The sequence below is a fragment of the Cynocephalus volans genome, chromosome 4 (assembly GCF_027409185.1).
Source record: "Cynocephalus volans isolate mCynVol1 chromosome 4, mCynVol1.pri, whole genome shotgun sequence".
NCBI lineage: Eukaryota > Metazoa > Chordata > Mammalia > Dermoptera > Cynocephalidae > Cynocephalus > Cynocephalus volans.
This window is the reverse complement of record NC_084463.1, coordinates 43,412,191-43,556,369: the sequence shown is the minus strand read 5'-3', so window position 1 is coordinate 43,556,369 and position 144,179 is coordinate 43,412,191. Positions and strand designations below refer to the sequence as shown.

The 144,179-nt window shown below is 40.2% G+C and overlaps 1 protein-coding gene across 7 annotated transcripts; it reads left to right on the top strand.

Moving 5' to 3' along the window:
• Window positions 1-55,348: 55,348 nt before the first annotated feature.
• On the top strand, window positions 55,349-116,729 carry LOC134374780 (zinc finger protein 658B-like). 7 transcript variants are annotated; one of them, XM_063092749.1, is made up of 7 exons: window positions 55,349-55,494; window positions 67,338-67,395; window positions 73,047-73,137; window positions 99,350-99,407; window positions 109,456-109,582; window positions 109,844-109,936; window positions 112,399-116,729. In XM_063092749.1, exons 3-7 carry the CDS (start codon window positions 73,073-73,075, stop codon window positions 116,343-116,345), a joined length of 4,290 nt encoding a protein of 1,429 aa, XP_062948819.1. In that variant the 5' UTR covers window positions 55,349-55,494; window positions 67,338-67,395; window positions 73,047-73,072; the 3' UTR covers window positions 116,346-116,729. The 7 variants fall into 7 exon arrangements, with proteins under 7 accessions (XP_062948819.1, XP_062948826.1, XP_062948822.1 ...); XM_063092756.1 differs by lacking the exon at window positions 112,399-116,729 and adding an exon at window positions 111,986-112,079; XM_063092752.1 differs by lacking the exon at window positions 73,047-73,137.
• Window positions 116,730-144,179: the final 27,450 nt, after the last annotated feature.

Below are 144,179 nucleotides of genomic sequence, written 5' to 3'. Positions count from 1 at the left end.
TCAATAAACTTTTTGATTTCCTGCTTGATTTCTTCTTGGACCCATATGTCATTAAGTAGAATGCTGTTTAATTTCCATGTGTTTGTATAGTTTCCAGAGTTTTGTTTGTTATTAATTTCTAGTTTTAATCCATTGTGGTCTGAGAAGATACATGGGATAATTCCAATTTTTTTGAATTTATTGAGACTTGATTTGTGACCTGATATGTGATCTATCCTGGAGAATGATCCATGTGCTGATGAGAAGAATGAATATTCTGAGGTTGTTGGGTGGAATGTTCTGTAGATATCTGCCAATTCTAATTGGTCTAGAGTCTTGTTTAGATCTTGTGTTTCTCTACTGATTCTTTGCCTAGATGATCTGTCTAATATTGACAGTGGAGTGTTCAGGTCCCCTGCTATTATGGTATTAGTGTCTATTTCCTTCTTTAGGTCTAATAGAGTTTGTTTTATAAATCTGGCTGCTCCAACATTGGGTGCGTACATATTTATGATTGTTATGTCTTCTTGATGGATCAGTCCTTTTATCATTAAGTAGTATCCCTCATTGTCTCTTTTTATGGTTTTTAGTTTAAAGTCTATTTTGTCAGATATAAGAATAGCCACTCCAGCTCGTTTTTCTTTTCTGTTTGCATGGTAAATCTTTTTCCATCCTTTCACTCTTAGTCTGTGTGAATCTTTATGGGTGAGGTGGGTCTCTTGTAGGCAGCATATAGTTGGGTCCTGCTTTTTGATCCAGTCAGCCAGTCTGTGTCTTTTAATTGGGGAATTTAAGCCTTTAACATTAAGAGTTGTTATTGAAAGGTGTTGATTTATTCCTAGCATTTTATTGGTTGTTTGGTTGTCTTAGGTGTCTTTTGTTCCTTGCTTTCTGATTTACTGTTTGGTTTCTTTGTTTGTTGGTTCCTTAGGTTGTAGATAGTGTTTTTGTTAGCTTGTTTTCTCTTCATGAATGCCATTTTTATTGTACTAGCGGGTTTAGATTTTTCTTAGGTTTTTATGGCAGTGGTATTTATTTTTCAGGAACCAAACCCAGTACTCCCTTGAGGATTTCTTGTAAGGGTGGTCTTGTGGTAGTGAACTCCCGCAGTTTTTGTTTGTCTGAGAAATATACTATTTGCCCCTCATTTCGGAAGGATAGCCTTGCAGGGTAGAGTATTCTTGGCTGGCAATCTTTGTCTTTTAGTATTTTGAAAATATCATCCCATTCCTTTCTAGCTTTTAGGGTTTGTGATGAAAAGTCTGATGTTAACCTGATTGGGGCTCCCTTATAGGTGATTTGACGCTTCTCTCTTGCAGCTTTTAAGATTCTCTCTTTGTCTCTGAGTTTTGCCAATTTGACTATGACATGTCTTGGAGAAGGTCTTTTTGGGTTGAATACGTTGGGAGATCGTTGAGCTTCCTGGATCTGAAGATCTGTGATTTTTCCTATACCTGGGAAGTTTTCTGCCACTATTTTGTTGAATATGTTTTCAATGGAATCTTCATTTTCCTCCCCTTCTGGAATACCCATGACTCGGATATTTGAGCGCTTGAGGTTGTCTGATATCTCTCTCAGATTTTCTTCCATGTCCTTGATTCTTTTTTCTTTCTTTTTGTCTGCTTGTGTTATTTCAAACAGCCCATCTTCAAGTTCAGAGGTTCTCTCTTCAACTTCGACAAGCCTGCTGGTTAAACTCTCCGTTGTGTTTTTTATTTCGCTGAATAACTTCTTCAGTTCGGCAAGTTCTGCTACATTTTTTTTCAGGACATTGATTTCCTTGTATATTTCCTCTTTCAGATCCTGTATACTTTTCCTCATTTCATCATGATGTCTAGCTGAGTTTTCTTGTATCTCATTCAGTTTCCTTAGAATTATCACTCGAAATTCCTTGTCAGTTATTTCAAGGGCTTCTTGTTCTATAGGATCTAGAGTATGAGATTTATTAACTTTTGGTGGTGTACTTTCTTGATTTTTTGTATTTCTGGTGTCTTTTTTTTGGTGTTTATTCATTGTTGGAGGGGGTTTCACAGTCCACTGGTTTAAGACTAATGACTAAGTAGGATGTTGCTGTGGTTGCCAATTTGGTATGGCTCCCACCGTGACTGCTCTGTTGGCCTCTAGTGTCTTGTGTGTGTGGTTGCCTCGGGTCTTGGGCTTCTCCGGGGATCCACCTTTCTGGTCAGCTTGTACTCTGCTGGGCTGGTGGATCACGTACCACAGGGTGTGTGATCTCTGTTGAGCTTTCACTTTCTGTACAGGACTTCTCCCCGTTCCGTGTGCTCTGGCCCAGGCTGTTAGATCGTGCAGTGGCGACCCCACCGGGTGTGTGGTTTCTGTCGAGTCTCCGCCTCCCTGGCCGCACGTCTCCCCCCTCTGTGCACACTGTGCTGGGCTGGGGCGTGTCTTCTGCACCCCTCGTCTATCAGCTGGGCCTTCAAGACCCTGCTCAGCACCGCCTCACCCAGGAAGTCTACCAGGTTTCTGCTAGGCACAGACAACCGGTCTCTCTGGGTGCCTTTGTAGCACTGTGTAGATCTTTCTCGGGTCTTGTTCACCTTTGTATCCCCCCGGTATAAACCGAGTCTAGTGCCCGCCTGCAGCCTGCTCTCCGGCAGGTTCAAGCGGACCTGGGAACTCTCCTACCACACTATTCCCAACCAGAAATTCGTTAGGCTTTTTTCCAAACTGGTGGTCGCAGAGATGGTATCTGCCTCCCAGTAACAGGAAGTTTACCGGGGCCGGAGTCCAGGGTGTGGTGGAGTGACAGTCGGCCCGCCCGTACTTCCTAGCCCTCCCAACACTGGTCGGGACGCCCCACACCCCCAGCCCTGCCAGAGAACCGCGGAGGGAGTGGGAGAGGGGGTCGGCCCGCAGGGTCCGGAAAGCCCCACGCCAGGCCAAGCAAATGGGCTCAGTGATGGCCGAGCAGGGCGGAGCTGCCCGCACCTGGGAAAATGGAGGCAGCACCGTGGCAGTGAGTGGCCTGGTGTTGCAGGCGGGAGCCGCGTGGGCATTCACCCCCCGAACAGAGCTGTGCCAGGGATCACTCACAGTGCTGTGCCAGGTCGGGCGCTCGCTCTGTCTCTGGTTTGTTGCCTTCCGTGTTCTCGGCGCTGCCGCCTCGGGCTGTTCAGTCGCGGCGCCGCTCGGGCGCTCCCAGGAATCTTCTTTAATGCCGGCCTGAAACCTCGAATCCTGAATAGGGCAGCTTGCTGCCTTCAGTGCGGCCCCAGCCTCCGGGATCCTGGCTGCATCCACAGCAGCCCTGGCGCCGTGTTCCCTGTTTCAAGACTCACTTTTGCAGCTAAGAATCAGTTCTTTTCCTGCTCCACACTTCAAAGCTGTTGCCTGTAAATGAGGCAGCCTCTCCTGCCGGGGGCAAAGTGGCGTTGAGCCCCCACGACCAGCCAGCAGCAGCAGTCCTCCCTTAAGAGATGGCCAGAGGAAGGACCACAAGTTTCCCGGCTGCCTGAGGCCCAGTGGCCACCTTTTCCACCTCAGCTACTCCGCGCCAGCCGCTGCGGCCGCCGCCATCTTGAAACAATCCCCAAGAATATCTTTTGTATACAGTTTCCTCTTTGCAAAATTGACAGACAGCTTCGATAAACAGGACAGGAAGATAGGAGGGTGGTGTGTTCTCAGCCACCCTCCTATCTTCTTGTCCTGGGTATCGAAGCTTTCTGGGGCTGACACAATGCACGCACGGCAGCCATATCCCTTGGATTGTGTAGTGGACATCAGCCCCTTGGTCATCTCCTCTCAGAAGACAGCCTGATGTGTGTGGGTGGATGGAGCTTCTCAGGGGAGCAACTGGTTGTCTTGGCACTGGAGGGAATCTCCTGGCCTGCCCTAACCCCTTGGACATTAACCTTTTATTTCCCTAACCCCATTTTTAGTCCTTGTAGACAAACTGGTGGTCAGCCAATCAGATGCTGGTATTGAGACGAAATGACAGAAATTATTTCTGTCCTCTGGAGTCTCTCAGATTTGTGAAGAAAGAAAAGCTATCCCAAAAAACAAGGGAAACCCACACCAGCAAGGTGGTGCAAAAACCTGCAAAGCAAAGTTCACTTTGGACACAGGTGGGGTGGGTACAGAGTGCAGGGTCTCCAGGGAGGGTGGTCATTGACTGCTTCAGTGAGCCAGATGGGGTGAGAGGATGTCCCAAGTGATAGGATGGCCTAACTTGACACTTGTGTTTGCTACTGTTGTTTATTGAAATGTGTAGTTGTCCATTTGTTTAGTGACTTTTCAAAAGTATTTCTGCAGAGACTGTATTACATGTTGTGTGTAGTCACTGTAAGTCTTGATTTTTTTAGGTGTGTGCAGCCAATGTTTTCACAGAGATTTTCTTGAATGTCAGGTGCTAAAAAAGAGAAAGAATGAAAGGGTGAAAGAAAGAGAATGAAAGAAAAAGGAAAGTAAAGGAAAGAAAAAGAAAATGAAAGAAGGAAAAGAAAGAAAAAGGAAAGGAGAAGAAGATGAAGAAGATTGTCTAGATCTCCCAGTTTTCCACAGATTGGCTTCTAACTTTGACAAAACAGAAAATCAAGCCTTTTTCAGATCCTTTGTTATTCCCAGACAGATTATAGCATATAAACACAATAATTTGCAAGTAAGATCCACTCTGCTGTATCTGGAACCAGTGACAAGGGCTCCACAGTAGGAGCTAGGGCTGTTGTCTTAAGGACTGGCACCAAATCAGGGAGAGATTGGGACAAGGACACGTGAAAACTCCAGAAAGCTTTCTCACCATTTCTCCTTTTGTTGTTGTTGTTGTTGTTGTTGCATCCACATGGTTGCTGTAAATCCTTGACGGTTTTTAAGAGTTTAGAAAAATTTGTTTCAGATAGTTTTTTTTTTCCATATTTCTGTTAATGAACAGGTGTTTGGGGCAGCTAACTTCATCATTCTGCTGACCTCTCTATCCCTGGACTCTTTGTTGTATTCTATTATCTTAATGACTTTTCCTGTGTCATTACTATGGTATCTTGATTAACATTGCTTTGTAGCAGGTTTTAAAATTGTGAAGTGTGAGTTCTCCTACTTTGCCCTTTTTCCTGCTGTATTCTGAGTCCCTTGTAATTTCATATGGATTTCAGCATCAGTATTTAGTTTCTATAGTCATTGGCATTCTGATAAAGATGCATTGAATCATACATTGTTTGGGGGAGTATTGCCACCTTAATAATATTAAACCTTCTGATCCATGAACATGGAATGGTTTTCCATTTATTTAGATCTTTAGCATTTTTCAACAGGTTTGTAGTTTTCAGAGTATAAATTTTGTACTTTAAAAAAATTTCTTCTGATGTATTTATTCTTTGGGTGCTATTAGAAATAGATTTATTTTCTTAATTGTATTTTCAGATATTTTATTGCAAGTGTATAGAAGTACAGTTGTTTTTGTGTGTTAATTTTGTACCTCCAACTTTGGTGAACACATCTTCATGTTGGTTGCTTCCAAGTTATGAAAATAATGAGCAATGCTGCTGTCACCATCCCTGTGCATGGTTTTGTGTGGCCCTACATTTTCAACTCATTTAGGCAAACCCACCCTTGGGAATTGGTTTAGGGTCCAAGACATACCTCTCTGCCCCATGGGATGGGAATGAGAACAGTTCGCTCTGTGCAAATTGAGTGGATATGGGTCTATGATGAGGTTTGTGTAAAATCTGTGTGTGAGTTGCAGCCCAGGGATTTACCAAGTGCTACTCTTCTGTGTAACAGCTCTTCCAATAGGTGCCAATGTGAATAAAACTGAACAAATATCCCTGTTCACTTGAAGCTGGCATTCTAGGAAATAAGAGATGAGGGGTGGAAGTAAAATACCCAGTGTGTCAGATGGTGGGTATTGCTGAAGAGGGAGACAAATGTGGTGAATAGTGCAGAGGCCTGGGCTGTGTGTGTGTCTCTCCGAGTATTTCTTGGCATCCTTTGTCTGTTATCTCTAAGGGTTAGTGAGTTTTGTGTCTGTGTGGGCACACCCACCTGTATGTGTGATGACACAGTCTATGTTATTTTGTATGTCTTTTAGAAGAGTTGTGAGTGTATGCTCTTTAAAATCTGGATTACTTTCCTTTGTGCCTATTTTCCCTGGTAGCACCTTTGTTTCCATGTTAAACAGAAGTGGTGAGAGCATGTTACACTTGCCACTGTGTAATGGGGACATAAGAAGGATTACTCAAAGCACCATGAATTCGATGAGAAACCCAAAGTTTCTGTGCCCCAGCAACTCCTTTGTTTTGTTTTTTATTGTAAAGCCAAAGAAGTTTCATGAGAAAATTCAGTTGATTCAATCATTACAAAGGGACACAAGGACATGGGCAGCATTACAAAAGTTATGTATGGCTAACTATACTTAAACAATGGAAATTAGTAACATCAGTAAAATTAATAATGTGACATTCCAAATTACAATTGGTTAAAAGCTAAGTAGGTCAAACTGGCTCATTATCTAAAGTATAACCTCTCCTTAAGTGAGAGTTACATTCTTATGATAAAATCTAAGTATAATTATTTCTGAAATTTCCCATAACAGACATCGTGTCCCTAGCAAACACTTTTTTTACATCTTTCCCTTCAACAATTCTTAAAAACTCTTCATAGGATTGGTATGACAACCACCTGTTAACTCTAAAATCATTAAAGTATACAATCCCATACCTAAGAGTTGATTAGATGGGCTTTTATCCTCTATCTCTAAACTGCGGTTTCTGACCCAAGGGCTTTTGACTAATACATCATTTACCTAAAAACCCTCTTCTAAAATCAAATGACAATCTAGATTTCTAACCCTCCACAAGAGCAGACATTGTTGTCTTGTTTCTGATATTAGGGAGACAGCATTCAGTCTCTCAGCATCAACTATGATGTGGCTTGTGGGGGTTTTCATAGATGTCATATAGTATCTTGAGTAGTTGCCCTTCTGCTTCTAGTTTATTGTTTTCATTGTGAAGGGGTGTTGAACTTTGTCAAATGCTTTTTTCTTTATCCATTCTAGATAGTAACACCTTGCCAAATAAATGTTTTGAAAATTTTTCTACCATTCTACGTGTTACCTTTTCACTCTGTTGATAGTGTCCTCTGAGAGATAAATGTTTTTAATTGAGATGAAATCAAATTTTTATATTTTTTGTTGTCACTAACAGAGTCATATCCAAGAAATAATTACCATGTCCAATGTGGTGAAACTTTTGTCCTATATTACTTCTAAGAGTTGTTTAGTTTTAGCTCTATCTTTTAGGTCTTTGACTCAAGGGGCCAGCTTTATACTTCTGCATGTGAATATTCAGTTTTACCAGCACCATTTTTTTTCTTTTTTTTTAGTGACCAGAAAGGGGATAGCAACCCTTGGCTTGGTGTTGCCCGCACCGCGCTCAGCCAGTGAGCACACCGGTCATCCCTATATAGGATCCGAACCCATGGCCTCGGTGCTCCTAGCGCCACTGCGCTCCCAGCGTCAAGCTCTCCCGAGTGACCCACGGGGTCAGCCCTACCAGCACCATTTTTTCCATGGACTTCCTTTCCCACTGAATGATCTTGGATGTTGAAAATCATTTTATTTTATATATGAGGGTATCTTTCTGGGCTCCCTATCTTTTCCATTGGTGCACATTACTGTCTTTATGCCAGTACCTCAATGTTTTGATTACTGTACTTCTGAGTAAGTTTTGAAATCAAGAAGGGTGACACTTCCAACTTTGTTGTTCTTTTTCTTTTGTTTTGGCTATTTGCCATTCGGTGAGATTCTGTTAATTTAAGGATGTTGCTTTCTATTTCTCTTTGAAAAATGTCATGGGGTTTGTGGTAGGAATTGCAATTCCTACCACATTTGTACATCCTTTGGGATAATACTGACATCTGAATAGTAAGTCTTCTAAACCTTGCACATGAGATGCTGTTACTGCCAGACCAGGCTCAGCTTGCCCTCTTGCATTAAACAAATGACTCAAATGTCCAGAAGTTGGTGCAAGGATTGGAAGTCGTATTCAGATAACCAGCATCTAGGGAATTACCAAGCTAAAATCACCCCAATTTATGATGCCTATTCTGGGGTTTATTAAGGAGAAGAGGCAGGAAGTTGAGAAGGGGTTTTGTGCTAAAGAAAAAAGTAGGGGAGTGTTTGGGAGCAGCAGATGGTCTAAGTCAAATGTCAAGGTTCCATGATGGATTGGAAACTTCAGCGTCACGCAGTCTGTGCTCAGCTTCAAGTCCTTGACATTACCTTGAGGTTGGTGTCCTTGTCCTTACCTCTTACGGAGAGCTCAAGGAAAATAACCTCAGTCAAATATCATAAAAATACTTGATTTGGATTTTGAATTAATGTGGATGCAGTTTTCCTTTAAGTAAGAGGGGGAATTTACAGCCAGCAAGGTTGTCTTGCCTCTCTTTTATGTCTCCTCTTGCTTGCAGCCAATTACAGAGGTTAAAAAAACAAGAAAGTTACTTTCAGTCCTTAATCGTAGGTGCACCCCTCTGAAGTAAATTGACCTAAGAGCTGTTGATTTCATCTCTTGGCAGTCTCTCGATTCTTCTGCTAACTTCAAGGAAATGATAATTATCAGTTTCCAAGTTAAGGGCTGACTGTAACATTCTGCTTGGTCTTAGTTACCCCAAAGATGGTTGTTTTTCTGGCTAAGTTCCCTTTCAATACCCCACTGTCAATCATTCTATCCATTTCTTTGGATATGGGCCATAGATGTTGTCTAGGTACCTCCTGCGGAGGGAGGGCATCATACAATTTATCTTACAATGGAATTTCTTGACACAGTGGGAGAAATATTCTTTAGTTCCTTTCTTCATCTTTGGAGTAATAAGATGTAGTTTTCTGTTCTGAGTTTTTGATCTTCTTTTGCATAGTTTTTTTCCTTTGCAACATTTTTATAAAATGTATATTTACAAAATAATAAGGAATAACATGATTATTGTAAAAACAATTCACCCAAGAGATATATATAGAAGGTGAGTGGGTAATAAACATTCTCACCATCCCCAAACCCCTCTGCTGGCATTGCTGTATTCCTTTATTAGGTTCAGGATATTTTTCCATTCACCATCTACTGTCATTTGAACTCTATGGTAGACCTCATTGGAGGTTTGTAAAACTCATCCTAAGTCAGCATCTAAAAGTCATAATTCCTCTTGTGGCCATTTAGTTTCCATGGAAATAACATCCTGAGAGGGATATAAATTGGTCTTAAGGAACAATTTGTCTTCAATATCTAAGTTATCATAGGATTTCTTTACAGCAGGCAAATTTATTTTTCCCATGACTGTTGTATTACACCAGATGCCAGTTTTAGAGATGGGGAAGGAAGATTCTTTACAGGAGTAATCAAACAGCTTCACTTTGGTGATGTATTGACCCTCCCAACAAAAATGACCCTTTCCCATATACCAGATGTTGTGGCTCATAGGAGTTGATATTAAAGGCCATACTTGGGAGGTATCAGATTTCCAAGTAAATTGAAGGCAAAGCCATTGTCCCCTCTTATTCTAACAGTCAGAAAGAGAAATAGGATTCCATGTGTTTGAACCAGTTAGAATAGCCCAATGACTTCCCATAGGTAGGATTCTGGTGTGATCGACAATCACCCCAATGCCTGCTAGTTGAATTACTAACTCTGGGTTCTATTTAGTTTAGGCACCTGGGCTTTAAGAACACAGTACCTAAGTTCACATTTACCACCCAGGAATTGCTATAAGGCAGGGGGGCCATAAGCCTCCCAAAGGTTGAGATTGGATGTCGGCTCTGAGTATAGTGGTCCATTGTCTCATACCTATTTCAGATTCCATTTGTATCAGTATGGTCATTAGTGCCCATTGGGTTCGGGTGCATGCATGTTCCCATCTCTGAGTTTCAGAATAAGATTGTATGATTTGTTGCTTTTTTCTATCCATTTGACAAGGGCCTCATTATCGTTTTTTGCTGCTTTCCAGCCTTTCTCTTCTTCTTGGTATAATATCCCTTCTATATGTCCTATCTTGGATAAAGAGGCTTTTTCTAGAGAATGCCTTTCTTCAGTGGCTGTAAATTCTGCTTCTCCCAAAATGCCTAATCCTGTTCCTATTCCCCCTATGAGATCTCTTTTCAGTCTCTGTGGGGGCCAGTTCTTGTGTATTCAACATGAATGTTGCTGTCAAATTATATTAGTAGCCTCAGTGGAATTAGGATAAATAGAATTGATCCAGAATCTCTGGGTGTCCCAAACCACTGTTAGGTGAGTGGATGTTACTCCCAAGTTGGCTTTGGTCTGGGTATTCCATAAAGCTTCCCATAGTTGACCTGATCTAATGGTCAAGTTTGTACTGTCATGGATCTCTGCCCACTATGTGATTCCCAAAAATTTATTTTTAAGAGTTTTATTATCTGGGGTCATGGGCATCCATCCACAAGTACAAGACTGAGGAGTTTTTGAGCACATGATACTGTGGCAGAATACACATGAAGCTGCTGTCCTTTTCCCATTATACCAAGCAAAGTTCTAAGCCTCTGGTCATTAGTTTCTATAGTAACACAATGCTCTTTCTGATCAGAATTCTCTAATAGTTTATCAGTGTTGTTGTTGGGCAAATACGCTTGTAACAAGACATATTTTCTATGGCTTTTGAAGTAAAGTTATCCCAGGAAAGGATTTCCTTTAGTAAATTCAAAATTAAGCTGTTTCACCTGGTACCATTCATTACATCATTGTCAAAATCATGCCATATGACATATGCTTGTCCCACAGGGAGATCTGTAAGATTGGTAATTTCCCAGAAATATTCTTCAGGCTTACAAAGTGGTGGAGGGGGTGTCATTCAGATAGAAAGGACCATGGGAAACAAGGTACAATGTAAAAGCATCTTCTATTAATTACATAAAAAATATAATCATAAAACCATTTATTTAACTTTCCTGAACAGGTATTTTAGGTCTTCCACTGGATTATAATTCCACTGAGGTTTGGAGCTCTCTGTTCCTGAGTTTTCTTCAGCAGGTGCCTTTTTGACTCATGTGTGATGAACCCAGGGCTTTATACCTGAAAGCTTTAAGGCAGAATGGGTGGTTAATAAAACATCATAGGGCCCTCCCCACTTTTCTTTTAGCTGTTGCTCAGGACCCTGTTCTCTCCAAGACTTCAATAACACCTTATCTCCTGGTAAGAAAAAAAAAGGTGCAAAGGATCAACAGTGGGATAAGTGCACCTGGAAAGAGCAAACTGATGAATTAATAGCAAGTTTCATGTAGTTGTTTTACATTCCGTTTCACTTGGATCTCATTTCCTAATTCCGGATTACTTAGGTTGAACCTAGCTTGGAGAGGTCTCCCAGATACAATTTCAAAAGGACTCAATTTGAGTCCACTTCTAGATGCTACTCAAATAAGGATCACGGCAAGGGGCAATGCCTTGTCCCAGGTAAGGTGGGTTTCTTGGCAGAGTCTGGTAAAGTCCTTTTCAAGGTCTGATTCATCTTTTCAGTTTTCCCAGTGGACTGTGGCCTCCAGGAGGTGTGGAGCCTCCAGATGATCTTTAAATTTTTACTCACTGCTTGCAGCACTTCAGCCACAAAAGCAGGTCCAATATCACTCTGTATTGAGGCAGGTAACCCAAATCTTGAAATTTTTTTTAATAGTGTTTTTATTTCTTCAGTCACCTTTTCACATCAGATGGGAAAGCCTTCTACCCACCCCAAGAAGATGCCTACCATTACCAACAAATACTTGAAATCCCCAGCAGCTCTGGGCATCTGAGTGAGGTCTATTTGCCAGTCTTCAAAAGGACAAATGCCTTTCTATTGTACACCCTGTTGTATTGGGTGTACTTCTGTTTTAGGATTATTTTTGGCACATATTTGGCATCCTCTGGTTACTTGCTGAATAATTTTCCTCCTCTGAGGACACTTAAGTTGGGGCTGCAGCCATTCTCTCAGGGCATCATGAGCATAATGAATCCCCTTGTGTAAATGTTTAATAATTAAATACACAAGTGCCTTAGGAAGCAAAGTCATACCTGTCTTATTTACTTTCCATTTCTTGGAAGGATCCTCACATGTGAAACCCCATTCTGTAGCTTTTTCCTGATCCTCAATGGTGTATTGAGGTGTAAATCTGGTGAGGTCTATTTGTAGGATTAAATCACCTACTAAGGGCACTTGTTTAGCTGCCTCTTTGCCTGCTTCATCAGTGGCCCAGCTCTGTTGGGTTATCATAGAATTGTTCTTTTGATGCCCAGGACAGTGCATGACAGCCACTTCTGCAGGGAACATAACTGCCTGTGGAAGTGTTAGTATTTTGTTAGGGTATTTCCCATCTTTATTTCCAGAAGTTAGCAGTCTCCTTTCCTTCCAAATGGCCCCATGTGCATGCAAAATCTAAAGGCATACCTGGAATTGGTGTAAATGTTAACTCTTTGACCTTGAGATAATTCCAAAGCCCAGGTGAGTGCAATCAGTTTGGCTTTGGGGGCTGAAGTCCCAGTGGGAAGGGGAAAGGCTTCTATCACCTGATTAGCAGTGACAACAGCATAGCCTGTGCAGTGTTTACCTTCTCCCATAAAGCTGCTGCCATCCGTGTATAGCTCCCAATCAGGATCCATCAATGGCTGATCAGCAGGTCTCATCTACTAGAGTAAATCAAATCTAACACTTCAGCACACTGGTGCTGTAAAGGGAGCTCATCAGAAGAAGGCAGTAAGTTTCCTGGATTCAAAGAGGTAGTAACTTGTAGGCTAATTTTAGGATTATCAAGCAAGATTGCTTGATATTTTCCCATCCTTTCCACTGTTGGCCAATATCCTCCCTCCTGTTCCAGGAGGGTGAGCACTTGATGAGACACATAAACAGTAATTGGCTGTCCCAAAGTAAATTTCTTTGCTTCCTGGAGAATGTCACATGTTGTGGCCACTGCTCATAAACATGGGTGCCATCCTGTTATAGTCTGATCTAATTGTTTGGTGAAGTAAGTGATAGGTCGTGGATTTTGTCCTTTGTTTGAATAAGAACTCCTAACCCCAGCCCCAGTCTCTCATGCACATATAACTTGAAAGTCTTTCTGGGGTTAGGAAGGCCTAGAGCTGGAGCCAACTGCAGATTGTCTTTGTGTTTCAAAGGCTTGTTGACATTCTGTAGTCCTAACTAGGCGTTCAGAGTCCACACATTTTAAGGCTTCATATAGGGGCCTTAATATAGATCCATAGTTGGGGATCCAAATATGGCAAAATCCCACCATGCCCCACAATCCTCACAATTGGTGTTGGGTAATAGGAGTTCTGATGGCCACTATGCCCTGTTTTATCTCATTTAACAGTCTTCTTTTTCTTTTTTGTAGTTGGAACCCGAAATAGGTAACCTTTTCCTTGCAAGTTTGGGCCTTCTGAGAAGATACCTTATATCCACACTTGGCAAGGTGGTTTAGCACGTCTATAGTATTTTTTAAAACATTTTTCATAAGTGGGGCTGTCTAGCAGTATATCATCCATATATTGTAGTAAAATCCGTTCATTGAGTTGTAAAGGCTTTAAGTCACGAGCTAAAGCCTCACCGAACCAGGTAGGAGGATTTTTGAACCTTTGTGGTAACACAGTCCAACAATATTGAAAAATCATTTTTGTCTTCGGATCCTGCCATTTAAAGGCAAATAGCTGTTGCGCCTTCTCTTCTATAGGGATACAGAAAAAAGTATTCTTCAAGTCTAACATAGAGAACCAAACATAATCTCCAGGAATTGTGGTCAATAAGGTATATGCATTAAGAACAGTGCAGTGAATATCTTGTACTGTTTCCCTAATGTCCCGGAGATCTTGTACAAACTGACATTCTCCCATATGTGATTTCTTTACTGGTAATATTGGAGAGTTGTAAGGAGATTGGCAAGGTCTAATTAGTCCATATTTTAAAAATTTCTGTAAGACTGTTTGAATCTCCTCTAAAGTTTCTTTCCTAAATGTATACTGTTTTTTTCTTGGTATGGGTTCCTTAGGCTTTAATTCAATGGATAGGGGTGGGACATTGATTGCATAGCCTAGGACCCCATCTGCCCAGTACTCAGTCTCTTATGGATTGCAGGTAGAAATGAGTCCATGAGTGGATCTTCAGTTTGAGCAAGTAGCATGTGAAGTCGCAGAGCTTGTTCAGGAGACACCTGTAGTTAGCTGTTTATCTTCAGAGAAAAAGGTTATTTTAGCATTTAATTTGCAAAATAAATCACAACCTAGCAAAGGAATTGGACATTCAGGCAGGTACAAGAAGCTGTGTCTTAAGGTTTTGTCCCCTGGATGGCACTGAAGATGTTGCAAGAAGGTCTTCTGTTGGGATTGGCCAGTTACTGCTATTATAGGCACAGATAGGTTAAAGTCCTTTGCCAACGTACTGTTTAACACAGAGAACATTGCCCCCGTGTTGATTGGAGAATTGACTAATTGATTCCTCACTGTCAGTCATACCCAGAGCTTCTGTGGGGAAACAGTGATTGGTTTGTTTAGATTAAGAGGAGCCCCTGGGCCTCTTTATTCCTCATCTGAGTCTCCTTTTTCCACCAGCTGTTTTTGTACTCTTTCCTTCTGTTTCTTTTCTTTTCCCTTCTCTAACTTTGGACATGTGATTCTCCAATGTTATGTTTACAGTATGCCCATTGATTAGCCCCCAAACTTCTTCTAGGGTCCCTTTTCCCCTCTCTCTTCTTATAACCTGCAGTCTCCAAAAAGATCGTAGACTGTCTGGGTTTTTTAGCCTCTCTGGCATTGTAAACTTTGAAAGCAATATCCACCAGTGATGAGGGACTCATACAAAAAGTGCCATCTAGCTTCTGCAGGTTTTTCTAATGTCACGGGCACTCTGTCCAATAAATGTTTAATCGACTCTCCTCAAATTTTCTGGGGCCTCTGGGTCCAAATCACTATACTTTCTATAGGCTTGAAACACTGTTCTAAAAACTGTGCAGGTCTTTCATTAGTCTCCTGTCATAACTCCTAGATTTTGTTTAAGCTTATTAACTTTGTTCCCCCTGTCTTTAAGCCAGCCAAAATGTATTGATGATAATGTGCCAGTCTCGGCATTCCCCCATTACTGGGATCCCAATTAGGGTCTACCAAAGGCACAGCAGTTGTTGGGTCGGAGGTCCTATTAGGATCTTCCTGATGTATTTGTCAAGCCTCTGAAGTAGCCTTGTCAATAACCAGTCTCCTTTCATCAGCTGTTAACAATTTTTACATTAGGGACTGGCTCTCACCCCAAGTGGGACAGTGAGTATTGAACACACTAGTGAACAGTTCTGTCATTTTCTGTGGATCCTCCTGATATGGAGGATTTGAGTTTTTCCAATTCATCAGATCTGACATTGAGAACGGTGTATAAATCCAAAAATTACCAGCAGGTTTTCGCTGAGCATTTAGTCCCCCTGTGGGGAATTGCTTGAAAGGGAATTGCCGTGCTGCATATGAGCTTGCACCTGGACAAAATAGGGTGCCCTGGGGGTCATGGAAGGAGAGACCATTACAGCTTTTTGACTATACCTTGGGAGAGCACTGGGGCCAGGTATCTCTGTGTCCTCATCTCCTGACAGTGGTGGACCTGGAGGAGCATTGAGGTGCCCTGGCCCCAGAGGTGCAGAATCAATTGGGGCAGGAGGGGCATTTAAGGTTTCTATTAAATCCTGGTCTTCAATTTCTTTTTCCTCTGAGTTTTCTAGCTCTAAAACAATTTTCTGAGATTTCTTATCCTCTTTTTGGACCATGAGATTATTTCCTTCTTTCTTAGCATCCTGATTGTGGAGAAGCATAAAGGCTTAGATATATGGGATCTGATCCCATTTTCCAGATCTCTGACAAAATAATTCTAATACTATACCATTTTAGGTATAGTAGTTCAGAGATCCATTCAAGGGCCAACATTCTTCTGAATCTAACACATACACTGGCCCCACGGTATTACAATAATATTTCATCATTTTCTTAGTCATGGGGGTGCAGCTGTATTCACCCCATTTTGTGATTATGCACCCGAGGGGACTCTGAGTGGGGACTGACACGTACTTCCCATATTACCCCACACCCTTGATCTTTTAATTCAAGTCTGGTGCCAACCTTCAACTGGAAGATTCTTATTATTAGCTGGGACACAAACACCACTGGATTTTCCAGATTGAAATATTTCACATGAAAGGCCTGAGCCTAACACTAAACACTAGTGGAGGAAAGAGGGGTAACAGAAGGTAAGAAATGGGCAAGTGACTATAACTTGGTTTCAGTACCAAAAGTGTCTTTCTCAGAGAGCTGGTCCTTCCTTCAGTTTCCTAGTGAGTTAAAAACAGTTGTGGTTTGGCATTACCTTTTCTCAGTGACCCTAAGGACAAAAGACATGAAATTAGATCTTGTGACCCCAGAGTAGTAGCACAAAGAACAGGCAGAAACAGTTGCCACATGTAGATGAAAACACTCAAGCATGTGCACACATATGTCTCAACTAACAAACAAATTCGTCAGTCAAAATTCTAAGTTGCCATATTCCACACCTATGGTACCAATCCCAACATTAATCCTAACAAACAGCATGGAATAGAGGTTGTCTGTAGTGTGCACACCAACAATAACTCACCGATCCAAGGATTCATCAATCCAGCTACAAACTCTTCTTTCCTCACCAACCAGGAGAAAACTGGCAGCCAGCAGCATGGTGGGGAGAACAGGAGAATCCACAGGGTTAAAAGGACCCTGGTGGACACTTAGGAAAGTCCGAAATTCTCCATCATAGGGCTTGCTTAACAGCCCAGGATAACCTCCAAAAACATGACTGGGTTAACCCAGTGTGCTTCTGTAGAGCCAATTGCTCCAGCCATTGGGATTCAGGGGAATGTCCAGGCAACTAAGATGGCAGTCCTGGCTTGGCTCACCAAACTTGTTACCACCAGATCAGGTTGAGCTTGCCCTCTTGCATTAAACAAATGACTCAGAAGTCCAGAAGTTGATACAAGGATTAGAAGGTTTATGGAGATAACTGGCATCTGTGGGATGACCAGGCTAAAATCATCCCAACTTCTGATGCCTGTTCTGGGGATTATAAAGGAGAAGAGGCAGGAAGATGAGAAAGGTTTTTGTTCTAAAGAAAAAAGAGAGGGGGAGAATCTGAGAGCAGCAGGTGGTCTGAGTCAAATGTCAGGGTCCCATGATGGATCGCATACTTCAGTGTCACAGAGTCTGTGGTCAGCTTCAATGTTACCTTGAGTTTGGTGTCCTTACCTTGATGTTACCTTGAGTTTGGTGTCCTTATCTCCTAGGGAGAGCTCAAGGATAATAACCTCAGGGAAATGTCATAAAAGTACTTGACTTGGATTTTGAATTAATGTGGAAGCAGTTTTCCTTTAAGTAAGAGGGGGAGTTTACAGCCAGCAAGGTTGTCTTGCCTCTCTCTTATGTCTCCTCTTGTTTGCAGCCAATTAGAGAGGTAAGAAAAACAAGAAATTTACTTTCAGTCCTTAATTGTAGGTGCACCACTCTGAATTAAACTTGAAATGACTGTAGAATCTATGAACTAATGTGTAAACAACCAGAGATATCTCATAACATAAATATTTTCTGTAAGAACCTTTTAATTAACATCTGAATTAAATAGAAAATCCAAACTGAGATTATTTTTAGAGATTCAAGTAAAAATGCTCAAAATAAAGCATGGTGATTTAAACAAGGAGACCTTAGTTCAGGTAAATAATTCTATCCTATTAGCTTAGTGCTTCAGTGTTTTAGAAAAAGAGCAATTCTGTCCATACAGAGGCACAGTTTACCTCAGAAAATAGTGAAAAAGCATTTGACAAAATTCAACATCACTTCATGATAAAGACTCTTAGCAAATTAGTTATAGAAGGAAAATATCTCAACACAATAAAAGCCACATATGACAAACAAACCCACCACCAATATCATCCTGAATAGGGAAAATCAGAAAGCTTCTCCCTTAAGAAGAGGACCAAGACAAGGATGCCCACTCTTACCATTCCTATTTAACATAACATTGGAAGAACTAGCCAGAGCAATTAGGCAAGAGAAATAAATAAAGTGTATCTGGATTGGGAAAGACAAAGTCAAACTGTCCCTGTTTTCAGATGACTTGATCTACATAGGAAAACCTGAAGACTCTACCAAAAGACTCTTAGAGCTGAGAAATGATTTCAGTAAAGTTGCAGGATACAAAATCAACACGCAAAAATTAGTAGTGTTTTTATACTCCAATAAAAAACTAGCAGAAAACAATTTAAAAGCAAGCCCATTTACAGTAGTCACCAAAAAAATGAAACACCTAGGAGTCATTTTAACCAAAGAGGTGAAAGATCTCTGCAACAAGAACTACAAATCACTGCTGAAGGAAATTAAAGAGGAAACAAAAAGATGGAAAGACACTCTATGTTGTTGGATTGAAAGAGATAACATTGTGAAAATTTTCACACTACCCAAAGTGTTCCACAGATTCAATGCAATAACCATCAAAATACCAATCACATTCTTCACAGAAATAGAATGAAAAGAAACCGAATTGTAACATTCATATGAAACAACAAAGACCCCAAATGGCCAAAGCAATTTTGGGCAAAAACAAATAAATAAATAAAGCTGGAGGCATAACACTCCCTGACTTCAAACTATACTACAAAGCTATAGTAAATAAAATGGCATGGTACTGGCATGAAAACAGACACTCAGACCAAGGGACCAGCATAGAGAACCAAGAAATCAACCCACATACTTAGAGCCAACTAATCTTTGAAAAAAGCAACAAGAACATACATTGTGGAAAAGACTGCTTCTTCAATAAATGGTGCTGGGAAAACTCTACAGCACATATGAAGAATGAAACTAAATCAGTTTTTCTCATCATATACCAAAACCAACTTAGAATGGATTAAAGATTTAAACATAAGACCTAAAACTATAAAACTCCTAAAATAAAACATAGGGAAGACACTTCAGTATGTAAGACTGGGCAAAGAATTTATGAATAAGACCACCATGCAGGCAATAAAAGAAAAAATAAACAAGATTACATCAAACTAATATGCTTCTGCACAGCAAAATGAACAAAATAGAGCAAAAAGACAATCTACAGAATGGGAGAAATTATTTGCAAACTATTCATCTGACAAGGAATTTATATCCAGAATATTTAAGGAATTCAAATAATTTATCAACAAGAAAACAAGTAACCCAGGTAAAAAATGGGCAATGAATCTGAATAGACATTTCTCAAAGGAAGATATACAAATGGTCAACAGACACATGAAAAAAATGCTCAACATCACTTAGCATCATGGAAATGTAAATCATAACCACACTGAGATATCATCTCACCTCAGTTATACTGGATATTATCAAAAAGACAGAATAACAAATGATGGTGAGGACGCAGAGAAAGGAGAACCCACCTACACTGTTGGTGGGACTGTAAACTAGTGTGGCCACTATGGAAAACAATTTGGAGGTTCCTCAAACAACTACACATAGAACTGCCATAAAATCCAGCAATCCCAACCCAATTAAAAAATGGGCAAAAGAGCTAAGTAGGCATTTCTCTAAGGAAGATATCCAAATGGCCAACAGACATATGAAAAAATGCTCAACATCACTCAGCATCCGGGAAATGCAAATCAAAACCACATTGAGATACCATCTAACCCCAGTTAGGATGGCTAAAATCCAAAAGACTATGAACGATAAATGCTGGCGAGGCTGCGGAGAAAAAGGAACTCTCATACATTGTTGGTGGGACTGCAAAATGGTGCAGCCTCTATGGAAAATGGTATGGAGGTTCCTTAAACAATTGCAAATAGATCTACCATACGACCCAGCCATCCCACTGTTGGGAATATACCCAGAGGAATGGAAATCATCAAGTCGAAGGTATACCTGTTCCCCAATGTTCATCGCAGCACTCTTTACAATAGCCAAGAGTTGGAACCAGCCCAAATGCCCATCATCAGATGAGTGGATATGGAAAATGTGGTACATCTACACAATGGAATACTACTCAGCTATAAAAACGAATGAAATACTGCCATTTGCAACAACATGGATGGACCTCGAGAGAATTATATTAAGTGAAACAAGTCAGGCACAGAAAGAGAAATACCACATGTTCTCACTTATTGGTGGGAGCTAAAAATTAATATATAAATTCACACACACACATACACACATACACACACAAACCGGGGGGGGGGGGAAGAAGATATAACAACCACAATTATTTGAAGTTGATACAACAAACAAACAGAAAGGACATGGTTGGGGGGGAGGGGGGGAGGGAGAAGGGAGGGAGGTTTTGGTGATGGGGAGCATTAATCAGCTACAATGTATATCGACAAAATAAAATTTAAAAAAAAATAAATAAAATAAAATAAAATAAAATAAAATAAAAAATAAAAAAAAAAAAATCCAGCAATCCCACTGCAAGGTATATACCCAAAGGAATGGAAATCATCATGTTGAAGGGATACCTACACTCCTGTGTTTATTGCAGCTATATCTACAGTGGCCAAGAGTTGGAACCAACCTAGATATATCAACAAATGACTGGATAAGGAAAATATGGTATAAATACTCAATGAAATACTATTCTGCCATAAAAAGAATGAAATTCTTCCATTTGCAGCAACATGGGTGGACATAGAGAAAATTAGATTAAGTGAAATGAGCCAAGAGCAGAAAGAGAAATACTGCATGTCCTTATTCATAAGTGGGAATTGAAAGAAGGAAGGAAGGAAGGAAGGAAGGAAGGAAGGAAGGAAGGAAGGAAGGAAGGAAGGAAGGAAGGAAGGAAGGAAGGAAGGAAGGAAGGAAGGAAGGAAGGAAGGAAGGAAGGAAGGGAAGGGAAGGGAAGGAGAGAGGGAGGGAGAGAGGGAGGGAGGAAAGAGAAAGAAAAAAAGAAACAATTACAATAATACACTGAACTTTCAAAAAAAAGAGAACATAACTGTGTTTATTAGAGGTAGGAAAGGGGGAGGAGGAGGGGTGTTAGTGAGAAATTAGTTAATGGTTACAAAAATTGATGATACTTTGTAAACATGAGTATACTAATTATCCTGATTTGATCACCATGCTTTGTACACATGTATTTAAATCTGTAACTTACAAATAAATGTAATCATGTTTCGATTAAACAAACAAACAAACAAAAGATCCCTAAACCAACTTTGGTTTGCTGATTCAAAATTTGTAAATTGATGAATAAGCTGTTTAAAATGTTAAAAATGTTAAGATCACTCCCATTCAGGCCAACTGCCTGGATCGGACATGGCTTCCCATGTGCACATTCTTCTTGCCAACCTGAAGCATCCAAAGCTCTTTGAGGCAGAAACAGATGGTGAGGGGACTGCTGACTGGAAGACTGACCAGGGCTGGTGTTTTGGGGGTAGAATTCCCTTTAATATGGGCAGATTTCTTCTGTGTTTGGAAAGGCCAGAGGAAAGTGACTGATCTTGTTGTATGTTTTTTCCCTACACCTGCTTCATGTCCAGAGCCACAGGCACTTCCCAGGCAGGCTCTAGAGCCAGCACCAGCACCACCAGTAAAGTTGGGACTGCTCTGCACTCAGAGTCACCTGTAGAACTGGGTCCACCACCGTCTTTACAGCCAGCTCCAGTGCCAGGGAAAGGGCCACTTGCAATGATGAGACTGAAACTTGAGCAGTCTTGCCCTCCTGCCCCTGTCCTGTGACTACCATGAACTGGCCCAGTGTCAACATGTGTGACCATGACATTCCCTTCCCACTGCTGGAAGAGCAGTTGACTCTGATGGATGTGGCAAAGAGCTTGGCTCTGCAGAATGGGGTCTAGACAGGCTGTCCTTCTTGCATCAGATTTCACAGACAAGCCATTCCCTGACCAGAGTCCAATGAACTGGGTACAATACCAGCTCCACATGTTACCAATGATGTGACTTGGATGAGTTTCTTAATTCTCAAGCATTCACTGTCCACGTGGGGACAGTAGAGTTGGGACATTAACAGTACCAGTTGCACAGAGTGACTGAAGCTAAAATGAGATGGGACAGAGAGAAAGCAGGGTGGGGTCCTGGCTTACCAGGTGATGGAGGTGCTCACTGAGGGGCAGGAAGGTCCGGGAGTTATCCAGTCATCTACCCATGAGATCTCACTGACCACTGCACTTATTAGGACCTCATGTGCACTAGAATCTCTAGCAGACACCCAAAGAGAGCCCATAGTTGTAGCTGCCACAGGAAGTGTGCATATGAATGAGGAAGTAGAACAGAGGGCTGATCAGGAGAGACACAGGATGCAGCCTCAAGATGAGCACACCCGAGCCACTGTCACTTGGAATTAGTGAGAATGGCCTGGGTGATAATGCCACTCTCCCTTCCTTGCCAGTATTGGCTCTTGGATCATCATGTGTTGGGTGTCCTTGGTAGGCAGAGAACCAAATTCAGTGTTTGTCACAAGTCTTAATCTTCTTGTTCTCCAGCTTGTCCACTGTCATCTTCCTGAGACTGTGGGCAACTGTGGAGTAAGAGCTGGGGAGGGTCATGCCTGTGTGACGCACTTTTCCTCTTCAGGAGCTACTTAAGAAGGCAGTGCCCTATGACTGCCTGGGCTCCATATGGTCCCAGCACAACAAAAGGGCAAGGAGCACCTGGCACCTTCCATCAGTGCCACCCAATTTAATGGTGTGGCCAACTGTGTTATCTCCACATGCCTCAGGGGCCACAGCCTAAAGGTCCAGGGCAGAGCCAGGGTGGTGGAGCCCTGGATCAAGGTGGCCAGGGTGAGCTGTGGGATGACCCAGGGGATTCCCTCTCTGGAGGCTTTGGAACTGCCTTTTTAAAAATTGCCCTCGGAATAGTAATCTGTGGCCTAAGCCTCAGCATGTTCCCTAGGCCTTTCCTGTCAGGTGCACTGGCCTTGACTCCCATGTCCCAGTGACAGAGGCTCACCTCCTACCTGGACTCCTTCTTAGGTTGAGCTAAAACCCTCCCTCTGTGAGAGCTGCTCATTGGGTTACATTTGTGCCCTCCTGTGGCTCCCTGGGCATCTGTCTCATCCAGGAGGGGAGATGTCAGCTCGGGAGGCTGAAGCTGGAGCAGGTGGGGCTCCAATTCCCCACTCATGGTTCATTCTTTTTCCTCCCCAGCAATGCTTGATCCTCAGGAATTTCTCCTCAGTCCATGCCATCCTCTCTGCTCTGCAGAGCACCCTGATCCATCGACTGAAGATTCCAGGTGGGCAGGCCACTGTCTGTAGGAGCACAGGGTGGACCAGGGACCTCCTCTAGGTCTGGGCATTGCCTCCTGCATGAACCTGGCAGGGGCTGGGAGGCGAGGCTACACTGATGACAAGAATGGGCTCATGGGTGGGGTCTCTAAGCCTTGCTGTGACTTAATCCCAAGTGGCAAAAGAAGGGGTGAGTTTTTGTTTCTGTTTTTAATTTTGTTTTACTTTCTCACTAAAATTTAACAGAAAAAATTTCAGTCCCGTGTTGTCTGGACTAACAGGAGGAAGGATGTGTCTGTCTATGGGCAGGTGGAGACAGTGGGGCAGGAGCCGTGGTGCTGGGATGCAGTGGTGGCAGCCAGGCTGTACAGGAGCATGGAGGAGCTGCAGAAGCAGCAGGTCTCTGGCTCCCACACTGCTCCATCCTGTCGGCATGTCACTTTCTCCAGGCTGTTGGGTGGATGTGGTAGGCAGGACTTTCTTCCCTCTGCAAACTCTTCCAGTCTTTTTGAGGAAGCCAGGCCCCTGCTGCTGCTGCTGTCTGCACTGCACCTCCATGGGGTGGTACCAGGGATGTTTATGACAGAGAAATCCAATGGGCTGGGTCATCGAATGGGCTTCACAGCTTTGGGTCCTAATAGGTATACTTGAGCCCAATATATGTGGTTGCTGCTACTCCCCACTCTGCCACTCTGCAGACAGTGCTAATCAATCATAGCCCTAGGACTCTCAGCCCTGTGCCCAGTTAGCAATGACATGGGCTCCAGATGAGTCATGAGAAGTATCTAAGGGACTCATACGTTCCTAGAAGATCCTTCCTGACCAGATCACAGGCCCTTCACATAAAGGAGGAGGAAAGTGTTGTTGGCCAGTAGTCTGGGGATCCTCTGCCCTGTTGCTCAGAGATGGCATCTCAGAATACCAAGTCCTGAGTGGAGGAAGAGAGAGTTCTGTGCAGGCAACTCTCACTGGGGAGGTGAAGCCTTTGACATGACCTCAAACCCAGCCTGTTGGGTAGAGATATCAGTGGTGCTGGGGCAGGCAGGAGCTTCTTAACCAGGCCTCTCAGAACATCCTGTCCCTCTCTCACCAAGGCTGGGCCTGGCTGCAGGCCTGCACACTTACAGAGAGCCCAGAGGATGAGTCCCTGGTCAGTGCTGGTGCTGGTGGGTGGGGTGAAAGCAGCTGGGTCAGGGCCTCCAGATGATGAAGAGGAGTCAGCCTCCCCTGTGAAGCCCTGTGTAAGTCACTGTCCCTCCTGGGGCTTCTGTTTTCTGATCTGGACACTGGAAGGATGATGAGCCTGCTTGCAGGCCTCACAGGGTGGCGATGAGGTGAAGGGGAGGAAAGGAATTCGAGGGTGTTTGTGCCTGCTTCTTCCTCCATGGTGCTGGTGACAAGGATGAGGATAGTAATGACACTGAGTCCTCAGGAGACCCTGGGAGGCAGGGGCAGTTCCCATCACACTTTCCAGATGAGGAAACCGGAAAGGGAGGCCAGGCTGCACACCCGGGCTCACACACCTGGGGTGTGTTGGTGGACCTGGGAATAGATCTAGAGGCCAATCCACTAGAGGTAGTAGCACTACATGAGCTGGCTGGGGTCACATATCCAGAGTTCAAGGTTGGGGATAGGGGTTTAAATGTGTGAGGAGACCATATTCTCACTGTCTTGATCTGGTTTTTTGTCACTTACAGCAGAATACCTGAAACTGGGTAATTTATTTTAAAAAAAACAGAATTTATTCTTACAGTCTAGATGGCTGGGAAGTCCAGGACGGAGAGAGTGCATCTGGTGAGGCTCTTCTTTCTGGTGGGAACTCTGTATAGAGTCCTGAGGGGGCACCGAGCATCACATGGCAAGAGGGCACAGCGTGTTTATATGCTCTTTTTCTAAGGCCACTGATGCACTTTCACGATAACCCACTAATTCATCAACCATTAACTTATGAATGAATTAATTCATTCATGAGAGCAGAGTTCTCATAGTCCAGTTGCCTCATACAGGGCCCCATATTTCAAATAATATAGTCAAATATCATACCCTCTTATTACAGTTACAGTAGGGATTATGTTTCAACATAAGGCTTGGAGGGAACATTCAAACCGTAGCAGTATCCTTGACCTTGACCTTGTCAGATGGAGACAGTCAAGTTGGCCACCCTGGAATTGAACCACCAGAGAGCCCAGATGAGGCAGTGGCAGCAGAAGAAGGTGAGTGGGCTCCAGGGAGTAGATGACAAGGGCCTCTCCCTTCCAGCTGGAGGCCTCTAAATCAAAAGAGAAGAGAGTCTTCCTCCTGCAGCCCTTCCTTCCTGTTGACACAATGCCTGCAATGCCCGTATGGGAGAGAGCAGGACAAGGGGCTGGAAGAGCTGAGCCGTAGTGGAGTAGGGAGTGGAGTGGGCTGGGTACCACATAATCATTGTGATGTTAAAATCCCACCATAGAGGTAACTAGGGGGTGTCTGGTGTCCTTGGATACCATCTGGGGAGAGAGAAGTAGGAGGATTGGGGGATGGCAGCTGAGGGTCCTCTGTGGCTCCAACTGAGAGACCTGCGTAGGGGGTCCGATGGCTAAGGTTTAGGAGACTTTATAGAATAAGCCTTGTGTGGGCCCAGGTAGATGAAATATTTAAATTGCTGGGAAAAAAAATACTGTAAATAAAAAAAAACTCTGTATTCTATATCTGGCAAAATTATCCTTCAGAAATGAAGAAGAAAACAAAATATTCCCAGAAAATGAAAGATATGGGAGTTTATTTCTAGTAGACATGCGGTTTAAGAAACACAACAGGGACTGCTTTAGGCTGAGATAAAAGAACTTCAGCCAGAAACTTGAAGCCACTTAAGGAATAAATTTAAAAACAGAAAACAAAAAACAGTGCTTAAATGATGTTAAATAAGTAAATATAAAAACAATTTTTATTGAATTTTTGGCTTGTAACACCTTTTTTTACCACTATGATTTAAAAGACAAATTAATAAAATAATTATAAATTTATGAGAATGAGCATATAATGCATAAAGGTGTAATTATTTTTAACTATAGAGAATTTTTTGTGTGTTTTTTATTTTATCAATATATACTGTAGTTGATTTTCATGTCCCTTTACCAATTCCTTCTTTCCCCCTTTCTCCCCCCTCCCCCATCAACATCATATCTGTTCACTTGTCTTAACAAGTTCAAGGAATTGTTGTGACTGTTTTTCTTCTTCCCTCCCTCCATTTATTTTTTTGTATTTATTTATTTGTTTTTATTAGTTCCCATATATAAGTGAGAACATGTGGTGTTTCTTTTTCTATTCCTGGCTTATTTCACTTAATTTAATTTTCTCTAAGTCCATCCAGTTGCTGTGAATGGTAGTATTTCATTCTTTTTAACAGCAGAGTAATATTCCATTGTGTAGATATAGCACACTTTCCTTATCCACTCATCTGATGATGGACATTTAGGCTGGTTCCAACTCTTGGTTATTGTAAATAGTGCTGAAATAAACATGAGTACAGTTATCCCTTTGATGTGATGATTTCCACTCCTACACCTGGCAGTGGAATAGCTGGGTCATATGGTAGATCTGTCTGTAATTGTTTGAGGAACCTCCATACCATTTTCCCCAAACCTGCACCATTTTGCAGTCCCACCAACAGTGTCAGAGTGTTTCTTTTTCTCTACATTCTCACCAGCATTTGTTATTTTCAGTCTTTTGGATATTAGCCATCCTAACTGGAGTTAGATGATATCTCAAAGTGGTTTTGATTTGCATTTCCGAAATGCTGAGTGATGTTGAGCATTTTTTAATGTGTTCATTGATCATTTTTATATCTTTGGATAAATGACTAGTTAATTTCTTTTAATTTCCAAATTAGATTATATTTTTTTCCTCTTAAGTTGTGAGAGTTTCTATATATTTTGGATACTAGACTATTATCAGATGTATAATTTAAATATATTTTCTAGAGGGGGGAGACGTGCGGCCAGGGAGGCGGAGACTCGACAGAAACCACACACCCGGTGGGGTCGCCACTGCACGATCTAACAGCCTGGGCCAGAGCACACGGAACGGGGAGAAGTCCTGTACAGAAAGTGAAAGCTCAACAGAGATCACACACCCTGTGGTACGTGATCCACCAGCCTAGCAGAGTACAAGCTGACCAGAAAGGTGGATCCCCGGAGAAGCCCAAGACCCGAGGCAACCACACACACAAGACACTAGAGGCCAACTGAGCAGTCACGGCGGGAGCCATACCAAATTGGCAACCACAGCAACATCCTAGTTAGTCATTAGTCTCAAACCGGTGGACTGTGAAACCCCCTGCCACAATGAATAAACACCAAAAAAAAGACACCAGAAATACAAAAAATCAAGAAAGTACACCACCAAAAGTTAATAAATCTCATACTCTAGATCCTATAGAACAAGAAGCCCTTGAAATAACTGACAAGGAATTTCGAGTGATAATTCTAAGGAAACTGAATGAGATACAAGAAAACTCAGCTAGACATCATGATGAAATGAGGAAAAGTATACAGGATCTGAAAGAGGAAATGTACAAGGAAATCAATGTCCTGAAAAAAAATGTAGCAGAACTTGCTGAACTGAAGAAGTTATTCAGCGAAATAAAAAACACAACGGAGAGTTTAACCAGCAGGCTTGTCGAAGTTGAAGAGAGAACCTCTGAACTTGAAGATGGGCTGTTTGAAATAACACAAGCAGACAAAAAGAAAGAAAAAAGAATCAAGGACATGGAAGAAAATCTGAGAGAGATATCAGACAACCTCAAGCGCTCAAATATCCGAGTCATGGGTATTCCAGAAGGGGAGGAAAATGGAGATTCCATTGAAAACATATTCAACAAAATAGTGGCAGAAAACTTCCCAGGTATAGGAAAAATCACAGATCTCCAGATCCAGGAAGCTCAACGATCTCCAAACGTATTCAACCCAAAAAGGCCTTCTCCAAGACATGTCATAGTCAAATTGGCAAAACTCAGAGACAAAGAGAGAATCTTAAAAGCTGCAAGAGAGAAGCGTCAAATCACCTATAAGGGAGCCCCAATCAGGTTAACATCAGACTTTTCATCACAAACCCTAAAAGCTAGAAAGGAATGGGATGATATTTTCAAAATACTAAAAGACAAAGATTGCCAGCCAAGAATACTCTACCCTGCAAGGCTATCCTTCCGAAATGAGGGGCAAATAGTATATTTCTCAGACAAACAAAAACTGCGGGAGTTCACTACCACAAGACCACCCTTACAAGAAATCCTCAAGGGAGTACTGGGTTTGGTTCCTGAAAAATAACTACCACTGCCATAAAAACCTAAGAAAAACCTAAACCCGCTAGTACAATAAAAATGGCATTCATGAAGAGAAAACAAGCTAACAAAAACACTATCTACAACCTAAGGAACCAACAAACAAAGAAACCAAACAGTAAATCAGAAAGCAAGGAACAAAAGACACCTAAGACAACCAAACAACCAATAAAATGCTAGGAATAAATCAACACCTTTCAATAACAACTCTTAATGTAAAAGGCTTAAATTCCCCAATTAAAAGACACAGATTGGCTGACTGGATCAAAAAGCAGGACCCAACTATATGCTGCCTACAAGAGACCCACCTCACCCATAAAGATTCACACAGACTAAGAGTGAAAGGATGGAAAAAGATTTACCATGCAAACAGAAAAGAAAAACGAGCTGGAGTGGCTATTCTTATATCTGACAAAATAGACTTTAAACTAAAAACCATAAAAAGAGACAATGAGGGACACTACTTAATGATAAAAGGACTGATCCATCAAGAAGACATAACAATCATAAATATGTACGCACCCAATGTTGGAGCAGCCAGATTTATAAAACAAACTCTATTAGACCTAAAGAAGGAAATAGACACTAATACCATAATAGCAGGGGACCTGAACACTCCACTGTCAATATTAGACAGATCATCTAGGCAAAGAATCAGTAGAGAAATACAAGATCTAAACAAGACTCTAGACCAATTGGAATTGGCAGATATCTACAGAACATTCCACCCAACAACCTCAGAATATTCATTCTTCTCATCAGCACATGGATCATTTTCCAGGATAGATCACATATTAGGTCACAAATCAAGTCTCAATAAATTCAAAAAAATTGGAATTATCCCATGTATCTTCTCAGACCACAATGGATTAAAACTAGAAATTAATAACAAACAAAACTCTGGAAACTATACAAACACATGGAAATTAAACAGCATTCTACTTAATGACATATGGGTCCAAGAAGAAATCAAGCAGGAAATCAAAAAGTTTATTGAAACTAATGAAAACAATGATACATCATACCAAAACCTGTGGGATACTGCAAAAGCAGTATTGAGGGGAAAATTTATTGCATTAAATGCTCACTTCAGAAGAATGGAAAGATGGCAAGTGAACAACCTAACACTTCACCTTAAAAAACTAGAAAAACAAGAACAATCCAATCCTAAAGTTAGCAGACGGAAAGAAATCATTAAGATCAGAGCAGAACTGAATGAAATTGAAAACCAAAAAACAATTCAAAAGATCAACGAATCAAAAAGTTGGTTTTTTGAAAAGATAAATAAAATTGACAAACCATTAGCATGGCTAACAAAAAAAAGAAGAGAGAAGACTCAAATAACAAAAATTAGAAATGAAAAAGGCGATATTACAACTGATTCATCTGAAATACAAGGAATCATTCGAGACTACTATAAACAACTATACGCCAACAAATTTGAAAATCTGGAGGAAATGGATAAATTTCTGGACACACACAAGCTCCCAAAACTGAACCGTGAAGACGTAGAAAATTTGAACAGACCAATAACAATAAAGGAGATTGAAGCTGTTATCAGAAGGCTCCCAACAAAGAAAAGCCCAGGACCAGATGGATTCACAGCAGAATTTTACCAAACATTCAAAGAGGAATTGACACCGATTCTTTACAAACTATTCCAAAAGATTGAAACGGACGCAAATCTCCCAAACTCATTCTATGAAGCAAACATCATCCTGATACCAAAACCAGGTAAAGATATAACCAAAAAAGAAAACTACAGGCCGATATCCTTGATGAATATAGATGCAAAAATCCTCACTAAAATACTAGCAAACAGAATACAGCAACACATACGAAAAATTATTCATCACGATCAAGTGGGATTCATCCCAGGGATGCAAGGTTGGTTCAACATACGCAAATCAATAAATGTGATACACCATATTAATAAACTCAAACACAAGGACCATATGATCATCTCTATAGATGCTGAAAAAGCATTTGATAAAGTTCAGCACTCATTCATGACAAAGACCCTCTATAAGTTAGGTATAGAGGGAAAGTATCTCAACATAATTAAAGCCATATATGACAAACCCACTGCCAATATCATCCTGAATGGGGAAAAGCTGAAAGCTTTTCCTTTAAGAACAGGCACTAGACAAGGATGCCCACTCTCACCACTCCTATTCAACATAGTGTTGGAAGTACTAGCCAGAGCAATCAGAGAAGAGAAGGAAATAAAGGGCATCCAGATTGGAAAAGATGAAGTCAAACTGTCCCTGTTTGCAGATGACATGATCCTATATATCGAACAGCCTAAAACCTCTACAAAAAAACTGTTGGAATTGATAAATGATTTCAGCACAGTAGCAGGATACAAAATCAACACACAAAAATCAGTAGCATTTCTTTTCTCCAATAGTGAACATGCAGAAGGAGAAATCAAGAAAGCTTGCCCATTTACAATAGCCACCAAAAAAATAAAATACTTAGGAATTGAGTTAACCAAGGAGGTGAAAAATCTCTATAATGAAAACTACAAACCACTGCTGAGAGAAATTAGAGAGGATACAAGAAGATGGAAAGATATTCCATGCTCTTGGATTGGAAGAATCAACATAGTGAAAATGTCCATACTACCCAAAGTGATATACAAATTCAATGCAATCCCCATCAAAATTCCAAAGACATTTTTCTCAGAAATGGAAAAAACTATTCAGACATTTATATGGAACAATAAAAGACCACGAATAGCCAAAGCAATGCTCAGCAAAAAAAATAAAGCTGGAGGCATAACACTACCTGACTTTAAGCTATACTACAAAGCTATAATAACCAAAACAGTATGGTACTGGCATAAAAACAGACACACTGACCAATGGAATAGAATAGAGAATCCAGAAATCAACCCACACACTTACTTCCATCTGATCTTTGACAAAGGCACCAAGCCTATTCACTGGGGAAGGGACTGCCTCTTCAGCAAGTGGTGCTGGGATAACTGGATATCCATATGCAGGAGAATGAAACTAGATCCATACCTCTCACCGTATACTAAAATCAACTCAAAATGGATTAAGGATTTAAATATACACCCTGAGACAATAAAACTTCTTAAAGAAAACATAGGAGAAACACTTCAGGAAATAGGACTGGGCACAGACTTCATGAATACGACCCCAAAAGCACGGGCAACCAAAGGAAACATAAACAAATGGGATTATATCAAACTAAAAAGCTTCTGCACAGCAAAAGAAACAATTAAAAGAGTTAAAAGACAACCAACAGAGTGGGAGAAAATATTTGCAAAATATACATCTGACAAAGGATTAATATCCAGAATATATAAGGAACTCAAACAACTTTACAAGAAGAAAACAAGCAACCCAATTAAAAAATGGGCAAAAGAGCTAAGTAGGCATTTCTCTAAGGAAGATATCCAAATGGCCAACAGACATATGAAAAAATGCTCAACATCACTCAGCATCCGGGAAATGCAAATCAAAACCACATTGAGATACCATCTAACCCCAGTTAGGATGGCTAAAATCCAAAAGACTATTAACGATAAATGCTGGCGAGGCTGTGGAGAAAAAGGAACTCTCATACATTGTTGGTGGGACTGCAAAATGGTGCAGCCTCTATGGAAAATGGTATGGAGGTTCCTTAAACAATTGCAAATAGATCTACCATACGACCCAGCCATCCCACTGTTGGGAATATACCCAGAGGAATGGAAATCATCAAGTCGAAGGTATACCTGTTCCCCAATGTTCATCGCAGCACTCTTTACAATAGCCAAGAGTTGGAACCAGCCCAAATGCCCATCATCAGATGAGTGGATACGGAAAATGTGGTACATCTACACAATGGAATACTACTCAGCTATAAAAACGAATGAAATACTGCCATTTGCAACAACATGGATGGACCTTGAGAGAATTATATTAAGTGAAACAAGTCAGGCACAGAAAGAGAAATACCACATGTTCTCACTTATTGGAGGGAGCTAAAAATTAATATATAAATTCACACACACACATACACACACACACACACAAACCGGGTGGGGGGGGAAGAGGATATAACAACCACAATTATTTGAAGTTGATACAACAAGCAAACAGAAAGGACATTGTTGGGGGGGAGGGGGGGAGGGAGAAGGGAGGGAGGTTTTGGTGATGGGGAGCAATAATCAGCTACAATGTATATCGACAAAATAAAATTTTAAAAAAAAAAAAAAAGGTGAATGAATAAATTGAAAAAATAAATAAATAAATAAATAAATAAATATATTTTCTTCCATTTTACAAGTTGTCACATTCTTTATAGACTTTTAAGCTATATTTTATGATTTTTTTCTAACAGCTTTATAGTTTTACCTCTTATATTTAGATCATGAATGATTTGTTTTGAGTTAATTTTTGTATGCCTTGTGAGGTTCCAGTCCAACTTTACTTTTGGCAGGTGGATATTTAATTGTCTGAGCACAATATGTTGAGAAGACTGCTTTCCTCAATGAGTTTTCTTGGCACCTTTGTCAAAAATCAATGACCAAATATGAAACATTATTTTTCTGGAACTTCATGTCTTGTCCATTTACCTATATGTCTACCCTTAGTTAGTGTCATTCTATCTTGGTAACTGTACCTTTGTAATTAGATTTGCTTTTAGAAGAGTAATCATCTAATTCTGATTTTCTTTTTCAAGATTGGTTTGGCTATTTGTTTTTCTTTAAATAACTATATGAATTTTAGGATTATCTTGGAAATGTCTGTTAAGAAGGCAAGTAATACTTTGAAATGACTTGTATTGACTCGTTGATCTTAAAAGTGTTGTGATCATAACTGTATTGTCTTATGATTCATGAATATTGAATGCCTTTCAATTTATTTAGAATTTTTCATTTATTTCAGCAGTTTTACAGTTTTTAGTTTGCAAGTCTTCCACATTTATTTATAAAATTTATATCTAAATATATCATTCTTTTTAATGCTATTGATAATTTAATTTGTCTAATTTCTTTTCAAATTGCTTATTGCTATATTGCAGCAATGCAATTGTTTTTTATACCTTGATCTCTTGTATTTGTGTCCTTTTTGAGCTCATTTATTTGTTGTAGTGGGTATTTAATGAATGCTTCATTATTTATTTTATATACACATGATTACATAGTGTGTAATAAAGGTAGTTTATGTCTTACATTCCAACAGTGTGGGTCAATGAAGTTTGGAGCTAAGGAAACTCTGTTATAGGATGGAGAGAGTGACTATACCTGCTGTTCCTACCACCCAGATTCATTGTTTGAGACAAATGAGGCACTGCCCCTAAAGTAAACTAGGGACTGTGCTATTTCTCTGAATTTTGTCAATATAGCAGGCAAAGTCCACCTGTTTTTTTGAGTAAATATTTAAATACGACAGAAAAAATAAACTTGTAATAAAAATACAAAATGACATTGTAAATAAAGAATGACACAAACAGATGATGATTTGATTAACCAGAGTGGTCAAAACTTAAATAGTGCATACAGTGTGTTTGGCATTATTTCAAGCCACAAACACATGTAGCCTACTACATAATAGTTTAAAATATATAACTCAAAACTTTATCAAAGAGAAGTTGACACATTTACAACTTTATTAGATGGAATTAAAACTATCAGGGAAATAAATTGTTTGGTCTTGTGTTGGGGGTTCTCAATGTCACTGCTAGGTTTGTTGAATCACTAGGAAAACTCCCAGGAATCACCACACTTACATCTATGACTATTCTAGCAAAATAATACACAACAAATTAAGCAAAAATAATAGACCCATGAGGTGAAATCCAAGGGAAAATGGGTACAAGCTTATTACAAACCTTTCAGAAAAAAGTCACAAAATACATGCTTGAACTCGCTAGCAGTGAGTTGTGACAATACATGAGAAATGTTGCCAACCAGAAGAGTTCATTAGAGAATTGATACAATGAAGTTTCTTGTTTGTTTTCTTATTGGGGGCTGGTCACATAGAGAACCTGTGCCTGGCACATAGGCACATTCCAGAAGGAAAGCAGATGATCAGCATAAATGATACTGTTTTCTTAAACAGATTAGGCATAGAGAATCACTCTAATTGGTTAATGGTAAAATCCTTCTTAACTCTAAGTTTCCAGATGCCAGTCAAAGGCCAGCAAATATTTCTAAAAATAAGCAGCTAGGCCACCTATATCAACTCTGTGTGCACAGTTACACAACAAATAAATTATCTTTAAATGTGTTTCATGACTTTATAAGACAGATGCACTGACTGGGTAGATAGACAAAGGGACAGTATTTTAAACTAGTTAGCAGAGAATATGATATTTTGAAATATCCAGAGAAATTTCCAAAAAATGACACCGTCTATGCACTTTAGAGCAGCATGATTCCTACAAAGGAGACATCTCTGAATAATGTCAGAGTCAAAAACACTTCCTTGATGATAGATACCATGGGGAAGAGTGAGCAGTATTTATTGACATTTAGTAGATTGATCTGGGTCACATTGGAAGAAGCCACAGTACAGAAGACCAGGTCACTACTGCAAGACAAACTGAGGAACCACAAGAAAAAGAAAATATGAGTAATGTAATTTGCGAATTTATGTTTAAATCTCGCTAATCAGGAAGTGCTGTGGCTGATGGTGATGGCCTGGAACATGCTCAGGAGGCAGGTGGTGCAGATGGAGAGGTCTCGCATTACTGCTCAGGAAGAAAAACACCTTACACTTGAAGTCATTCTGAAAATTGAGTGATTCAAACAGATCTGGAGACACCAAAAAATACTACAGTGAGGAGCATCACTACGTGGATGAGGGCTGGTGGCAGGTGATCAGGTCAATAGGCTTAGTCCTGAGATCCAGAAGGAATGTGGAGATGTGGAAGAGGAGAGAGGTGTTGGCTGAGATCCCAATGTCAGCTTGGGAAATAAGGCAGTGTTTCATGGTAGCAAAAGTAGAAAGTGATTTCATCTTAATGTAAAACAGGAAACATTTTTGGTGTCTGCAAAAAAAAAAAAAAAAAGATCTCACATTGTCAATGATATTTTTTCTTATTCAAAATCATCATCATCAACATCAATTTTATTTTACTTTATTTTTCTTGATAAATCCTGAAAAACTCATAATTTATTCAAAATTCAGCCTCAGCAATATTTTCCATATATGACAATATTTTCATATGCACATAACATATTTAATACATTTATAATATATTTATGTTTAGGTAATATTTATATAATATGTTTACACCAATAACAATGCCTAAGGTTCCTGTTACCTATATTCCTGTAGTACTCAGGCCACACTATTTTTCAAGACTAATGCTATTATAACCTTCTTTGTATAAAGTTTAGAACCAAGAAATGTGATGAACATATAAAAATTACTCTTTTTGTAATTTTTCTAACTCTTTTTGTAATCTTTTTGTGTATGTGTTGCTGAGCTGAAGTCAATGATATGCTAACAGAAAAAATCCCTAAATAAAGCAAACCCTGAAAGTAAAACAATATTATGTTTGTTACATCTTTTCTCAGGTGTTATTCTGTTTCTTTATAACCAGTGCTTGAGAGAGATACTGGGGTCATTGCATCCTTTTTTTATTTTTTATTTTTATTTTTTGGCAGCTGGCTGGTGCAGGGATCTGAATGTTAACCTTGGTGTTACAAGGCTCTGCTCTAACCAACTGAGCTAACTGGCTTTTTATTTTTAATGCTTTTGATTCCAACTGAAAAGAGAAATGAGTATATTAATGATCAGTTGTTTTAAAAAATATTTTAACATGGCATGAGTATATGCAGTCCGTGAATTAGTTTTCTATTACTGTTTTAGAATTTGCTAAAATTAAATTTATTAAAAATGTAACAGTTTAACTAATTCAAATCCTTATTTAAGGTTTTAGAAGTCAGAAGAAGTCCTAAAACTTTTTCACTTGCTGCAAGTCATCATGCGTGTAAGGCTGCATCCCTTTCTGTAGGCTCAGGGAAAATCTTTTTTCTTGCCTTTTCATCATCTAGATGATGCCCAGATTTTTTGGCTTGTGGTCTCCTTTTAACTTTAAAACCAGTAATGACCAGTTGAGCCTTTCTCACCTGACATCACTCTACCACTGTTTCTTTTGCCCCATTTTTCTACATTTAAGAATCCTTCTGATTACATATGGCCCAAGAATCCAAGAGCCCACATAATCCAAAATAATCTTCCTATCTTAGTCAGTTGATTAGCAACCTTAATTACATTGATAAGCATTTTTTTTGTCATCTAATCTAGTATATTCACAGGTACTAAACATTAAGATGTGGATACATTTGGGGGACCATAATTCTGCTTACTAAATATCCTTTAACATTATCATCCTAAAATTGTCTTGAATGTCTTCCAAGTTAGTTTCCATCCCAAATTTCCCTAATGTAAATTCATTCATTCCAGGAGTCAATTGCTAAAGTCTACCTCTCAGTTTTCAAGAGGATAAACACACATTTCTCCACTGTATGATATCTGTATGATTGAATTAAAATAATTATAAGTTGATCCTTTTAGTGAGACCTCACTTAATATGGGCATACCCTCCAATGACAAAAATACAACAACACCTCATACCTTCACTAGTAAAGTCTATTACCTTTAAGATTTAATTGAGTAATATCCAACATCAGAAGCCATTGTAAAACTTGCAGTGATAAAATTTTAAATTATGTTCTTACGTTCTGTCCTCTGGATACAGGCATCATTATTTTATCCAATTAATTCATTCCAGGATGTGCAAATATTTATATAAGTATGTGGGCTTTGATCAGATGTATAACAATGATAGAAGAAATCTAGTGAAAAATAAAATGATTTTGAGAAACCAAACACTATTTTGGGAGAAGGTAAATATGTTATTTTGAAAAAAATGAAGTTTATTAATTTATTTCCTCATTTTAAAAATATATAATATTTCAAATAGCACATCACTAGAGTTTTTTTATTTTAAGAATAATATTATTTCTGTATAAATATTTGCACTCTGCTAGTTCAGATAACATTATATAATCCACTTTATAAAATAACATGCTGGACTTTATTTTATTATCACATGAATCAACAGTTTTATTTTTACAACCAATTTTATTATGTTCTCTGAACAGCACTGTAAAATATACTGTGACTGGCCATCAACAACCTAAAGCCATCACGAGAACTGCGCAGGTGACAGGCAAGAGGTTAGGTGGTTGAGTGGCAATAGTTGCAGTGTGAGAACACAGATGGCAATTTCAGGAAAGAAAAACTTTTTGTCCACAAAGATCAGTTCCATAAAAGAAACTTTTCTGAATATTACAAACATCAGAATGAAATATAGTAAGTATAAAACACAACCAAATAACTGAAATGCATTACTCTTCTTTGTCAATTGAGTTTAGTTTAGGTCTTAATAAACAGCAGAAGTTGGTATTTTCAGATTTTTATTTTGTTAGGCAGAAAGAAAAAATTCTACTGTTAACAATTACCATATGGCATTAAAGACAGTGATCTTTACATTTATTAAAATTTCATTATTATAAAATGTCAAATCCATCATATATTTTATGATAAAAATTGAAACTGTCCTAAAATATTTTTAAAATTCTAACTTAAAAAATGCCATTAAAAAAAAAGGTATATATAGAGTATATTGAATTAGTTCATATTTGATGGCTCTATCAGTTAAAATTTCATATAAACCATAATGAATGTTGTATTTTATATGTTATATTAAAATTAGGTAAAAATAAAATACAGTTTCAATTCAAATACAACGTTACCAAATTATAAATGTCTTTTCACAAATTCACAAATTTATAGCCTCATAAAATTTATGAAATTGATCTTTTTATCTGAAAACCTGTAACTATTTTACTTATAATTCTGTAAGATATAAGACTAAAGTTACCAGAAGAGATTTCAGTAAGAAACACTTCAGTGAGAAAACTCTCAGCCCACCACCCACCTGAGCCGTGAGCGCTCACAGTTAATGAATCTGAGACACAGACGCTCACCCAGCGGCATCTGTGGAGTGAGTCTGTGTGTGTGGGATGAGGCCTCCAGTCATCATTATAAAGCATGTCATCAGCTCATCTCCCTTCAGGCCCACAATTGGAATGTCACATATAGATGCGCAACAGCCTTAGCCTTGGGATTGCGAGAAAGGGGAAACACTGGGAAAATTGAATTCATTTAATTCCTGGAAAACCACAGGCTAGGGCCAGCTGGGTTCTAAACTTTTTCGTGAGTGAGCATATGTTCCCAAGGCACCTTGGTCTGGGTTGTTATATGGTCACAATTCTTGTCAACAAAACACAAGTCCCTAATAGCTCCACCTTCAGACAAGTAGAATGCCGTGTCAGATTTCCCAGTGCATCCCTGCTGGCTCAAGAGATTCCTGGTGTCCTTCACACATGTCTCTGGTGGTTTCAGGGGACTAAACAGAACCTCTGTAAGAAAGGAATACTTTTCTCTTTGGAGACTGACTTAGATGAACAGATCTTCCCTCCGACGGACACAGTCCTGACACAGAACACTAGCATGAAATGCAATTAGCCCCCTAAACCCCGTATTTGGCAAGGCACATGTATTTATATGTTATATTCTTGTAAGTAATATTAACCTTAATCTTAACCTCAATCATGACTTCCACATTCGTGGTACTCTTTCTTAAAGGAATGGCATTTGACTGTAAATGGGTGACTTCTCTGTAAACACAGATCTTCTCCAGGACACCATCTCTCTCAGATTGTTTGAGCTCAGCCTGATATAAACAAGGACCTCTCACATGTCCTTGTTTATCCCCCAGCAAACAGTCCTCCTTTTGGTCTGTGTCAGGATCATCCTCCCTCAGCCATATCTGAATCCATGGAGGATGCACTTCCTTATCAGAGAGAAAAGCCTTCCGAGAACCAGAGCAGCCAGGCTGTGCTGTGTGGCTCTCTCCAGGGGTGCCCCGGATCTCGTCTACTCATATCTGCTTCTTCCTGCTCTCCCAAGAGGTGTGAGTCAGGTGGCTTTCCTCAGTTAGAACAATGATCTTTATGAACAGAAGAGAGTGAAGCTAAGAGAAAATTTTACTGATCTGACCCAGAAACCTAATTAGCTAGTTTTAACAATCCATGACGCCTGTGGGACCATGTGGCCTTGCTCCTGCCAAGTCACCCTGGGATGAGTTGGGGCTGCAGGCCTGATGCATGGTCAGGACTCCTCCCTGTGGACTCAAGACTGTCTGCATTAACTCCCTCCCCTCCAGCAGCTCATGACATTTTCTGCTTCTGGCTTATTCTCCATATTATTGCCCTTTCATTTAAGAATTGTCATCACTGCCTGTTGAGAATGTGTGAAATATTTAAATGACTGTGCCTTCTAATCAGTACATGTGAATGTGTTTTAACCCCTCTAATGACATCACTATGTTAAGGTAATGCAGATTTTATTAAATAGGTATTGTGGTCCTAGGTGACTGGGATGCCTACAAAAAATGATCTTTAAGTGATTCTCCTATTAATAACACTATCTTTTCATTATTTATCAGAGGATATCGGGACTCCAACTTCCAGACACTGCTCAGGGTAGAGGATACAAAGAGAAATAAAATGATTGTTGCCTATTTAGATATCTAATTAGAATAAACCTAATCAAAGAAGAATGACACAGTTAATAGATAAGGTCTTATTGTCCACAAACCACCAGGAGTTGTGCACATGGCATGCAAATAAGATGTAAAGCAGTGTGTTGACCTTCAGTAAACCCAGGACATTAATTCCATGCTGTGGGATGAATCCTTTCACAGCTGAGTGCTCTCTCTACTTCATTCAGAACTGCAGACTTTACTCAGGCTAAGTCACCTTTTTGTGAACTTATAAAGATCAAAATCATATTGTCTGAGTTAACAAAACTTAAATATTAAATTCCCTAAAATTTTAACTCAATCCTGATGAGCTCTACTTTGATAATTTTGATTATTGCTTATGGACATGAGAGGGAAGTTTGAATTAAAACTTTCATTTTAAAATACTTTTCTTTAAAATGAAAATAGCAAGTTGGCTGAGGAAAAAATGTTTCAGGTATTTATTTTATCATGATGCTATATTATTCCACAATGAAAAGTTCCTTTGCTAAATAGTATTTCATATTGAGAACATATGTCAAATCAATTACTGACAAACTAAATACTCGGATAATTGAAAACTAAATGGGAGTTTTAAAATTGTATCTTATGGAACATTAGAAAAATTAAAAATAATAAATTTAAAACATTTTAACACTTTAAATACTCTACATTCTAAATAGCTATAAGGTGTTAGGTAAAAAATAAGTTTGATCCCATTATCTGGGTAACTTAAGAGTTGAAGCAATAGGGAATATTTGTCAGAACCCATATTTTGGCTTAAAATAAGAATGAGCATCCCAATAAATAGGAAACTACAAAAATATATACATATTGTCATGTGTTTTAAATTTTGGGTAGATTCACATCTATCTTTTATAGATGTGGCCCAATTTAGAGCAAGTCTTTATCCTCCATGCAGTTAGCATACATTCACACCTAACACTGTGCCCTGGGACTCAATCCACACCTGAAGCACTGAGACCTAATCTTGTTATTAAGATCATATGCAGTTGATACAGAAAGACCAAGGAAATCAATTTGGTGTTACTCATATCCGATGAGAGAAAATAAGGATAGCGATAGGCTTGTGAAGGTAACTGAAGAAGCTGCAATAGCTGCTTTAATTAATAGTTTGTTGGTGATACTTTATTTCAAGCTAATTCCTGTTCTTGCACAAACTGTACAGGAGACTTGAGTTGGTGACCTGATAGATTCAATATCTTGATAAAATTGCCAGTTGAATCCACTTAGTTCATGAGCTTTTTAAAGTAGCTGAAGCAATAGCCAACATATAATGACGTCAATACGTGTAACGAAGAGTGGAATTTTGTGAACAGTGACATATGGAGCATTCTGTTTTGATATAAAATGTTTCCCACGTTGGACTGACCCCGCGGCGCACTCGGAAGAGTGCGGCGCTGGGTGCGCAGCAGCGCTCCCGCCGCGGGTTCGGATCCTATATACGGATGGCCAGTGCGCTCACTGGCTGAGCACAGTGCAGCCGGTCACAAAAAAGACAAAATATGTTTCCCATGCCTGATAAGGTCTGCAAAACTCCAGGGAGGAATGTATTACAAGAATTCTATTTACTGGGCAATCCTTTCCAGCATATTGGAAATAAATCTCACACTGTAGTCTATATCCGACCCTGTTTTGGCTGCAGAAGTCCTTGATTAGGTTTGGGGAATGTTCCTTTCTCCCCCCATCTTCAACATGCAACTGCTTGTTGGGGATTTGACTTGGGCAGGTTGGGTCAGCTCAGCATTTTTTCTTGGTCTTAGTTTTTCTGACATCTCAGGAGTAAGCAATGCTCTTCAAAGTATACTTTCTTTCCTTTCTTTAATTCACTTCTTTGTCCCATAAATGTGACACTCCACTGCCTCTGTCTAATCTGGACAGAAACCTTCACTATAAATTTGTGCAGGATCTGCTGGCTCTGGGTATTTCTGCTTTATAAACACTATGCTAGATTCCAGTGGTTATAATATGTAAAAGTAAGTTATCACAGTCTACATTATCAACATTTTACTACTTCAAACGAAAAGAACAAACCTTATCATCCTTTAGACACTTTTTTGTTCCTTATTTTGTCATATATTTTCTTCATTACTACCTTTATATACATCAAGGACCACATCAAACTGTGCTATAAGTTTTGATTTCAATTATCAAACATAATGTAATAATTAAAAAGCACAGTGGTATCAACTTAATGGTGGAGTAGGCAGCCCCCAACACCATCCCTTCTCTAATACTAAATAAGTCCATAGAAAAAGAACTGAGGTGAGCAAGTAAAACAACATGTCACCAAATAGAGAACATCTACAAACAGAAATTATAAAATGAAACTAAATAGAAGTTAAGGACCTAAAAAGTACAATAATTGAAAAGAAAATTAAAAAATAGGAGTACAACATATATTTAGCAGAGCAAATAAATAATCAGCTAAATTGAAGACAGATTCATTGAGGTTTTTCATTCTCAGGAGCACAAAGAGAAAAAAAGGAGGAAAAATAGAGAAACCCTAAAAGGCCTATGGGAGGCTATCAAGCATAATAACGCAGGCACAATGGGAGTTTCAGAAGTAGAGGAGATGGAGAAAGGGACAGAAAAAACATTTGCAGAAGTAATGATGGAAACTTCCCCAATTTAAAACAAAAGTTTATGAACACACACATACAAGTAGGTCAATAAACTCCATGCAGGACAAAAATCACAGGTATGCAGCTAGGACACGTAATCAAACTGCTGAATGACAAAGACAGGAAGAATATTTTACTTCATTTCACTTTGTCTTTGTCTAGTAAGCTCAACATTTGTACTTGGTCAAGAACAGTTTCTATCAATTTCCTGTGTATTGACCATCCTCTTTTGTTTCTTTGCATTAGCTTTTATATAATAAAGTATTTGGCTGAGTTTTTTAAATTTATTTCTTAGATAAAGACTCTAAACCTTTGGAAATTTTTGAGTAAAGAGTGTGTCTATGTCTACCTTACTTGACCCAATCACTCTCACACCCTGCATGGACTGGACAGATATGCTTTGCTGACCACCTGTCAGTCACAGTGTGACCCATGGAATTGGTGCCTGCTTGCTTTAAATTCACTCAGAATTCCCCCTGGGAAAACTGCTTGGGTAATGCCAGGGCCCCAAGGCAGGCTTTAGTCCCACAGGCCCTTCTCTCCCCATGTGCCAGTTAATCTCTGTATCCCAGCTGGCTCCCTTATTTCCCTGGGCCCTTCCTATAAGCCCACTGCTGTGCTGCTTCCTCTGTATCTAATCTGATCAACATAACTGAACCTAACTTGTTTCCTGGTCAGGGCTCTCCTGGAGAGTAGCTCTCATGGTAGGAATAAACTGGATAGAGGCAGGAAAAGGGCTACAAGGGCATCTGCCAGTATGAACTAATTTCCCATGAGAGAGGCACCTGGTCACAGGTCAAACACTTAGATATTAGGATAAAGAAGTATCCTATGAGAGGCACACTTAGATATTAATGACCACCTCCCCTGGAGCCCCATCAGGGCAGAGCTAGAATTTATAACCACCCTCCATAGACACCTCAAAATCAAATCAGAAAGAATTTACAAAGCACACATGTAAGTCAGATTATGTAATATTTTTCTTCCTACCTCTGGCTTATTACAATCAACTTAACATCTTCTAGGTTTTTTCCATATTGTCATAAATGAGAGGGTTTTTTAAAAGTTGAATAACATATATATATGATGTAATCATATAAGTATATAATATGGGGATATATAATATGGAGAAAATATGGATAAATGTGGAGAAAACATAGAGATACATATATCGATCGAGGCTGAATCCACAGAGGCTGACCTGGTGCTAGGACGAGACTGGTCCTTGTGAATGGTCCTTCTCCTGAGTCCATGAAGCCCAGCTTGATACCAGGGTACACTGATCTGGGCCTGAAACCTGGGTCTGCAGAGACCAGCATGGTGCTACAGGGACTTACCTGGTGCTAGAAGGAGTCCTGATCCTGCATCCTTGAGGGCTGGCCTAGAACCTAATCCATGAGGACCGGGCTTGTACCTGGAACTACAAGACTAGACTGGCATTGGGAATTGGCCTAAATCCTGAATCTGCAGAGGCAGGTCTGGTGCCACTGGATTTGACATTCTGCTGTGTGAGGCCTGGAGCCTTGGGCAGCAGAGCACAGTTGAGGGCAGCCTAAATCCTGGGGCCGCAGGAGCTGGTCTGGCACTGGGTTCACCAGGGTGTGTCTGGTACTGAAGCCCACAGCAAAGTCAGCTGCTCACTTCACTCTCATTCCCCAGTGTAGAGGGAATCTGTCTTAAGGAGGGGTGATGCAGGTAGTGTACAACTGTCCTTCCTACCATCTTCATGTGTCTTTCCTTATTTCTGTGTTCCAGTCAGATTCTTTCATCTTTCACTGGAATTCCTTATCTCCTGTCAAGTATTTTTATCCATTGATTTTTTGTCAATGATGTTTCTGTGAGTGGACAAGCACTGGAAATTCCTATTCTATTATCTTACTGATGTCACCTCTCTTTTCTGAGATTCCTAAAAGCAGCAAGAAACAAGCAACTTGTCTTTAAAAAGAGATGCTTAATAATACTAACTGTTAATTTTGCTTTAGAAAATATGGAAGCTTTGAGGAACTGTTATAATATTTATAAAATACTGGAAAAGATCAAACAAGAATTGTATATCTTCTGAAACTTTGCATTATAAAGAAATTAAGGTATTCACAGATAAGCAAAGCTGAGGGAATTATTTGCTGGTATACATACAGTGGAATTAAATGACAGTAGAAATAATTAAAAGTGATATTAAAAAGTAACAATCTCTTGTAAATGTAACTATAGAGATACATTTAAAACTTGTATTGCTGTATTTTTGAATCATAGCTTCTCTTTTTTGCCTTTATGATTAGAATGACAAGTGCAGCAAATTATAATTATGAGTCTGTGTTAGTATGCACACAAAGTGTAAGGATGTAATTTGTCACATTAATAACTTGAAAGAGTAAAAGCAAATTTCAACTAGGCAAGAAAAATAGGTTCTAGTGGTGTGCAGTAAGGATAGGCATTTATAGTTGTCCATTTTCTGTTGCTTATAACAGAATACCTGAAACTGGGTAATATAAAAAAATGAAATTTATTGCTTACAATTTCAGAGGCTGAAAAGTCCACAGTCCAAGTTCCTGCTGGAAAGTCTGGTGAGTCTTCTTCTGGATGGGAACTCTCTGTGGGGTTCTTCAGTGATGCAGGGTGTCCATGGAAAGAGAATGGCAAGAGTGAGGGAGCTAACCTTCTCACTCACTTTTCTTATAAAGCCAACAGAAGCACACCCATGACAGATCATTAAACCATCAACCCATAGTCTTGAGGCACAGTCCTCAAGATTAATCACCTCTTAAAAACCCCACCTTCTACCACCATACTGGGGGTTAAGTTTTGACATGAGCTTGGCAGAACAGTCAAACCACAGCAGCATCTATAATTAACCATAATTTATTGTATGTTTTCAAGAGGCTAGAAGAGAAAAAAAATAAATTTTCTTATCACACAGAATTGATAAAATTTTGTGATGATGAAAAACTTTTATTTTTATTTTTTAGAAGGGGACAAACAATTTTATAGGAGTAAAGATTTTATATGTGGCTGAAGTAAAGGTGGTATAAATTTAAGCTAGATTATTATAAATTGAAGATGTTGATTGTAATCCCCAGCTAACAACTAAAAGAGATAACTAAAAATATAGATAAAAGAAATGAGAAAGGAATAAAAATGGTACACAAGAAAAAAATAAAATACAAAAGAAAGCAGTAATGTAGAAATTGAGATTTAAAAAAATATATATATATAATACATAACATGTATAGAGAACAAATAGTAAAAATCTGAATGCCTTTTTAACCAATAATTACAATAAATATGAATGTATTAATTTGTTTAATCAATATGTAGAGACTGGCAGAATGAATAAAAACCTGATTGATCTGTATGCTTTGTAGAATAGTCATTTTAGTCCCAAAGAAACAAATAAGTTAAAATTGAAATGGCAGAAAACAAATTTCCATGAAAACAGTAATTAAAACAGAGATGATGTGGCTATACAATTATCAGACAAAACAGATTTTATGTCAAAAATTGTTATGAGAGATAAAAAAGGGTATTTCATATTGACAAAAGGGTCAATCTATCAAGAAGATACAATTATAAAGATGAAGAACCCTAACAACCAAACACCAAAATATATAAAACAGAAATGGGCAGAGTTGAAGAGAAAAATTGGCATTTCTGCAATAATAGTTGAAGACCTTAATTCTCACTCCATGTAATAGATAGTATAACTAGACAATAGATTAATAAGAAAATGGAGGCATCGAGCAGCACCATACATTTATTAGACCTAAATGACATATACAGCACACGTCACCCCCAAACAGAATGATACAAATTTTTATCATGTAGAAGAAACATTCTATGAGAGACCATATATTATGATATAATACAAGCCACAATAAAGTAAAAAAGATTAAAATTATGTAAGATACTTTCTCTGACAGATAGTTCCAAAAATGAATCTTGTCAGTTTTCACTCCTTCTGATTGTCTTATCTTATTTGTTTCAAAATTTATCTTTTTTTTTTTTTTGCAACAAGTAGTTTTCAGTTGTATCATACAGCTATTGAATATTATGTTGTGAAACTCTGGCACTTATTTATATCTTCTATTTCACCAGGCATTCACACTGTTTATGTATATAGCACACATCTTAGTCCACTTTTGTGCATTACAGTTCAAATATCAATTAAGATGTATAAGTTTTTACAGTGCTATTCTGGTCTGCCCCACTTGCGTGCTACCCAAAGCCAATCTGAACATTGGGTGGTATTCATCAGCAAGTGACAGTAGTTCAAAAACTTTGTGGAAAAATGATGTTAAAAGAGAATATAAATCTGTCTATGAACCTTTTGAAGTATGCTGGTAGTTTAGTTCTCAAATCATTGAATATGGGTTATGCTAATTATCACATGTGGACTGCTTAGAAGTCTTCATAGAGCATCATATACAGATTTATATATTCCCCTCCTCTGTCTCCTTCTACCCATAACCTCTCCATTAATCTAGGGGGGATGTGGTGGGGCAATGACTCATTATTGTGGAGCAGAAACAGAAGACAGGCTGTCCCTGCAGTCTCTGCAGCTGCAGTCCTGACACAGATGGAGGGCACTGTTTCAATGTTGCAGGGTGGGCATGGTGGGAAGGGATTCAATTTTTTTGTTTGTTTACCTACAACAGGTCTATATGGTCAAACTCTTTGTGGCCTGCTGAGCCACTCTCATTTCTTCATTTTTGGCTAAAGAAAGAACAGTTTGCTTTTGGGTTTTTCATGTTTGTATCCACTGCCATTGCTATGCCCCATGACCAGGCCAAAATATATTGGAACCAAAACAAACAAACAATATAGAGCTAATTATAAGTTTTTTCTTTTAAGTTACCTAGCCTATTTGACTTATTTTCTCCATCATTCAGAGACTTGTGTCATTTTCTTTTTGAATTTTGCAGAAGGTTTTGTTGTAATTAGCATAAATTATGGAATGGAATGTTTTAATTTCATTCTGTCCAGTATCAAAAGTTCCAAATTTGGGGGTTTTAAGAAAAGAAGTGTTTACCAAGCTGCTATAAGTTTACAGAACTCTATCTGCAGCTCTGTCTTTCCTATATCTTCCAGCATCTTGCCAGTTCCTTTACCTTTCCAGTTGCTCTATGTCTTTGGGCTCTTTGGTGTCTTCCATGTACTTGAATAGCAAAGGGGCAGCCAAGAACTTAGGGAGGATTATATACAGATTTGTGGCTTCCCTTTCTGTGACTTCCTCCCTAATTTCTGTGACTTCACCATACTTTTCAGCCTCTCTGGGAAATCTGAAATTCGTCCTCTTCTTTACCAAGACCAACACACAGTGGTTTCCAGCACCATATATGCTGATAAGTGACTCCATGGGAATGAAGAAAAGCTATATAGATGTGAATATCATCAAAGCAATTTCCTTACTCCAACATTAAAATTACCTCTAATTTCTTTCTTTTTTTATTTTCCAGAGGCAATTTAAAATAAAAACATTTATTGGGCTAAAAAATATGAAAAATGTAGAAAAGTATAAAAACTACAACAAAAGTTCTTTGTACTCCCCTCAATTTTTATTGGTCTTTTAATCTTATTTTTAATGTATAGCTAATGAGTGTATTATGGTAGGTATTCTTTTACACCTACTATCATCTCACAAGTATTTTTATGCAACATTTTTTTTCAAATTTATTTATTTTTGAAATTGACATAAAATTGTATGTATTGTTTATGAGTATAACATAAAGTTTTGAATATGCATATGTAAGTGAAATGATTAAATCCAGCTAATTAACAAATGCCTTTCCTCACACAGTCATCATTTTTTGAGGTAAGAATACAACATTCACTCTTTTAGGGATTTTCAAGAGCATGACATATCATTAATTATAGTCACTATGCTGTACAATAGATCTTTTGAATTTGTACCTTTTATCTAACTGCAATTATGTATCCTTTGACCAACATATCCTCAACCTTTTCTTCCCCCTAACCACCCCAGCCAGGGTAACCAACATTATACTCTTTACTTAGATAAGATCAAACTTTTTAGATTACAAATATGAGTGAGATCATGTGGTATTTGTCTTTCTACACCTGGCTTATTTTACTTAACATAATATCCTCCAGGTTTATGCATGATGTTGCAAATGAAAGAATTTCCTTCTATCTTATCACTAAATGGTATTCCATTGCATATATATACCACAATTTCTTTATCCATTTATCCATTGATAGAAACTTACGTTGTTCTCATATCTTGGCTATTGTGACATGGGAGTGCAGATTTTTTTGACATACTGATTTTATTTCCTTTATATATATATATACCCAGCAGAAGTATTGATAGACCATATGGTACTTCTATTTTTAATTTTAAGAGGACCCTCCATAATGTTTTATATAATGACTCTACTAATTTAAATTTTCACCAAGTAAGCAAGTATTTCCTTTTGTCCACATCCTTACCAATACTTGCTATCTTTTGTCTTTTTGATAATAGGCATTCTAACATTTAAGGCTTTAATCCATTTTGAGTTGATGTTGGTAGATAGGAAAAGATAAGGATCTTTATTCTTCTACATTGGATATTTTGTTTTTTCAACATAATGTATTAAAGAGACTGACTTTTCCTCCATTGTGTGTTCTTTGTACCTTTGTTAAAAATCAGTTGGCTGTAAATACATTGGTTTATTTCCGGCCTTTGTAATCTGTTCTATTGCTCTATGTTTCTGTTTTTATGCCAGTACCAAGCTGTTTTTGTTACTATAGCTTTGTAGTATATTTTGAAGTCAAGTAGAATAGGGTCTCCAGCTTTGTTGTTTTTCCTTAAGATTGCTTTGGCTATTCAGAGTCTTTTGTAGTTCCATACAAATTTTAGGAGTGTTTTCTCTATTTCTGCAAAGAATGTTATTTGTATTATAACAGGATTGTATTAAACATGTAGATCACTTTGGGTAAAATGGGCATTTTAACACTATTAATTCTTCTAATTCATGGGCCCAGGATATCTTTCATTTATTTGTGTCTTGTTCAATTTCTTTCATCAGCATTTTATAGTTTTCAGTGTTCAGATCTTTAAGCTTCTTAGTTAAATTTATTTCTAAGTATTTTTTGAAGCTACTATATATGGGATTGTTTTCTTGATTTGTTTTTCAAATAGTTCCCACTTTTAGTTTATAGAAGTATTTCTTATATTTGCATGTTGATTTTGTATCTTGCAAAATTATTGAACTTGTTCATTAGTTCTAAGAGGTGTTTTGGTTTTGTTTGGTTGTTTTATGGTGGAATCTTTACAATTCTCTCTACATAGGATAACGTCACGTGTGAACAGGGACATTTAACTTTTTTCTTTCCAGTTCGGATGGCTTTATTTTTTTCTTTTTATTAATTGCTCTGGCTAGAACTTCCAGTAATATGTTGCATAGAAGTTACAAGAGTGGGTATACTTGTCTTTTCTTTAGACCTTAGAAAAAAATGCTTTCAATTTTTCCTGTGCAGTATGATGTTAAACATGGGTTTGTCATATATGGCCTTTATTGTGTTGAAGTGTGTTCACTGTGTACCTAATTTGTTGAAAGTTTTTATCATGAAGGAATTTTGAATTTTTACATGCATTTCTGCACCCCTTAAAATGATTATATGGCCTTTATTCTGTTAACATGATGTTTCACATTTATTGATTTGCACATATTGGACCATTCTTGCATCTCTGGCATAAATTCCATTTGATCACATTGTGATTTTTTAGCGTGCTGTTGAATTTGGTTTGCTATTATTTAGTTGAAGATTTTCACATTGGTGTTCAGCAGGGATATTGGCCTGTAGTGTTTTGTTTGTCTGTCTGTTTGTTTTATGTTTCTTTGTCTGGTTTTGTTTTGAGGGTCATGTTGGCCTGAGTTTGAGAAGAATTGATATTATTTCTTTATAAATGTTTGGTGGAATTCAGCAGTAAAGCCCTCAGGTACTGAGCTTTGCTTTGTTGGGAAACATTTTATTATTGTCTCAATATTCTTACTCATTATTCATCTTTTAGGATTTTCTATTTTTCAAGGAATTTATTCATTTTCTCTAGTTTATCCAATTTGTTTGTGTATAATTGTTCATAATATTCCTTTATGGCCCTTTGTATTTCTATGCTATCTGTGGCAATGTTTCCTTTTTCATCTCTGATCATTGAGTATTCTTTCTTTTTTTAGTTTAGCTAAAGTTTCATTCATTTTACTTAACTTTTCAAAATACCAACTTTCTATTTAGTTGATCTTTTAATTGTTTTTCTGTCTTCAGCTCATTTATTTATCCTTTAATCTTTATTATTTATTTCCCTCTACTAATTATGGGCTTAGTTTAGTTTTGATTTCTTAGTTTCTTGAGGTGCTACATTTAGCTTATTTGAGACTTTTCTTTTCTGATGTGGGTGTGTATTGCTGTAAACATCTCTCTTAGAACTTCTTTTGCTGTATCCCATAGGTTTTGTATGCTGTTTTTATTTTTGCCTCCAAATTTTCAAAATTTTATTTTTAATTTCTTTATTAACCCAGTGGTTGTTCTGTAGCATGCTGCTTAATTTCCATGTATTTCTAAATATTTTGATATTTCTCCTTTTACTTATTCCTATTATTATTATTTTTGTTAATATATTATAATTATATAAAATATATTAATATAATAAAATATTAACATTATTGTTAATATTGATATGATTTTTATTGATTTCTCTTATTAATTATTGAATGTGATTGTCATTGTGGTCAAAAAAAATACTTAATATAATTTTAATCTTCTTAAGTAAGTAAAGCCTAAAGGCGAACATGGGAACAATGAAGACTAAACTCAGATTAGTGAAACCTTCAGGGGAAGATTGCAGGGTGGACTGGAGTGGGCTACTCATGGGTCTCTGATCATGTTTTTTAAGTTTAGAGCTCCATCATGGGTGTTTGTTTTTTAAAAGAATGCTTTCTGTATGTTTGAATATTCATTAATAAAACATGTACACATATATATGAGAAAAAACATACACCCAAAATATTAGATGCATTTATTGCTGAGTAACAGAATTATGGGTAGATTTTACTTTTTTAACTTATACTTCTATGTATCTTCTAAGAATTTCTTTTAAATGTGTGTTATTCTCATTATCTGGATAAAAGTTACAAAAATGTTTTAGCACAGACAGACAAACAGAAAGAGACAGCCACACAGAGCCAAGGGAAGGTCATAACTGATTTTCTAAATATTCTTTTATTTTCTCCAACATTTTATGCTCTTACTGTAGGACGCTAAACTCAATTATCTCTCTATCTCATACTTATCTTGCTAAGAGAAAATTTTAAATTAACCCAACAATCACCCTACACCCTGCCTGCCATTCAATAAATACTATAATTGGATTAAGGTACTGATTACTAACAGGGAGTCTTATTTCTAACCTACAGTCCATCTGCCACACAGCAGCCAAGATCTGCCTTTAAGAAATAATTCAGATATTGTTTCTGAACTCCAGACATAGATAGCCAATTTCCTAATGTGAATATCCACTTGATGTCTAATAGTCACTTCAAATATCCAAAAGCAGATTCCGAACCTTGCCAAGCTAACTCCACCCACCTGCAGCCTTCCCTGAATCACCACCCAATCATTCTGGTACATCAGGCCAAATCATTGTCATAATTCGTGATTCCTCCCTTTTTTCATGGCTTATATCAAAGCCATCAGCAGATGCTATTGACTCTTCTTTCAGAAATATCTGGAACAAGTCTATTCTCACCACTCCTGTCCTGGTCTGAGCCACCATCAACTCTAACCAAGATCATTGAAAATGGTTCTTAACGAGCATCCTCTTTTCCACTGTTAGTGCACAACTATCTTTTCTTAACACATCACAGAGAGTGACTCTATAAAAACAAATTGAGTTTAATCATGTCACATCAGCTAGAAACAGTCAATGGCATCCGATGTTAATCAGAGAAAGTACCTCAAGCCCTTTGTCATTTTTCCTTAACACCACCTTTGACGTTGTCTCTTATCACTTGTAACTTACAGTCTGTCAGAATTGGCAAACAAGGTTTGCAACACATCTACTGTTACCAGGAAAACCCACTGCAATCCCTGACAATAATAAAGGCATGCAGATGATGTTTGCAGCCACAACAGCCTCCTTGAATTCCTTGCTCACGTGGAGCTTTATCCTGCCTCAGAAAATTTGCAGTTGTTTCCTCTGCTAGGACACAATTCTTCCAAATATCAGCAAGGTGCTTCCAAAAATCAGCTTGAATACAAACATGTTGTCTGAAGTTGAATTTTCTGATGACCCTCATAAGTCCGTGCAGCTTGGACATGTGGTTTTCTGAGGGAAGAACTGAAAATCACAGGGGTGATCCCAGAGGAAAAGGGCTTCTGTAGCCAACTAAGAGTCCTAGATGTCCTGCCAAGTGCTCTGCCCAGCTTTCTCCCATCAGCGTTGTCACCAAGGCCCTGCTGTTGAGGTGGAAGCTGGTCACTCAGAGCAGCTGTCAGGGAGGGGACCCCACAGGCTCGGTGTGGGGGCTAGGAAATAACACATCTGCCAGGTTCTAGGACATCCTTGGAACAAGGACCTTGAGTAACAATGTAATGGTGAATCAGCCACTTCTGAAATCATTGGAGTGGTCACACAGATGCAGGGAATGCAAATTGGAAGGAGCGAACATAGCCTGAGAGGAATTTTGTGCTATATACTGCCTAGGACACATGGCTGGATGTTGTTCCCCAGGCGTGTCTGCTCAGAAAGTTCAGGGAGAGTCACGTTCTGTGGGCTGCTTCCTGGCACAGCAGACCTTCCAGGTCATTTGTAATCATATGACATATATCTTAGGAACTCATACCTCTCCCCTCATTGGGAGGAAAAGGAAGGTGTGCCCGTGGAGCAGGTGGCAGATGAATGAGACCTTTTCTGGCAAGAGAAGAGAGGTCGGTACAGTGTTCCAAGAAAACATAGAAGTTAGAAGTAAAGTGTAGAAGTGAGAAGAGAATGATGACCCAAATTGTGTTTGGAGAAATAGATAGATCTATCAATAGATAGATAGGTAGGTAAATAAATGAACATAGATGATGGAAGGATGAAAGATTGGATGAATGGATGGATGGCTAGATGGACAGATAGGTAGAGAAAGTGAGAACGTGAAAGAAAGGGGGTATATGTATATATATTTGGGCGTATGTATATATACAGAGAGAGAGAGAGAGAGACAGAGAAATTTCTTATCTGCAAATGGAGCTGCAGTGTAGTGGGGAGGAATGGAGCCAATGGAAGAAGGGATAAAAAGAAAAAGAGAAAGGAGAATTGTGAGTGAAAATAAAGCAATTAAGTTGATTACCAGGATGGCTTAGTTTGGAGTAAGTGGGAGGGTAGAAAGGAGAGGAGGATTTGGGATGGTTTGGGGCCATCGCAAGAGGATGGAAACAGAGAGTGCGAAATGCTGGAGGCGGGTACACCCGAGCACAGGTTTTAACCCGTGCATGGACAGTCCCAGTAGCCACATTGCAAGATCTCAGGCCGAGGGCTGGGGAAGAACACAGGCTGTCCATGCGTTTGTATTTGGGAGGTAAACAGGGGAGGCAATTTAGGGATCCAGCAACGTGGGATGAAGCATATATGCAGAGGTGACTAACTGAGACTCCCTGTGCATTTGGGACAGAATGATAACAAACTTAGGGGCACAGAAGACTTTTAGGTAATCACGCTGACTTCCTAACTTACATAAGAGGCTATGAAAGTAAATTTCAGAAAATTGAAATAATGTGACCAAAGTAGCATAGCTAATGTGACACAAAACTGAGGTTGGAATAATTAAAACATCCTTTATTTAATGCTTTATTCCATCTTTTTAGAAGTTATAATTTTTGGGTGTCATATGTTTTAACCCACTTAAAAACCCACAATTTTATGAATCAAGGAAATTCTGAACGTTCATTTCTAATACGTGTATAATTTACTGTGCCCCGAGGAAGGAGGGCTCAGGCCCCTTCTCCAGCGTGTCACTGGAGGGTGAGTGGCCAGGGTCCTTCTGGAAGCTCGTGCTCGCAGGCAGCTCAGGGGGACGGAGGCCCCGCAGGCCCCTGCGGAAGGAGGCCGGGCCCCGGGGGGTCTCCCAAAGCTGAGGTCCCCGCGCTGCGCTCTGGCTGTTTGTGAGAAGGAGCCGCGGCCTCGGGCAAAGGTTCTGCAACTGTCTTGAGCCTGGGTTTTCTCTTCTGTGAGATGGGGATGTTGAGCCCCCAGGGACCTGTCAGCTCCCAGCCTGCTCACGTCCCCACGCGGACCCGCGCGCTGATAACCCGACTCCCATTCCTGACGGGCCAGGCCACGGCCTCGGCGCCCCTCAGCAGCCCGGCTCTGCTGACGCCCCAGCTGCTGAGACCCCAGCACTGGGAGGCCTGGGGGGAGGCGGAGGCGGAGCCCAGTCCTGAAGCGCCACCCAGCCGGTCCTCCGCCAGCTCTCGGCAGCCTGGAGACTGAGGCCACAGCCCAGGAGGCCGGACGTCTGCCGTGCGCGCCCCCGCAGCGTCTTTTGGTCCAGCCGGCCACCGTCCCCAACGTTTGCGCCGCGGTGCACGCTGGGACGTGCGGTGTCGGAAGCCGCCGGCGCTTACCAGACGAGAGGCACAGCGGCCGGTAGCAGGGCCTAGGTTGGGCCGTGAAGTGCTGTGTGGGGGCTGTGGCTGCCCTGTGCGCCGCCCTCCCGCCAAGGGCGCCAGAGCACGACAGCGACCACCCAGGACCAGGTGAGGCGGCGGCGGAGAAATGGGGCAGGACGGGGGCGGCGGCGGGGGTGGGGGCGGGGCGATTGGGCGGGCCGGGCCGAGTGCGCCTTGGGCCTGGATCCACAGCCCCCAAGTACGGGGCGTTTCGGGCGGACCCTTGGGCACTTGCGCCCCTCTTCCCTACAGTGGGTCCCCGGAGCGCTGTCCAGGTCCCGAATCCAGGGGGCGCTGGCCTGTGCGCCCCGGTTTCCGCGCGTGGAGGAAAGCGCCGCCGCAGCACCCACTAATGGGGTGTCGTAGAAGGTCCCCCTGCACTCTGGAGCTGGGGACTCTGACTCTGGGTGTTTCCCCTCCGCCCTTTCTGCCCGTTGTCCAAGTTGTGAAAAGGTGCCTCCTGGGTATGGGGACAGGGGACAGCTCCCTCAGGGGCTTCCGCTTCTGCGTCGGCCCGCAGAAACCTTCGGGGGGCCTCCTAGGCTCTTGTTTCACGTCTACCCGTCCTGGAAGCTCTGTCTGGGATGTCCACTATGGTGACCACTAGCCAGGTGTGGCTATTTCAGTCAACTTTAAAATGAAGGGTTCCTTTCCTCAGCCCCAGTAGCCACATCGGAAGCTCTCAGTAGCTACGAGTGGCTGGTGGCTGCTGTATTGGACGGTGCAGACAGGGAAACTTGTGGTCATCACGGAAAGTTCTGTTATCTGGGGTACTGGACAAGATGGGACTGGCCCCTGCTGCTTCTCCCCCTCCTCCTGCCATGCGCCATGTTAGCCACACCTGGCGCCTCTTCTCCCTCCCCTGCAGGCTGGCCTGCCCTTCCTTCCTGGCCTTGGGGGTAGCTGGCCGTCCTCCCGCAGATCTGAGTTCACTGTCACTCGCTCACCTTCCTGACCACCCTTTCCCAGTATCTCCTGTCTCGGTTTCCTTCTCTTTTCCTTCCCAGCACTTCATGTTTTGTCATTGCTACTTATCTGCTGGTTTTCCGTTTTATTTGTAGTCTCTGAGGCAGAGATTGGGATTATTGCTTATTCTATGCCCAGTCTGGACACAGTATTAGATTGAAAGATACAGATGAAATCTGTTAACAATTGGGGTTCTTTGGCTGGTAGAAATGGTACTTTCGTGTGGTTGAACCTCATATGTCATCCTAGGTCCTCAGTAGAAATCTGGTGCAGCAAATGTGTGAACAACAGGGCAGCACAGGGTGAGGAACACTGTTGTGATTGCAGATGGCTGCGGGAGACTAGCAAATCTGAGAAGGCTTCCTGGAGGAGATCGAGTTTTAGCCGGGTCACCTCTATCCCTCTTCTGCTCCTCTGGCCTGGCTCTGCACACATTCAGCAGCCTGTGGCTAATAGTTTCCATTTTGTTGTTTTAGTTTTTCTTCAAGGTTTCAGCTTTTGGATATTTTTATTAAATTAATTGTTCTGTTTTTCTACTTATTAACTTATTGCTTTTTGCTAACAGTTAATAATTCCTTCTATTTTTCCTGTTTATGTTATCACTGTTTTTGGAAATGATGTGTGTGCTTGATTCACTTGTTTACATTCTTTTCAGAAAAGTACTTCATGTTTAAGGTGTGATGCTTAAGTTCCAATAGAACAGATTTTCTTTATCATTGCTGTCTGAAGTTCTGCAGTTTTGGTATATATTTTCTTTTTGGCTCAGGAGTTTTAGGAGCAAGTTTTAAAATTTCCAAGAAGAGGTTCTTTTGATTTATTGGTTTTACTATTATAGTAATTTGAGTTGCATTTTGATGAGAGAATACTGATTCCTCTTTTGAACTTTTGGGTTTCAGGAAGTTTTCTTGTGGCCCTAACATGGAGTCAGGTTTCATCACTGTTCCACTGGGGCTTAAAAAGAAGATTGAGTTTCTATTTCAAGTTGGCAGAGGTTTGATGTGTATGACAATGAATTTTACCACCTTATTTGTTTTATTTAGGTCGTGTATAACCTTTACTTAGTTTTTGTTCTCTTGCTGTGTTGTGGACCGAGAGAAGTGAATTAGTCTCTACCATTGGTACATTTCTGCCCATTTCTCCTTGTGTCTCCAGTGAATGTTGGCAGCTATGTTGTCTGGTGCATAGCTATTTGTAATGATTATATTTTTTTCTGAAGTGCACCCATTAGTACCAGAGTACCCTTTTCCTCATTTTTACTTTTTGTGATCGTAAGATGATGACTCGTGCTTTCCTGAGTTTGTACTTGCTTACCACATCTTTGCCCATTCTTTATGTTTAACCTTTCTAGACTACTTTAAATGTGTTGTATGTCACATAAAGGTGGGTTTTCCTTTGTGATTCAGTCTGAGAATCTTTTCCCCCCACTTTCTCTAGGTAAGTTCAACTAATTTACATTTATTGATAGGTCACATACATTTCATCTTAGTTTTGTTGTGTGTGTGTTTGTATTTTTTTAGTCTTTTGTTCTGTGATCTGTTTTCTTTGCTTTTGTTTTAGTTTCGGTACTTTGATATTTGGGAGAGTCTATACCTTTGTCTCTATGAGATATTTGTAATAACATTTCATATAATGTCATATACTGTCTGTAGCACTGTATGTCTATGGGGATCATTTATTAAGTACCTTCTGTGATGGACAGAATGTCATTTCCCCCCATCTCTGCCTTTCCCCCAGTTAACCACACTGTACCCTGGCACCAATGAGCATGTCATGGCACATGGCAGAAAGGGACATTGCAGATGTGATTAAGGTTATGGACCGTAAAGTAGACCGACTAGCCTGGATTACCTGGGTGGGCTCAATGTAGTTAGCTGAGCCTTAAAAAGCAGAGAACTTTCTCCAGCGAGAAGTGAGAGAGGTGTGGTGAAGGGATGTCAGAGAAGTCCCAGTGCAAGGACTGCAGCAGAGGGGTCTAGGAGCTAAAGGTACCCCCACCTCTCACCACAAGCAGCAAGGACACAAGTACCTGGACTCTTCTTGCAACCCAAGTTGTTTTTCCAGCATCTCCAGGAAGGAGCACAGCCCAACTGGACTTCTGACTTATGGAAACTGTGAGAGAGCAAATTTGTGTGCTTTGAGCTGCTGAATTTGTGGTAATTTGTTATGGCAGCAATAGGCGACTAAGACATCTTTTTGAGTCATTATAAAATTAATGTGTTTTGTTATCTTTCTCCCATCACCCAGTTTTAGCTAACAATAATACCTTTCTCAGTGTTTGCTTTTATACTCTGACATTTACTTGTATTTCTGTTATTGAAACGTCAGCTTTAAATGATACCCTTTGGCTGCATTTCTTACTGATGGGGCGATGAGCTAATTATTTCTCATCTTTTCTCATGTCTCCCCCTGCCCCCAGTTTGTGTCATTTGAGTCATTACTCCGTAGTTGGGGACTGTATTATCTGCATTCTTGTCTGTCACCATCAGCCCACATTGGTTTCTGTCTTACATCTACAGATAAATATATTCAGTGCTCATTGACAGCCCTTTTGATGGTGTTTCCTCCATCAAATCTTGATCAGCTGAGGCTTGTCTTGGGGATGTTTTCTCAGAATGGCTGATGGGGTTGGTGACCCTGAGTGCTGGATGTTCAGAACTGTGGCTTTGGGGCTTACAGGACAGCTTGAATGTTGATGGAATCCTTGGTCGAGACTGTCATTCTCTGGCCATTTTGTAGATGTCACTCACTGTCTAATGATTTGAATATTGCTTTGGAGAAATCTGAGGACTGCCTGGTTTTCCTTTATAAGTGATTTAGTTTCTCTCTTTTTACCTCATTCTGTTCACTTTTCTTATCTCTATCATTTGTGATACTTTTTAAATAGGATTTTTTTTGTTCGTTTAGTTGTAGGAGTTTATACACACAGACGTATATATGTATATATTCTGAATATTAATCCCTTAACTGATATGTTTTCTCCCATTTGTGAGTTGCATTTTCATTCTGTTGGTAGTATGTGTTATAGCACCAGCCAGCTACCCACCAGAGGGTAGATTGAAAAAGAGACTGCACCCAGAAAATTGAATTCAAAGGGAGTTTATTCCGGCCAGGATGGCAGCAGCCAATTTCTGAACTGTGGCCCCGAGCCTAAGTTACTTTCAGTTTTTAAGGTCTCCTCGGTGCAGATCTTCCGTTGTATTTTTAGCCAATGCAAGCAAGCCTCGAGTACATAAACTAATTTTGTGGTTAGCAATCAGCAGGGGTTTTCCACCCTTCCCTTCCCCCCTCTTTATTTCCTTAAACAAAACAAAATGGATTTTTTTACATAAAATGGTGTAACTTATGTCAAGCTTTGAACTGTCAGCTTAGTAGCCGGATCTGATGGCTTTAGCACTTATGGCATAAACTGCATCCTGTTGGGCACACAGGATGTTCTGCAAGAGCAAGCAAACTGGTTTAAAGAAGCCAAAATATGCAAGTTATAGCAGAGCATACAGTTTTGCACAAAAAGCATGTTTAGTTTAAATGGGTCAGTGGTTGTGAGTTAAACCTAGGTAAAGAAGTTTCTTGGGTATGGGTCTATCACACCTGGGTGTAAGGGCAGGAAATGTGGTTACTTGAGGAAGGGTCTGTTTTAGAGAGCTACTCTGTTTCTCATCTACATAGGAAAAAGCTGGCCGTCTGTGGTTTTCTTGCTAACACAGGAACAGGCTTGTGACCACAGAACTATAGAGTGTAGAATGTATTTAGCTGTTTTTACAACTGGGATAAAGATGGGGTCTGTCATGTTAACTTGCGACATATGCTTTGATGCACAAAAGTTTTTAATTTTGATAAAACCCCATTTTCTATTTTTTCTTTCGTTGTCTGTATTTTTGGTGTCATAGATAAGAAGTTATTGCTAAATTCATTGTCACAAAGCTTTCCTATGTTTTCTTTTAAGAGTTTTATAATTTTAGGTCTTACATTTAAGTCTTTGAAAAATTTTGTGTTCATATTTGTATATGGTTTAGGGTAAGGGTCCAACTTCATTCTTTCACTTGTGGCTGTCCAGTTTTACTAGCACCATTTGTTGAAAAGGTGATCTTTTCCCCATTGAATGGTCTTGGGACCCTTGTTGAAGATCTGGAGCTTCCTACCTAATGGGGCTGGGGCAGTGCGTTCATCCCTGCAGCCTGTCCTGTGCCTCTGGTCGCCTCCTCCCTGTGCAGCTCATTTACAGGTTTGCTGTTTCCTCCTGAGGGGGCTGGGCCTACCTGCTGGCAGGAGGCTGTGGGACTGGCCTGAGCCAGGAGCACATGATCTGGTTGAAGAGCTCCAGGGAGAGGCCTCCTTGAGACCTGGGGTTAGCCTGGGTTGAGTGAGCTGGGGATTGGCTGTGGTGGAAGCATGCAGAGGCCCCAGTCTTGTGTGAGGTATACTGTGCCTCAGGTATGCTCACATGTGCCTCAGGGTCCTTTCCTCTGCTGCTCCTGGGGCAGTTCCAGCTTGCAAGAGGCTCCTTGATGCCTCTCTGAACCCTGTGTGAACACTAGCTAATTAATCCCGGAGCTGCTTGCCTCCCTGCCATGTGGCTTGAGGAGTGAGTGTGCCACGTGGCACTGCAGTAATGCACTGTAATGCACTGCTTGGCTGGGAAGGAGGGGTTGGGGAGCACTTGAGCCTGGGGGCTAGGCCAACGGATTGGGAGGAGAGGCTTTAGTTGCCATGGTGACACTCACTCGGAGGTGCGAGGCTCCATCCTCACTGGCAGTGGCCCTCTGGGGAAGGGTGACTGTGCCCACTGTGCAGAGAAGAGTGAGGCACTCTGGGTCACATCACCTACCTGGGGTGAAGAAGGGGCAAAGACTTCCACTAACCTGCCACTCCACCATGGCCACAGCCACTCTATGTGGTTGTCGACATTTGGACCACAGTTGTCCTTTCTCCTGTTGATGTGCATCTGTGCTGTCTCAGGTTGGCTGATCACGACAAGGCTGCTCTGACCATGGGGTTTAGGGCTCTTGGAGACATGTGTTTCCAGCTCTCTTGGTAAGTGCCTAGGGGTGGGATGGCTGGGTCAGGGTCAAGGTCAGTGCATCTTTATCAAAAACTGCCCAGCAGTTCTCTGGAGTAGTGGCTTCGTTGTACATTCCGCCGGCAGGGGACACAGTTCCTGGTGCTTCTTGTGAGATGACTGTGTGACACACTTTCTGGTAGCCTTGTTTCAATTTAGGATTCTTTTCTGAGCAGTTTACCACATAACTAAATATGTGCTTGTGGACACTATTTAAAGTTGCTACATACTATATAGATATGTAACATGATTTATTTTTTTCTTTTTATTGACTAGGCCATTTCTAATATTTTGTTCTTTATTTTACAACACTTCTGGCTTCTGCTTCTTTCTCTTTGGACTCATTGAAGCAGAACTCTTGGAGTGGTGGGGGTTTCTCTGCCTGATCATTTTGCAGGTGGCTTGTGTTGCTTTGTGCCCCCACAAGCAGCATCTGAGGCTGGGGTCCCACTGCACTGCCCCCACCCTGTGTCCTCAGTTGTCCAGCTCCACTAATCTGACAGGCAGGTCCTGGCGTCATGTGCTCCTAACTGCGCCTGTGGTTTCTCCTGTTTGTTTCTCGCTTGCTGACGGGTCACGTGCCTTTCCTGCTCACATCCACACTTTACTTCAGATTATGTTTGAATGTTTTTAAAAATAAACTTGTAGGAGTGCCTTACATACTAAGGATAGCAGCCTTTGTCATATGTGTTCCAAATATATTTTCAGTTTATCTTTTTTGCCTGTGTTGCATTTTGATTTACAGAAGCTTTTAAAAATTATGCTGCCAAATCTGTTTTTCTGTGTGTTTAACATTGCTTTTGTGTTTGGTAGATGTTTTCTTTTGGGTTGTTTTGATGTTTTATTTTGAATTTATTTTTAAACTACTTAACTCTTTAATCCATCTGGAATCTATTTTGGTGTAAACTGTGAGCTGAGGTACTGTCTTACATTGTTTTCTAAATCATTCATTGGTTTCTGGGCACATTGGATGATGGACGTGTGCTGAGGAGATGAGTGAAGGTGCTCTTGGAGCAGCACCTCTGAGGATGCCGCCACTTCCCGTGGTTGACAAGGGGCAGTGAGGGTGTGGGGAAACTCCATCCTGTATAGCAGAGGGACAGGGTAAGGGGCAGGGCCAGGCATGTCTGGGTGGCAGCCTTGTCAGCTTCCCATGTGACCTCAGGCCTGCTTCTCTCCATCGTGGAGCTCTGGTCCTAGTTTGGCTCTCACTGCTTGGCCAGATCCAAGAGGCTGGCAGTCCAAGATCAGGGCGCCAGCAGAGTCGGTTCTGGTGAGGGCCCTCTATGGGGCCTCATTCACAAGGGCACTAATCCCACTGTGAGGGCTCTGCCCTCATGACCCAGTCACTTCCCAAACACCCCCTCCTTGGGGCTTAGAGTTTCAACATGTGAATTTTGGGAGGATGCAGACATTCAGAGAATGGCAGAGCCCATTGGGTGCCAGTGTCACCCTTGCAGTTCTCAGGGTTCTCTTTGAAGGAAACAGGAAAACAAGACATGCTGTGCCCACTGTGTGAGGCACCTCCTGGTCCTTCCCACCTACTCCTCCAATAGCCCTGCCAGGCATACATTGCTCCCCCACTTTTGAGTGTATGGACAGACTTGGGGACACAAGAGATGAGAGACTTTCTCAAGGAAGGTCACACACTGATCAAGGCAGAATGGAGATTCAGACCTGGATCCCCTCCGTGGTCCCCAGTCTCCCCTGACTCTTCTGGGATGGTGTCTCCACATGTTTCTAACAGCCTCCCGTGCAGCCTCCTGCCCAGGGGCCTCCGTAGCACTCATGGGCCTGGTGGGGCAGCCTGGAGCCAGAAGGCCTGGCCTCCCCCATTCTTGCACACTCCTGGTTTTGTGTTCTCCAGGCCCAGTTCATTCCTTTCCGCTCTCCTCCTATCCTCCATGCATCCACAGGTCTTTATTATTTAAAGCCTGGGCCTGGCTGTATGCTGGGGGCTGAGTAGGAATGAGGGGTACCTAGGAGAGGAAGCAGCCTCCTACTTCTAGGACGCTGTGTCTCTTGGGCCTCAGCTGCCAGACTGGCTGTCTCTGTGCAATGAGGTTGGGCAGGATTCGTGGGCACAATTGAGTAACTTGATTTGCTGATTTAAGGGTCAGAGCTGTGAGAGACCGTGCCACATGTGCAGTGCTGAATTGGATTGTGGACTTCACCAGAAGCTGCACCAAAGGCTGCCTAGTGGGCTGAGCACTTGGGCCAAGCCTGCCCAGTGGATCCTTGCTGAGTCTCAAGGAAGCTGGCTTTCAGTCCCAGGGCCCATCCTGCCAGGGCACACCCTCCCCTCTGCCAGCCCTGCTTCCTCTTCCCTGGAGAGACTTAGGGACATGCCTGTGGTCTCCCTGACCACCATGTGCTGTGGGGGTCCTCATCTGCCACCTGCCCTGCTCCACAGGCACTTTTCAGCTGCTGTATGGGCCCCAGAGTAGGCCAAGCCCTGGGTGCACATCCCTGTCCTCCCGGGCAAAGCTTAATTCTTCTTTTCTGCCTGTGTGGCTTTCTCTGCTGCCTGCAGCCAGTGTTCCATCTTGTGTCTCCTTGGATGGTCTGTCTTTAGGTTTCAGGCCACTCAGTTTCCCTGAGACCTCAGTGCTCTGATAAGTCCAAGAAATTGATGATTTTATAGTTTGTAGCTTTTTTCTTTTGTGGTTTTTTTTTTCCTATTTTTTGGTGGCTGGCCTGTACTTGTAGCTTTTTCTTATAGGTACATTAGGACCACACTCTTTCTAGCTTCCCACATCGTAGGCAGAAGAGGACTCTCTTGGTGTCACTTTAAATTGCATTTCTGTAATTATGAGTGAGCTCGAACGTCTTTTCATATGTTTAAGCACCAGTTTTATATTGTGTGTGAGAGCAAATTTTCTGGGTTTTTTTTTTTTTCTATTTACCTGCAGTTTTACTGAGCTCTCTGTATATTAGGGATTGGTATGAGTCAAATGTGTTCCCCAAATTTCAGATATTGGAAACTTGTTCCCTGCTGTGACAGTGCTAAGAAGGTAGGAGATTTGATTATGGTATTTGAAAGGTGAGGCCATTGACCAGTGTTTGAATTGTGCGGCCCTTGGGAATGGATTAACCCATTCGTGGTGTGGCAGGTTGATGGCAATGAGTTAGCATTGGTGTGGACTGGAGGCTTTATAAGGGGAACACATAGGACAGCTCTTGATCTTGCCCTTCTTGCTGTGTGATACCGTTTGCCACAGGACCCTGTAGAGACTTCCCACCCAGAAGAAGGCCCTCACCACCCGCGCCCCCTGGACCATGGACTACCTAGCCTCCAAAACTGTGAAAAATAAATTTTGTTCCTTCACAGACTACCCAGTCTCAGGTACTCTGTTTTAAGCAACAGAAAAAGGACTAATACAGGGATCTTATTAGCCTTTTATCTGTGACACATGTTGCAAATATTTTCTCTCAGCTGATCAGTTGTCCTTTTACTTTGCTTGTGGTGTTTTTGGTCATGCACATTTTGGTTTGTTTTTTAAGTGTCTTCACATGTGTCTGTCTTTCCTTTCATAGCATCTTGATTTTGAGCCCTACCTAGGATCCTTTTCCCTACACACAGGTTAAAAAGGAATTCACTTAAAAAAATTATTTTGCACATACCTTTATTATTTTATCTTTTACATTAATAGCTATGATCCATTTGGAGTATATTCCTTTTATTATGTGGGGCATGTACCATTTTTTCCCCCAAATGGCTAACCAGATGTCCCAGCACCATTTAGTAAGATGTACTTCTTTGATTTATAATGCTGCATTCATCATAAGCTAAATTTCTGCATGTACATGGGTTTATTTTTAGGCTTTCTTTCTTATTCCATTGGGTTATTTATGTTTTCAATCAAAGTATCTTATAGAGACTTTCTAGCATTTTTCATAATAGCTCTGTTGTGATATAATTCACATACCCTAAAGTTCACTTATTTGAAGTATACAATTCAGTGGTTTTCAGTCTATTCAGAGTTGTACATCCATCACCACTGGCAAATTCCAGAACATTTTCATCAACCTAAAAGGAAACCCCATATGCATTAGCAGACACTTCCTATTCCCTTCCCCCGACTCCCTGGCCACCACCTGTCCTTCTGTTTCTGTGGTTTTGTATATTCTGGACAATTCATATCAGTGGAATCACATACATTGTGTGTGGTCTTTCAAGTCTGGCTTCTTTAACTAACAATGTCAGGATTCACCCATATTTTCCCATGTATCAGTACTTTCTTCACCAGGATTTTTTAAAGTCCACTAGTACTAGTGCTTTTTATTTGTTTATTTGTTGAGTGTTTTCCCAGATGTACTCTTCTGTTTGTTTTCCCATATGAACTTCCCCATCAACTTGTCTAGCTCCATAAAAATACTTGTTGGTATTTTATTGAGATGGGAGAACTGACATCTTTGTAATATAGAGTTGTCCTATCCAAGAACAGCAGATGTCTACTTGAAAAGTTTTTCTTTTGTTAACTGTAAAACACTTTCTGGAATGTTTCAAAGTTCCCACTTAGAGATTTTCCCATTTCGTGTTAAATGTATTCCTATGTGTACTGTCTTCCTTGTTGCTAATGTAAATGGTGTTTTCTCTTCCATTATATCTTCTGTTTATTTGTGTATACGAAGGCTATTAATTTCTGTGTGTATGCCTGAGTTGGAAACCCTTCTTTACCAGTTACCAGCTGTGTGATCTTGGGCAGGTTACGTCACCTCTTGTGCCTCAGATTCCTCATCTGCAAAGTAAGATAATAGTGGCCCCACCTTACAGGGCAGTTGTGAGGATGAGCCTTGAGCTTATTAGTAAAGAACTTAAGTTTATTTACTGATAAGTAAAAACACTTACTAATCACTAAGTGTTATGGAAGTGTCAGGTCTTATCCTGTTACTTTCTAAAGTTTTCTTCTCTGGTTTCTGTTTCCTCCAGTTGTGTTTTCCTCATGTGTCTTGGGCCTTCTTTCCTGTCAGATTTCCCTGATGAGGTTCTGGCATGTATGGTGAGCCAACACTCCTGGACCTCCCTCTCATATGTCCCCTGACCCTCAGTAGGGGCCACTGTGCTCCCTGAGCACCACCCATGTTTCAGGGCCCACTGTCCTGCAAGCCAGCAGACATCCTGGGTCTTCTTTCTTCCACTGAGACCTAGTTTCCTCCCCCACAACCTCCCACCCCCAAAGCATCAGGAAACTGGAGGGAGGCCCAGTGGTGACTCTGGGCAGGTGCCCAGGATGTGAGGTCTGAGGGACCCATGGAAAATGTGGTCTGAGGACCCCTGGGGGGTCCCTGAGTTCCTTTCAGGGGTCCGCAAGGTCTTCCTTCTGCCAACTACATGCCTGTGTGGGCCGGATTTCTTCATATGCCCAGAACAGTGTGCTGCAGCAGCTCCCACCAGAGCAGGAGGAGAAGCAGCCATCCCTAGAGTCTGCCTGGAGACCAACATGAGTGTGAGGCAGTGCCACTGTCCACGCTGAGCTGTGTTTTTTAGAAAACAGTTACTTTAAATAAAAATGTTATTTATGTCAACAGTAATGGATTTATTCATATTTCAAAATGTGTTAATAAATATTTTTTACAAAGCCTCTGTTTTAGTTGTGAGGGGAGTACTTATTGGTAGATGTCATCCACATAAACCAAAGCTCATCTGGGCCAGTCCTGATCTGTGATCATTCATTAATCCAAAATTAAATTGTCTGATTTCTGTCAATTTATATATTTGTAGATGCATCTTCAGTGGGGTGTTTGTTGCCTCTTTTTGAGGCATAAAGGACTATTCTCCTTTAGAGAGCCTTGGTTCCCCCCACCCCCCTTTCCAGCTAATGTGCATTGGGTTCTGGTGAGGAGAATCTAGGATCAACTCACACTAGTTCTCTCCTTAATTCACTCCATTTTCCTTCTCTTTCAGTTCTGCTGCTACGGATTCATATGCATTTCAACAGCAACAAAATACGAATAAATCTTGGGTGAGTTGTTTATTGATTCTTTGTTCTGTTTTATATTGTATCTTATGAGCTTCATGCGGTCGATGAATTAAAATAGAAAAGTATAAGTAAAACTTATACTTTGAAGGAAATGTAGGTATGTAAGATAAAGTGGGCATGTAGCTTCAGCAGTTTAAGAACTGAGTTGTCCAAGTTGAATGCAAATTTGTCTCTGGTCTTTCTGATGTTGTGACAAAATGGCAGTTTGATTTGTTTTGTGATTGGAATGGAATCTGAGAGGACAGTATGCTAAATTTTTTATGGGAGATCAAGACTTGCTGATACCAAAGTCTGACAGACCATCTTCATTGATCACATAGATGATGTAGTAGAAAGGGTTTCTTTTGTTTGTTTGTTTGTTTTTTAACACCAATTTGTAAACAAACAGTTATATGCAGTGCAGTTACCTAGGGCTAAAGCACAACTCTGTTAATAAGGTTTTTCTGGAATTTATAAAACAGTGTAAAATAGTGTGGTCCCAGACAGCTTTTAGAAGGCTTTACTTGATTCATGGATTAAACCTGGACCATGTGGAGGCTTGAGTTGATTCTCTTCAGTAACTCTTCATACATTTCGCTCAGTTGATTCATACATGCAGGTGTGCAGCACAGAACATGATCTTCTCCTGGAATTTGTTACTTTCTATCATGCTTTCTTTTTTTCCTCTGAATTCTTCTGCTTTCTCTTTGTAACATAGTTCATCCCAGCATTCCATCCTAGACACTGTTCTTCTCACTCTGCAATTTGTCTTGTCTGATTTGATCTTCCATAGTCTGCACTCCTATTTCTCTCTAGTTTGTACCTTTTTTCCAGCCTTTTGACTATGGGTTGAAGTCCCTGTTGAATGCATATTTGTAGCTGTCAGAAATGTACATTAAGCCCTAAAATTCAAAACCAGTTTGCCTCAGTTTTTGACCACGTGCAAAATATACTTTGCCCCTTTCAAGAGCCGCAGAAATATTTTGCTAACATGGAACTGGCCAAAAGTTCAATTAAATCAGTTCCAGTGGCCTATCACCTGCCCCTCCCCATATGACCAGCACACAGTGAGGATGCTGGTATGAACATATGGGCAATTTCCTGCAGACAGGGCTGGTGGGAAGGGGAGGCACCTGCAGGCACTGGTCTCAGCAGTTAGTTATTTGTGTTGGGCATCTGCTCCCGTTCTTTGATTAGGGCCCAGTCCTGGTACCTGGGAGACAGCCTCATGCCTCTTCACTCTGCCCTCTGGGCTCTCTCCATTCTCTGTCAGTATTCTTTTTCCTTAAATGCCTGAGATTGCAGTTGACCAACTTGTTTTTGTCTATTTCTTGCTTATAGTAAGTTGGGGATCCAGTGGCCTCTTTTTTTATTTTCATCCAACTCTGGCCTTTTGATGCCAGAAGTGGTTCAGTGTAATCACTGCTTTAAAAAGTGTGTGCTTCCTGTGTTCTAAAATCCATTAGACCAAACCTACCCCCACACACTCTGAGGCAGGCCCTATGTCACTGGCCTCCTCATCTTTTCAAGCCTGCTGTGCCCTTAGACTCCCTGTTGTTTACCAGGCACTTTTTGTGTGCCACACTCTAAGGTCCTTGGAATGCTGAAAATGTTTTTTATCTTTTATATATTTCACAAAAAACCTTGGTTCAATTCTTGCCACAAAGCCATTTCCTACTTTGAATATATTTTGCGGGGAAAAAGTTGGGTTGAAAAATAGTTGTATTTCAGACCCAGCAAGAGTTGGCGTCTTTCTGTTTTCTTTAAGTTCTGTTTGAAAGTTGAGCATCTTTAGCTCATCTCTCTTCTCTCATTTTCTCTATGGCAGACATATGAGGCCAGGCAGCACTTTCCCCTTTCTTTCCAGAAATGTCCTTTGGCAGACCCCTGGGATGGTGAGATGCCCTTTCAGTTTTCCATGTTATGGGAGGCCTGGATTTCTGTGGTAAGACTCTGTTATTTAAAACATCCAACCTGATATCAAGGCCAAAAGAGGACCATGACATCATTCCCAAACCAATGGATACTGAGTCCAAAACTGAAACCCTAACCTGTGCCTAAACATTTAGGCACCTTCCCACTCATACCCTAACTGCTCCCAATCTAGACAGTGTTGTAATCAAAAACAGCGAATATAAGCACCCTGTGATATTGAGCAACAGAGCAGCTTCTCTGGGAGAAAGATGTGCATGCTAATGTTCTCTGTATTGTTCCAGTTTGGGCATATGTAATATAGAGAAAAATCTATATTAAATCAGTCTGCAGAAGAATTTTTTGGACAAGACCCTAAAAGCATCAGTGACAAAAGAAAAAATAAACAAATGTGATTACATCAAACTAAAAAGTTTCTGTGCAGCCAGGGTGACAACAGACAAATTTAAGAGACAACTTAGAGAACTGGAGAAAATATTTTTAAATTATACATCTGACAAAGTGTTTATATCCAGAATTTATAGGAAATTCAACTTAATAACAAAATAATAATAATAATTATCTAATTTTAAAAATGGACAAAGGACCCGAGCAGACATTTCTCAAAAGAAGACATGCAAATGACCAAGAGGCACATGAAAAAATGCTCAACATCACTAATAATCAGGAAAATTCAAATCAAAACCACAGTGAGATATCACCTCATCCCAGTTAGAATGACTAATATCAAAAAGACAAAAAAAAAATGCTGGTGATGATGTGGATAAAGGAAACTCTTATGCTATACATTGGTGGGAATGTAAATTAGTACAGCCATTTTATAAATATAATAAATTAAATATAGATCTACCATAAATTCCAGCAATCCCACTAATGGATGTATATTCAAAGGAAATGAACTCAGTGTTTTGAAGAGATATTTGTACTCCCATGTTGACTGCAGCACTGTTCATAGTAGCCAAAATATGAAATCAACCTAAATGCACATCAACAGATAAATGGATAAAGAAAGTGTGGTATATATACACAATAAAATAATTTTTAGACATGAAAAGTAAAATCCTGTTATTTGTGACAACATAGATGAGCTTGGGGTGCATTATGTTAAGTGAAATAAGCCAGACACAGAAAAAAAAAATCTGCATAATCTCACCTATATGTGAAATCTAAAAGAAAAAATATTTTATAGAAGTTGAGAGTAGAATAGTGGTTACCAGAATCTGGGGAGAATAAAGAAAAGGGGGAGGGATGTTGAGAGTTTGGTCAGCAGGTGCAATGTTGCAGTTATACAGGAGGAATAGAATTGTTACTCTGTTGCACAGTGGGTGACTATAGCTAACAATAATGCAGCATTGCATATTTCAAATATCAAGAAGAGGATTTTGACTATTCTCTCAAAAAAGATAAATGTTTAAGGTGACGGATATAATAATTACCGAAATTTGGTCATTACACAATGTGTTCATGTATCAAAATAGCACATTATACCCCATAAATATCTACAATTATTGTGTCAGTAAAAGTAAGGAAACCATTGGCAATATAAAGTCCTGATCAAGTGGTTATTTCATGTCAAGCAGGTGAAGTGTGTCTTTTAGGTTTCTGGTGAGTCTGTGACTAGATATGGAAACATCAAGAAATTTATGTATTGCTCTCTGGTTTTTCTTATTTTAGGCATAAAAATAACACAACTTAGTTATAAAAATAAAGGCCATCTAGAAGATCCATAATGTGCTTATATCATATTTTTTTAGATAATAATGTAAATAATTTAAGAATATTTTTAGGAAACCTGGGCTTACTGAGACTATTTTTTGTAAACGCTTAAGAGTGTTGATAACCCTGCTATACTTTGTTTCTATAGAAACAAGAGTGCCATCTGTCCTTCCAAGGACTTGGAGATTTTCATTAAAAATCTGATTAATCCACCAATCTTCATTTGTTATGCTAACAAATTTGTTGTAATGACCAGTTATATACTTTAATTAAAAGTTTTTTTTCTTTCGGAATATGTTTAACATTTAATAGATTACATAAAATAATGCCCCTGCTGTCTGATAGTTAGCAATCCTGTTATAGTAACAAAATTAGAAAGAGAAAAGAATCGTTTTTAAAATTAGTGGAATCCGATCAAAGATAACACTAAGTAAATTAAAATTCAAGCACGGTTTTTAAAATGAAAATTGACAAACTAATGGTAAAATTTGTATGACATGCAAAAGGCCAAGAAAAGCCAAGACATTTTTAAAGAAGAACTAAATAAGAGAAACTGCTCTCTATATACAAAAACTCAACATAAATCTACATGAATTAAGGCAGTAATATTGTAACAAGTATAAAAAATAGACCCATGAAAAAGAGCAGAACCCCTAACAGACCCATACATGTGGATACATAAGCTATTACAAAGAAATACTATAGATTACTAATAGAAATACATTTAAAAGTTAATAGTGCTAGATCATTTGGATAAATGCATGTAAAAAAATGTTAAAATATATTTTATACTACCCACAAAAATCTGTTCCAGAAAGAATGTGGCTTTAAATATAAATGTTGAAAAATAAACTTTGAAAAGATAGATTATTTTCATCACTCTGCGTGGAGATAGAAATTTTAAGCCGACCACATAAGCAATAGCTGTAAAAAGAGAGATTGATAAATTGGACTGCATTCAAGTTAAATATTTCTTGGTGCTTTCCGTTTCTTGGACTTCCTGTGTTCAGTAAAGCTAATCTGCAGGAATAAAGGAGGTTGCCTCCCAACTTCACAGTGACTAGAAAGTGCAGGTGTGAGTGTAGGAGGACAGCCAGCAGCACTCCTGGGGGGTGGGCAGTGCAGACCTGTCTATTCTGGTTCCAGGATGGCCTCCACCTCTGATGAGAAAGTGAGTCCTCCCTGATTCAGTGATTCAGATATGACTTTGTAGGATGGTCCTGACACACCAGATTGAGGACTGTTTAATAGTGTATCAAAAATGGCACATTAGCGGTACACCAGCCTGTACCTGAGTCTGAAAGCCAGTGCCCTGGGGAAGAGGAACAGTATTAATAAATGAATGTCACCACTTTAAAATCAGTTGGTATTGGTTAGAAAAGGGGACCACAGATGTGGCAGTTATAATTAGTGTTAAGGTTCACCTTAGTGTGCGTTGTAACAAAGTGGTGGTTGGTGGGTGTCACAGAAACAGAATATCTGTCAGTTGCTAAACAGCATTTTCTCTACTCCTGATTTTGTGAAATAAAACAATCCCATGAGTAGAATCAGCACAGGAGACTGAAATGTAGGTGGCAGCACACACCACCACAGGAGCCTGGACAGCCACATCTCTGTGAGATATCTTGAGAAGGTCAGTGTATTTTCCAACCCTCTGTGCTGCTGGAAATGGAGGTGATTTTTCTGCCTTCCATAAATGTACCTGCCCAACCCGGTAGGGAGCATAGAGAAAAATGCAGCCTGCATTCTGCTTCTAGTGCAAGTGCCCTGGCTCAGGCTGTGTCCTTTGTAGGAAAGATCACTGTTCCTTGTATGTTTGGAGGAGAAATTTTCCTAATTCACACAAAGGTGCTGTATGGTCTAGCCTGAGACCCTAAAACCACTGGAAAACAGGTGTGGAGGCCACCAGGAATCTCTTGGAACAATGGGTATACATTGGGAAATGTGAAATGGCTTTCTACTTGTTTTGAAGAAAGGGTGATTATCTTTACTTCTGTTTTGTTAAGGAGTGGGACAGACATGGCCTGTGGAAATGAGCTCACACATGGAAAATTTTGGACCCCAGATATTTCTACTCTGTGGTTTTCCAGGAATTAGGTAAGCTGTTTTCCCTTTGGTGGCTCCCGTTTATAACAAAGGCCAAGGCTCTTGTGCTTGTTGTGCTTGTACAGTTTACATGACAGTTATGAGCCTGGAGAGAGATTAGTTGATGACATTTCTTACAGCCACATCTTGGGGTCTCATCTCATACACATGGATTCACATCAAAGACCCAGCTGGGTGAATGTCTGTTTCTCAGCTCCATTAACACTGAGAGCTCAAGAGGCAGGTGGGTGATGAGATGATGCAGGATGATTTTCAGTGAAATGTTAGGAGAATTCTCTGTTCAATATTTACTGTGCCATAACTAGAGTAATTGTTTCCAGACATAAAAATATAACATGAATCTTATAAGGCTTGTAAAAGGATATTTGATAATTTAAAAAATTTGATAGGCTTGTAAAAGGATATTTATAATTTTCTGATGTATTTGAATTTGAATTGTATTTTTTTATTTTAATATTTTTAAAATTTAATTTGCTGTGTTCATTCACATTAAATTTCACCTAGTAAGACACAAATCTGAATGAATTCAGTATACTTATGTTTTTGTTCTTTTCAGTTTGAAAATACTTGAAAAAATTTCAAAACTTTTAGGAATACTTAAACTTATGACATCATAAAACATGAGATATTCCTAACATTATGCAGTAATGAATTTTTAACAGGTGGCTATAAAGATGGTTTTGTTTATTCCATTATAGTAATTGCTAATAAAGTAATTTTTTTCTGTTTACCATAAAATTATCTGTAAATATTCATAAGCTAATGACTAGCTTAGATGAATGTGAACTAAATAATTAAGTATGAGTTCAAATATTTTCTTAAATCCAGATTTAGTATTTTAATTTTTCTAAATAAACTAAAACGTATAATTGATCAGAATATTAGGTTGAGTAAAATTTTTATAACAGTGAGTTAAAAATAATTTGCAATACTTGAAAAAATAATGTACATTTTCTAAAAAGTTTTGTAAGTTAAAATCACTGATGTCTTCTTCAAAAGTTTTGAGCTTTATTTGTCTATTAAAGCATATATTTTTAAAATAAGTGATAATTACATTTTGACTCAGTTACTGAGTCTTCACAAATTTTCTGTTAACGTTTTCTGAATTCAGTAGGGATAGAGTTTTCTCATACCTACACATCTTTGAAACAAAAGATAGAGAGGGTGGAATCAGGCCCACCTCACAACCTTGCCCTCATCCCTGAGAAGAAGTTCTGCAAACTGGCTTCCAGGGTAACAATACCCAGCTGAGCCGAAGTGTGTCCATGCCCTGGCTAAGAGACACAGCCCAGCCGTCATGCCCATGGCATACCCATCCCTGAGTCTTTGAGCCATTGCATGCCCATGCTTCTGAATGAGAAACAGCCCAGTTGAAGTGCCCATGCCAGGTCCACCCTTTGTCACAGAAGCAGTACAGTGACCCTGTCCCTGGTGTACCAGTGTCAGAGCCCCTGACACACCACACATGCAAACCCTCAGACTGAGAATCAGTCTAACAACCCCATTCCCAGTGAGCCACCCTGTGACAACTGACCAGAAGGGTGCTTGCACACACCTTCAACCTGAGAAACAACCCAGTGATTCCCAGTGCAATGAGGATCTTGAAGACATACCTAATGTGGCTTACAGTTAAAGAAGCTGAAGAGCCTACACTACTGCATCCACACAGAACAAAGTCAATGTACCCTTCACAGTCAACACCATAAGCCACATTTGAAAGTGAAAGTCTTTTCCCAAACTGCCTACTCTACAAAACTCAAAGAGACAGCTGTTCCACCAGATGCACAGATATCAATTCAGGGCAACTAGAAACATTAAAAAAAAAAAAATAGAAATATGATATACCAAAGAAACATAATAATGCCCCAGTAACTGATGCAAAAGGACATGTCAATAGGTAATTGCCAACTTGCCAGGAAAAAAAAAATTAACGATTTTAATGAAACTCACTCAGATACAAGTGAGTACAGACAAATAAAATCAGAAAAATAATCCATGACCTGAATGATAAATTTAGCAAAGAGATAAATATCATTTTAAAAAACCAAAAAGAAAACCTGGGACTGCAGAATTCACTGAATAAAATAAATATATCAGAGAATCTCAACAACGGACTAGATCAAGAAGAAAAAAATAATTTCTGATCTTGAAGACAGCTCATTAAAATAACCTGGAAAGACCTAAATAAATGAATAAATAAACAGAATGGAATAAACAGAGCCTGCAAGATCTTGGAGATACCAATAAGCAGGTATACTTATATCAGATAAAGCAGACTTTATATCAAAATCTGTACAAAGAGAAAAAGTAGGGCATTATATAAAAATAAAGGAATAAAAAAACACAAGAGGATATAACAGTTAAAGATATATATGCATTCAACAATACCAGAGCACCAGATGTATAAAGAAAATATCATCAGATTTAAAGGGAGAGATGGGCACCAAAACAGTAATAGATGGGGACTTTAATACACCACTCTCAGCACTGCACAAATCATCTGGACAGAAACTCAACAAAGAAACATCAGGTTTAAATGATACCATAGACCAGATGGGTATAACAGACATTGTAGAATTTTCCTCCAACAGGTACAGAATACACATTTTTTTATGAGCACAAGAAACATTCTCCAGAATTGACCATATGTTAGGCCACAAAACAAGTCTCAACAAGTTCAAAAAAATCAAAATCATAGCAAGTATTTTTTCTGACAACAATGAAATTTAACTAGAAATCATAAGAAGAGGAACTGTCAAAACTCTACAAATACATAGAAATTAAACAACATGCTCCTGAACAACCAATAAGAAATTAAAAAGAAAATTAAAGAATGTCTTGAAACAAATAAGAACAAAAACACAACATACTGAAATCTACGGAATACAGAAAAAGCAGTGTTAATAATAAAGTTTATAGCAGTAAACACCTATATCAAAAAAAAAAAATATTTTAAGACAACCTGATGGTTCAGTGCAAGAAAATGAAAAAGCAGGAACCAACCAACCCCAAACAAGTAGAAAAAAGAAATAATAAAAATCAGAGCAGCAGTAAATGAAATTGAGACTAAAAATACAACACAAAAGGTCAATCAAATGAAAAGGTGATGTTTTGAAAAGAAAACAAAATCAACAAACTATTGGCCAGACTAACCAGGAGAAAAGGAGAAAATATCCCCCAAAATAAAATCATAGATACAAAAGATGACATTAAAACTGATACTGCAGAAATACAAAGGATCATTGTAGACTGTTGTTAGCCACTATATACCAATAAATTCCAAAACCTAGAGAAAATGGATAAATTCTTGGACACATAGTGCCTACCAAGAAGAAATAGAAAATATGAGCAGACCAATAACAAGTAATGAGGTTGAATCAGTAACTAAAAGTCTGTCAACAAAGAAAAGCCCAGGACCAGATGGTTTCACTGCTGAACTCAACCAAAATTTAAAGAACCATTAGCACTACTGTTTCTCAGACCATTTAAAAAAAAATTGAAATGGACAGAATTTTTCCAAACTCATACTATGAGGCCAGAATTACCCTCATACAAAAGCCAGGCAATGACACACACACATAAGAAAACTGCAGGCCAATATCCCTGATGAACATAGCCGCAAAAAATCCTTAATAAAATACTAGCAAACTAAATCCAACAGTGCATCAAAAAGATGTACCATAATCGTGTGGATTTATCCCAGAGATGTAAGAATGGCTCAACATATGCAAGTCAGTAAAAATGATATGCCACATCAATAGAATAAATGGAAAAAAAATGACCATCTCAATAGATGCAGAAAGCACATTCAGTAGGATTCAACATCTTCTCATGATAAAAAGCAGATTAGGTATAGAAGGAAATTATCTCAACACTATAAAGGTCATGTATGACATACCCACAGCTAACATCACACTGAATGGGAAAAATCTAGAACAAGGCAAGGATGCCACTCTCAGTAGTTTTATTCAACACAGTAGTGGAAGTTCTAGCCAGAGCACTTAGGCAAGAGAAAGGAATGAAGGTCATCTTAATTGGAAAGGAGGAAGTCAAATTGTCCTGGGTTGCAGATGACATAATTTTATGTAGAGAGAAACTTTAAAAAAACTCTATTTAAAAAAAAATCCTAGACATAAGCAAATTAAGTAAAGTTGCAAAATACAAAATCAACGTACAAAAATTAGTAGCATTTCTATACACCAACAGCAAACTAGCAGAAAAAGAAATCAAGAAAGCAACCCCATTTACAAAAAACACAAAAATGCTTAGGAATGAATTTAACCAAAGAGGTGAAAGATCTCTACAGTGAAAAGTATAAAGAAATTAAAGATGACCAGAAAGATGGAAAGACATCCTATGAACATGGAATGGAGGAATCAGTATTATCAAAATTGACCAATAGATTCAATGCATTCCCCATCAAATAACCAATGAAATACTTCAGAGAAATAGAAACAACAATCCAAAAATTTATTTGGAAACACAAAAAACCCCACATGGCCAAACAATTCTGAGAAAAGATAATACAGTGGGAGGAATCAGTCACCTTGACTTCAAAATATAGAACAAAACTATAGTAATCAAAACAGCATGGTACTTGCACAAAAACAGACACACACACCAATGGAACAAAATATGGAATACAGAAATAAATTCATGTACCTAAAACCAACTTTTTTTGGACAAAGGAACCAAGAACATATATTGGGGAAAAGACAGTGTCTTAAAAAAGTGCTTGGAAAACTGGAGAGTCATGCTCAGAAGAATAAATCTGGAATCCTATCTCTCACCATATACAAAAGACAACTCAAAATGGATTAAAGACTTCGACTTAACACTGGAAACTATAAGACTATTAAACACAGGGGAAATGGTTCAGGATGTAGGACTGAGCAAATTTTTATGAATAACATCTCAAAAGCACAAACAACAAAAGTAAAAATAAATGGGATTATATCCAACTAAAAAGCTTCTGCTCAGCAAAGGAAACAACAGCATGAAGAGACAATCTGCAAAAAGGGAGAAAATATCTGTAAACTAGTCATCTGATGGGATAAATATCCAGAATATACAAAAAACTCAATAGTAAAATAATAATAATAATAATAATTCAATTTAAAAATGGGCAAATGAGCTTTATATACATTTCTCAAAAGAAGAAATACAAATGGCCAGCAGGTATATTTAAAAATAATAAATATCACTAATCATCAGAGAAATGCAAACAAAACCACAATGACATATCATCTGACCCCACTTAGAATGGTGATTATAAAAAAGACAGAAAAAAACAAATGCTTGTGAGGATGCAGAGAAAGAGGGACTCATACATTGTTGTAGGAAATGTAAATTAGTACAGTCATTATGGGAAACAGTATGGGGGTTTATTAAAAAAACTGTAAGTAGAACTACCTCATAATCCAGCAGTCCCACTACTTGATATATATCCAAAAGAAAGGAAATAAACATGTTGAAGAGATATCTGTACTCCCACATTTATTGTGGCCATATTCACAATAGCCAAGATTCAGAAACAACTTGTAAGTGTCCATCAACAGATAATTGGATAAAGAAAATTGTATAGTTTATACCACAATGCAGTACTACTCAGCCATAAAACAGAATGAAATCCAGCCATTTGCAGCAACATGGATGATCTTGGAGAAACTTATGTTAAGTGAAATAAGCCAGGCACAGAAAAAGAAATAGCTCATATTCTCACTCATGTGTAAACTAAGTGTTGCTCTTATACAAGTAGAGAGTAGAATGGTGGTTAGTCGAGACTGGTAAATGTAGTGGATGGGAGATAAGGACAGCATGGTCAATGGATACAAAATTATAGCTAGATAGGAAAGAGAGTAATATTTAGTATTCTATAGTACTGTAGGGACACTAGAGTTAACAATTTATTATATAATTTCAACTAAGTAATAGGATTTTGAATGTTCCCAACACAAAGACATGACATATGATTAAGGTGATAGATACCTTAATTACCCAAATGTGATCATTACACACTGTTCAAATGTACCCATATATCACATTGTACTCCACATATCTACATAATTATCTCAGTCAATTAAGAAAAAATAAATTTAAACAAGTTAAAGACAGAAGTATAAGCTACCAGTAACTTGGAAGAAAAATAATGGGAAGTTAATACTTACTGGGAGCAGAGTTTATGTTTTGGATTACAAAAGTTTTGGAAATGGATAGAAGTGATGGTTACCCAGCATTGTCAATGTAATTTACTCCACAGAATTGTATGTTTGAAAATGGTTAAAATGGAAAATCTTATTACACGTATATTTTTTACCACACCACAATTTTTTTTTTAATTAAAATTAAGTAAAACATTTACAAATTTGAATACTACTCTAATTTCATCTTTATGTGTTAATGTTGTACTGGGTGCAGATAACTTTATATCTAAGAAACTCTTCATTTTAACAAGCACTTCCTTGTGTGAGACTCTGCTGAGAGTATAGCTTAATTTTTATGTGAATATATATACATATTGTAATGATGAACAAGCTAACTGTACGGTCCGGCCCCGTGGCTCACTCCGGTGAGTGTGGTGCTGGTAGCGCCGAGGCCGCAGGTTCGGATCCTGTATGGGGATGGCCGGCCGAGTGCGCTCACTGGCTGAGCATGGTGCAGACGACACCAAGTCGAGGGTTGCGATTCCCTTACCAGTCAAAAACAAAAACAAAACAAAACAAAACATGGATGAATCTGGAGAAAATTCTGTTAAGTGAAATAAGCCAGACAAGGAAAGAGAAATACCTCGTTTTCACTTATAATTGTGTGCTAAGAAAGAAAAAGAAAAAAGACCTAAACAATTCCTTGAACTTTCAGAATACTAGAGGAGGTGTGGTGGGGGTGGGGGTTTGGGGAGGGATATGTTGGGTAAAGGGCATAAAGAAAAATCATGATTTGTAATAATAATATGCTTATAATAAATAATATTTTTAAAAAGGATAGAAAAGTATGATACCATGAAAACATTTATTACTTGACGTTATTAGAAGAGAAACGTTATCTAACTAGTATTTACATTCTGACATATATATGTTTTATGATTTTCATTGTTTCACAACACTCCCATACCCAAAATAGCTGTTTTCTATTTTCCCATATGAATATTTTACAGGGTTTGAAACATATGTAAAAAGTTCTGATTTTCAGAACTTTGTTTCAAAAGGCAGCTATAATACCATTGGCTAATTAAAAGACTAAATGACTGTGATTTTAAAAGTTCAAATTAATAGTAGTTTATATACACCCTGAAATATGTATTATTACTACTTTGCTTGTAATTTTATTATAAATATAACTCATGTCAGTCTAATTCAACTCTCCATGCTTAGTAAAGCACAGTTTGTTCAGAATCCTGCTGGTCTTTTACTAGACTTTTGTAATAAACATTAATCATCATTATTGTATGGCAGGGATATTTGATGCTAACATCAGATTTAGAATATTATCATTCAAAGGAGGTAATGAAAAAGTCACTGCTCTGAGATCTGTAAGGTGCCCATAGGCATGTAAAAACTGAAAGTGTCCATATGCCAGCATTAATCACATGACAGTGGGAGGAAGGGGACTGAGTACACATCACAACAGGAATGTTTTCCCCCCAGTTTATACCACCAGTTTTCTAAATAAAATAGATTTTAACATTTTAAAAAACTTGAACACATTTAATAAGAACTAATCTTATTTGCAAATATCAATTCATTAATGGATTGCATAAACACTTAATATTTTTGTACTATACTTCTATCCATTATTCATCAAGTGTTAGAGCAAAAGAGATTTATTCAAATTATCTTTTATCAAAATATTTCAGCAGTTATATGGTGACATCAGCATAAAGTGAGTTGGAATAATTATCTACTAAAACTAAGCAAGTTATTTACATAGATTTTAGGAATTAATTTTATTACATGGAATATTAAGATGTGTTGGTTTAGGACTTCTGATCAAGATGGCAGAATAGACAGTCCCCAGTGTCACTCTCTCCCACAAATGAGCCAATTTATAACTATTAAAAAGCAACAACAGCCAAGCTGGGGCCACTAGAACTCAGGGGAAGAAGAGAGACTTAGAATTCCTGAAGTCAGGAGAAGCCATGATGAGAGAAAGGACTGCTCCGAATGTTTCAAGCCCCAGACATTTTAAGACTTGCCCTGGTTAGCACATGGAGTAAGAGCTTGCAAAAGCCACAGCTGTGCCCTTTGGATGAGGTTGCTTGGAGGCTGCAGGGGAGAAGAGGGACTTGGTGGCCCACAGTCCAGCAAGACCACTAATGGTTCCTGTGGACCCACACAGGAGTGAGGGGCCACAGACAACTGAAGAAAGCCATTCAGAGGCCAGTGAGTCATCAGAAGAGACTGGCGAACATCCCACTCTATGGGAAGTCTTTGGAGTATGGGCAGTAGGGGAGATGGGCCCACCAGGGGGAACACTGGGGCACAGCATGGTCAGCTGATCTGCCCCTGAATCAGCACAGAAGCACTCATTGAAGACTGGTCAGGAATATAGAACTGGGGGCGGGGGTGAAGTTTGCTGAAAAAACTCAGGCTCAGACCACAGTTTCAGCACAATGCAGGTGTACCAGACCTCACATGACCCAGAAGTACATACAAGGTCAACAATTAAAACCTGATCTGCACGTAAAGCCTTCTCCAGGGAATCAGCAGCAAAGCAGCAATTTACCTCAATTACGGGGCTCAAGGGCTGGTCCCCACAGGAAGTTCCCCCATTTTAGAAGTAAGCAAAAGACAACAAATTAGTTCCAGTGCAGAGTTTAAGTGGTGGGAACAATGAATAATCCAACACAGAACTGAAAGAAAAATGGAATACAGGTCAGAGACAAAGTCTGATATTAACTAGTAAAGGTCTAACACCACCAAAAAACATCTATAAAACCTAGAAGGACAGGAAGTGCCCCGGGCTCCCCTGCCAGAATGAGGGCAGTGCCATGGGCCTCAACCAAGGCTCACCTCCTTCTTATTCCTCCTACCCTATTTCCTTGCCCTTCCCCTCTCCCTCTCCCCACCCAACTGCTCCACAACATCTTAGAATGTAAAAAAAAATTAATAAATACATTTAAAGAGAAAAGACAAAAAGAATCTTAAAAGAAGCAAGAGAAAAGCATCAAGGCACCTATAAGGGAGCTCCTTTCAGGTAACAGCATACATCTCAACAGAAATTCTACGGGCCAGAAAAAAAATGGGATGACATATTCAAAATACTAAAAGAAAAAACTCTGAGCCAAGAACACTAGAGCCAGCAAAGCTATCCTTCAGAAATTAGGGAGAAATAGTGTGTTTTCCAGACAAACAAAAATTTCAGGAATTCACCACACATGACCATCCCTGCAAGGAATCTTCAGGGGAATCCTTCATCAGGAAAGCAAAAACAATAATCACTCATCTTACCAGCTATAGATCTATTCACATTTTCTGGGTTTTTTAAAATAATTCAGTCTTGGGAGGTGTTGTGTTTCTAGGAATTCATTCATTTCATCTACATGATTTAACGTATTGACCAACAATTATTCATAGTATTCTTTTATAACCATTTTGATTTCTGTAGATTTGGTTGTAACGATCCCTCTTTCATTTCTGATTTAGTTATTTGAGTCTTCTCTTTTTTTTCTTAGTCCGTCTGGGTAAAGGTTTGTAAATTTTGTGGATCTCATCAAAGTTCCAACTTTTGGTTTTACTGATTTTCTCTTCCTTTTTTTCTGTTTTCTATTTCTTTTATCTGTGCTCTAATTTTTATTACTTACTTCATCTGCTAGGTCTGGGCTTAGTTTGCTGTTCATTTTCTAGTGTCCTAAGGCGCAGAGGTGATTGTTGGTTTGAGATCTTTCTCTTTTATTAATGTATGCACTTAGATTAAATAGATTTCCCTTTAAACTACATATATATATTTTTTGTTTGTTTGTTTGTTTGTTATATTTGGAGTTAAAAATACCTAGTTATTTTTAGTGGTTTTTTATCCTACCTTTTCACTTAATATTATATCATGAAAATTTGTCATAAATACTCTTCAAAATTAGATTTTAATAACTGCATAATGTTACATTTAATGGAGGTCCTTAATTTATTTAGCAATTCTCTTATTGTTGGACATTCAGTTTATTACCAATTTTTTACCTTTATATAGCTCTCACATTTACACACATAAATATACACACACAAATATATGTATATATATATTCTTTGACTTTTTGCTTATGGTTTCAAGAAGTAGGATAACTGGTTGAAAGTATATGAACATTTTATAAACTTCTGTTTATCAATCCAATCTGTTCTCTGTTCTTCAAAGTTTTACCAATTTATAGTTATATGAGATTTTGACATTGTTTCTTTCACAGCACCAGTATTATACAATATCACATTTATTCAGTTTGAGAAATGAAAAATATCATTTTTCTGTTTTAATTTCCATTTATGTGAACATCTTAGAATGTATTTGTTAGCCATTTATAATTCATTTTTAACAGTTGTTTATACATTAAGGAAGTTAATCTTTGTTACATTTGTTTCTTATCAATTGACTTTACATTCAATTTGTGATGTTTCTTGTTTGTATGTTGAGAAAATAATTTTGTATTTAAAATAAAAAATAATTTGGGTCAGGCCGTGGCTCGCTCAGGAGAGTGCAGTGCTGATAACACCAAGGCCATGGGTTCGGATCCTCTATAGGGATGGCTGGTTCGCTCAGTGTCTGAGTGTGGTGCTGACAACACCAAGCCAATGGTTAAGATCACCTTACCGGTCATCTTTAAATAAATAAATAAATAAAAATAAAAATTAAAAATCATTTCAAATAATTAAATAATAAAGTTTAAAAATTTTCATTTCTAATCCCGAGATAACCATCTACTCCCGACTAATTCATGCCCCTTGTTCTTTAAATGGCTATCACATACTGAAAAAGAGTTGGTCTACTTGATCTTCAAATGGTGTCTTCATCCAATAAGGCTCTTCAGGACATGGGTTCTGAGGCTAGATATGGAACAACTACGGTTCCCATGGATTAAGGTTGACAGATAAAATATTATTATTGTATTATAACTTTTGGAAATTTATCTGTACTGCAAAAAACAAAAAACTGATAGTTGCCATTAATATGCCAAAAAGAATTTTTTTTTAACCCAAATTTTAAACTTAACTGTGTGGCCTGTATTTTTATTTGATGAATCTTAAAACTCCACCGAGGAAGAATCTTGGAAATTGTAATAATATATTAAAAACTGAGGAGAAATTAAATAGGAAAAAAAATCATTGAGGTCATCTATAAGTTTAGTCAATGTGCAAAGGAAAATTGGGTCCTTTCTGATCCATTAAAATATTAAAAATTTAAAAGCACTTCTTTGCTCTCACTGTTAAGAAGTGATGACTATGGACTAAAAACTGAGGATGAAGACCTGAGCACTCTCAGAAGACAGATAATACAGGACAAGTTCATCCTCATTACACTGGTTTTTACCTCGGGCAATTATCAACATTTTAAATCCCTACATGTATGAACAATCATCGATAATGATGAGGAAAATAACAGCATTATATCGACCAGGAACAAAATATTTCTAAGGCTTGTGGGCTTAAATCACATGTCTAAAATAAAAAGCAATGGGCCGAGCCCGTGGCGCACTTGGTAGAGTGCTGCGCTGGGAGCGCGGCAACGCTCCCGCCGCGGGTTCGGATCCTATATAGGACTGACCAGTGCACTCACTGGCTGAGTGCCGGTCACGAAAAAACGACAAAAAAAATAAAAATAAAAAAAAAAATAAAATAAAAATAAAAAGCAAGACTATAATGAAAAGAAGAAGCTGTTTATAAGAAATCAAGTGCTATTTTGCATAAGACAAATGTTTTTTGAAGTAGTGATATTTGGTAAAATCTATTTCTACATCTTTATAGTAATATATATTTTAGGTCTGCATTATTTTATATTTAATATTATCATTTGTACAGTGATCTTTTCACACTTCTTGATTTAGATTTAAGTATGTAACCTATATGATAGAGTAATTTGTGTTTTATTTTATTTTTATGTTAATCAAAGTGTAATTTTCCTCATGAATTATACCACATTCTACGAGCAGCATTTTTACAACCTGTAACTGAACATCAGCAGCATAAAAAGATTATGAGAATTGCAGATGACAAGGTGAGGGAGGGTTGAGTAATTTAGTGGCAATAGTCAGCAACCTGAGAAACACGGGTGGCAGTTTCAGGAAAAGAATACCCCTTTCCCAACAAAATTTGTTTCATAAGAAAAAAACTTTAAAAATCATAAAAATGGCAAATAAAAAAATACGATAAACATCATGCACCCCTGAATAACTGAATTGTTTGTAGCATACTATTCTTTAGCATTTGAACTTAGCATATGCTGCAGCTACATGCACAGTGCTTGCTGACAAGGATATTGATAGTTTCAAGGCATTTACTTCTCAGCTCTCCTGGGGAAAGCCATAGGCAAAGAAAGTGTCACTGCCAAAGTAGCATAGAGTGAAACACTGGAAGAGCTTGATCAAAAATTCTGTGCTACAAAATTTAAAAACAACTAAATAATCTGCTTCCTGTGTGTTTTTCTAACCACCACAACCAAGAAAAAAAAAGTAGCACTTTTTTTTCCTAAAGACTTGCATGTTTTATTTTTCACCATGATGACTGTTTATTGTAGTAATAAGAAGATGAGAGTCACATCACATCTGGAAATGTTGGTATGTAGAGATATCTCCAGTTTGGAAATCAGAATTTGAAGGGATGTATTCTGTTTTCCACTTAACACTGATTAGGAATAATCAATTTCCCTTCATTCTGATATAGTCCTCTCTAAACGTGTACATAAACTTTCAACTTTTAACATCATTATTTCTCTAGAAAACATAAAATGTTTTAATGTTCAGAGATGGCTTTCTACTGTTATTTCATTTCAGTTTGATGTCCTCCTGCTTCACAGATGGAAAACAACTCTATTTTTTGTTCTCTTTTCAAACTATTCTGATTCCATTCTGTCTTACATTTAAAAAAAACTGAATTCAAAATGTTCTTGTTTATTTCAAAAATAAAATTTAAATTTGCTTGTCATATTTGTGAATATATGTCTTAATTAGCAAGCAACAATTTGTAACTTTCAGAATAAACAGAAGGGAAACAATATTTAAATGATTTTTTAAATACTGTAAGATAATGCCATTCTTTTAAATTTGGCGAATTATTATTTTTCATCACTAAACTATCTCGACCAAACTAATATATAGAAAACTTCCTAAGTTTTTGCTTATTTGGAAAACATAAAATAGACCTAAATTTATTTTAAGAAGGTATATGAAATTATGCTGAATTTTAAAAGCAGCCATTTAAGTATGGTGCTTATTAACTCTCCAAATACTTGATGAAATGACATGAAATGACTTTTCAGATACGTATGTAGTAGCCAGAAAAAAATTTCTCTAATGGCCACTACTGTGGCATAAAAGAAGAAAAAGGTCTTCACAGTCATCTTCTTACACTTAATTAATATAAAATACTGATAATATCCTATGTTTTATGATATAATTCCAATCAGTTCTAAAATATTGTAAATATAATGAAGTGACTACAAACCTAAAATTTAAAATGTATTAACTATGTTGTTCTGAATTAATTTGAGGCGGGGAGGGGAGCCTCACTTGGTGGTGATGGCCTTGATGTCCTTAGGCTTAGGTGTTTGGCCATCTCTCCTGCAACACCAGGGGCACAGCCATCTGCAGCACACTGGACATGATGGTCCAGCACGTGTTGTTGGGTACCAGGTTGGGAGACACCCAAGCAATGTGCCCAAGATGTTGTTGACACAGATCATCATGCCCATGGCCTTGTAGGAGATGCTGGTTTGGGGTGCATCTGCTTCAGCACCTCCTACAGTTAGGTGGAGCAGCTCTTTCAGTGGGGATTCCTGTGCCTCCTGCCTTTCTTCTTCTGACTCTTGGTGGTGGCTTCTTGTATCCCTTCTTGGAAATGATATGCTCTTGAGGGTGAGCTCTTGCATGATGACCACACTGCTGCTTGCCAGGGAGGACTGGTTGGGCAGCACAAAGGTGGTGGGGTACGGGTATGCCGGAGTCCAGCTCCAGCTGGTTCTTGGAGCCTGAGAAGGATGTGTGGAGTTGGCGAAAAGAAAAAAAAAAAGATGGCCCAATGATGTCTAGTGCATCAGTGGACGATGAACAAAAGCCATTCTCCTTTATTTATACCATGTCTATCCTCTGATTACGTAAAGCAAACATTTTTCATCAAGTTAATATTAAACTATGAACATAAAATAGATCAATACAATATTTAAGTCACTCCTTTTTGATTATGCTGAATCATAACTTTTTAAGGAACTACATGTCATTATTTATAAATCATTATCTTTAGGAAAGTACATATCATTCTTTAAAAAGTGACAAAAGTAGTGAGTTACCTCAATCGGTTGTCTTCAGTCAGTCACAGATCATAATCTCCCAGAAAAGTCCATATCATTCTTCAAAGTGAAACCAGCAAGCAAGAGTTACAAACTGAGGTCTGTGGCCAGTGACCAGAAACCTCACGGTTGGCAGCACATGCGGTTCTTAAGTAAAACATTTAACCCTTACAACATATGATTTACATATCCATCACCTATTTTGATTTTAATTTTTTATCTTAATCAACTAAAGGCAACAAATATTTTAAAAAGCACATCCTTTTATAACATGATTTAACGATTTGTGTAAAACGATTCTTTGTTTAAAAAATTTTGAACAACTTACAAGCCCAAACCTAACTGATTTTTCCATAAACAAAAAAAATTTTTTACTCATATTTAATCTTACCATACCAATATTTGTCTTCTATATATGGCCCTGTATAAGAAAGAGGGGGGGGGTCTATCAGCTCATACATATTATATGCTATTTCTTCCTCCAGGAGCCCACCAGACTTTTAATATTTACAACACAATTGTCGTCTCTGACAGTGGCTGTGGCACTAAATAGCTGGAGCAGTTTTTTCTTTCTCTCATGTTGGCTTCTCCTGCGTTCATGCACTCTGTAGGTTTCTCCTCTTCCCCTGAGCTTTAGTGGCTCTGGCTTGGCTGTTGTTGCTTTTTTATAGCTGTATATTGCTTTGTGGGAGAGAGTGATGCTGGGGGACTGTCTATCTGCCATCTTGACAGGAAGCCTCCTATAGTTTTATCTGTTATGTTTAGGTGTACAATCCATTTTCAGAATTTTTTTGTTGTATGATTTGAGTTAGGGGTTTTACTTCCTACATTTGCTGGTGGATATGTAATTTTTTCCAGCGCCATTGTTGGAAAAAAAAATGTTCTTTCCTCTTTAAAATTCTTTGGAAACTTTGTCAAAATCAGTTTACCATAAATCAAAGTGTTTTTTATTGGACTTTTCATTCTGTTGTTGTTTTTTTTTTTTTTTTGGTTGTCAAGAATCCATAATTATGTTAGTATCACTCTCTTTGTTTGTGTAACTGTCTAGTGAAATTTGTTATTAGGAAGTTTGAGTCATTTAAGTTTTCTTTTCAAGATGGGGGATTTTAGTTTCTCTTTCATTTTCATATAAATTCTAGAATAAGCTTGTTAATTTCTGTAGACATACAATTGGGAGTTTGAAAGGATTGCATTAAATTTTTAGATGAATTTGAGGACTGTTTTCATCTTAGCATTATAACATTGAACATTGGATGTGTTTGTATTTACTTGAATTTTCTTTGATACGTTTTAGCATTATTTATTATTTATTTATTTACTTATTTAGTGTAAAAGGCATGCACTTTTTTGTTAAATCTTCCCTGAATATTTCTTTCTTTTTTATGCTATTATGGTTGAAATTGTTTTTTGTTTGTTTGTCTGTTTCATTATAAGGTTACTCATTGCTAGTACATAATGAGTAATTGGATTTTTTTTATGTTGATCTTGTATCTTATGACTTTGGTAAATTCATTTGTTTCAATGGGTTTTAGTAAATTTCTTAAATATTCTTATTAACAAATTTATGTCTTTGTAATCAATGACAGTTCTACTTTTTTAATTTTCAGAGTTTTGTTTGTTATTCTTATGTAGGTTTTGCTGGCAAATATTTTTGATTCAATGTTAAATGGAGTGGTAGTAGTAGGCATTCTTCTTTTTTTCTCAGAGTTTGAGCTAAAGCACCAGGGTTTCACCATTAAGTATAACATTAGCTGTAGATTTTTTTCCTAGGTACACTTTAGCAGGTATAGAAAGTTTCTTTCTATTCCTAGATTGCCAGGAGTTTTATAATAAATAGTTATCAGATTTGTAAAATGTTTTTCTGTGTTTGTTGAAAGAATCATTGCATTTTTTGTTTAACCTGTTAATATTCTGTATTGAACTAATTGATTTTGGATGTTGAGTCAAAATTGCATGTGTAAAATAATCCCATTTGGTAATGTTGTGTAATAATTTTTGTATGCTGGTGAATTCAGTTTGCTAGTTTTATTGGGGATTTCTGTATCTGCACTTATCAGGAATTTTTATTTATATTATTTTTTCATGTTATTTTTTGTCTACTTCTCATATCAAGGTAATGCTATTCTCATAAGATGAATCAGGAAGTGTTACCTCATTTTTTGTGTGTGTGACAAAAATTGTTTGTGGACAGAAGGCAACAGCCAGTGCCTCCGTGTTTAGGGATACCAAGGCAGGTAAAATCCCCAGGCAACATTCCAGCCTGCCTGCACAGAAAGCAGGAGCCAGCACCATTACGACCATAGTGCATCAGGCAGGCAAAAACCCTGAGAATCCCTCCACTCTACCCACACAGAAGGCAGGAACCAGCCCCACCATGATCTAGTAGGCCCCACATCACTTCTGTGCTAGTCATCAACAAGAACCACCATCACAATTTCTATCACTGCAAGGATGGGTTGCCACCACAGTAACAGCCGCTACTACTGTGCAGGTGACCTGCAAAATATTCAGCTGCATTGAGACAAGGAGAGTCACTAGAGGAGCCCGGAAAAGGTGAAGGAAGTCTTCCTCCTCAAAGTCCACTCCAGAGTTATAGAAAAAGGAACTGATATACCAGATATCAACATAGATTTACTAAAAACATGAGAGAAAAGAAAATACGACACTGCCAAAGAAATAAAGTAATTCTCAAGTACTAGACCATGCAGAACAAGAAACCCTTGAAATGACTAAAAAGGAATCCCTAGTAACTATCTTAAAGAAACTCACAGAGACAAGAGAATACTCAGTCAACACAATGAAATGAGAAAAAGTCTCCAGAATATAAAGGAGGAAATTTAAAAATAGATTAATACTTTTAAAAACAATGCAGCAGAACTCCTGGAACTGAAGGGTTCATTCAATAAAAAATATATAAAAAATAAAAAGCAAGCAAAAGCTCAAGCAGGAGATTAGAGCAAGCAGAAGAAAGAATTTTTGATCCTGAAGATGATCTTTATTAAATAACCCAGGAAGACAAAAGAGAAAAAGAAGGAAAAGGAATTTTTAAAAAATGAAGAAAGTCTAAGAGAGCTAGCAGACAACAATAAGTGCACAAACATCTGAATCATGGGTGTTCCAGAAGGGGAGGAGGAAGGTAAAGACTAGGGGAAAGCTTTCCAAATATAGAAGGAGACACAGACTTCAGGTTCAGGAAGCTCAAAGGTCCCCAAACAGATTCATTCCAAAAATATCCTCTACAAGACACATTATAGTTAGACTGGCAAAACTCAAAGACAGAGAGAATCCTAAAAGCAGCAAGAGGAAAATATCAAATCACTTATAAGGGAAGCCCCATCAGACTAACAGCAGACTTCACAACTGAAACTGTACAGATGAGAAGAAAATGGGAAGTGGGATGACATATTCAAAATACTAACAGAAAAAAACTGCCAGCCAAGAATACTATAACCAGCAAGGCTATCCCTCAGAAATGATGGATAAATAGTGGATTTCCCAGACAAACAAAATCTGCAGGATTTTATCACCATCTGACCAGCCCTGCAAGAAATTCTCAATGGAATCCTGCATCTGGAATCTGAAAAATAATGACCACTACTATGATATACAAGAAAGAACAAAGCCCACTGGTAAAACACAAATGCAAATGAGTAATAAAAAAGAAACTAAATCTTACCAGCTCAGAAAACCAACAAACATTGATGACAAATAATAAAAGGGGATGTTTTAGAGAGAATATCTGAATGAAAAGAGAAAATGCCAGGAGTAAGACAATATCTCTCATAAATAACCCTCTGTGTAAATGAGTTAAGCTCCCCAGTCTGATGGGTTAGATTAAAAACTAGACCCAACTATATGTTGTCTTCAAGCGACTCACTTCACCTACAGCGATGCACACAGACTAATAATGAGTGGATGAAAGGAGATATAGCATGTATCTGGAAACAAAAAAAAAATGAGCAGGAGTAGCTATTCTTGTATTGCATAAAATAGGTTTTAAAAACCATAAGAGACAAAGAAGGCCACTATATAATGATAAAGGGATCTACCTAGCAAGAAGAAATGACAATCATAAATATATATGTACCCAACACTGGAGCCCCTAGATATATAAAGCAAACACTATCAGACCTAAAGAAAGAGATAGACCCAAACGTGATAATAGTGGGGAACTGAACAATCCTTGCTCAGCATTGGACAGACCGTCCAGGCAACAAATCAACAAATAAGCACAGGATTTTAACTACATTTTAGACCAATTGGACCTGGCCGAGATCTAGAGACCATTTCATCCAACAGCCACAGAACATACATTCTTATCAGTACATGGAACATTCTCCAGGATACACCACATATTAGGTCACAAATCAAGTCTCAACAATTTTTAAAAAATCAAAACTGTCTCAACTATTTTTTCAGATCACAATGGATTAAAACTAGAAATTAATAACGAGAATCTCATAACACTGTCCAAATACATGGAAATTAAACAACAGGCTCCTAAATGACCTATGATCCCAAGAAGAAATTAAACAGGAAATCAAAAAAATTCTAGAAAACAGGAAAATAGATACATTATATCAACATCTGTTAGATACTGCATGAACAGTACTAAGAGAGAAGTTTATCACAATAAATGTTCATATCAAAATAATAGAAAGATTTCAAATAATGCTAGTCCTTGAAGAACCAGAAAAACAAGAATGATCCAATCCCAGAGTTAATAGATGGGAAGAAATAGTTAAGATCAAAGAAGTAAATGATATAGAGAACCCCAAATTGACACAAAATATCAATGAAACAAAATAGAAAAACTATTAGTAGGTCAACTAAAGAGAAAAAAAGAAGAAGAGAGAAGACCCATATAACAAAAGTCAGAAATGAAAAGGAGACATTACAACTCGTATCACAGAAATGCAAAGAATAGTTAGACACTGTTACAAACAACTATAAACCAGCAAATTTGACAGCCTAGAAGAAATGGATAAACTTCTGGACACAAACAAACTTCCAAACTGAACCAAGAAGAAATAGAAAACCTGAACAGATGAATGACAAGCACAAGATTGAACCAGTAATCAGTTTCCCAAAAAAAGAAAAGCCCAGGTCTGGGTGGCTTTACTGCTGAATACTACCAAACTTTAAGGATGAATTAATGCCAGTTGTCTTCAAACTATTCCAAAAAATTGAATCAGAGGCCACTCACCCAAATACATTCCATGAGGCCAGCATCACCTTAACACCAAAACCAAAAAGAAAAAAAAGAAAACTGCAGGTCAATATCTCTGATGAACATAGAGGCACAAATCCTAAATAAATTACTAGCAATCAGCATACAGCAACACATCAAAAAACTTATTCACCATGATCAAGTGGAATTCATCCCAGGGAGTCAAGTATATGTAAGTCAATAAATATGATACACCACATCAACTAAATCAAGGACAAAAATACATATGATTATCTCAATAGATGCAGAAAAAACATTGAACAATATTCAACATCCCTTAATGACAAAGGCTCTCAGCAAATCAGGCATAGAAGGAATGTATCTTGACACTGTAAAAGCCATATATGACAAACTCACCACCGCTATCCTGATAAAGCTTTCAGCTCTTTCGAAATGGGAACAAGATAATAATGCCCACTATCACTATCACCGCCCCTATTTAAGATAGTACTGGAAGTACTAGCCAGAACAATCAGGCAAAAGAAAGATATAAGGGAATCCAGATTGGAAAGGATGAAGTCAAACTGTTCATGTTTATAGATGACATGATCCTGTTTATGGAAAAATCTAAAGACTGTATCCAAAACCTCTTAGAGTTGATAAAGAATTTCAGTAATGTTGCAGGATAAAAAATCTATGCTCCCAAATCAGTATCATTTATATTCTCCAATAATGAACTAGCAGAAAAAGATCTCAAGCAAGTAAGCCCGTTTATAATCACCAGAAAAATAAAATACCTAGGAGTCAATTTAACCAAGGAGCTGAACGATCTCTACAACAAGAACTACAAATCACTCCTGAATGAAGCTAAAGAAGACAAAAAGATATGGAAAGACATGCCATGCGCTTGAACAGGAAGAATCAACATTGTGAAAATATCCACATTCCCCCAAATAATTTACAGATTCAAAACAATCACTGTCAATATACCAATGACATTCTTCACAGAAATAGAAAAAGCAATCCTAACACTTATATGGAGCAACAGAACATGCTGAATAGCCAAAGCAATCCTGAGTAAAAAAAAAAAACAACGCTGAAGGCATAACATTACTTGACTTCAAATTATACTAGGAAGCTACAGTAACCAAAACAGCATAGTACTTGCACAAAAATAAACACTCAGACCAATGGAACAGAATAGAGAACCCAGTAATCAAACCACATACTTACAACCAAGTGATCTTTGACAAAGGTAACAAGAATATACATTGGGGAAAAAACTGCATCTACAATAAATTGTGCTGGGAAAATTGGGCATCTATATGCAGAAGAATGATACTAGACTTACACCCTTGCCATATACCAAAATCAACTCAAAATGGATTAAAGACATAAGTATAAGGTCTGAAACTATAAATTTCTTAGAATAAAGCATGGGAGAAACACTTCAGGAAGCATGATGGGGGCAAAGATTTTCTGAATAAGAGGCCAAAAGCACAAACAACAAAAGAATATAATAAGTGGTATTATATCAAACTAAAAACTTCTGTACAAGAAAGGAAACAATCAACAGAGTGAAAAGGCAGCCTACAGAATGGGAAAAAATATTTGCAAACTGTATGTCTGACAGGAGATTAACATCCAGAATGTACAAGGAGCTCAGACAGCTACAGACATAGTAAACACACACACACACACACACACACACACACACACACACACACACACACACACACACACACATACACACACACGTGTTCCAATTAAAAAATGGGCAAAAAAGCTGAATAGACATTTTGCAGAGGAAGACATACAAGTGGTCAACAGGTACTTGAAGAAATGCTCAACATCATTAATCATCAGGGAAATGGAAGTCAAAACCACTTTCATGTTTCATCTCATGCCAGTTGGAGGGGCTATAATAAAAAAGACTGAGTGACAAATGCTGGCTAGGATGCAGATAAAGGGGAACTCTTCTACACTGTTGGTGGGATTGTATATTAGTGTAGCCACTATGGAAAACAGTACAGAGGTTTTTCAAACAACTAGAGATAGATCTGCCATAGGTTCCAGCAATGCCGTTTCTGGATATATACCCAAAGTAATCGAAATCACCATGTTGAAGGGATACCTGCACTCACATATTCATCACAGCTCTATGTACACTAGCCAAGATATGGAACCAACCTAAATGTCCAGTGGTGGATGACTGGGTAAGGAAAATGTGGCACATAGACACAATGGAATACTACTCAGCCATAAAAAGAATGAAATTCTGCCATTCACAGTAACATGTAGGATCTTGGAGAAAATTATGTTAACAGAAATAAGCCAGGCACAGAGAGAAAAATACCACAAGTCATCACTCATAGATGGGAACTAAGAGAGAAAGAAGGAAGGAAAGAAATACCACAGTGGTGTGTTGGATTTGTAGAGGGAGAGAACAGGTCTAAGATTGCTAAAGGGTGGGGGGAGGGATAAGAGGTTGATCGGAGTTTTGGGGATGCAGGGAATAATTGCAATTTGAGGTGGTGGATATGCTGATAGTATTGATCTGATCACCAAATCTTGGGCATAGGTACTGATGGTCAGCTCTGTGCCCCATGAATATGTACAATCAATAAAAATTAAAAACATAATAAAATAAGTCTAAATTTACCTTCCAGGGAATACACTATGAAACAGTGAGAGAGAAAAGGAGTGAAATTAAATTTATTTCCTTTTTTTTTGTTTCCTGTCAGTGTAAATAAAATGTTCCAAAACTAAGAAAAAAAAATTGTTTGTTTAGAACTAACGTTAATTCCTTATTACATGTGGTGCAACCTCCCAGTTAAGACATTTAGTTTCATCTTTTCTCTGTGGAAAGATTTAGATCTCTTTAATTATTTTTACACCATTTTTTTTAACGTATTGCCTCCATGAGTTGGTTTGAGCTTACCATGTACATCTTAACTTATTAGAATCAGCTACAGATTTATACTACCTTAATTCCAGTAATATATAGAAACATTACCCATATATAACAGAGTCAGAAATTTCCTGGGATAAAAGACATTATCTTGACACATATCTTTACAGTCTCTTTATGGGAACAGAACCCAGAATTTTCCCAGCCCTAGGTATGTGCTAGTCGGCGGTGGAATGTCAGGAACCCAGATTGGTAGGAACCAGGTGAGTGATAAGCAGAGACCAAAATTTGCTTTTTTTTTTTTTTTCCTGGATATTGTTTCTTTGCCCTCAGAGACTCAGCAAATCAGAAATGTTCACTGGCTACCTGAACAGCCCCTATCTTAACCCCCAACATTTTCCTTTAAGATTCTTTGCTTGCAAGACTTTTGGGAGTTCAGAATTTTTCTCAGCATTACCCATCCAACTTTTATTACTTGGCCTTGTAATTAAAGCCAAATTTTCCTCTCTGAAACCCTGGTGTTAATGTCTTGGTTTAGTTGCACTGGGGTGAGTAAACCCAGGTTTAGTTTGGTAACATTATTATATTATACAATTTTATTTCTATTGAAGAAACTGGGAGAAGAAAGGGTAATAAGTATGTAATAATTTTATTAACTTTTCAATTTGTAGTTTATGATTATCTTTATTTGACTTACAGATTTGAATTATCATCTGGAGTCATTTTGGCAACCCAATACTGCTTTGCTCCCATTTACCTTTTTGTACTCTTATTGGCAACTATATTGTATTTTTATATATTACAGGAAGAACATTACATTGTATATATATATGATTTTATACAATTGATTTCTAAATCCGTTAGAAGAAATGGGAAAATGTTCATTTATACTGTCTTTTATAGTTTAATATTTACCTTTAATAGTGCCCTGTGCTTTTTTGTGTGAATTTGAATACTGTCTAGGGTCCCTTGCTTCCAGCCTAAAGAAATATTTAAAAATACATTTCTTGTAAGGGAGGTCTGTCAGCAACAAATTCTGCCAGTTTTGTTAACCTGCGTATGTCTGTATTTCACCATAATTTCTGAAACGTAACTTTATTTTTTCCTCTTTATAATAACATGTTCATTATGCCATTCTTATATTATTATAAGATACTGTCATCATTCTTACCAACTGTCATAATCCCCATGGTAATAATCTCTGAGTAATTTTGGTTTCATTTTATCACTCAAGCCCACTTCAATCCAGATGACTCGAATCAGGCATTTCCCTCTTTGAAGAGGAATTTCAGTGTTAGCAGAAACTTTGAGAAACCCTTTTACAGAATTCCTTGTCTAGTTTGTGGCAGAAACCAGAGAGGAAAAGGCAAACTTTTGGGCTGTCACACACACATGCACCCCAACCTAATAAACAGATAACTAAAGATTTGATTTATAGATAGATGGATGGATTAACATAATCTGGGAGTTTCTGGGCAAATAGCTATCAGACACTGCAAGTGGAAATTGGCACAAGGATTATGGAGTCCATTTACACTGTGACCCTGCTATTTTCTTCCACTATATACACAACAGCAGTTTTTCCAATTGTGTAATATAATTGTAATAAAATTGAAGATTTACAAATTAGTTTATTGGATGAGAACAAACATCTTTTAATAGATTGGAAGAGAGCGACCATATTCATTTCTTGTTTGCTTACAAATTTAAAGTAAAATAAAATATTTTTTCAACTTTAATATGCATCTGTAAAAAGAAAAAAGTTATACGTGGGTTTTATTACAGCAATATAAGAGCAAAACATAATTATTAATATCATCATGTAATTGGCCCACATTTAAATTCCCCTATTATTCCCCCAATGTCCTAGGTTGTCAAACCAAAATTTAATAAAGAATCAGGAGCCCACATCGCTGCCACGTGGATAGAGACCAGTCCTGATCCACCAGGTCCATGGTCTCCTGGTAACAGGACTCCCTGCTGGAAAAGAATTTCCTCCATTGGTATCTAATGGAAGTAATACAGAGTCTTATGGGAAATGTAGTTTAACCCTCCAAAGATGTCATCAGCACAGGACTACGGGAACGTTATTCCAGGTTTCTTCCGTGCATGCGTGTCCCCACCCAGTCCTGCCATCTTTCACCTGGAATTTCTGGACACTGCGGCTGTCCCCATGCTCCTTTTCAGATTCTGGTATTAAGTTCTGTGACCCTCAAGGGAGGGGCAAGGGTGAAAGAGGAGCCCCATGGGCCTCAGGGTACCCTGGGGAGCAGGATGAGTGTCCCAGCACTTGGTGCTGCCAAAACGCAGGTGGGTCTGAAGTGAGCCTGACCTTCAGTAAGAGTGTAGACATGGGCCAGCCAGGGAATCGGCAACCTGGGCTGTGCTTTCAGTAACTGCTTTGTCAGAAGATGGTCCACTGCCAGAAGGCTGGGTGTGCACTTCCAGAAGCTCTGTGACTGGGTTGCGGAGGTGTGTGCAGACAGCCTGAGCCTGCGAGTTGTGCGGTGAGTCCACATTCTAGCCCTTCCATACCGGAGCTTGGTACTAGCCTATCTGACATTTAGTTTACCCATCTATAATTTGAGCAGATTAACAGTATGAGTGAAGTGTCCCCAAATTCCAAGAAAAATAATTGTGAAGTGTGTGCACACTGAGTGTTCCTATATGGCAGTTGTATTTGTGGTTTGTCTTGCTGTCTCTTCAGCTACTGAAGTTTCTGCTCCCCTCCTGCACTGTGTAACCTGCCTAGCACTTCTGCTCTGAGTTTACAGAAGTTTCTGTATGACCTAGTTTCCAGAGGCAGTGCCTTCTAGGGAGGAGATTGGGATACTGAGTGATGGTCTGTAGTTTTTTTTTTTTTTTCTGGAATAAAGCAGGTCTTACAAAGTTTGAAGGAGGGTGCCCTATGAATAGGAATCCACCCTGAAAAAACACCCCTATGGTTTGAATCCTGTCAGTAGCAATTTAGAACAGAGGCAGAAGAGTTCCAGAAAGGTCACGGTCCTAGCATTGCACAGCACATGCAATTATTCATCCTAGTCCCTAGGGTGCACACTAGTTGATTGACTGATTAAGATGTTCTCATTCAACAGCTGTCTGAGACTGGGTAGTATTGGGAGCTTTGGACCAACTTTCATAAAAGAGATGAGTTTGACTGAGAAGAATAGGTAAGGGCCTAGGAAATGTTACTTATTAAAGAATGGTTCTCAAAGAACAAAATTACAACAAATTTAAAGATCTCAGTTGACTTCATTATGATTCTGCAATCATGCAACACGTCATTCCATAAAATAGGATAAGTTTTACAGTGAGCTGAGCAAAGGAGGTTGATTGTATAGAAAGAAAAAGGCTGAAGAAAGAAGAAAGAAAAAGTGGACTGGTTATTTTTTTTTCCTTCCTTTTTAGCTAACGTGCAGAGATTTGGTTATAAGAATCTAGGACTAAGCCACACTGATCTCCCGTGTTTTTTTTTTTTTTTTAAATATACTAGAGATATTTATTTTATTATTTATTTATTTTCTCTGTTGCTTTGAGTGACAGCTACCGCTGGTACAGTCCCAGGACAAGGGTGCAATTGAGGGTTTTCTCTCAGCACCAGGTAGTTCTCTCATTAATTCATTCCATTTTTCTTTCTTTTTCAGCTGTGTGCCAGAGTACTCTGTGCATTTCCAAGAGCAACAAAAAATGAATAAATCTTACGTGAGTTGTTTATTCTGTTTTATATTGTATTTTATGAGTTTTATGGTCTCCATGAGTTAAAATGAAAAAGTTTAAATAAGTAAAACTCGGCTTAAAGGAAATGTGCATAAAGAAGATAAAGTTGGCCTGTAGACATAGCAGGTTATAAGAACTTAGAGTCTTCTAATTTAAGTGTGAGTTTATCCCTGGTGTTTCTGATGTCATGGCAAAAAGGTAACTTCAGGGCCAACCCCTTGGCTCACTCGGGAGAGTGCGGCGCTGGGAGCGCAGCAGCACTCCCGCCGCGGGTTCGGGTCCTATATAGGGTGGCCGGTGCGCTCACTGGCTGAACGCGGAGTGCGGACGACATCAAGCCAAGGGTTGCGATCCCCTTACTGGTCACAAAAAGAAAAAATAAAAACGGCAACTTCATTTGTTCCATGATTGGAATGGAATTTGAGAGGAGAGTATGCTAGTTTTTCATGGGACATCAAGACATCCTGGGCCAGCCCCATGGCTCACTTGGGAGAGTGCGGCACTGTAGCGCCGAGGCCACAGGTTTGGATCCTATATAGGGATGGGCCAGTGCACTCACTGTCTGAGCGTGGTGCAGACCATATCATGCCAAGGGTTGCAATCCCCTTACCGGTCAAAAAAAATAAAAAAAGGCATCCTGACACCAATGTCCGACAAACCATCTTCATTGATCACATAGGTGATGTAGTGTAAAGTTTTTCACTACCGATCTGGAAGTAAACACGTTTAGTTTTCTGCAGTGAAAACTGTTACCTAATGCTAAAGCACAACTTCTTAATGAGGTCATTCTGGAGTTTCTTATATAGTGTGCTTCCAGGCAGCTTGTGGAAGGCATTACTTTATTCATACATAAAACCTGGATTGTCTATAGGTTTGAGTTAACCACAGGTCCTTAAATAACTCTTCCAGAGACAGTGCCTTCTAGTGGGGAGATTTCTAGATTTCTTCTAAGAGGGATGTTTCTCTCAGTTCATCTGTACATGCAAATGTGCAGCACATTATTCAAAGTTATAAATCTCCCCTTAGAAGCCGCAGAGCATCCCAAGCATGTCACCAAGAGCAGCCAAAATTCAAAGGAGGACAATTAGATTTCACCTATCATTAAGAGGAAAAGTAAGAATTTTCAGCAATCTTCAATAAACTGTAGTTTTCCATAAATTCCTACTACATGCAAAATATTCTTTGTCCCTCTTAATAGGCCAAGAAATATTTTTATTATGCCACTACCTGAAAACTTAATTGAGATCCTAGTGACTGTCATCTGCCCCTCCACATACACCCAGCTAACAGTGAGGAGATTGGCATGAACATGTGGGCACACCCTTTCAGACGGGGTTGGTGGGAAGGGGAAGCACCCTGCAGACACCTGTCTAAGCAGTCAGTTATTCTCATTGGCCACCTGCTCTAGTTATTTCATTAGGGATCAGACTTGATCCCTTGGATAGATCTTTCATGCCTTTTTACTTTGCCATCTGGGCTCTTGCTGTTCTGTCAATATCCATTTTTCTTAATTGTCTGCCTTTGCTCTTGACCAATTTCATTTGTCTATTTTGTTCTTATGTTAAGTTGGGGATTCCATGGCCTCATTTTTTTAAAAAATGTAACTCTGGTCTTTTGATCAGAGGAATGATTTAGTGTAATCACTGCTTTAAAAAGCATGGACTTCCTGTGTACTCCAGTTTATTAGAACAAACTTACCACACACTCTCTGAGACAGGCCATTTGTTCTGGCTTCCCCTTTCTCCAAGGCTGCTATGGAACAAAGCCTTTAGAAGCTCTGTTGTTTACCAGGCACTGTTTGTGTCACATCCTAGGTCCTTAGAGTGCTGAAAATATCTTTAGACATATATTTTCTTACAAAACACTGGGTTTGATTCATGCCAACAGTGAAAGCACAACTGGGCTGGTGTCTAAGAAGGCTCACTGGTGGCTGGCAGTAGGTGCTGCTGGAGACTTCAGATGCCAGTCACACGTTCAGGTCCCTAGGACTTCTGACCAACCAGGATTCCCACAACATTCTTCTTTCTATTTAGTCTAGATAAACTTGCTAGAACAGCTTAAAGACTCAGTGAAATGTACTTCTGTTTGCCAGTTTATTATGAAGGAAAGTTTGAAAAACACAAACAGTCAAATGAATACACTCACATAGGGCAAGGCCTGGAAGGTCTGGGATGCAGGAGCTTTCATTCCCTTGGGGTTGGCATATGCCATCTTCCTGGCACAAAACGTGGGCATATGGATTAGTTCAGCTGTCCAGAAGCACCCCTAAACCTGTGACTTTTGGTTTTTGTGGAGGCCTCACTATGTAGGCATTGTTGATTAAATCATTGGCCAATGGTGCTCAACTTGATCTTCAGGACCTGTACCCTCCCCAGAGGTTGGGGGTGGGGTGAAAATCCCAACTCCCTAATTACAAAGTTTCTCTGACAGCCATCCTTCATCCTGTCATTGCAGCCAGCCATCAGGCAACTCATTAGCATAGAAAAATACATTCTTATCAGTTTGGAGATTCTGATGATTTTATGAGTTGTATGCCAGGAGATGAGGACAAAGATCAAATGTATATACATTTTCACATTATCACATAGGTAAAATTTTGTCATATGTATTCTTTCTGATTTTTATGTGATTGTTCCATCAGTTACTGAGAGGGGATTATTAACTCTCCAGTATGATTGTGGATTTTTCAGTTTCTCATATTAGTTTTGTTGTTTTTTGTTTCAGTTACAGTCATGTGCCTCGTAAGCACATTTTGGTCAACAACGGACCACATATATTATGGTGATCAGACCAATAATCTATAGCATATAGCCTAGGTGCACAGTAGGCTGTACTGTCTGGGTTTGTGTAAGTCTGTTATGTTCATACAAGAATGAAGTCATCCAGTGACATATTTATCAAAATACATCCCAGTCATTCAGCAACACATGATTGTACTTTGAGGCTTGTTTATAATTGTTACATCATCTTCACGTATGATCCTTTTATTATTATGAAAGTGCTCTCTTTATTTCTGGTAGTATATATTGCCCTAAGTCTCTTTTTGCTAGTATTAATACCTCCACTTAAGATTTTATACTTACTGTGTGTGTAGTATATCTTTTTCCATTTTTCTCTTTTTTAACTTTAATTCTGATTGCATCTTTGTATTTAAAGTACGTCTCTATGGATTACATACAGTTGGTTCTTGCTCTGTCTAAAGTAGAATATTCACCCCAATTCTATTTATCATTATTAATATATAATCATTAATACATTATTTATAAGGTTGGATTTAAGTCTGCCATTTTGCTACTTATTTTCTCTTTGTGTCAATTGCCTTTTGGTCCATTTGCTTTTCTAACATCTTTTTGGTTACTCAAAGGTTTTTTAAATGTTTCAATTTGATCGTCTATTGACTATAAAATAATTATTTAAATTATTTTTAATTTTGGTAAGAAACACGTAATGTAAATTTATCATCTCAACCATTTCTTAACCTTAGTTAAGTAGTGTTAGATCTGTTGTGCAGCAGATATGCAGAACTCTCTTTTTTTATCTTGGAAAACTGAAACTCTATACCCATTAAATGACAACTTTCAGTTACCTCCTTCCAACCCCTGACGACCACCATTCTACTTTGTGTTTGTAAAAATTTGACTTCTTTTCAGTGGGGACATACAATATTTGTCATTTTTGAATGGCTTTTTTCACTCTGCATGATTGCCTTTGTTTTTAAGGCTCACTACTATTTCTTTGCACGTAAACACCACATTTTTTTTTATCCATTACATTGTCTATGGACATATGGGTTGGTTCCACCTCCTGGCTAAGTGAATAATGTTGCTATGAATACAGGTGTACAAATATCTTTTTGAGATACTGCCATCAATTATGTTGGATATATACATAGTCAGATTGCTGGATTACATGGTAATACTATTTTTAATTTTTTAAAAAGCCATTCTACTATATTTTATAGTGAGTTCACCATTTTACATTTCCACCAACAGTTTACAAGGGTTCCAATTTTGTCAACACTTGTTATTTTCTATTGGGTGCAAAGTGATATCTCATATGGTTTTGATTTGCATTTCTCTAATGATTAGTGATGTTAAGCATCTTTTCATATGCTTGTTAGTCATTTGTATATCATCTTTGGAGCAATTTCTGTTCAAGTCGTTTGCCCATTTTTCAGATTATTTGTTTTTTGGTTGTTGAGTTGTAGGAGTGTATGTATGCATTCTGAGTGTTAATTCCTTATGAGATATATGACTTCAAGTGTATAATTTTGGGGGTGCTCATGTAAATAGTGTTAGGTTTTTCATTTCAAATTCCACTTGGCTGTTGCTGGAACATAGAAAGGTGATTGAATTTTGCATATTAACTTTGTATCCTTCTATGTTGACATAATCACTTATTAGTTTTAGTTTTTTTGTCTGTCATTGAATTTTCTACATAGACTATCATATCATCTGTGAACAAAGACAATTTTATTTATTTCTCATCTATATGCCTTATATTTCATGTTATGTTATTGCATTAGCTAATATTTTCAGTACAATATTGAGAGGAGGGGTGAAAGAGTACATTCTTGCCTTGTTCCTGATTTTGTAGGAAAGGTTGAGTTTTTCACAATTAATTATGACATTAGCTGTAATTTTTTGTAGATAGTCTTTATCAAGTTGAGGAAGTCCCCCTCTATTTTTAGTTTACTGAGAGTATTTATCATGAATGGGTGTACTATTTTGTCAAATGCTTTTTCTGCATTTATTGCTGTAATCATGTTATTTTTATTTTACTCTGTTAATGTGATAGATTACATTAGTTGATATTTAAATGCTGAACTAGCTTTCTGTGCCTGGAATAAAACTCAGACTCACTTTGTCATGTTTCATAATTCTTTATACATATTGTTGAATTAGGTTTGCTCATGTATTTTTTAGGTGTTTTGCATGTATGCTCCTGACAGAGAATGGTTTATAGTTTTCTGTTCTTGTAATGTCTTTTTAAGTATTGATATTGAGGTAATGCTGTTCTCATAGAATGATTTGGTAGTATTCTATCTATTTTATCCTCTGAAATAGATCATAAGTAATTGATATGATTTCTTCCTTAAATATTTGGTTGGATTCACCAGCGAACACCTCCAGGCTGTGTGCTCTCTGTGTTGAATGTTATTATTTTCTTAATTCTCACAATAGATATAGGCCTATTCAGACAGTATATTTCTTCTTGTGGGAGTTTTGGCAAATTGTTTTGTTACAGAACTTGGTCCATTTCATCTAGGTTATCAAATGTGTGCACACAGAGTTGTTCATAGTATTTCTTTATGACCTTTTTTAAATGTCCACAGAATCTGTAGTGAGGTCCTCACTTTCATTTCTGACATTAGTAATTTCTGTCTTGCATTTCTTTTTCTTAGTCTGTCTATAGGTTTATCAATTTTATTGATCTCACAAAAACAGCCATTTTTTGTTTTTAATTTTCTCTATTGATTTTCTATTTTAATTTATTGATTTCTGCTCCAATTCTTTTTTTTTTTTCTTCTGCTTCCTTTGAGTTTGGTTTGCTGTTCCATTTCTAGTTTCCCAAGGTATAAACTAAGATGATTGATTTTAGATGTTTCTTGTCTCCTAATATAGGCATTCAATGCCACAAATTTCCTTTAAATCTCTGCTTTTCATGCATTTCATAAATTCTGATGATCCTTGTTTTCATTTTCATTTAGTTACATACTTCAAAATTTATTTTAAACTTTTTTCAGTGACCTATGTATTATTTAGAGCATTTTGTTTAATGCCACTCTATTTGGGGATCTTCCAGTTACCATTCTGTTATTGATTTCCAGGTTAATTTCACTGTAGTCTCAGAGCACACATTGTATAATTTCCATTATTTTAAATCTGTTAAAGTATGTTTTATGGCCCAGAATGTGTTCTGTCTTGGTAATTGTCATATGTAAGTTTGAGAATAATATCTATTTGTTGTTTTTCAATAAAGTAGTCAATAAATATCAATTAGATTGAGATCTTGTTAAGTTTAACTGCCTTTACTGATTTTCTTCTGGATTGATCTATTTTTGATAGAGGATGTTGAAGTTTTTTTAAATGTGTTGGCAGATTTTATTTTCTTTTTTTGTAGTTCTATTCTTTTTTGTCTCACATAGCTTGACAGTCTATTGTTAGGCACATACATGTTAAAAGCTGATGCCTTCTTGAAGAATTAACTCCAACAGCCTGATGTAATGCCATTTTTTATCCCTGATAACTTCTTGCTTTGAAGTCTACTGAATCTGAAGTAAGTATAGCTACTTCTGCTTTCTTTTGGTCAGTGTTGTTAGTGTTGTATATTTTTCTTTATCCATTTACTTTGAATTCATGTTTGCCTTTATATTTATTGTGTGTTTCTTGTAGACAACATATACTTGGTGCTTGTATTTTGATCCTCTCTTGCAATCTCTTTTAATTAGTTCATTCAGATTCTTAATATTCAAAGGGATCATTGATATATTTGGATTAATATCTACCATTTTTTTTTACTATTTTGCATTTATTCCTCCTCTTCTATGCTCTTAATTTTATCATCCACTCTTTTTCTGCCTTTTATGGTGTTAATTGAGCATTTTATGAGATTCCATTTTCTCTGATTTCTGAGAATGTGCTTTTTATACTTATTTATTTAGTTAGTTTTTTACTAGTTGCCCTATATTTTGAACTACACTTTTATAACTAACCCAATTCTATTTCAATTGACATTATACCAGTTCAGGGCAGTGAGATTTGCTTATAAAAAAATCTTAATTTCTTTCTCCCTTCCTGCTGTTTTCTGTGTATCATTATCACTTCATTTTACTTATGTACAAGCTTACATAACTATGTATGTGTGTTTGTGTGTGTGTGTTAAAGCATACATAATTGCATACAATTGTGTTATACAAACTGTTATCAGTTGGATCAATTAAGAAAAATAGCAAGTTTTTCTTAGCCTTACTTATTTGTTCTTTTATGCTCCTCCTTTCTTTATGTAGATCCAGTTTTCTAACCTATATATTTTTTCTTCTCTGAAAGAAATTCTTTTAACATTTTTTGCAAGACAGTTATACTGCCAACAAATTTCCTTAATATTTGTTTGCATTAGAAAATCTTTATTTCTCCTTTACTTTTGAAGGATGATGTCACAGTCACAGGGTACAGAACTCTAGGTTGGTGAGTTTCTCTCAACACTGAATATTTTACTCCACTCTTCTTGCTTGCATTGTTTCTGAGCAGATGTTGGATGTAATTCTTATCTTTCTTTCTCTATACGTAAGATGGTTTTACCCGACTCTGGCTTCTTTCAGACTTTTATCTTTGATTTTGTGTAGCTTGAAAATGATATGCCTAGGTGTAGAAATTTGGTACTTACCATGCTCGGTGTTCTCTGAGCTTCCTAAATCATTGGTTTAGTGTCTGACCGTCATTTGTGGAAGTTCTCAGACATTGTTGTTTCAAACGTTCTTCTGGTTTCTCTCTCTCTCTTTCTCTCCCCCCCCTTTTCTGGTATTCTCATTACTCGTACATCTTTTGAAGTTTTGCCGCAGTCCTTGGATATTATGTTCTCTACCTTTCCATCTTTTTTCCCTTTGGTTATTAGTTTTTGGAGTTTCTATTGATGTATCCTTAATCTGAGATTTTTTTCTAAGCTGTGTTCAGTCTATTCATAATCCCATCAAAGACACTCTTCCTTTCTGTTAGTATTTTTGATCTGTGATTTTGGTTTTGGTTTTGGTTTGTTTGTTGTACATAATTTTTGTCTCTCTGCTTACAATGTCCATTCTTTGTTGAATGCTGCCTACATCATACATTTGAGCCCTAAGCTAATTATTTAGATTTTTTTTTAATTCCCTTTTTGATCATCTTAGCATCCTGCCCAAGGGCCCACTTCTTAAATCTAGTGCATTGGAAATAAGGTTTCAACATGTTGATTTGAGGGGAGGAGGTACAACATTCAGACCGTAGCAGAAATGTTCTATAGTCTCCCTCTCTCCCTCCATCACTCACTCACTCTCCCTGCTCTGCTTCCACCATCTTGCAGTGTGGGACAATTTTCACTGTCACCACCACCAGAAGGACTTTGGACTCCCCAGCCTCAGAAACTTTAAGCAATAAATTTCATTTTTCTTTATAAAAGAGACAGTTTCAAGAATTTTGTTATAAACAATGCAAATGGACTAATACATCTGCCTATGACTGGGTCCCCCTGGAGTTTTTAACCCTCAGAGATGTCTACACTGAGTCCTGAGCAATTTTTCAATCACAGTTCAGATTTTCCTACTCTGACACTGGCTCGTATGACTGTTTCCAGTAGTAAGTCTCTGCACCTATAAGCTACAACACTGTATGTTTACCTGTCTCTAATCTTGTGGGCAGTGGTCTGACCTGTGTCCTTTTCTCTCTTACAGTTCCAAGAAGAGATATTGATCTTTCAGTCTCTTCAGCATTATAATTGTTTTGATCAAGTGATGATTTTCAGGCTTTTTATGTGCAGAAATAGAAACCTGAAATGTATTTCTAAAATCATCTTCTTAATGTCTATGTAGATGATCAAAGAATTTTGCTTCATATAACTATGAAAGTTATGAATTATATTGGTAGTCTTCTTAATACTGAGCTTTCCTGTTTTCATAGAATAAACTCAGAAAATTCTTTTCTGGTCTTCACAGTCTATTTCTCTCTTACTATCTTTAAATATTAGTGTTTTCACAGGTTCTGTGCTTCTGCTTTTTTTTTATTAGTAGTAGTATTGTTCAATCTGATAAGTTTATTAACTCTGATAACCAAAGGTACAATTGAAATTCTGATACTTCCCAAATTTTTATCTTCAGCTTAGATCTCTCTGGAATTATATATTCAATTGCCATTTGGGCCTTTCTGTAGATATTTCAAATATAATGAGTCCAAGTGTGTGTTACTTCTTCCAATTATATTATTCCATTTTCCAAATTTTACTGTATGTTGCCAGTACCTAACAAGCTGCACTCCTTTAGATAGACTGGGTGTAAAACAATTATTTTTATTCCCTATACAGCAAATTAAGACCACATTCTGTTTCTGCTTTTACTTTTACTCTTTCTCTTTTAAAGGGTTAGTTTCATATTTTGTGTGCTTACTGCTCTGGGTCCTGATATAGATGGTCATCTTTTACCCTGTTTTCTTCATCTCTGACTCTCCCTTCAGCACCTTCTCCACTCTCTTTCTAGAGGATGACTATAAACATGTAAATCTGTACATGTAACTTACCTGTTCTTACAGGAACTCATTATTTACACTGTGTGGCTGGAGAAGTGGCAGTATGCTCCCTGGGTAAACACAAGCAATCTTTTTGCATGTAGGAAGAAAATTTGGAGATGTTTATTACATGCTTTTAATTTATAAGTAATTAAAAATCAACAATGAGTGCATAACTTTTTTTGCCATTTCATTAAGGTCAAATTGTGGTTATCTCATCAGAACCCAGGATCATTCACTTAGACATGGTACCATATGTAGTACCAGTCATGTGGTGTGTGTTGTTTGTGCCCTTGCAACTGAACCTTTGTTCTTTTCTCATACTCATGAGAACACGTGATTTGCATAGAAGAGGTAAACATCTTTGGTATTTCAGTGGAGTGCAAATTGAAAACAAAATAGTTCTGTTTTTTCTTTCTTTCTAACCCTAGTTTGTATTGATCTTGGGTCTAAATTAATTCTTCTGACACATTATTCCAGGTATGTAAAATACCTTATGCTAAGCTTCTTTGGAGAAGCAGAATTTTGTTCATACCTTTATCCATAGCAACAAGGATTGTGGTAAGTTTTGTAATAGTGTTTTTTTTCTTTTTGCAATTAACAAATTGTAACAGTGGCAGAATATTCCTGCTGTTATTTTTTATTTCTTCCACCATATGAAGTACAAAGAAGCTGCATCTAATGTAAAATACATATGACACACACACAGAGAATTGTGAACTCCAAGATTTCTGTTTTGTGATCAATGGCTGATGACTTGAGTTGAGCAAAATGTGCCATTCCAGGGGTTGGTGTCATTTGAGGATGTGGCTGTGGACTTCACCTGGGAAGAGTGGCAGGAACTGGATGATGCTCAGAGAACTTTGTACAGGGATGTGATGCTAGAGACCTACAGCAACCTGGTATTGTTGGGTGAGTGGAACTCCACAGTAAGTTCCAGGAGCAACACTTTCTTCTTTGTTGGTAAATACAGAAATATCTGTATTTATACCCTTTATAAGGTTCAGTGCTATGTAAGTTTCTGTTTAATTGAGAAGGTGAGAGTCATCCCTCCCTAATGAATGCTTAAAATTGGCTCCTTTACTGCACAGTTTTGAAAGTTGAGCTCTTCTCATTCTTCTAAAAACCTGACTTAGCAGTTTTGCAAACTCCTGTGGTATATCTTATTAACAGGATGCTACATTACCAAACCCAATGTGATCTTCAAATCAGAGCAAGAAGCAGAGGCATGGATGGTAGAAAATGCCCCAAACCAGAGCCTACAAGGTCAGTGCATACGGGGCACAGGCTGGGAAGAGCAAAGCCCTTTGCTGTTTTTGCCAATATTTTTGCTATTTTTCAGACCTGAAAACATCTGATCTGTGTGGCTTAAACAAATCAATTGTATAACCTCCTAAGAGGGTTCTCACATCTGTACCCCTACCTTTTTTTCTGATTTTTTTTTATACTTTCCAAAATTTAATCCCTACATTTCTCCTCTTAGACATTTCTCTTTGCTGATCACTTTCTCAATATTTTTGTTTGCTCTATTTTTCTCCATTCTCATGAATATTTAAATCCAGACTGTATTCATGTTTTTTCACTTAAAACTGAATACTTGAAATGAGGTAATTTATAAGGGAAAAAATATTCCTTACAATTCTGTAGCCCCAGAAGTCGAAAATAGAGGATTTGCATCTATTGAGGACCTTCCAATGGGTAGGGACTCTCAGTAGATTATAGGGTTGGTACAGAATATCACAAGGTGACAGTGACAAAAGCATGTTCACATGCTTTCTTTCTCTTCTTATGAAGCCACCAGTCTAATACCCGATAATCCCCATTAAACCACAAGCCCATTAATCCATGGGCTTTTATTAGTCCATATATTAATCCTCTTATGGGGGCAGAGCCCTTACTATTTAATCACCTCACAAAGGCCTCACCTTTCAAATACCACAGTTGGATTTTTCACACTCAGCACTGTCACAATGATGACGAAGCTTCAATATGAACTTCAGGGGCGGGGGGCGGTACTTGAACTATAGCACAGACATTTATTCATACACTTATTTTTTAACCACATCTTGAGGACATTTTAAGCACTTTTAATTGTATAGTTGTATTTACAACAAAAATTATCAAAATAACATCCCTCTTTCATACAGTTTACATTCTGATGAGAGACAAATGTGTGTGTGTGTGTGTATGTTAAGTAGTTATATTAGAATCATGAGGGGCCGACCCCGTGGCGCACTCAGGAGAGTGCGGCGCTGGGAGCACAGCAGCGCTCCCGCCGTGGGTTCGGATCCTATATATGGCTGGCCGGTGCACTCACTGGCTGAGCGCAGTGCGGCCGGTCACAAAAAGACAAAAAAAAAAAAAAAAAAAAAAAAAAAAGAATCATGAGGAATATTGAACCAGAGTGGGAGGTTTAGAAAATATGTTTGGAGAAGGAAGATTATTGAGTGCTTAACTTTTACATACTGTCAGTTTGACTTAACTCTTTTCAAAAATTTGACATATAATATATAGATGAATATAAAATGTCAATTTGAGAGTGGACATCATTCTTGGAGGTACACACTTGTAAATCAGTGGCTTAAAGCTGATTTTAAAAGTCATGCTTATAGAGGAAGTCACCTAGGGAGTAGATAAGAAAAAGAAAAAAGTTCTAGAGGTGAGCCTTGTGTACTGCCATATCAGAAATTATAAAGCTAAGGCAGACCCAGCATAGGAGCATAGAAAGTGTTAGTCATGGACTTGGGAGGAGAACCTGGAGATTCTGGGTTCCAGGTTCAAGTGAACCAAAAGTTTTATGTTGAGGGCTCAGACTTCTTTTGGGGAGTAGTTTGAAACTAGCATTTTTCTCTCCTTGTTAAAATCATTTTAAAACAACAGGAAACATGTGCCGAAGACATTATTTTCTATGAAATTAGGAGACACATGAAACTCCAATGTATAGAACAAATGCTTTCAGAAGCAGTGAATTATAAAGGATAAGTGTGTGCAACAGAAATTGGGGAGGGGGGTGCCAGTTAATCTTGGGGGGGTAGAATAGCATTTTGCAGCAATGGTAGAGAAAGCCTGTGTTGCAGAACCAAAACTTTTAGACGAGCCAAAAGGGGTTGCCGATGGTGGAAGACTGGAGATTTCTGAGGAGCATAGGAAGTGAGTTTAAATGAGTAATTTTTATGAAGCTGTCTTCTTCTAATGTGGGGAATTTTTTAAAATTTGAAATCGCCCCATATGCTTATAGCTCTTTCCAAAAGAAGAGTGAACACTAAACAAACGTAGGTGCAATATCCTGAAGCTAAACCATATTCCTTATTTAAGGGACAAAGAATTGGCTTGCTCCTGAACCTTAAAGAAGATAATCCAAGAAAACCTTGCCACCTTCAGAGTGCAATAGGAATAATAAAAGCAGTACAAGACACCCACTGTTGCTGTAAGAATAAAGCAAATAAAAAAGAACAGGGCAAACAGTTGGCTGATGATAAGCACTTGTTTGAAAACTACAACTAAGCAGTGGGTGAACATTTTTACTAAATATTTTCTTGCGAATAAAAAATGAATAAAGAAGCAAAGGAAAAGATGACTAAACATTAGAAAACATATTAATATAACCTATAAAACTAATACTCATTTAAAAAATTTTTAGGATAGGAAGAAACATTTTTATCTTTGCATGTGCATTCATAGAAAATGCTTATGTTGGTTTATGGGTATGGATTTTTTTCTCATTTTAGATCTCCATATAGTCAATAATCAAATTGAGAAAAGTCAAGAAAATCACAGTAAATACTTGTGGCAAGTTTTAATCACCGACAGCAAAACATCAACTGAGGAGAGAGTTAAGTTGGAAAAAACATTTAATTTGAGCTCAAACTGTACTTCAAATCTGATTATAAACAGTGAAAACTCTTCAGAAATTAACATTGAGAAGTTTAATGTATGTAAGTATGCACTTCCTCCTAGAAATCCTGATAAGACGCATGCTGGAGAGACACCTGATGACCAAAATAAAACTGGGAAATCCCACACACATTGTGAGCATCTTAGTCAGAATAACAAGATTCAAGTTGGGCAGTACCCTTTTGAATATAGTAAACCAGGGAAAGCCTTCAACACAGAGCCAATATTATTGGCACATAAGAAGCTTCATTTGGGAGAAACTACCTGTAAATACAATGAATGTGGGAAAGCCTTTTATAACTCAGCTCTCCTTGACCAAGACATAACTCAGGTATTGAGGAAAACATTTCAATGTGATGTATGTGGGAAAGTATTCTATAAAAAGTCTGAACTCACTAAACATCAGCAAATACACACAGCAGAAAAATCCTACAAATGTAAAGAATATGATAAATCCTTCATGAAGAAGTTATCTCTTACAGTCCACAAATGGACACATACAGGGGAGAAGCTTTATACATGTAATGACTGTGGAAAAACTTTTCACCAGAACTCACTCTTCAGAAGTCGTCAGAGAACTTACACAGGTGCCAAACCATATGAATGTAATGAATGTAGGAAATCTTTTTCCCACAACTCAGCCCACCATACACATAAGAGAATTTATGCAGGGGAGAGGTCCTATAAATGTAATGAGTGTGGAAAAACCTTTTACCGGAAGTCAGACCTCAGCAAGCATCAGAGAATTCACACAGGGGAAAGGCCCTATAAATGTAATGAGTGTGGAAAAACCTTTTACTATAAGTCACACCTCAGCAGGCATCAGAGAATTCACACGGGTGAAAGGCCCTATAAATGCAATGAGTGTGGAAAAACCTTTTACCAGAAGTCAAACCTTAGCATGCATCAGGTAATTCACACAAAGGAGAAGCCTTATGAATGTAATGAGTGTGGAAAAACCTTTCCCCTGAAGTCAGTCCTTAGTATACATCAGAGAATTCATACAGGGGAGAAGCCCTATGAATGTAATGAATGCGGAAAAACCTTTCACCATAAGTCAATCCTCAGTACACATCAGAGAATCCATACAGGGGAGAAGCCCTATGAATGTAATGAGTGTGGAAAAGCCTTTCACCGGAAGTCAATCCTCAGTACACATCGGAGAATCCACACAGGTGAGAAACCATATGAATGTAAGGTATGTAGTAAATCTTTCTTCTACAAATCACACCTCAATAGACATAAGAGAATTCACACTGAAGAAAGTCGCTATGAATGTAATGAGTGTGGAAAAACCTTTCCTTGTAAGTCAAACCTCTGTGCACATCAGAGAACTCACACAGGTGAGAAACTGTATGAATGTAAGGAATGTAGAAAATCTTACTTCTATAAATCACATCTCAATAGACATAAGAGAATTCACTCAGGTGAAAGCCCCTATAAATGCAAGGAGTGCGGAAAAACTTTTCACCAGAAGTCAATCCTCAGTATGCATCAGGTAATTCACACAAATGAGAAGCCCTATGAGTGTAATCAGTGCGGAAAAGCCTTTTCCCTGAATTCAATCCTTAGTATACATCAGAGAATTCATACAAGGGGGAAGCTCTATGAATGTAATGAGTGTGGAAAAGCCTTTCACCGGAAGTCAGACCTCAGCAAGCATCAGAGAATTCACACAGGGGAAAGGCCCTATAAATGTAGTGAGTGTGGAAAAACCTTTTACTATAAGTCACACCTCAGCAGGCATCAAAGAATTCACACAGGTGAAAGGCCCTATAAATGCAATGAGTGTGGAAAAACCTTTTACCAGAAGTCAAACCTTAGCATGCATCAGGTAATTCACACAAAGGAGAAGCCTTATGAATGTAATGAGTGTGGAAAAACCTTTCTCCTGAAGTCAATCCTTAGTATACATCAGAGAATTCATACAGGGGAGAAGCCCTATGAATGTAATGAGTGTGGAAAAGCCTTTCACCGGAAGTCAGTCCTCAGTATACATCAGAGAATCCACACAGGTGAGAAACCATATGACTGTAAGGAACGTGGTAAATCTTTTTTCTACAAATCACACCTCAATAGACCTAAGAGAATTCACACTGAAGAAAGTCGCTATGAATGTAATGAGTGTGGAAAAACCTTTTACCGGAAGTCAGACCTCAGCAAGCATCAGAGAATTCACACAGGGGAAAGGCCCTATAAATGTAGTGAGTGTGGAAAAACCTTTTACTATAAGTCACACCTCAGCAGGCATCAGAGAATTCACACAGGTGAAAGGCCCTATAAATGCAATGAGTGTGGAAAAACCTTTTACCAGAAGTCAAACCTTAGCATGCATCAGGTAATTCACACAAAGGAGAAGCCTTATGAATGTAATGAGTGTGGAAAAACCTTTCCCCTGAAGTCAGTCCTTAGTATACATCAGAGAATTCATACAGGGGAGAAGCCCTATGAATGTAATGAATGCGGAAAAACCTTTCACCATAAGTCAATCCTCAGTACACATCAGAGAATCCATACAGGGGAGAAGCCCTATGAATGTAATGAGTGTGGAAAAGCCTTTCACCGGAAGTCAATCCTCAGTACACATCGGAGAATCCACACAGGTGAGAAACCATATGAATGTAAGGTATGTAGTAAATCTTTCTTCTACAAATCACACCTCAATAGACATAAGAGAATTCACACTGAAGAAAGTCGCTATGAATGTAATGAGTGTGGAAAAACCTTTCCCTGTAGGTCAAACCTCTTTGCACATCAGAGAACTCACACAGGTGAGAAACTGTATGAATGTAAGGAATGTAGAAAATCTTACTTCTATAAATCACATCTCAATAGACATAAGAGAATTCACTCAGGTGAAAGCCCCTATAAATGCAGTGAGTGCGGAAAAACCTTTCACCAGAAGTCAATCCTCAGTATGCATCAGGTAATTCACATAAATGAGAAGCCTTATGAATGTAATGAGTGTGGAAAAACCTTTCCCCTGAAGTCAGTCCTTAGTATACATCAGAGAATTCATACAAGGGGGAAGCTCTATGAATGTAATGAATGTGGAAAAGCCTTTCACCGGAAGTCAGACCTCAGCAAGCATCAGAGAATTCACACAGGGGAAAGGCCCTATAAATGTAGTGAGTGTGGAAAAACCTTTTACTATAAGTCACACCTCAGCAGGCATCAGAGAATTCACACAGGTGAAAGGCCCTATAAATGCAATGAGTGTGGAAAAACCTTTTACCAGAAGTCAAACCTTAGCATGCATCAGGTAATTCACACAAAGGAGAAGCCTTATGAATGTAATGAGTGTGGAAAAACCTTTCCCCTGAAGTCAGTCCTTAGTATACATCAGAGAATTCATACAGGGGAGAAGCCCTATGAATGTAATGAATGCGGAAAAACCTTTCACCATAAGTCGATCCTCAGTACACATCAGAGAATCCATACAGGGGAGAAGCCCTATGAATGTAATGAGTGTGGAAAAGCCTTTCACCGGAAGTCAATCCTCAGTACACATCGGAGAATCCACACAGGTGAGAAACCATATGACTGTAAGGAATGTAGTAAATCTTTTTTCTACAAATCACATCTCAATAGACATAAGAGAATTCACACTGAAGAAAGTCGCTATGAATGTAATGAGTGTGGAAAAACCTTTCCCTGTAAGTCAAATCTCAGTGTACATCAGAGAACTCACACAGGTGAGAAACCATATGAATGTAAGGAATGTAGAAAATTTTTCTACTATAAATCACACCTCAATAGACATAAGAAAATTCACAGATAAGAAATGAATGTGAGTGTGGAAATACCTTTCACTGTAAGTCAAACCTCAGTACACATCAGAGAATTCACATAGGTGAGAAGTCATATGAATGTAACACATGTAGAAAATCTTATACCGCAAGTCACATGTCAGTAGACATGAGAAAATTCACATAGGAAAAGACCAATGGATTTAATGTATGTGAAAATACTTTTCCCTAGAAATCACACCTGAGTAAGCATCAGAGAAGACAAACAAAAGTGATGGCCTATAAATGTACAGCTGCTTTTTGGTTACCACAGGGGATGGGTTCCAGGACTTCTCCGTCATGCCAAAGGCTGTGAATGCTTAAGTCTTATATAATGTGGCATAGTATTTTTGTAACATTGTGCTGTTTAATTAACATGTCTAGTTTACTTATAATACTGAATAAAATGCAAAAAGTATGAGTAGTTCTTAGGGTGTGTTATTTGTATAATTTTTATTATAGTATTTTTTTATCTGTTTTCACACATTTTAAATCAGCAGTTGGTTGAATTCTTGGATGTAAATTTTGTGAATGTGGAAGGCTAACTAACAAGTGTGGAAGCCTCTTCTGTCAGAAGTCACACCTCAGCAGACATCTGAGAACTCACATTGGAGATATCCTGTATGGCAGAGACTAGCTATGTATTATGCACAAATACTCTCCTTTCTTTTTCACACTTAGCATGCATATTCAGCCTCTTCTTATTGTGTGCATGACTATGTAACTGAGCTGTATCCAGAGGAATAGGGACACAAGTGATGAACATTACTTTCAGGGCTGGCAACAGGAAAAGGTCCATGCAGTTCTTTCTGGTTTCTTATGCCCTCTGGGACCAAAGTACACATGACCCTCACGGTGGTCTTGAGAGGCCCAGGTGGGAGAATGCCACTATGATTTAAGACAGAAGGAATTGATTGTAGAAGGCAGGAGTCTTCCCACCTTTATTCCCAAACCTTCCATTCGTACTTCATATGAGTGAGAAATAAACATTTACTCTGATGAGCCATTGTATGTGTGACCTGTTTGCATTAGAACACAACCAGCCAACTGTAGCTAATTGACTCTAAGGACTTCCCAAGAGAAGTTACCAGTTCTTGCAGATGAGAAGATTCACATGGGAGAGTGACCTGTGTTTGCCACCTTTTATTCTGAAGTCAGTTGATGGAAAAATCAAAAAAAGCATGGGGAGTTACAGTGCTAAAAATTGGGAACAACTTATTAGGAAGCACCTTACTGAATGCTGAGAATAAAGTAAATGTTCATAAATATCTTTAATATGTCAACATTTTCAACAAATCCTCCAAGTTCCTTATATATCCAAGAATTTGAAATGAAGGGAAAACTATCAGCTTATATAATACATGTGTAAATTTTCAAATAGGTTAAAATACTATCAAAAGTTACTTTAAAAAATATCTGACTATCAATGTTTAAGTATAAGTGGTGATATTCTCTGCCAGGAGACAATTGGCTATGTCTGGAGACATTATTGGTTGTGATAAATAGAGGTGCTACTCTATCTAGTGACTAGAGGGCAGGGATGCTGCTATACATACTACAGTGCACAGAACACCCCACTCAAGTATGTAGGGTTTATGCATATAAGTATTCTTAACAAATTTTACTTAGTGCAACCTGGCATTAATGTTAGTCAATACGTTCACTTAGCGTAATAAATATTTTGACTTACATCTGGATTTATTAGATTAAATGCCAAACTAGCCTCTTTATATCTTGTTAAGTATATTAATTGTAACATATTGCTCTACATACTTTTTTCTACTCAACCAGTGAATGTAAATTTTATTACCATTTTTACCAAACTGTCTCATGTGGAGAAGTTCATTTTTTCTAAAGTTTGTAGCTGGGGCTTCTGGTCATGATGGCAGAATAGACAGTCTCTAGCATCACTCTCCCCGCAAAATCAACCAATTTACAATGGTTAAAAAGCAACAGCAGCCAAGCTGGAGCCACTAGAGCTCAGGGAAAGAAGAGGAGGGACCTACGGAGTGCATGAAGGCAGGAGAAGCCATGATGAGAGAAAGAAAAAAAATGCTCTTACCATTTTGAATCCCAGGTGCTTCCAGGCTGGAGCTGCTGAGCACATGGAGCAGGAGCTGGCAGAAACCACAGCTGTGCCCTTCCTATGAAGTTGCTTGAAGGCAGCAGGGGAGAAGAGGGCCCTCCCCACATATATGGAATTACTGGGCTGTGGGGTAAGTGCACTGTCACCTTAACAAAGGCTGCCTCAGGTTCTTTCTCACCCAGCCATCTTGCCCTTATGTTTTTTTCCTTGGACAAGAGAAAGGAAATTTGAGACCAGAGCACAGCCTGGGACATCTGGAAGTTGGCAGGGATGTCCTTCTCTTGGACATAAACTGTCTTGCAGGACATCAGCCTCAGATGAGGTCCCTCTCAGACAAAACCAGGCCACCTCATATTATGTCTCAGCACAGATGGAAATAAGGCCAAACCCCCTCTTGCCTAAAGTGCGTCACTACTGACTCTTCACCAGGTTTAAGTCACTCTACCAGCGGGTAAAATTTATTGAGACACCCAATCACGGAATTGTCCCATTTTCTGAGAGCATCAAACCCAGAAGGAATCTGCTTAAGTGTTCTTTGAAAGTGCCCAACCAGAGCCGAAGCAGTGTAGTCCTTTCTTCTGAACACCCTCTTACTGAGCTGCTTCCTGGTGTGGAGGGTGCATTCTCTTTGGGAGTCACCAGCAACAAGCCTGACTTGCTTGACCACAACTGCATTCTTGGAGGGCTGGAGGGGGTATGTAGCAGACTCTACCCTCTTGGTTCCAAACCAATCTCAGAGATTCAGTGAGTGCCACATGCTAAATCCAGCTTGCCTGTTTCCCCATCTGCAGACCACTGTGTCCAAATACTGGACACGTGCCCTTGGATCTTACTGAACCAGGACATCTCCAAACTTGAAATAACCATCCCCCTTGAAGTCTCCCAAACACTGCCTTTACCTCTCTCTTGCATTGCAGTTGGTTGAGAGCCAATGTGTGGCCACCCAACAATCACTAAAGCACCATTTACTCATTTCCCCACAGTGCTGATGTAGGGGAGGGAAGGAGTGTCTTTTCTTCATCCATTGCAAGATTCATGGCTGATGCCCCATAGCACAGACAGATTGACAAGAGAAAAGCATAATAAATTGTTACAAGTTTCACATGCCAATGGAGGCCTCAGAAATCAAGACCAAAAGAAATGGGGACATCTATTTTTATGCTTGGGTTTGATGAAGCATAGACAGTCATGCACACGTATGATTGGACAAGGGGTCAGACCTATGGTAATAACCTGGGGGGACTTAGCAAGGCCTGTTTGTTCAGATCCTTCTTAGTCTCTGGATACAGGGCAGGACCCCCCTGGAGTGAGGGTTTTATGGCCCTACAGTAAAAACCTATGCTTTCTTGCCTGCAAATCTTGGTGTTCAGTGATTGCCTTAGCTGTGCACAGGGCAGGTGGACTTACTCTTGTTCTGTAACAGCCTCTGTGTGTTTGACCACAGCCACTGGTCATCAGGACACAGAGCACTTTTTTTTTCTTGTGTTGTCATCTCCCTCCTGCGGGGTGGCAGCACTCACCTGTTCACACTTGTTGCTATACTGTGGATTTGACAAAATGTAGTAGTGATTAGTGGGGGTGTTCAGGATGATTTCTTCTTGGTTTCAGTACCTACAGTAGGTTCCCAATTCCGAGTCACCACTGAGCAGGGAGGAAGCATGTATGGACAGGTAGAATAACCACCTTGCAGCAAAGATTACCTCATAGGCCTGGCTGGCTTGTCCAGTTCTGTGACGGACACTGTTGCAGAGAGCTTGGCAATATCCTCAGGCTTCCAGACTTAACAGTCATTCTTTCAATGTGAACAAAGAGAATTGGGTAAAAAAGGACTTTTTTCCAAAAATGGAAAATTCAAGGCACATAAGCACATCAGAATGAGGGATGTTCTTTATTCAGGTGTGTAAAGAAACAAACTCAGTTGCACTCAGTGTACTCTCAGAACAGGCTGTGACAGCAGGTGTGTGGTGATTTCTCCCCTAACACCATGTAGGCAACTAATTCTGCAGAGGATACCAGCTGGTGTCCTGTAATTCAACTCAATGCTGACACTATCTACCTCCAGATAGCATCAGAGGCTACAGGTTGAGGGCTCAGTCCTCAAAACTGCCCCATTTCCAATGTCAATTGCAAGCACCAGTTTGTTTTGCCTGTGCTTTGGACTGACTGGCTATAAATCAAGATTCACAGAGCCCCCTTGGGAGGGTTGGTTAATTTACTAAAGAGGCTCATAAAATTCAGGGAAACACTTACATTTACCAGTTCATTTTAAAGGACATCGCAAAGGATACTGATAATGAGATCCATAGGGTGAGATATGGGGGAAGAGGCACCAAGCTTTCTTGCTCTCCATGAGTGCACAGCTCCGGGAACCCTCACATGTTCAGCTAGCTGAAAGCTCTCCAACCCAGTCCTTTTGAGTTTTTATGAAGGCATAATTGATTAAATCATTGGCCATCAGTGATCAACTTACCCTTCAGCCCCTCTCTCCTCCCTGGAGGTTGGAAGGTGGGACTGAAAGTAACAACCCCCATCCTGAAACTTGCTATGGGCTCTCAGCCTTCAGTCAAGTCATTAGTGCACAAAAAGACACTCATCACTTTGGAGATTCCAAGGATTTTAGGAGTTGTATGCCAGGAGATGGGAATGAGCTCCAAACACATTTCACAATATCACAAGGAGATACTTTACTCAGGTTGCTGTGGCATCACTCAGAGTATTTTGTCTAACAAGTGGGGAACAGTGGCAAATTCCTAAGGGAAGAGACACCCGATAAGTTATAAGGCAGACATGTGACAGATGTTACACATGGGATGGACAGTGTGGAATGGCAGACACCCCACCAAGGGCACAGAAGCTCCTCATCAAGTAGACTTTAGAGGAAAAAAAAAAAAAAAAAGACTGTGCCAGCCCTTGAGCTACTCAGAATGATTGTAAAAGTGCCCAAAGCACACCTGATTGAGGGCAAAGGGGGTGAATATTCCTGCTAGCAACCTCAAAACTATTTTCCATCTATATAATTTTGTTAGTTTGAGAATGTTCTATTAATGGGATCAAACAGTGCTCACGTATGACCTTCTGAGATTAGCCTTCTCACTCAGCATAATTGATACTCATTGAGGGTGAGTGTTTCCATAGTTTGCACATTTTATGGCTGCATAGTTATTCCACCGAATGGAGGTACCAGTGTGAGTTTAACCATGCAAACATTGAAGGACATCTGGGTTGTTTCCAGGTTCCAGTTAAAGTTGCTGTGAATAATCATGTATGGATTTTTGTGTGAACATGAGTTTTCATTCTCTGAGATCAATGATTGAGTGTGCTTTTTATACACTGAATGTTTCTGTTTCCTCCCAAAATTTATATGTTGTAGCCCTAACCCCCAATCTTATAGGTATTTGAAGATTGCATCATTCAGAAGTAATTAGATTTAGGTGAGTTCATGAGGGTGGGACCCCTATAATGGGATTAGTGCCCATATAAGAAGAGTAAGAGACATTAGATCTATCTTGCTCTCCATGATGTGAAGGCATAGCGAGAAGAGGACTGTCAGCCAACCAGGAAGATGGATTACACCAGGAACTGAACCCAGCTAGCACCTTAATCTTGGACTTCCAACCTCCAGAACTGTAAGAAATACATTTCTGTTGGTTAAGCCACCCAGCCTCTGCTATTTTGTTATAGCAGCCTGAGCTGCCTGAGAGTGCTATTGCTGGTTCATATGGTAACTGCATGTTTGGTTTTATAGGAAACTGCCCAAATGTTTTCCAATGTGGCCATGCCATTTTTCATTCCCACCATCAATGTCTGAATGACCAGTTTCTCTGCATCCTTACCCACATTTAGTGTTGGCACTATTTTGTATTTTAGATATTCTTGTAGGTATGTAGTGATCTCCCATGGTCTTTTAGTTTGCCTTTTCATAATGGCTAATGATGTTGAATGTTTTTCATGTGCTTATTTGCCACTGATATATCTTCTTCAGTGCAATGATGGACATGTATTTTGCCTATTTTCTAATTGTGTTGCTTATGCATTTTAGTGTTAGAATCTGAGTGTTCTCTATTCATGTAAATACAAGTCCTCAACAAGACATGTGGTTTGCAAATATGTTCTCCCATTCTATAGCTTTTCTGTGATCCTCTTAATGGGGTCAGTCACAGAGCAAAAGTTTTTAATTTTGATGACATTCAATTCACCACCCCACCCCCTTTTGTTTTGGTATCAAATCTAAGAACTCTTTGCCCAGCCCTAAGTCCCAACAATTTTATTGTATTTTTTCCAAAAATTTTAGTTTGATCCCTCTTGAATCCTTTTTGTATAAAGTGTGAGCCTTAAAGTTCACTTTCTCTGACTGTGGATGACCAATTGCATCAGGAATTGGTTGAAAAAGGTCTTTCCTGCATTAAATTGCTTTTGCAACTTGGTTAAAAATCAGTTGGTCATATTTGTGTGGGCCTATGTCTGTGTTAAACTAATAACAAACAGAGGGGGTCTCTGAAAGAACATTGGTTTTTTTATTGGGAATGGGCATTGCAATGCAAATATTTGTGCCATAATAAACTATGTGCATATTCAGGAAGGTAAAGGATGACAAAGATATTTAAAGAAAAAATGATGGAGGATTACATAATTGTTTTGGAATAATCTTTCTTGGCTAGAAGGATCAATAACCAGAGTGATGCCCTTGTGAGAGTGGACAGAGAGTTGCTGGGCAGATGTTCTCACAGAAGTAATTTTACTGTAAGTTTACAGATGCCTCTGTGCAAGGTTGTGGTTTTCTGGTCTTTTTTCACAATTTTTGTTACCAGGCATTTGTGCATGAATACCCTCTCTTCATGGCCTTTCCCTGGCTCTATTTGTCATGGAATTTGTTTCATTTATTTCATTTGTTGTTTTCTGCATATTTAGGCCTTTAATTTATCTAATCAGTGTTCTAGTTTTTAACATAAAAATTTTGATTGTTTTATAGTCTTTACACCTAAATACTCTGCTTTTGGGTTGTTTTAAATGATATTTTATTTTTAATTTTGGTGCCCTTTTGTTTATTGTTAGGATAAAAGTACAATTGATTTATCTTGTGGTCTTAGACCTTAATGAATTTACTTATTCCAGGAAGTTTTTTGTTTGTTTTCCTTTAGAGATTGCTTAGTGTTTTCTACATGGAAAACTAAGTCATCTGCAAATAGGGATAGTTTATTATCTGATCTTAGGGCTTTTATTTCCCTTTCTCAAATTACTTTCTCGTCTTATGGCTTTTATTTACTTTTCTCAACTTATTTATGGGGTAGAGCTTCCAGCATTATACAGAATGAGAGTGGTGAGATGAGAGAACCTTATTTTGTTCCTGATCTTCAGGGAAAAGCATTCAGCCTTTCATCATTAAGCATAATGTTAGCAGTAGGGTTTTTTTTGGCAGATGTTCTTTATTAAGTTGAAGAAGTTCCCCCTCTACTTCTGTTTTACAGAGAATTTTTATCATAAATGGTTAGTCAATGCTATTCCTGCATTGATTATATGATCATCTGATTATTCTTCTCTAGCCTGTTGCTATGTCAGGTTATTAATTGATTTTTGAATACTGAAATGCAGAAAAGCTTGGGCCAATATTCCCCCTGCATCACCCCACAGCCAGCTGTCAGGCATCTGGGGACTACCTCTCTGCCCAAAGCCCACCAGAATTATTGGCTGTTGCCAGGCCTAGGCTGTTTACCCTGCCCTGCCTTGTATTTCCCAGAGAAACCCCAATAAAGGCTCTGTGCTACACTTTCCCTTGTCCTTTCTGTCTTCTGACTGACCCTGGTGCTTCCCCATGTGGTCTTGTGTGGCATTGTATGCTCCCTTTTCTTGGGAAATGCAAGTAATACATTCATCTAATAGCAGTAGGCTCTCTATGCTGTCATTCAGTCACCTCCATAAATTAAACTCTAATGGTGCAATCATTGATATAATAGAACTCTCTCCTAAACCACAGCAAAATGCACACAATTCTCATTGCACATGGAATTTCTCCAGGATCAGCAATATGCCAGGCCATCAACCACATCTCAACTTTAAGAGGACTGGCATCATAGAAAGCATGTCTTCTGACCACAGCAGAGTTTAATTAAAAATTAATAGAAGAAAAGTTGGGAAATCCACAACTACCTGGAAATTAAACAATGCACTTCTAAATATTCCATGTGTGGAAGAAGAAATCGCAAAGACAGAAAGTATTTTGAGCTGAATGAAATGAAAACTGCATATCAAAAGGAATGGGATGCAGCTAAGACAGTGCTTAAAGGAAAATGTATACCCTTGATGCCTTCTGTATTGGAATAGACAGGTTAAACTCAATCAACAAGGCTTCAACTTTAAGAAAGTAGAAAAAGAACAGCAAACTAAACCCAAACCAAGCAAAAGAAAGAAAATAATAAAGATAAGCGTGGAAATCACTGAAATGAAATGAAAACAGAAAAAATAGAGAATGCCAAATGAAATCAAAAGTTCTTTAAAGAGTTTTTTAAGATTTGACTAAATGTTAGCTTTACTGATAGGGGGGTGGGGGAGTAAGGCCAAATTATGAAAATCAGAAATGAAGGAGACACCAATCTCTTAAAAGTTTCTCAAACAACTTCAGATAGAACTCCCATAAGATCCAGCAATCCTACTGCTGGGTATATACCCAAAGAAATGGAAATCATCATGTGAAAGGGATACCTATTAAAGGAGAGGTGGGAAAGGGGTAGAGGGAGGGGGTTAGAGGATAATTGGGTAAGGGACACAAAGAATAATTACTATTTATAATGGTGAACATGTTAAGGATATTGGTTTAATATCACATACCTTACACAAATACTAATGGTCAACTCTACACCATAAATATGTATAATCAATTATGTTTCAATTTAAGAAAATAAATAAAAAGTAAAAGGATTTTAAGGGAATACTTGGAACACTTTTATGCCAAAATTTAGACAACTTAGATGAAATGAACATGCAATGAACAAGCTCCTAGAAAGAGATAAATGACCAAAACTGATTTAAGAAATGGAAAATCTGAACAGATTCATAACAAGTAAAGAAATTGGATTAGTAATTTAAAATCTTCCCACCAAGGAAAGCCTAGGATCAGATAACTATACTGGAGATTCTACGAAATGTTGAACAAAGAGATGACACCAGTCCCTCACGAATTCTTTCTGAACATAGTGGAGGAGGCAGTACTCCTGTCTCATCACTGAGTCCCACATTTCTCCAATACCAAAGCCAGGGACACCACAAGAAAACTGCAGACCAACGTCTATCTTGAGTATGGATGTAAAATCCTCCCCAATCAAAGTATTAGCAAACCACATTAAAAGGGCCAAATGGGATGTATCCCAGGAATGTAAAATGGGTTTAATATCAGAAAATCAGTTAATGTAATATATCTTCTTAGTAGAATAGAATTAGGCATGAGGGATCTTTTCGAGATGTTAGAAAAGTTCTAAACTTAGATCATGGTGATGGCAGATTTAGTAAAAATCATCCCATTGTTCACTTGAAATAGGTGAACTTTTGTTGTGTAAAAATTATTCAGCAACAACGTTAACAAAAAACATGAGCGGTTGGGAGAGTCGAGTCCAGGCTGGGAAGGACAAAGCAGGGCCCAGCAAGAGAAAGAGTGTTGTCCCCAGCAGTGCAAGGACAGTCTCCAGGCCTGTTCTGAAGAGGTCCACCTTGGGCTCGCAGTTGGCTCTGCATAGTGTTCCCCAGACACCGGAGGTGGCAAAGAAGATGCTAGGGGCTCAGTGGGTTCCCAGGTCTCCAGGGAGGGAGGTCCAAGCCATATGGGGACATGGGGCAAGGGTTCCAGGTATGCTGGAAAAAATTGGGCACAGTGGGGGTCACCAGGGTGAGTAGTGCCAGGGCGGGAGCGTGAGGGCACAGAATTCAGAGGGTCTAAAGTACACGGCAGGCACCTGGTGTGCCAAGTGTGCTGGCGTGGTCGACCCGGGTCACCTGAAAGGTTTGATGGGTGCCTGAGATGAGAGGTAGAGGTGGGGGGGTCTTGGTGGCTCCAGGTTCGAGGGACACTGGGGGGCAGGGGATGGGTCACCCCTTCTGGGGGCGCCTGGAGCACGGTCTGGTGCAGTGCAGTTGGGGCTGGGCGACTCTCCCTGAAGAACCTGAGGGATTCCAGGTGCCCCGCACACAGTCCATGGGATCCCTGAGGTGACCACCCTCCTAGCGTGGCACCCCCAGGAAAGCCTCCTGGGGTGTAGCTTTCAGGATATTTGGGGCACTCTGGTGCGGACCAGTGTGGTCCGGTGGGTGCGGCAAGTGAGCCCGGCGAGAACAGAAGACGGGTGGCATCCCCCCGCGGGGTCGCTGACCAGGCTTCCTTTGATGTCCCTTCCACACTCTGGTGGTGGGGACTAGGAGCAACTCCAGTGAACAGGAGTCACCAGGGTGCGCAGTGCTCCTTGCTAAATGGGGTAAGTTAATGAAAATCACTGAGTTTAAATGGCCTGTCTAAAATGTGTGAAGTTGATGGTTTGAAAATTACATCTCTGTATGTGATTTAGAAATGCCAGCTGTGTGCAAGTGATGGAGCCCTTCCCTACTCGCAGTCACAGGTGCAATACAGAGTGTAATGTCATAGAGTAGCTGTTAAAATCGATGCTGTCAGATGGGTTAGATGTGCAGGACACAATGTAAGAAAGACCCTGTGTCCTTTGTCACTTGTTTTAGGGCACATGGTGGTGAGCTTTGCAGGCCCCAGAGGAGGGACAGGAGACAGGGATTTAAAGACTGACTCTGCAACATGCCTGGGAGTGCTGTCTTTTCTTTGTACCATGCTCACCAATGAGTATGATTGTACGGCTGGTATCGGCTGACCCCTCATTCGTCTGTTCCCTACCACACTGTCCATGTCCAATTTATCTCCATTTCTGCACTGCTCACAAGCCAGAACATGCCTGCTGATGTATTTTACTTGTTTTCTTCCTGCTTTCCCATTGATCTGCTGAACGTCCAGGGGTGAGGGCTTTTGGACATTTTAGGAATTCAGCAGGTGCAACATATGGATATTTTTGGAAGCCAATGGAATGGCTGTCAGAACCCTACACATCCCAGATCTCCCTACTTACCACCCCTGCTGTATTTCCTTTCATCCATTGCTAGTGTAGGAATCACCCACAGCCAGTGTAGGGGCTGTATGAGTGTGAGCTAATAGTGTAATGCCCACCAAACTCAGAAAATACCCGAATACTGAAGAATGAAGCAGCCAACCCCATACAGTTCACAAGGAGATGATGATGATGATGGTGATGATGATGGTGATGATGACGACCAGTGGGTGGTTACTTAGAGGTACTGGGTGGAGTATTGATCCATCTGAGTGCTGTGCAGCCACTATCTCCACAATCCCAGGGGTGGGGTGGGAGGAGGTGAAGCTTATAAGGGACTTAGGGACAAATGCGGAGCTATGCCCAAAGAGAGAAAGGCCACAGAACTGAAAGATTTCCAGGCACTCTGCAGCCTCCTGTTGCTTATCTTTGGGCTTGTCAGTGTCACTCCCTTTATCCTATGTACACAGCCTTCTGGTCCTGTCCCTTCCTCAACTGTTAAGTGACTTATGCAGGAAAAAAATTGTAACTATTGAAGCCCTAGCTCTGAAGGCCATGAGAATGGAGTGGTTTCTGACCAGCATCCTACAGGCTTCAACTACACATTTTGGAAAACACAAACATTCACTCCACAACACCCACTTAACTGAAATGTGATCTTCATGGATGACTGAGTTATCATTTGGAGTGGCTGTTGCATTTGTCTGCCCAGCATTCCTTCCCTACATTCCCCTAGTAACAGATAAACCTTGTGACCTCAGGGGTGCCAATAACCCACATGTGACAGCCATATTGCTGCATGCCCAGCCCTGCATGGTGTTTCATCCAGGGTGGGGAGTGAGTCCCCCATGCCCTCTGTGATGGTGGTAATCACAGACCTGTTTGTTTTGGGGCCTGGAGCTGCATGGGCATCTTTGGTTATGGGGTGAAGTGAAGCTGTCGGCAGAGTGTCCTGCTGTCCTATGTCCAGGCAATCTAGACACAGCTGAGGCCCTCACCACTTGCCTCTTCCTGTGAGTGTTATTGGACCAGTGTATTTTATTTTCTTTTTTTTATTTGTTTTGCTTACACTCTGTTGCGGTGGGTTACTCATTTTTGTAGTTAAGTCCTAATGACAGAATTTATCTGGCCTATGTATGACTTCTTAATTTCACTGAACTATTTGCAGATAGTTGGCATAAATATGATACTGTCTAAAGTCATAATAGCTCTACATTTAAAAAAATATATTGTAGAGTATTTTCCTTTCCATCACACCCCTTACATTGACTCTTAGAAAATGCTCTGACATGACACCTGCCACCGCACAGGGCATCTGTGATGGCAGGAAAAGAGCAGATGTGTTCACAGTGAAATGTTCCTGAAAGTGTACGTGGGTCAGGCTGTTCCAGTAGATGATGCAGTTAGTTATTAGTGAGAACTACTGGTGGAGTTTGGATACATTGTCCTCCCAGAACTCGTGGAAATCTGATCTCCAATGTGGCAGTTTGGGTCATGGGGCAGGTCCCTCATGAATGGATTAATGCTCTCCCTAGGTGGGGGGATTAATGAGTGAGTTCTCACTCAATTAGTTCCTGCAAGAGCTCATTGCTTAAAAACACCCTAGCACCTTCTCTCTCTCTTGCTTCCTCTCGCCATGTGATCTGCTTGTACCTTCCAGCTGCTGCTGCTTTCCACCCTGAGTAGAAGCGACCTGAGACCCATGCCAGATGCAGCTGTCCCAGAATCATAAGCCAAATAAACCTCTGTTCTTTATAAATTACCAAGTCTCAGGTATTTCTCTTATAGCAACACAAAATGGACTAGTACACCTTCCTTGTGTCTCTTTATAGTTTTTTTTTAACCTAAAGTGTATTTTGTCTGATATAGATACCCCTGTTCTCTTTTGTTTTTTATTTGCGTAGAATATTTTACTCTATTTCTTCATTGTCAATCTGAGTGTCCTTGATGTTGAAGTGAGTCTCTTGTAGGCAGCATATAATTGGGTTTTGTTTTTTATCCATTCAACCACTTATGTGCTTTGATTGGAGAACTTAATCCATTTACATTCAGAGAAAGTACTGATAGGTAAGGAGTTACTAGTACCATTTTGTTAATTGTTTTCGGATTTTGTATATCCTTTGTTTTTTGTGAGTTTTCTTTCTTTGCCTCTTTTCTTTTTGGCACATAATATTTTTTTTAATGATAAATATTTTTGAAAAACAACTTATCTGTGATACAAGTGCCCAGTAATAAAAACATATATCCTTGGAAATGTACTTTAACTCCCAAATTTAGATGGAACAGATTATACCAATCACCTCCTTCAACGTTTTTTTTGAAGATATGAGTCACAGTTCCCTAAGAAGTTAAGCCACTTGGATAAAGTCACCCATCCAGTAAGTAGCAGTCAGGATCCAATGGTGGTAGAATTATCTCTTCCTTAAATCTGCTGCATTTTAAAATTATTCATCTCCTCTAATAGCATCACCCTCCACTATGGCCAAGCCAGAACAAGAATAACACTTTGAGCACTCTGTCTACTTCTCTGCCCACTTGCTGTCAATGCCAAAGTCCTATCCATTGTGTCTCCTGGCAATTCTTGATTGCAGCTGTTTAGTTTGACCCTTGTGTAACACTACCTTGTTAAAACCTCTAGTGATTATTTCCTGCTTTACTGTGATAGTATTGTAATCTCCCGCCTCTAGTCTGGCTTTCTCAATTCCATTTCAACAGAAATTCTTCCAAAATGCACACTTGATCATGAAGCCACTGCATTGCTCATGGATCCAGGTTGCAATTCCATAATATGGCACACACATCCCTGCATCATCGTGACTCTACCTGCCTTGTTTCTTGCCACTTTGCACCCTGCTTGGGTTGAATGTCCCTCCAAAACTTTGTCCCCACTGTGACAGTGTAAGAGGGTGGCAAATCCTACTATGGTAATTGCAAGGTGGAGCCTTGAAGAGATAGTTAGATTTTAGGACCATAACTAGTGAATGGATTTAAAAGGTGGTCAGGGTGTTGTTCTGAGGACTTTAAAAGGAGAGTGAATGAGAAACTATCCCTCTCTCTGCCCCACTATCTACTACCATGTGAGACCCCTGGTTCATTGTCATCACCCCCAAGACCCTCCCCAGAAGTGTTCCCTGGACTTTGGACTGTCTAATCTCTGAAGCTGTAAATAATAAATTTCACTTACTTAAAAATTACTCAGTTCTGTATATTTTGTTATAAGCAACAGAAATGAACTAATACACCCCCTCTTTAGTTACTCTTGCTTTTTTCTTTTGTGGTTTGATGGTTTTCTGTAGTGGTACGCTTTGAATATTTTAGTTTTATTTTTTGTGTATCTTTTATAAAATTTGGCTTTGTAGCCCTGAGGCTTACATAAGGCATTGTATAACATGCTACTTGAAGTTGATAACAATTTAGTTTTGATAGCATACACAAACTACACTTTTGCTCTCCCTCGCTCCCTATTTTGTGGGGGGTTTTTTTTGTCAAAATTTGTATATTACTATAGTTTGTATACATTTATAAGATATTGTAGCTATAGTTGTTCTTAAATTTTTTCTTTTAACTTTTATACTAGACATACAATTTATTTAACAATTGCCATTACATTACAATGGTTTTGAATTAAACTAGATATTTATTTTTGCTGGTGAGCTTTATATCTTCATGTGTTTTCATGTTACTAATTAACATCCTCTTTTATCAGCTTGAAGAATTCCCTTTAGCTCTTTTGTAAGAAAAGTCTAGTGGTGATAAATTCCTTCAGCTTTGGTTGTCTGAGAAAATCTTTCTCTTCATTTTTGATGAACAGGATTGCTGAATATAGTATTCTTGACTGGCAATATTTTTCTTTCATGATCTTATTTTATTATTTATTTATTTATGAATATTCATGAGATACAAAGCTAATTGTCAACCCCTCATGCCCATGATGTGAGGCCAGATTCAGACTGGAAGCATACCCATTACCAGAGTACTTTTGTACCTCATGTTCCCCACCAAATTATCCCCCAACCTCCCTCCCCTTCCCCCTTTCCCCCCACTCCACTTTGCAGCCCTAGGAATGTCCCCTCCCTCTGTAAGACCAACACACTCCTGTGGTCTTTCTTTCCTTCCTTCTTTCTCTCTTAGCTCCCACATATGAGTGAGCACATGAAGTATTTATCCCTCTGTGCTTTGCTTATTTCACTCAACATAAGTTTCTCCAGGTTCATCCATGTTGTTGCAAATGGGAGTATTTCATTCTTTTTATGGCAGAGTGGTATTCCTTTGTGTAGATATACCAGTTTCCTTATCCAGTCATCCATCGATGGATATTTAGGCTGGTTCCATATCTTGGCTACTGTGAACAGAGCTGTGATGAACATGGGAGTGCAGGTATCCCTTTGACATGATGATTTCCATTCCTCTGGGTATATACCCAGAAGTGGGATTGCTGGATCAAATGGAAGATCTACCTGTAGTTGTTTGAGAAACGTCCATACTGTTTTTCATAGTAGTTGTACTAATTTACAGTCCCACCAACAGTGTAGGAGTGTTCCCTTCTCTCCACATCCTCGCCAGCATTTGTTATGCACCGTCTGTTTATAGCCAGTCTAACTGGGGTGAGGTGGTACCTCAATGTAGTTTTACTTTGCATTTTACTGATGACTAATGATGAGCATTTTTTCATGTATCTGTTGGCCATTTGTATGTCTTCCTTTGAAAAATGTCTAAACTCCTTTGCCCATTTTTTAAATTGAGCTATTTGTTATTTTACTGTATAATTGCTTGAGTTCTATGTATATTTGGATATTAATCCCTTGTCAGATGCATTGTTAGAAAAAATTTTCTCCCACTCTGTAGGTTGTCATTTCACTCTGTTGATTGTTTCCTTATATGTGCAGAAGCTTTTTAGTTTGATATCATTCCTTTTTTTTTTTTTTTTTTTTTTGCTGCTTGTGCTTTCAGGCTCATGTTCATAAAGCCTGTACCCAGACCTGATTGCTGAAGTGTTTCATCTGTATTTGGTCCACAAGGTTCTTGCTAAAGAAATTTGCTGATAGTTTTATAGAAGTTCCTTTGTACGTAAAAGGCACTTTTCCATTGCTGATTCTAAATTTTCTTTTTGTGTGTAAGTTCTGAAAGTTTGATTGTGATGTGTCTCACTGTGTGTGGATCTCTTTGGATTTATCTTATTGAGTATTCCTTGAGATTCCTGGATGCAGATTTCTATTTTCTTTCCAAGGCTTCAGAAGTTTTCTGCCATTTTCTTAAAATAAATTTTTTGAAAAATATTTTAAATATACATATTTTTGTTTCTCTAGCTCTTCTTCTGGCACACCAATCATATGCAAATTGCTTCACTTGATGTTGTGCCATGAGTCTTTTAAGCTGTGTTTACTCTATTTATTTATGCTCCTCAATTGAATGATTTTCAGTAATTAGTCTTCATGTTAACTGATCCACACTTCTGTTTTTTTCTAGTGTGCTGTTGATCCCTTCTGTTGAAATTTTCAGTTCATTTATCATTTCCTTCGGCTTTCTACTTTCTGTTTTTTCTTTGCTGAAATACTCAGTTTGCTCATGCCTTTTTCTCCTGATTTCTGTGAGCATCCTTATTACTAATACATATACTTTTGAAATTATGATGGTGTTACGTCTTGATAAATCCATCATAATTTGAAAATATTGTAAGATGAAAATGCATTTAATACACTGAACCTATTGAACATCATGTTAGCCTAGCCTACATTAAACATGCTCAGAGTACTTATGTTAGCCTACACTTGAGCAAAATCATATAACACAAAGCTTATTTAATAATAAAGTATTCCATATCTCATGTAATATATGAATACTGTACTGAAAGTAAAAAACAGAATGGTTCTATGGCTCTAAGCACAATTTCTACTGAATGTTTATCACTTTCACATCATCTTAAAGTTGAAAAATTGTAACTCCAACTATCATAGGTCAGGCACCATCTTTATTTTGAATTCCTTTTTGGGTATTCTGCATATCTGCATTTCATTATGATTGATTTCTGAGGGTTTATCTTGATCTTTTATTTGAAATATATTTCTATGGTTTTTGTAGGCTTTTTTTTTCTGTATTTCTCTTTACTTTCTGTGTTGTTTTCTGTACATTTGTTAAGACAGTTACCTTTCCCAGTCTTGTCAGACTGGCCTCATATAGAAGAAGAATTTTACCAGTTCATACCACCAGAGATTCTAAGGTGCCTCTGAAATTTGTGTTTGTTTGAAATGCTGTCTCAATTTTTGATGGCCCCCAGCAGATCAGAATGTACCATGTCCTGTCACTACATTGTTAAGGTTCCCCAAAGAAACAGACAATAGAATACATGAAGGTGCTACATCTGATGAGGTCCTTATTGTTCATGGTGGTGACTCTCTAAAGTGAGAAATGCAGGGTGTCACATGACCAAATGGCTAAGCAAGAGAGAGCTAATCTGTTTGCTTGCTTTTTTTTTTATTGGCCTGTGTCTTTTTTTATTTTTTTTTATTTTTTTGTGTTTGGCCAGTACTTGGATTTGAACCCTTGACCTTGGTGTTACAAGTTGGCACCGTAACCAATCAAGCTAACCAGCCAGCCCACACTTGCTCTCCTTATAAAGCCATCAGAACCACCATGCTCATTACTCCATAAATGGATCAATCCATTCATAAGGGCATAATCCTCACAATCTAATTACTTCTTAGAGGCCCCACCTTTTAATTACTATAATAGGATTTCCCACCCTCTGAACACTGTCACAGTGGGAATTAAGTTTCTTTTTTTTTTTTTTTTTTTTTTTGTCTTTTTCGTGACCGGCACTCAGCCAGTGAGTGCACCGGCCATTCCTATATAGGATCCGAACCCGCGGCGGGAGCGTCGCTGTGCTGCCAGCGCAGCACGCTACCGAGTGCGCCACGGGCTCGGCCCGGGAATTAAGTTTCTAAAACAGGAACCTTTAGAGGGAAAATTCGATCCATAGAAGGGACTGATTTTTGTTGTTGTTGTTTGTTTGTTTTCAGAGTCATTTTCTTTTTCTCCTCCTCCTTAGCTTTATTGAGTTATAATTGATAAACAAAACTTGTATACATTTAAGGTGTATAATGTGATGATTGATATACATATACATTGTGAAATCATTACTACAGTCAAGCTGACTAACACAAACATCACCTCACATTGTTACCTTTTCTTCGTGGTAAAAACATTAAGATCTACTCTCTTAGCAAATTTCAAGTATACAATACAGTACTATTAAGTATAGTCACCATGCTGTACATCAGATCTCCAGTATTTATTCATCTTATAAGTGAAGGTTTGTACTCTTTGACCCACATCTCCCATTTCCTCTAACAATTAAAAATAGAAGTACCGTATTATCCAGTGATTCCACTACGGGGCATATATATCCCAAGAAAATGAAATCGATAAGAAGAAGAGATATTTGAACCCAATGTTTCTTGCAGCATTATTCACAACAGGCAAGACAGGGAAACAGTCTAAGTGTCCATCAACAGATGAATGGATGAAGAAATGCAATATACACACACAGTCGAATATTACTCAGCCATGAAAAAGAATGAAATCTTGTCACTTGTGACAACATGGATGAACCTAGAGGACATTATGCTGAGTGAAATAAGCCAGGTACAGAAAGACAAGTATCACATGACCTCACTCATATGTAGACTCTAAAAAAGTCAAACTTATAGAAGCAGAGAGTAGAATGGTGGTTACCAGAGCTTGTGGGGGTGGGGGTTGGGGGTAGGAAGATGTTGGTCACAGAGGACAGATCTGGTTTTGCATCAGCTCTTCTGGTGGGAAGATTTACTGTGAGGGTCTCCATGGAGGAAGGCCAGACAGTCAGAACCCAGGCCTCTCTGAAACATGGGGTCTCCCTAGACCCACAGATGACCCTGGGCCTGAGGGTAGGTGACTGGAGTCTTAATTCCTCCCTGCGAGGCCCACCAGGACTTCCACCAGGGTGAAGGGAGTGGGTGAGTTTTCAGAAGCATTGTTTTAGCTGGGCACTTGGACTGTCCCTCCAGGGAGGGCTGCAGCCACAGGAGAACACAGAGGAGCGAGCACAGAGGCTGAGCCATGGAGGAAGAGGAGCTGCAGCACAGACCTGAACACACACGCATGTGCACACACACAAACGCACATGGTGCATGTGCTTCAGCACCACCTCTGGCTCTCCAGGGCCCCACTCCTGGGGAAGGGCTCTCCTTCCAGCCCTTTCCTTCCTCACCAGCATTATGGTCTGAATGTTACTGTGCCCTCAAATTGATGGGTTGAAATCCTCACTCTCCACCCCCCAAGGTGATGGTGTAAAGAGGTGGGGTTTTGGGAGGTGATTAGGTCATGCCATAAGCCCCCATGATGGGGTCAGTGTTCTTCTAAAAGAGACCTCAGGAGCTCCATCACCCCCTTTCCACCACATGAGGACACAGGGCCCTCACCAGAGGTGGGGGTGCCATCAAGGACATGGAGCCCCCTGGTGCTGGCTCAGGATGGGGAGAAGCCTGGAGGCTCAGAGCAGCCCCTAGCCCCCAGCTGCTGGAGGTCACTCCCTCCCCTCCTTCCAGCCTCTGAGGCTTGCTCAGGCTTTTCCCTCCTACAGCCCCAGCCATCCTCCCACACCGGCCAGACCCCTGCCCAGCTGGCCCTTCTCATGGCACCAGCAACCGCCCAGAGATGCAGGGTATAGGGCACAGAGGGAGCCTTTCCTCCTCTTTCAGACCTGGGCCTGGTGGGTTGGGGGGCTGCCCCTCCATGGGAAAGGCCACAGGGCTCCCACCAGGTGGCCCCATCTGGCTCCTAGTGAGGCCCCTGTGCTGAGTAAAACCCTCCCTCCCTGAGTGGGGCTTGGCCAGCATCCTGTCCACACTGATCCCTGAGCCTGGGACATGGGGTGGGAGGAGCGGGCAGGGAACAGCCCCTGCTGGGGTGAAGCATGTGCGTGCTGTCAGCACCACCTTCCCCACCCCATCCCTCCACCCTGGGTGGGCTGGGTTATCATGGGATCCCCACTCCCACTTAAAGATGCCACGGAGACCAAGCCATGCTGAAGGCGGCCAGGTGGGACAGGGTTGGCCAGTGAGGGCAGGACCAAGAAACCCCACCACCACAGGTGTGGCTGGGCAGAGCAGAGCTGACCCGGGGTCCTGCGCTTGGCTCCCCACTACCCTCTTCCCACCAGACCCCAGGATGCTCAGTTGTTGGGTCCCCCTTGGAGGGTAGCCATGCATCCCCCTGGGTGTTCTAAGTGAGTCCCCCAGGTGGCCCTGGGTTTCATTTGGGGGTGGTCCTGGTTCTCACTTGGGGGTGATCCTGAGTCCCTGTGAGGGTCCATTATGGGTTCCCCTTGGAGGTGGGCCCAGGCAAGTCTCCTGGTTCCTCAGGCTACTTCCTGCTCTGATTTCTAGGATGCTGGTCTGAGAAGAGGTCCGGGCCAGCCCACATCATTTCTGGGGCACACAGGCATGCTCCTTTCCCTAGCTGTGCCCCCAGCCTCTGTCCTTTGCCCTCCTAGGGCCAAGGCTGAAACAAATCCTGGACAATGACAACCGGGATATTATGGAGCTGGGCAATGGCTGGCCTGGCCAGCACTGGAGTTGGGGAGGAGGTGGACCCAGCCATCTCCAGCTGATGGTGTCAGCCTGTTCTTTCATCCCCTTCTAGCCTGAGGACTGGCTGGAGTGTGGGTTGCTGGGGAAACCTGTCAGTCCTGGGTCCCCAAGGGAGGTGAGACCCAGCAGTAACCCACCCACCTGTGCCCCTGGCCTGGGCATTGTCCAAAGGCCCCTGTATAGACAGGAATGGAGGCAGAGGGCCCGGTCAGGTGGGGGCCATCCTGTGCCCCTAGAGGGCAGTTCCACTAAAGGTCATGGCTCTGGGAACTCAGAGACCTTTGTGTCAGATCAGGCTGTGCAGCTCCCTGGGGTGGGGGCTGGGAGGGTTTCCAGACTCTGCTGCACCAGTGACACAGAGCTGGGGCCTCACTTGGGAAAGGAGCTGCCAGCCCAGCCTGGGGCTGGGAGGAGTGGGGCCAGCATGGGGCACCCCTTGCCCTGCAGGGCTGACCCCTGCTCTGAGGGTGGCCTGGGGTTGGGAGTCCCTGCCCCCAGCCCTGCTGAGATAGATGCCTGCTGACTACTGGGGCTACTTTGGGCCTGCAGGCTCAGTGGAGGGGACAGCCAGAGGGGCACTGACACCTGGCTCCAGGAAAGAATTTCCCCTGGAGTGTGGAAAGCCGACAGCCCAGGGGTCTAAGGTGAGGCACAGCCTGGGGACCTGCCCTTGGAAGTCCATTCTGGAAGGGTGAGGGGGCAACAGGCCACTGCGGATTCCACCTCCAGGTGGTGGGGAGACAGGGAGGGCTGGTGAGGTGGTCTTCGGGCTGCCAGGATCTACAAGCCACCTCCCACTCTGGGCTCATTGGGGAAAATGGTCCCTTCAAGGACCAGAGAGTGGCAAAATTCTGTAAAAGTGAGGGCTGAGGGGCTATGGGCAGGTTGTGGGCCAGCTGCAGGGGCTACTGGGCTCCAGAGTGTAACCCAGGTGTGTGTTGGGGGTGGTCCCTGAACCCCAGGCAGGGCTGGACCAAGGGCCCTGGCATGAGGCCTCCAAGGTGCTGAGGAACCCAAGAGCAGTCTGTGGGGAGCAGCCTCCCCAGCAGACACCTGAGGCAGGAAGGGGCTTTCCTGGGAGGCTGGGGGCTGAGGTCCTGGCCTCAGTTTGTTCCTGTTGTGCCCATGAGGTTGCAAGTCTGCAGCCTACAGCCCGAAACATGGCAGGGAGGGAGGGGCCCCTGCAGATCCCCGTGCCTGGAGGGCTTTCCTAGGAGCCGCAGAGGTGGCCTTGGGTAGCCCCCTCCTCTCCTGGCCTCTGTTTTCTCATCTGTACATGGGTGTCAGGGAAGAAAGGCAGCTCCTGTGTCCTCAAATGTATATGTCACAAGCCTCTCTCTGGCCTCAGGCCTGCTCCCCTCAGGATGGGGAGCCCTGACTGGCAGGGGTGCTGTGAGGCTGTCATACCTGGGTGAGTACCCTCAGATGCCCTGGTCTGCCTCGTGGATGGTGGGTTGTGCTGGGCCTGCCGCCAGACAGCAATGCACTTGTGGTAGGAATGCAGGCCCTGGGCAGGTAGCAGGCCCTCAGCACCATCCCTGGGGGTCTACGAGGACCTCACAATCTCCATCCACTTTTGCCTGGCCAGGGTCAGCCTGTGTACCTGCTGAGGGCTGGGGTCAGGTCCCCTTCAGCACGTGCGGTGACAGGAGCTCCCTGCCCCATCCCTGTCCTGTCCCAGAGAAGCTGCCCCCACACATTCACTCATGTATCATCTGCCATAGCCCCCACCTGCTCTGGCCAGGCCAGCTCAGACTGTGGGTGCAGTGGGAGCAGGGAGAGGATGCCCTGTCCTGCTTTTGGGGAGCCCACAGACTGACCTATGATTTTGGGGAGTGCTGGGAAGAGCTCAGGGTTCCTGGAGGGCTGATGTCAAAGTAGCCCGGGTGATGCCCATGGAGGTGGACCTCCAGAAGGGACTAAAGTCAGGTCCTGCCTGGTCCCAGAGCTGCCAGGCCTGGCAGGAGCGAGGGTAAGGTTGGGGATAGAGGTGCTGACCACACAGTGAGTCAGGAGACTTGTCTGGGCTCAGCCTCCTCAAAGGAAATTAAGGGAGATTAGGCACCTGATTCACAGGACTAGGGCTGTACAGCCCAGGAACATGGGCTCAGCTCCTTCCACAGTGGGCAGCCCAGGCCCAGAGATGGGAGGCTCCAGCCTGAGGGAGGGCCACGTAGGTGGGTCTCAACAGTGAGTTTGTTGTGTGTGCCAGGAGTGCAGGGAGTTAAAGCTTGTCGGCTAGCCTGGTGCCCATGGGGCCTGCTCCTGCCTGTTGTTTTTACAGAAGACCTGAGGCAGGCTGGGAACAGCCTCGCCTCACACACCTGCACCAGGGGACGCTGGTTGGTGGGGCTCCGCCTGGGGTGGGCAAAAGCCAGCACCATCTGAGAGGACCCAGGCATCCAGCCCCACCCTGCAAGGGGCCCAGCTGGCAGAGTTGTGGCTGGGAACTCGGAGTGAGCAGGCCACTCACAGCCCACAGGTTGGGTCCCACTAGCACCACCCACCTGGTCTCAATCTGGACGTCCCCCATTCTTCCAGGGGATGTCACTGGCTTGCCAGCTCCAGACCTCGGGATCTTCCAGCTGTCCTCTGCAGCCACACCACTGACAGTGTGCTGCCCTCAACCCTCCCCGCCCTGACCCGGGGTCCAGGCCCTGTGGAGGTATAAGAAGGACAGGAGTGGGTGCTCACAGCAAAGAGGCAGGGGAGTGGGCAGCCAAGTAGGCTGGGGGTGCTTGTGTTGTTGGGAGGACCCCCGTCTTGCTGGGTGGGGGGTCTCCATTTCTTCTCTGCTCATTGATGAAGACTGTGCCCTCTGGGGTCAAGGGGAGGTGGGGACCCTGTGGAACAGGCGAGGCCCGCCCTGGCTCAGGGCAGCTGCAGGTGGGACAGACCCCTTGGTGGAGGCTGGAGGGGCTGCGCGAGAGGAGGCAGCAAGAGCCGGCACCCACCGTTGGCCTGCCATGCCCAGGCCTGTCGGGGCTCAGCCAGCCTCCCCATTCCTGTGGGGGACACATAGGCAAATTGAAGCTTGAAACTCTGGATGGCAGCAGTGCATGGGGCAGGAGACAGGACACCCAAGCAGACAGTGGCGCATGGTGCACCAGGCAGGTCTGGGTGAGGAGGTGCAGCGCAGCAGGCAGCAAAGGGCGCCATTGAGAAGGAGGGTCCACCTGCTTGCAGAGGGCTCTGGGTTGGGGACAGGTGCTCAAGTGGACCTCCAGCTAGGACAGTGGGACTCAAGCTGGGGGAAAGGGCAGAGGGACAAGATCACCTACGGGTTAGAAGAGCCCCTTTGAGGTGGGAGTGCCAGAGCCCAGCAAGGGACAGACCCTCACTTCTGGACTGTGGGGCCACTGGGCGGTGCTTCCTGTGTTTGTGTGATTGGGGGGTGAGGGGCAGGGGTGGGGTGTGTGTGAGACCAGCTGCGGAGGAAGGACACTCCGAGGAGTCCACCTTGGGTTAAACTGCTTTCTCCAGGTGGCACCGCATAAGGAAGGAGGCCGGGTGGGGCACAGGCAGGGGGTTGGGGGGTCGCTGTGCATTCAGTGTCCATCCCCATTGACACTGTGACCTCCCCCTCGGGAAGGAGGCCGGGTGGGGCACAGGCGGGGGGATTGGGGGGTCGCTGTGCATCCAGGGTCCATCCCCATTGACACTGTGACCTCCCCCTCACGCCGGTGCAGGTCCCCGCCCCGGCCATCACCACGGATCCCTCCCTGCTCTGCAGCGTCCCGGCTTCCTGACCTGGCCCAAGGCCTTCGTGGTGTCGGTGGCAAGGACGCCACGTTGAGCTGCCAGATCGCGGGCAGCCCCACGCCGCAAGTGATCTGGGAGAAGGACCAGCAGCCGGGAAGCGGGTGCCTTGTTTCTCCTGGGCGAGGACGGCGACCTGTACCGCCTCACCAGCCTGGACCTAGCGCTGGGGCCACTTTCCGCTGCTGCCCTGACTTGGTCCAAGGTCGGGTGGCGCCTGGGCGCGTCCGACTTTCCCCGCCTGCACTGGAGGAGCCTGGCGAGGCGAGTGCGCTTCGCATCCCTGCGACGGGGCCGCGCGAAGGCACCTACCGGGTGTGCACGGAGAACCCGTGGGCTCCGCTAGCGCCGCCGCTGCGTTCGTGCTGGACGTGGCTGCCAACGGGCTCGGCCTGCCCGGGACCTTCAGGGCAGCGCTCCTGGGGCACCTGCAGCAGCAGCGCAGGGACCTGAGCGTCCAGGATGCCCCGACCTTGCCTCCTGGCACCCGGATGCGCACCTGCCAGTTGATAGGCGCAAGCGCGCGCACCTCAGCTGCTATGTAAGGGGCGAGCCCAAGCCAGATACGGTGTGGAAGGACCAGCAGCTGGCGGCCGAGACCGGCGCACTGGTACAGGAGGCTGCAGAGGAGAACTTCGTGCTCAAGATCCTCTTCTGCACGCAGTCGACTGGGGCCTCTGGGGCACCTGCACAGCATCCAACCTTGTGGGCCAGACCTACATCTCCGGGCTGGTCGTCGTGTGAGGTGATCTCCAGGGTGCCAGGCACGAGGTCCCTGTGCAGCAGTCGCTGCCCAGTGCCGGAGGGTGGGGGCCCCTCCCCAGCCCCTGCACAAGCCCTCGCGCTGGGGTCGCCTACCAAGGGCGTCTTTTGGGTTGTGGAGTCCAGAGTTGAAGGTGTGCATGGTTTTCACCTTTCATGGGGCTCCATTCTTGGTCCGCAAAATGCAAGCGACGTGGGCGATGACCCTAGGCCTATCCTATCCTTGTGGTGACCCCCTTCCCCCCACCCTGTTTCCTGCCCTCCGCCTGGAGTCCCCTACTCACCCTGCCCTGGGCCCTGCCCTGATCTGCTCCACTCCGCCCCTGCTCTGCCTCCTCCCCACCCCACCACTCCCCAATGCTACCTTCTCAGCTCCCTGCCCTTCCCCAACCACCTCCACCGTCCCAGTCCCCGCCCCTGCCCCACCCCCTACTCCTCTACCTTCCCCTGCCACCCCGTCCTCCATTCCCTCTGCCCCTTGTGGACTCACTCCCCATGCTCACCCCCTTCCCACGCCCTCTGCCTCCCCCGAGCCCCTCCTCCCTCCCCGCCCCAGCATCTCTCACCAGCCTCCTCCCCGCAGAGCCCTCAGTGCCCTTCAAGAAGCGGCTGCAGGACCTGGAGGTGTGGCAGGTGTCAGCCGCGTTCTGGTGCGAGGGGCTGCAGCCCCTCATGGAGGCTGCACTGTACAAGGAGGAGACAGGGCTGTGGGCGAGCCCCAAAGGTGAGTTCATGGGCCCAGGTGGGAGGACACGGAGCAGGGCCATGAGTGGACACAGAGCAGGGATGTGGGTGGAAGAGGCTCAGGGCCACCAGTGGACAACGTCCAGGGTCCCGAGGCGACACAGAGCAGGGTTGTGGGTGAATGAGGCTCAGGACCATGAGTGGACCCAGCTCAGGGCCTGGAGTGGAAATGTTACAGGGCCTGAGTGGACATGACCCGGGGCCTCAAGTGGACATAACCCAGGGCCATTAAGTGGACTCAGCTCAGGGCCTCAAGGGGACACAATCCAGGGCCATGAGTGGACATAGCCCAGGACCTGAGTGGACACAGAGCAGGGCTGTGGGTGGATGTGGCTCAGGGCCACAAGTGGACACAGCTCAGCACCCTGAGTGGATACAGTCCAGGGCGGGAGTTAACATGGCCCAGGGCGTCAGGTGGACACAGCTCAAGGCCTCGAGTGCATAGAGTGTACATAGTTCAGGGCCCCAAGTGTACATGGTTCGGGTCCTCGAGTGGGCACAGCTCAGGACATCAAGTGGATGTGGCTCAGGGCCCTGAGTGGACATGGCTGAGGGCCCTCAGTGGATGTGGCTCAGGGTCTGGGGCAGGCCAGCGCAGGTGGATCTGCTGTCCTTGGTTCCAGCCCTGCCCTCTCTCTCCTCTGCAGACATCCCTGTGGTGCTCATGCGGTCACTGCAGCCCAAAGTGGAGCATGAGCTGCAGTCAGTTGTCCTGTCCTGTGACTTCAGGGTTCTCCCTAAGGCCATGCACTGGTGCAAGGAAGATGTGCCTCTGACCCCATCTGACAAGCTCAAGATGAGGCTGGGGACCCAGACAGCTAAGCTGCGTGTCCCCTGGCTCACGCCCGCCAAGGCCCGCATTTACCGGTGCCAGGCGGGCCATGCCCAGAGCATTGCCAAGGTCACTGTAGAAGTCAGGGAGCCATGGGGGTTGCATGGGGCCACAGAGGAGAGCCAGGTCTTCTTCTCATGTGAGCTGTGCCATGAGGATGAGTGGATTCTCAATAGGACACCCCTGTCCAATGACAGTTTCTGCAGGATCACCCCTGAGGGCCGCTGCCACAGGCTGGTGTGAAGAGTGTCTGGTGGTCAGAGGCAGTCACTGCGTGCGCCTCCTCACCCAAAGTGTCAGCCTCTGCGTGCATGGTGGTCAGAGGTGAGCTGTCCCTGTGGGGCCTGCAGGCTTCCCTCACCAGCCACACCCTCACCCCAACAAAGGTGCCAGATGGTGTGTCCACTGAGGAGCAAGGCACTCTGGCCCTGTAGTGTGAGGTCTCAGAGCCCAAGGCCCGTGTGGTGTGGTGCAAGGATGGCGTGGAGCTGTGCCACAGTGACAAGTATGACTTTCTGCACACGGCAGGCATGTGGGGGTCTCATGGTGCATGACCTGAGTCATAAGGATGATGGTCTGTACACCTGCCACAAGGGCACCAAGGAGACCCAGGCCCATATCAGCACGCGTCGTGCGTGGTCATGTTGGCCAGAGATTGGGGAGTGAAGTGGATTGGATTATGTCTCCCCCAAATTCACTGAAACTTGAATTGTGTCCCCCAAGTTTTATCTATTAGGAACTTAGCTTCCACTGTGACTGTTAAGAGGGTAGGAAATCCTATCATGGTAATCAGAAGGTGGAGCCTTGAAGAGGAAATTGGATTGCAGGACCGTGCAGTAGTGAATGGATTAAGAATGGTGGTCAGGGGTGCGGTTCTGAGGGCTTTAAAAGGAGGGAGAGGAGAGTCTGTCTGTCCCTCTGCTCTCTGT

What these genes read in the sequence shown, in the direction of transcription:
- LOC134374780 (XM_063092749.1), top strand. Translation starts at nt 73,073, where the DNA reads ATGAGCTCACACATGGAAAATTTTGGACCCCAGATATTTCTACTCTGT. An exon ending in AAAAAATGAATAAATCTTAC is followed by an intron (nt 99,408 to 109,455) that starts GTGAGTTGTTTA and finishes GTGCCATTCCAG; the next exon opens with GGGTTGGTGTCATTTGAGGA. An exon ending in CCCAAACCAGAGCCTACAAG is followed by an intron (nt 109,937 to 112,398) that starts GTCAGTGCATAC and finishes TTCTCATTTTAG; the next exon opens with ATCTCCATATAGTCAATAAT.